This window comes from Natator depressus, chromosome 10 (genome assembly GCF_965152275.1).
Source record: "Natator depressus isolate rNatDep1 chromosome 10, rNatDep2.hap1, whole genome shotgun sequence".
Classification (NCBI taxonomy): Eukaryota; Metazoa; Chordata; order Testudines; family Cheloniidae; genus Natator; species Natator depressus.
The window spans coordinates 34,982,375-35,125,976 of record NC_134243.1 but is presented as its reverse complement, the minus strand read 5'-3'; the positions used below and the strand labels follow the sequence as shown (position 1 = coordinate 35,125,976).

General features: G+C 52.1%; 1 protein-coding gene across 3 annotated transcripts; it reads right to left on the bottom strand.

Annotated features, from left to right (window-relative positions):
- Positions 1-46,332: 46,332 nt before the first annotated feature.
- Positions 46,333-142,634, bottom strand: CAPN15 (calpain 15). 3 transcript variants are annotated; one of them, XM_074965716.1, is made up of 13 exons: positions 123,521-123,772; positions 118,422-118,722; positions 70,042-71,524; positions 61,878-62,086; positions 60,454-60,637; positions 57,550-57,773; positions 56,207-56,332; positions 54,913-55,065; positions 53,037-53,198; positions 51,903-52,132; positions 50,880-51,025; positions 49,975-50,153; positions 46,333-49,621 (listed from the first exon to the last, which is right to left on the bottom strand). In XM_074965716.1, exons 2-13 carry the CDS (start codon positions 118,595-118,597, stop codon positions 49,444-49,446), a joined length of 3,450 nt encoding a protein of 1,149 aa, XP_074821817.1. In that variant the 5' UTR covers positions 118,598-118,722; positions 123,521-123,772; the 3' UTR covers positions 46,333-49,443. The 3 variants fall into 3 exon arrangements, with proteins under 3 accessions (XP_074821817.1, XP_074821818.1, XP_074821816.1); XM_074965717.1 differs by lacking the exons at positions 118,422-118,722; positions 123,521-123,772 and adding an exon at positions 142,487-142,634; XM_074965715.1 differs by lacking the exon at positions 123,521-123,772 and having other exon boundaries at positions 118,422-118,839.
- Positions 142,635-143,602: the final 968 nt, after the last annotated feature.

Sequence of the window (143,602 nt, the reverse complement as noted above, 5' to 3'; positions counted from 1 at the left end):
CTTTGTGAGCAGTAACTATGGTAACTCTGAAAATTTGTTATTCACATACATGTCCAATCCCTTTTTGAACCTACCTCAATTTTTGGCCTCAACAACATCCAGTGGAAGGGAATTCCACAGGCTAATCACACATTGTGTGAAAAAAGTATTTCCTTCATCCATCTGGAATTTCCCCCCTTTTTTATTTCATTGACTGTCCCCTATTTTGTTCAAGTTCTCCATCTCTGACTCCTGGTTTGGAGAAGATGTTCACCACAGGTGCCATCCAGGGCACCATGAGCTGCTCCATGTATGGTGTCACTTGATGATTTCTATATCAGATGTGTTCAGTTGTTTATCTTTAACTGCCAGTCCTGCAGACGTACCTGGGTGCTGGGACCTAAACTGAGTTCTTTCCTTCTCCCACGTAATGACGGTTCTACAGGCCAGATTAGGCTGATAGCTGGCAGCCATCTTCCATATATTTGTAAAGGAGTAACTGAGTGGAGCCTAGCAAACTATTCTGTTTATGATGCACTAGTACTAGCCCCCAGGCCGCTCTCCCAGAGCGATGCTGGCTCTGCAGGGCTAAGGGGAGGAAAAAGCATGCCCCATTTCTTTAGTCACTAAAGTCCCCAGTTGGGGGTCTGAATTCATGCAGGAAGCTGGTGCATGCAGGATTTGTGGATGAGAAGGCATCGATCCTCTGTTTGGTGTTGAGCTGCACTTTAAGGCTTGTATCTTTCCAGTTAACCTGAAGAAAGACCATGATCTTCTACAGGGAAAACTCTCTTAGTTGGTGCAGTAATTATAAATACCAGGTAGGCAGGTGGACTTCATACTGGGAAGATCAGACTCCCTGGCTGCCCCACCCTCAGGAGCAGAACTCAGAGAGACTGACTGTTCCTTGAAAGTCACCAGACGCTGAAGGGAACCTCAAAAGCTGTCTTAGGAGAGGCCATTCCAGGTGGGCATAGACATGCAGCTCTGGTTCTTCTCTTCCCAGTGGCTGCACACAGAGTAAACTCCATGGGAGCTCAGGAATCCTCATCTCCTCCCTCCCCTTTCGGGGCAGTCACTGGGACAGAGCTGGCTCCTGCTTAATACATTAGGAGCCGGCTTAAGACTCTGCACATTAACTTCATTTTAAATGCTGGATTTAGCCTGGGAAGCCACAAGCTGCCAACTCTGGCAACACGAGCCAGGTGTAAAGCCACCTCTCACAGACGCTGGGCCTGGGTCGCGTCTGAGCAGAGGCTGAGGTGAAGCAGGCAGAGGAAAGGCGTGGTTTGGGATCCTTCAGTTGTTTGCCAGATGAAGGTAATAGTCAATTTCATGCCAGTGTAACATCCCAGATTGGCAGCCCCAGCACGGCATGAGCAATACAAGTCCCTGCGCACCCATCCCTGCTTGGAGCTGGGGAGGACATGCTGGGCTTCAGTTCCTATGGCCTAGTCTATCTGTAGCCTCTCTCCCAGGGCTGTCAGATAGGGCTGCTGTGTGGATGGGACTCTGGTCTACCAGGGTCTAGACTGAAGAGTCACCATCTCTCATCACTAGAAGGCCAATGGTAGCGAATTGCTGTCTGTAATAACCTGGTCTGGGTGCAACTGGGAGAAGGCTTCATTGTTCCGTACCAGTCCCCAACAGCCCCTGGCTCTCCAGGTGCAGAGTTATTCAACATGCACGCTCAAGATGCCCTCACGGTATGTGCCTTAGAGCGTGATGCTAGGACATGGCCCTTTGGTGAACTGGAGAGATGGCCGCGGCTCCGGGAAGTTCTCCATTCACGCGTACATCTCTGCACCTGGCTGTACACAATCCCCACGTCCATAGGGTGCTTAGCTCCATGCCAGGGCCTTCTCCTCACTCCAAGGCAACAGCCAATCGGAGGGAGTCTCTAGCTGCCAGGCAGCCACAGAACTCGTGTGGGACTTCCCATGGATGCCCTTGACTGTGTTGCTAACAATGCTAGTGGACTCTCGCCTGAGCCTGGCCACTGGTCCCTGGGGAAAGGCCCTGACCCGATTTCTGTGCTGGGGTGGGCTCTGAGGTGCGCCTCAGGCACTGGACACCTTGGCTGAGAAGCAGGGACTGAGCAGCAGGCAGAGGCAGTCAGGCTGCCTGACAAACCAGCAGGGTGGGTAGCAGTAATTATCACGCAGCCAACAGCTGAAGGGGAGCATATGGTAAGGGAAAGGAAACGAACTTGTATTTTTCCGGCCCCCCAGGCTCAGCCTTTCAGGCGCTTGTCACAGTTGATTTTCGCTGCCTGACTGGCAGGGCCGGGGCCCCTCAGTTTCACTTTGTTCCCGCATTGTGTCATGCCGTTCTCCGAAAGGGCTCTGTGCAGAATACGGGGCATAGCGTTCTGTGCCTACTGCAGCACAAGGCCCCATTCCCCTGCCCCACTGCATCCCTATCCCATGCACCCTGCCCCACTGCAACCCTATCCCACCATCCTGTTCCATACCCCTGCCCTACTGCATCCCTAAACCACCATCCTGCCCCATGCACCTACCCCACTACAGCCCTATCTCACCATTCTGTCCCATGTGCCCTGCTCCACTGCATTCCTATCCCACTGTCCTTCCCCATGCCCCTGCTTCACTGCATTCCCATCCCACCATCTTACCCAATACCCCTACCCCACTGCAATTCTATCCCACCATCCTGCCCCATACACCTGCCCCACTGCAACGCTATCTCACCACCCTGCCCCATGCCCCAGCCCCACTGCATCTCTATCCCACCATCCTGCTCCATACACCTGCCCCACTGCAGCCCTATCATAAGAACATAAGAATGGCCATACTGGGTCAGGCCAAAGGTTCATCTACCTCAGTATCCTGTCTTCCAACAGTGGCCAATCCCCCACACCTAAAACACCATCCACACCTTCCCTCCCTAGTGTACCCATCCCGCACACCTGGCACACCCATCCACACCTTCCCTCCCTAGTGTATCCACCCCCAAACCTAGCACACCTACATCCCATCCCTCCCTAGGGTACCAATCCCCAACACCTAGCACACCCATCCACCCCATCACTCCTTATTGCACCCATACTCCACACCTAGCACACCCATCTACCATAGTTAACACACTATCCACCCCATCCCTTCCCTAGTGTACCCACCCCCAAACCTAGCACACCCATCCACCCCATCCCTCCCCAGTATACCCATCCCCCACACCTAGCACACCCATCCACCCTATCCCGCCGTAGTGTACCCATCCCCCACACTGAGCACCCCCATCCACTTCCTCCCACCCATCCCCCATACCACTCCCTAGCGTACCAAAACCCAACACCTAGCACACCCATCCAACTGTAGTGTACCCATCCCCCACACCTAGCATATGCACCAACACCATCCCTCCCCTAGTGTACCCATCCCCCACACCTAGCACATACATTCACCCCTTCCCTCCCTAGTGTACCCATCCCTAACATTTAGCACACCCATCAACCTCATCCCTCCCAAGGGTACCTAACCCCCACATCTAGCACACCCATTTACCCCGTCCCTCCCCTAGTGTACCCATCCCCCACGCTTAGCACACCCATCCACCCCATCCCTCCACTCATGTACTGACTCCAACACCTAGCACACCTGCATCCCATCCCTGAGGGCACCGTAGCCCCGTTATCCCATCACACTTGTAAGCAGAGTCAGGATGAGCTCCACCCTGACATCTGGTGGTGAGGTGTGGCAAGTTGTGGAAAAGAACTTCAGGGGCCGATCTCATTTGCATAGGCACACCCACCCCGCCTAGAATGAGGCCATAGCTGCCCAAATGGTCACTTTGGCTGCTGTGGGATCCCCAGTGTCTCTGTTATTGGGGCAGGAAGAATAAATTGTTATTACCCTGATTATGGGAACTGTGCTTGGAACTGTACTTGGCCTTTTGTTATGATGGAGGGACTCACCATCAACTAAGTAGCACTCGTTAGGCAAGGGTCATGGGTTCCAAAAGTCTGTGAATTGAGAGAGGTTGGGGACAAGTATTAATACTTGGTGCTATGGGTCCCTGGGTGAGGGCCTTACATGCTAATTGCACTTTCTCCTCTCTCTACTGTAGAATATCAGAGCTGATTTTGATTCTATTAGGAGTCTAGTTACAGACTGCTGAGCTGAGTTCACTTTGGGCTAATGGTGCACCAGCACTGAGGCTCCCTTACTACAAGCTGAATTCACCTAAGAGCTGAAATCACTGAGTGTTGTGTTAAGTAGTGGGGGAGCCTGAAGATATATTGTAGAGCAGTTTGTGGGACGGCAGGAGCTGCTTGTGGGACGCGGAGCAGAGCAGTTTGGGGGATGATGGGAGCTGCTTGTGGGACGTGGACTGGTGGAGTGGAGCGGAGCCCTATGGAGCTGCGGGGCAGTCAGCTTTAGATCATGTAAGGTGCCCCTTACCTCTCTTCCCCCCCCCCCCCCCGATCTCCACCCAGGTTGGGAAGTAAAGCTCTGCAGATAAACTTTCAAACTCTGAGGCTGCCCTGACCAGGGACAGAGACTTTTGGGTCATTGGACTTTTGGGACTTTGGGTGATTTCGGGTTGCTGGACTCAAGAACCAAAGGGAAAGGACACGACCCAATTTGCTTGGGGTGGGTTTTTGCTCATGGGTTGTGTTATGAATCCTGTTGGTGGTGTTTCCCCAACATAATGCCACATTGTTTCTCTCTGTTATTAAAAGGCTTTTTGCCACACTCAGACTCTGTGCTTGCGAGAGGGGAAGTATTGCCTCTTGGAGGCGCCCAGCGGGGGTGGTATATATTTGTCCCAGGTCACTGGGTGGGGGCTCGAGCTGGTTTTGCATTGTGTTATTGGAATGGATCCCCTAGATATTGAACCCGGCCCTTGTTGCTGCCAATTCTGACGGGCAGAAGGGTTACACACTCCTCCACAACTTCCAGACCCTGACCAAGATCTGCTTTCTTTTTTCACTTTGCTGGTTGTTTACATTAGTTATCCTTGTGTTCCTGGGCGATGCTCTGGAGGGGTGGGGAGCTGGTCCCTTAGGATGTCTCGGATGCCCTGGAAGTGAGGCTGGCTCTAACTGAGAGGGCAGTTACTTACTTTTATTCAGACTACTTTGACACCTATTTAACTCAAACCCTTTAATAATCGGTGTGGACAAATTCTCTTCCGTTAAAGATCTGATGTCCCAGGCACTAAGATTCTACTAATAATGCCTAGCTCTTCCATGGGGGTTTCCCTCCCTAGCTCTCACAGCACTTTATCTAGGAGTCCTGTGCCTTTATCCCCATTTTACAGATGGGGAAACTGAGGCACAGTGACTTGCCCAGCATCACCCAGCAAAGAAGTGGCAGACCAGGGACCTTGTGAGTCCCAGTCTGGCACCTTAGCCATTAGCCATAAAGGCTGGGAGAGCTCATTAGGCAAGAGACCCTCCCAGTACAACAGGGCCAGTTGGAGAAGATGCTCCTTCTATTTCTAGGGTAAGTCTCGAACAAAACAACCCAGTTTGTTAATACAAGCCCTATCAGGTTTTCACCAGGAAGAAACAATAAGGTCTCCAGTCATTTTATCCCCCTCTGCAGGTCACCCATAAAGCTCTCAGTGTTTGGCACATGGGATCAGCATACACCCTCCTGAGACAATAGAAGAGTGTGCGTGCGTGCAGGTGGGTGTGTGCATGCAGGGGAGACACAGGGTGCACCAACGTGTGAACAGAACATGCCAGCGACAGCAGATGTGCATGGCAGTGGCTGTGGTTGTGTGTTGTGTTGTGTGGGTAGCTGTGTGCACGGCTGACACAGCATGCACCACTATGAAAGCCCCTCCTAGACAGGAAGAGCACGGTGCACACACATCTGAGCTCTGTGTGTGTGCCTGTGTGCGCGCACGCCCTGAACGCCCCCTCCCTGACACAGCAGGGGTATGTGATGAGCAGAGCTTTGTGAGTGGGGAGGTGCAAGTATGCACTGAGCATAGCTCCATTAGTGTCGCAGGGTGTGTGAGCTCACAGGTGTGCACCCTGTGTAGCGCAGATGCCCCTGCTCTGCAATGCACACCAGCCACAGCCCACCTCCTAAACGAGACCCAGGCCATGGCAACTGGGCCTGTCTGTTACTCAGAAGCAGGGCCAACCCCTGGCAAAACTTCTCCGAGCTCTGAACCACAGCTCAGCTGGTCCCTCGGCGCCTTTCCAAATGGGAGCATGGCAAACCCTGAAGCTCCGGATAAAAGAGAAACCTGCAGGATAGAAAGACTGAAAACTCCAGCTCCCAGTGGCTCAGCTGTGTGCTCTGCAGTCCCTGAAACGGTTTCAGTTCACTCTTCTCAGGCTGCTTTGAAAGGCCTCCGCTACACGTAGGGAAGATGTTTGTATTTATTTCTCTGACCCCCAACATGCCCGATGTCTAATAGGTGAGGCTGGTCCAAGTGCTGGATCTAAGACTAACTGAACAGAGCCAGAGTGAGCCAATGCAATACACACTTTGGACTCTGCGAAGTGGCGTCACAGGGCCATGTGTTTGATTGAAGACCAAACCCCATTGTGTCCGTACGAGGAGAGATTAATAAGACTGGGACTTTTCAGCTTTGAAAAGAGACGACTGAGAGGGAATATGATAGAGATCTATAAAATCATTCTGGTGCGCAGAAAGTGAATAAGGAAGTGTTATTTACTCATTCATATAACAAAAACCAGGGGTCACCTAATGAAATTAATAGGAAGCAGGTTTAGAACAAACAAAAGGAAGTATTTCTTTATGCAACACACAGTCAACCTGTGGAACTCATTGCTAGGGGATGTTGTGAAGGCCAAAAGTATAACTGGGTTCAAAAAGAACTAGACAAGTTCCTGGAGGATAGGTCCATCAATGGCTATTTGCCAAGATAGGCAGGGATGCAACCCCATGCTCTGGCTGTCCCTAGGTTGTTTCCCAGAAGCCGGGAGTGGACGACGGGTGGATCACTTGACTATTGTCTTTCTGCTCATTCTCTCTGAAGCACCTGGCACTGGCTGCTGTCAGAAGACAGGCTACTGGGCTAGATGGACCACTTCCCTGAACTGGTATGGCCATTCTGATGTTCTGCTGTCCCATAGCGGGCTGATGGCAGTCCTGCTCTAGAAAAACTCATTGGTGTTTGGGGAGGGGAGAGCACTGGGGATTTACACCCTGAACAAGGCCAGGCCAGGGAGAAGCCTACCCGGGAGCGATGGTGCCCTCCCTTGGATGCCTAGGTCCTGTATGTCTCACCTGGCTAGTAACTCTGGCTGGCTCACAGCTGACTGCACAGGGTAACATCTATTCTCTGCATGCGTGTCTCAGCAGCTTCAAACCACCAGGTGTGGCACCATGCCAGGCAGCTGCACACCTCAGGTGTGCTGTGAAGCGTGTGCACTCAGAGGTCCTGACATGGCAGGGTCAGTGTCACAGCCCTAGGACTCTCGGCAGTGCCTGGCTCTGTGATCGCAGCAGAAGGCGGCAGGTTTGCAGACAGGTGGTGATCATGTTCCTCGGGCTGAGGGCCTCCATGTAGGGACCCACGACAGCAAGAAGCCAGGGGTGGAGGAGGACAGAGATTGCAGGTCAAAACTGATGTGCATCAAGAGGGCTGTGAGGGTCCAGGTCTGGAGGGATGGCAAAGAACACAGTGACAACAGCAGTCCAATTCCTCAATAACTATGGCTGCAGGGCAGGGTTGAGGGGCATTGGCAGAGCTGAGGAGGCAGGACTGGAATAGTAGGAATGGGTGGGTGAGCTATGAGTTGGCATTCAGGAGCACTAGCATATCCACATGGGACGCTAGCACTGATAAAGCAGGGGGCGCAGGCTAGGTTGATGTGCATTAGCAGCACATTGGACTGGCAGGGGTGAGATATCAAAGCTGAGGTATCTGTAGGATTCACGGATCTCAAAATGGAGAAATCATCAGGAGTGGGCACCATGGAAGTAGGACACCTCCACAAATGTATCTCCTTCCAAGAGACCAGTGCCATCACTCCATGGGTTCCTCTAGCCCCCAGTGTCTTGGTGCTATCAATGCAAATCAGGAGGGGACTTTTCTGAAGAAGCAGCAGTAGGGGATCATAGAATATCAGGGTTGGAAGAGACCTCAGGAGGTCATCTAGTCCAACCCCCTGCTCAAAGCAGGACCAACCCCCAACTAAATCATCCCAGCCAGGGCTTTGTCAAGCCTGACCTTAAAAACTTCTAAGGAAGGAGATTCCACCACCTCCCTAGGTAACACATTCCAGTGTTTCACCACCCTCCTAGTGAAAAAGTTTTTCCTAATATCCAACCTAAACCTCCCCCACTACAACTTGAGACCATTCCTCCTCATTCTGTCATTTGCTACCACTGAGAACAGTCTAGAGCCATCCTCTTTGGAACCCCCTTTCAGGTAGTTGAAAGCAGCTATCAAATCCCCCCTCATTCTTCTCTTCCGCAGACTAAACAGTCCCAGTTCCCTCAGCCTCTCCTCATAACTCGTGTGTTCCAGTCCCCTAATCATTTTTGTTGCCCTCCGCTGGATGTTTTCCAATTTTTCCACATCCTTCTTGTAGTGTGGGGCCCAAAACTGGACACAGTACTCCAGATGAGGCGTCACCAATGTCGAATGGGGGGGAACTATCACGTCCCTCGATCTGCTGGCAATGCCCCTACTTATACATCCCAAAATGCCATTGGCCTTCTTGGCAACAATGGCACACTGTTGACTCATATCCAGCTTCTCGTCCACTGTAACCCCTAGGTCCTTTTCTGCAGAACTGCTGCCTAGCCATTCGGTCCCTAGTCTGTAGCGGTGCATGGGATTCTTCCGTCCTAAGTGCAGGACTCTGCACTTGTCCTTGTTGAACCTCATCAGATTTCTTTTGGCCCAATCCTCTAATTTGTCTAGGACCCTCTATACCCTATCCCTACCCTCCAGCATATCTACCTCTCCTCCCAGTTTAGTGTCATCTGCAAACTTGCTGAGGGTGCAATCCACACCATCCTCCAGATCATTTATGTAGACATTGAACAAAACCAGCCCGAGGACCAACCCTTGGGGCACTCCACTTGACACCATCTGCCAACTAGACATCAAGCCATAGATCACTACCCATTGAGCCCGACAATCTAGCCAACTTTCTATCCACCTTATAGTCCATTCATCCAGCCCATACTTCTTTAACTTGCTGGCAAGAATACCGTGGGAGACCGTGTCAAAAGCTTTGCTAAAGTCAAGGAACAACACGTCCACTGCTTTCCCTTCATCCACAGAGCCAGTTATCTCGTCATACCCTTGTGAGGTATTAGAGGGCTCTGTAATCTGTCAGGCAAAGGCATCCCAAGATCCAGTGGCTGGAAGCTGAAAGTAGACAATTCAGAAAGTAGCTACCAATTTTTAAGTGTGAGGAACTAACCAATGGAACAATTTACCTGGGGATGAGGGAGAGTCTCCATCACTTGGAGTCTTCAGATCAAGATGGGTCGTCTTTCTAAAGAGTGGGTTCTAGCTCAAACACAAGATATGGGCTTGATGCAGCTGGCAACTTGGCTGAAATGCTCTGGCTTGTGTTATACAGGGCAGACTAGATGATCATAATGGTCCTGTCTGGCCTTAATCTCTATGACTCTATTACTGGTTTCTAATCCCAGCTCTGTCACTGACCCAGTGTGTGTCCTTCGCTAAGTCACTTCACCGCTCTGTGTTGCAGTGTTCCCATGGGGCAAATGATCCTTTGTACAGTGCCTGGAGATGTGTGGTCGCAAGGTAATATTTCAGTATGATGATTTCGTACATGGCCTCAACACCCAGTTGCCCTGATGGTATCAGCCTTTGGCACAACGGGTGGGACTGTTTCTCTCTGATGCGGACTTTGCTACAGCTACCTGTCCCCATGTGGCCTTCAGCCTGGATTGCTGCACCACCCCCGAGGACCATCTTGAATCTACAACTGGTGCAGACGCAGCAGCCCCCTTCCTTAGCAATGCTAGCCCTAGGGATCAGCTACATTCATGCTACAAAGCATGTGCTGGCACCCCGGTCACTTCTTGCTGCAGGGTGAGGTGTTAACACTGAACTGTATAGCCCCATGCAGTTTGGAGTAGACTCTTAGCTGTTGTAAATTATAGCTCTCCTAAAGGACATGGAGCTTCACTGCTTTACACCATCTGAGGATCTGGCCCTTTGTGTCCTGCCAACCTCAAGCCCTGCCTTTCACCCCACCAATCTGCTCCAGAGCTGAGATCAGCTGGTTTGCTCTCACTCTGGGGCATTTTCAGCGAGTGTCCCTCAGCAACGGACTCTGCCTCCCACTGCTTGCTCCAACACAGCTAAAATCTGTTGCAAAGCCCATGTTCAATGAGGTGTTTGCTTTGGGCACCAACTGTGGGGCACAGCACTGAGCAGAGCTGAAGTCCAGAGCAGGGTTGATCACATTTGGTTTGACACTGGTCAATGCAGCATGTATTACTTTAAAGTCCTGCCTTTGTGTGCAAGTGTGATCGGCACCTTCTCAGCTAATTAATTCAAATAAATAAACAAATGCAGCAATGGACTGATTCTACCAGATGAAATTACTTATATTAATTATTATAAGCTATACAAATGGTAATGAAATCACAACAAAAGCAGCATTTAGCACTTTCCAGCTTCAAAATACTTTACAAACATTAACTAATTAATTGTCAAACCACCCAACTCCATTGAGGTTGACCATCATTATTATCCCCGTTGTATAGATGGGGAAACTGAGGTACAGGGGCAACTAAATGACTTGTCCAAGGTCACAATGAGCCCATGGCACAGCTCTGGCTGCAGCCCGGGAGCTGTTGACTCCCAGTCATGTGTGCAAAATCCCTAGGCTGTGAACCAGCAGAGGTGAAAATGGATCTCATTGAAAGTTAGTACTCATGATCGGAGGCACTTTGCCCCATACATCACTGGGGCAGCCAAGACAATGTCACACAGTAGGACCTGCGTCTGCCAGCCTCACTCGTGCCCAGCAGCATCCTGAACTCATGCCAGCGGGCGCGTCCTGGGTCTTTCTGGAACACAGAGCGTTGGCAAATGGAATCATGGGACTGACTAATCAGCATGAACCATGGAGACACCACCCGCCAGCCAAGAGAGATGGGGAGTGTGGTTAGAAAGCAGGCACTGCCCTGCCATCTCCCGCACTGCCTCCAAGGTTATGGGATCTGGAGCCAGCAGGTGCAGGCGTCGTACTGGGCCTGAGTCACCTCGGGGTGTATGTGAATGTTTGGTGCCCACATTCATCACACAGGGTCCCCTCACAAACCGGCCTGCCTCGCCCCAGTAACCACTGACTTTATCCCCTTGCTGGTCTGTGTAGACACAGCTGCAGCAAGGTTGCTAGCGTGGTGGCCTAGCAAAGAGGAGGCTGCTCGGGTCCAGCCAGCAGGGGTTCAGAGTGCTAAGGAGGTAACCGACCTAGGGCACGGGATTGGTCCTTAAAGGATGGGCCAGGCATGACGCGGCTCTTATGCGCCATGGGCTCTGGGAACGGGGCCACTGCCAGCTTCTCTAAAGGGCTGGTGAAGGTGAAGAACCCCCGCTACAGAGGGGGAAGGGCACAGCCCCCAGAGCCTCTTCCACAGGGTCAGTTTGGGGTTCTTCTCTGCCTGGAAGATGTACCCAGCACAGGCCAAGCCTGACACTGAGGCCTCTCCTGGACTTCCAAAAAATTACCATGGAGACAAGAGAGGTCCCAGGTGGGCGGGGGGAGGGAGAAGGGAGGCGAGTTTAGAGAGTGAGCCCATCCTGCCCTCACCCTGCAGCAGTGCCCCTTATCCCACGGGGATGGGCCTGGCTCCCCACCCTGGGCATTGTGACCTGGCCCACAGGGTTGCAGCACTGCTTCGGTTTGGTCCCCCCAGTTACACAGCGATCCCATGCGCCAGCTCACAATGCCACTCTCACAAGTTCCATGGGTTTGGGGGCCCTCTCCAGTGGCAGGGGGGCAACTGCCCCTTTTGCCCCCCGTTCCAGGTGCACCTGATTCTGCTGCTTCTCCTCGCCTGAGTAAATTAACAGATGAGGGAGCCTTCGACCTGCCAGACTTCAGGGCCCCACGGACACTGCCCAGGGGAACCCACCCGGGTGCAGAGTTCTGATGGACCTTGGGAACATCCATCCTAGCTCCGCATGCCCTCGTTCTCCTCCAATCACCGGCTGCTACACAGCACGTAATGCCGCTTAGCAGCCACTGTATTAAAAGGATGAATCCAACTTTTAAAGGGACTTTGAAATACCCATCCAGGAATTTATAAAAGGAGCCACTGAGGGAGGACAGGGGACTCACCTTTCCAACGAATGGAGACTGCAGCCCTAGCATTTCTTGGCCTCGAAGTGTGTTCAGCTGCAGCTTCCTAATTGTCCCAGCTGTGTATTGCTACCCCATCCCCCCGCCTTCTCCACCCCGCCGGTGGTGCTAACCTGCGGGTCCTTGGCTGGTAAGCCCCGATTACTGACCTGCTATTTGCCTGTCAAGAGTTTGCTCCACAGACAAAACACCCCCTGTCAAATTAGTGAGTCAGAAGACGTAAGAGAGACCACCGCTGCTAATTTGTACATTAACTGGTTCTGACAGAAATATTTCACAAGTGAAAAAACAGAAAATGTGCCTCAAGAAAACGGTCAGCCTCCATACCGGCAAACTTCTGCTTAACTGGTTAGTGCAGGGGGGAAAAAACCGCAAATGCCAGGCAAGGTGGGCAAAGCTCACAAGCCCAACTTCCTCTGCCCCCCCATCTTTGGGACAAGAGAAAGTGGGCCAAATGCACAGCCAGCTGCACCAGCAGCTCTGGGCCATATGCTGCTGTTTTTAGGAGGTGGGGTTAGAACTCTGGCTGGTTCTGGGTTGGATCTTCCCAGCCGCGGTGAGAAGATTGGGGTTTTGGGGTTGTTTTATTCAACTAGGGCTCAGAGCTGATCCTGAACTAGCAGGTTGGGTCGCAATGGCAGGCGCTCAGCCCCTGGGTCTGCAAATGTTGCAAGAGGCCTAGTGCAGGGAGGGCCTGCCAAAGAGAGAGGTAGAGCAAAGGGGTAGATTCAGAGGTGACACGGGGGGAGCACGTGCCCCTTCCCCCCCCAATTTCTGCCAGGGTTTGCCAGCCGCACCTGGGCCCCCTCCCTGCGTGGCAGCTCCTGGAGCTGGCGAGCTGCAAGCTGCTGCCATGAGGAGAGATAGCAGCAAACAGCTGGGAGCTGTAGGGAGGGGCCACTGAGGATAAGGGGAGTGTGCCTGGGGGAGTGTGACTCAAGTTGTTCGGGGAGGGGGGGACCTTTAAACTTTGCACTCCTGCTACCAGCAGGTACCAGTCGTCTCTGGGTAGATTTAGATGTACATGGCCTCAGCATTCACAAATGGGGCCAGAGTTTCTGAAGTGCTCCACATTCAGCCCCGCCCCGTGAGATGCTCATGACCAGTTTCTAAAGCACCCACCATGCACCATCTGGCCCCAGACCTACAAATGCTTGTGTCCATGATCCACTGAGTCACTAGGATGGCTAACATGGAGGAAGTGAGTTAGGCATTTACAGCGTCGTTTGTATGGATTTGCTGGCCAAACAGCAGCAAAGTGGGGACCCGAGAGCTCCAGATACTTGCAGGGTGTGTACACGCCAAGGCACACAAAGAATGTTCAGGGGGGCCCCCAGGGGATCAGCTGAGAAGTAGTGGGATGAACCTGAGTGACGGAGAGCGCTTGCTTCCCGGGTGGGATCCACTAGGCTGGGGAGGAAGTGGTAGAAGCTGTATCCTGGACTAGATGAAGCACTAGCGCATCCACAGTCCCAAAGAGGCTCTGAAGCTTTGTACTGGGGACTCATATGTTGACCCCAGCTAGGTCTGGGCTCCAGACAGTCTCTGGAAATTCTTCTAGATAGTGTCAGCTATTCAAGTCCTTCTTTTCCATTCCCCTGTCTTGAAGCTGCTCCTTGGAAATTCTGCAGTTTATCCAACCCTTTTGTATGACATCCATCCATCCATTTAGTTTTGGGGCTTTGAGCCCTATACATTCTTTGAACCTTCTTTTCACATGCCCAACCAGCTAAGCTGCATTCCTTCCACTGTTCTATAATTGGTACCACCTTCACGCTTCCCCCAGTTCATTCGTTCTGAACGTGGGCCATCCTTGTAACTCCAAGCACCTATCTTAACATTTGCATCACCCCCGTATTCCAGCTCTGCTCCTGTCTCTTCTTCTGTGCTCAGAATTTGGAGCCATACCCAAGTGCAGGCCCCTTGTAGATCTCACTTGTCAGTTGGATAGGCGTTCTCCTATCACAGATCGCACCACTCACGGCTCTCCATTTAGTCCACGTCTCTCAGTTCGATGTGGAGTTTATCATTATCCTCTACTATCAAACCCAGTTACTTGAGCTTCTGTACCTTTGGGAGTGGCTGACCCCCCAGACTTGCAGTCTTGTTGACTTCCTGCAAGGTATCATCGAATCTACAGACCATATGTTCTGTTTTATTTCTGCAGATTTTCATGCCATTTCTTTCAAGTCCCTGGAAATTACAATCTGCAGATTATAGGCTAACTATTTGTTCCAGTACCATAGGTCCCATGATGCTAGGTGCTGTACATACCCAGAGCGAGAGACAGTGCCTGTCCTGACCAGTTTACAGTCTGAACAGAGGGTGAGAGGGGAACCAGGCACAGAGAGCGGAAGGGACTTGCCCCAGGTCAGTGGCAGAGCTGGCAATAGGACCCAGTTTTCCTGAGTGCTAACCCAGTGCCTCACCCACTAGGCCATGCTGCCTCTCACTGGTGCAGTACCAAGTTTATCAGACTCCAGGCAGCCCCAGCCAGAAGAGAGGGGGATGAGGACAAGGGAGTGAGAGAGAGAGAGAGAGAGAGAGAGAGAGTGCACGCCAGCCATGCATGAAGCTCAGGGCCACTTCTAAGCATGAGTCAAGGGGAGCTCACCCTACAGACCTAGAGCCTACACACTTTGAGGAACCAGCCTGAATCCTGGAAGAGCACACTACAAGCATGGCTTTCAGACGTACAGTGGGGCGGGGCTGGGGACAAGAACACCAATGCCTGGTCCAGATCCTCATAAAGCTGCACTGATTGACACCAGCTCAGGATCCGGCCCACTGCATCCATGCTAACCTGTGGATAACAGACCTACAGCTGCATGATGTAGCCACACCACCAGGACTGAGTTCCTCTTGCATGCCGAGCATCTGAGTCTCTTCTGCTTCACAGAGCAAAGACACCTGTGCAAAGTGGGTGTCCCACGGTTCATGGCCTGACTATTCCAACCTTGGAGAACTTGTATCAGGTGCTTGCTTCAAATGCTGACACCGCTGACATGGGCAGTGGGTGAAGAACCCTTTCAGGGAGGCTAGCCGCCGGCCCTGCCCTTTCTGATGGAGCCCCCCACCCCCCCACCCCACCTCGACTGCCAGACCTCCGAGCCCACCCACCCCCTCCCACGGCCAGAGGAGCCCCAGCCAAACTGCCCCACATCCCAGGCCATTGGTAGGGTTGCCAAGTGTCCAGTTTATGACCAGAAAGAAGCACTAACCAGATACCAAAAGTCCAGTTGCCACCTGCAGGAGCACGGGCGACGCATAGGGGGACATGCGGGGGCAAGTGCCCCCCGAGATTGGCTTGCCAGGGTGGGGAGAAGGGCTCTGTCCTTCTCCAACTGCCACTGCCACCTCCCGCAGCCAGCCTCTCTCTCTCGCAGGCAGCTACCACGCTGGCTGGGTTCTCACGCTGACCCAGAGTGGAGTGGCTATTGGGAGAAGTGGTTGGTCATAGAATCATAGAATATTAGGGTTGGAAGGGTCCAATATTAGGTTCCAACCCCCTGCTCAAAGCTGGACTAACACCAACTAAATCATCCCAGCCAGGGCTTTGTCAAGCCAGGCCTTAAAAACCTCTAAGGATGGACATTCCACCACCTCCCTAGGTAACCCATTCCAGTGCTTCATTACCCTCCTAGTGAAATAGTGTTTCCTAATATCCAACCTAGACCTCGCCCACTGCAACTTGAGACCATTGCTCCTTGTTCTGTCATCTGCCACCACTGAGAACAGCCGAGCTCCATCCTCTTTGGAACCCCCCTTCAGGTAGTTGAAGGCTGCTATCAAATCCCCCCTCATTCTTCTCTTCTGCAGACTAAATAACCCCAGTTCCCTCAGCCTCTCCTCGTAAGTCATGTGGTCCAGCCCCCTAGTCCTGTCCCTTCTGCTCCCCACTCGGGCCTGGCTGCCAGGGTCAGAGGCTGAGTGAGCCAGAAACATGCCGGGGAGCAGAAGGGGCGGGACCACCTACTTCTCCCTCTGGCCGCTCCGCTCTGGGTCGGTGTGACAGTCCAGCTGTCCAGTGCAACAGCTGGACTGCCTGAGAGAAAGCCTGGCTGTGGGAGGCGGCAGCAGGCCACCCCCAGCCCAGTCCCAGCTGCCGGGGACAGGGGCTGAATGGGCTGGGGGGCAGGTGCAGCAGGAGCCAGATAACTGGTGGGGTGGGGAGAGTGCAGCAGTCCCCGGGCTAGGCGTGGGGGGTGGAGAGTGACTGGAGGGCAGTACCTTGAGGGAGGGGGTGGAGCATGGGGCTGGGTCTTAGGGGCAGAGGGTGAAGGAGGGGTGTCCAAATTCTAGAAATTGGAAAGATGGCAACCTTAGCCACCGGCTGGCCCGAGCACCACTCCAAGCCCCGGGGCCACCAGCTGGCCCAAGCACCAGCCCGACTCCTAAGCTACCTCGGGCTGCTAGCAGGCCCCAAGCTCCCGGCTGCTGACTCGAGCTGAGCCCCCACTGACTTCGGGGAAGAAGGGGAGCAAGGACAGGGCCTTGGGGCAGAACATGAGCAGGGTCTCAGCCTGGGTTAGGGGAGGCTTAGCCTGCCCTGGCCTATGATACCTGCTGCCCATGAGAGCAAGTCTGTGCTTCCCTCTCTGGCTTTCCCTTGCAAATGCAGCTGGGAACCTGTAACTGTGGAGATATATTCCTCCTGGGAATACAATAGCCTCTAGAGATGTAAGACTGGGGGATCACGCAGAGCCAGCCTAAAACACAGTGCTGAAGCCGAGAAACAAATACAAGCCAGCTCCTGACTGAAAACAGAACTTGCACCCAATATGGTGTTTCACACTGATTTATATGAGCCATCACTTGCGATGTGATTAAACAAGACCAGGCGCGCCCATTGTACAGCATGGCACTCAGAGAGTCTGGGACACCAGCCCGCTAAAGCCAACAATGGGGGCCAAAGGTCAAACTAGTGGGTCAGCCACAAATACAACAGGCCGCACCTGCCACAATGAGCAACGCTCCTGGGACATGTCTCCACAGCAAGCAGAAACTCCTGGCAGCAAGACTCAGAGCCTGGTCGACAGACGTGAACTTGCAGGGCTCATGCTACAGTGCTAAAAATAGCTGTGGAGACATTTGAGCTGGAGCTTGGTTTCTGAAGCCTAGACAGGGTGGCGGGCTCCAGCCTGAGTCTGAACACACCAGTGTGTCCCCAACGTTCCAAGTGTAGACATTGCCTTAACCAGTGTAGGACCTGCGGGTATGACACAGGCAAAGCGCTTCTAGTGTGGATAAGCCATCCCAGCAAAGCTGAGCTTTGTGCAGGTCTAGTAAAACCACCCTCCAGGACAGAAATAAACTAGCTTGGTAAAAGCCCAGCTTTCCCGGCATAGCTGCGTCTATACTGGGGGCTGCCAGCACAGCTTTGTCAGTCAGGAAACCCCTCTGCCCGCCATTCAACACAGCTGGGCCAGCAGAATTCTGGAGTGTAGACTTGGCCTAAGATCCAAGAAACTTTGCTGGTGTAGCGCTCCCAGCAAAGCCTCCTAGCGGAAACGAGGCTTACACTAGCAGAGAATGCTGTGATTGGTAGCATGTCCCCAGATGGACTAAGCTACACCCCCCATGGGACTGCTTTGCTGGTATAACTCCATCGACACTGGGGCCTACGCTGACATGAAAGCGTCAAACCCTAACCCCCCCGACTGGGATTACTACACCCGCAAATGGTTCTAGTGCAGGCCTGGCTTAACACCAGTATTCCCAATAGCTGCTGGCATCACTTCATCCAGACCAGTGGGTGGTACCACTCAAATGAAACGGGCGCGGTTAAAGCGGTACAATCTTCTAGTGCGGCCAAGGCCCTTAGACACCCGAACAACGGGGCCAGAAGAGCTCCGAGCCCCGCAGCTCCCACTGAGGACAATGGTGAAGTCTCTTCCACTGAGAACCCCGGGAGCTGATGGGTGCTGAGGCCATTTGAAAACGTGGCACTACTGGAGAACCCCTATATGCAGTGCTGCTGGAGGCATTAATCCAGGATGATGGTGCCTGAAGTGCCCATCGCTGTAGCATGTAGGCACCATCTTCCTTAGCTCCCAACATGAAATTCCACGGGCAAGCCCCCAGCCCTTCTTCCCCCTGCATGGCCGGTTGGCTCACTTTTGGCACTAAGCTTGCTAGCCAATAATAAACATCCTGCCAACATACACCCTCTCCCCAGTCCGCTCTTCACTCGTCCCCTTGCTCATTCACTCCATTTTGTAAAGTTCTACCTGGATTAGAAAAGGAATAGCAGGGGAGGGAAGGTGGCTTAGTGGCTACAGCACTGGGTTGGGACACAGGAGAGCTGGGTTCAATTTCCCACTCAGCCACCCATTCCCTTGTAACCTTGGTCAAATCACTTAATCTGCCATGACTGTCAGTTCCTCATCCATAAAATGGAGCTAAACCCATTGCTGCTTCATGGGACTAGTGTGATGGTAACAAGTCATTGAGGCTTGGCTGGTGCTATAGTGATGGGGCCATGTAAACAGATAGAAAACAAAGAACAGCAATGAGTGTCTGTGGTACTGGGTGCAGACATTTATTAATGATCGGAAACTGAGCGGTGAGCCGCAAGCTGGCCAGGTTTACATTCACCGCACAACTAGTGGGAGGCTTCTGCAGGCCACATGGGAACAAAGCTGGGTGACACACCCAGGAGAAGGATGGCAAAGGGAATCACATTGGGGCGAAACATCCCTCAGCAAGACAAGGGCGGGGACTGAGCCCAAGACCGCAGGATCAAATGCATGAGTCTCTACAGCTTGAGCCAGTCGTAACTAGCTGGGGGCAGCAGCCCCAGAAACATCCATACCTGGGCTAGACATCAAAGGGAGACAAAGCACCACAGTGTTTGTGTGTGTGTGGAAACCCCTCGGGGGGCAGCTGTATTGCTGCTCTGTCACAGTGTCTGAACCCTGGCTGTTGGGTGGTTTGCTGTCTGAATATACTGGGGTCCATGCAGTGAAGGGCGGAAAGGAAAAATGAGATGCAGAAAGATGCAGAAAAAATGGATGCAGAAAGAGTGGCTCAAGAGAAGCCTCTTGAGGGTTGTTAAGAGACAATGCCAGGACAGGGGATGGCTCACCCACCCCAGAGATCTGAAGGACTGGGACAGATTTAGAAAGGAGCACTCGAGATGGGGATGTCATTCAGGGGTACCCAACACCACACAGGGACTCTGGAAAAGTCAGGCCTACCATCAGGGGATGGGAATGCCTCAGGTCAGACAGAGAGCTGTGCAGACTGTTTTCAAATCCCCTTTTTTTCTAAATGCTGCATCCCTGCTGATAAAATAAACAATCCTGGGGGTTAAGGAGCCTGGCAGATCCCTGGGCACCGTTGGTCCCAGCTTCCCAAAGGGGGAACGGCCAGTGTGTGAACCCAGTCAGACCTGCTGGGTAAGCACAGTTGTAGCCCTGGGCCCCATCTAAGAGGGGGACGGATGTAAAATTCCAGCCGAGGATAGGGAAAGGCCTGAGAGGGTGAACGCAGGGAGCCCAGCAAGGGGACAGCATACAGCTAGACCCATAACTGTGGCAGCCTCCACAGAGAAGAGATGAAAAAGATAAGGACAATCTAGTATAGAGGGAAGCTAAATAAGAGGAGATGAGACAGAGATGCATAACATAATGGAAAGCGTAGGGCAGGTCAGTCAGGTTCCCCTGCGTACCCTCTCAGAATAAAAGAACAAGGGGGAAGCAACTGAAATTAAGTGACAAAAAAAATTTAAGCCCACCCAAGGAAGTCCTGTTTGAGATGAGATAATTCACCTGTGGAACTCACTGCCACAAGGTATCAAGGCAGAGAGATTAGCAGGATTTGTAAAAAAAGGCTTAGCCATTCATATGAATAATAAAGATCTTGTCCTACAGCAATGCCAGCCCTGCCATGAACCAGCCACACAGAGGCCCGGTTTTCAAATGAGTTCTGAATATCTGGCCATGTCAGTGCAGTGGCCAGCTGTTCAGAAGTGCTCAGCATCCAGTAGCAGGCCTTGAGACCAAGGGAAACTCCCTGTGTTGGGTGCTGAAGGAATGGAATGGAGAGGCACCTCTGTCCCGTAGCGTAAGCACCAGAGCAGACCAGTTCCTGCAGGTCATGCTGCAGCATCACAGGCGGGCGGCTAAGTCCAATTCTTGAGCAACTGTCCTTGCCACCGATAACGCAGGTGTAAAGTGCAGGGCCAGCGGATGAAACCGGTGCACTACTAGAGCGTGAGGCTGGCTGCACTTTTCACTCTCTTCCCTTTCCTCTCTCTCAAGAACCTCTCTTCAGCCTCTTTGCCTCCCTGTCACAGCACTGAGATCCAGTGGGGTCTCTTGCTAGGTCTTCCCAGCTTGCCGTGGCGATATTCTAAGTTTTCAAGTCCCTCTTGCAAACATCCTTGAACCTGAGCCGAGGTCAGCCCAGTGTCCTTGGAGCAGCCACCAGTTCTCCGAGAAGGACATACTTTGGAATGCGTCCAATGATCAGCGCGGGTGACCAAGCTGGTGTTTGAAAATCTGGTCACCAGAACCACGGCGATCAGCATCCGAGAAAAACCTAAGTCAGACGATCAGCTAGAACAGAGAACAATCCACGGGCTCTGCCACTGGTGCATCTGTTAATGGCTCCGTGCTTGCACTTACCCTCAGCCCACTAAGACATGAGAGAGACGTGGCTGAACACACCACAGATGGCCCAGGGGATCAGAGCAACATCCTCCAAACCACTCGCATTCAGCCGAATACCCAGCGTGGCAGCCTCCCTTCCCACACAGTGCGCTGCTGAATTAGTGATTGGCTCACCTGTCAGTCAGCCGAGCTATTAACGCCTAGTTCAATTCAGAGGGCTTAGTGACTGCAACCAGAGACCAACAGGGGAAGGGAGAGAAGCCATCATCCAGGGATGCTCTCAGTCAGGCCTGGACTGCCACTGTGACAGCACTGCTCACACGCCTGCTCTGAGAGATCACGAAACCAGTGAATGCATCCTTAGCACCACACGTGGCAGTGCCCCTCTCCACACGAAACACGGCCAGGCTGACTCCAACGGGCCTACTCAGAGCACTAGACTGGGACTCGGGTTCTATTCCTGACACCGGCCTGCAGGGTGACCTTGAGCATGTCACTTCACAGCCCTGTGCCTCAGTTCCCCATTTATGAAATAGGAATAATGATGCTGGCCACTCTGGGAAGTGCTCGGAGATCCGCAGCTCAGCTCTTGTAGAAGAGCTAAGGATTACAATGATACAGTTAACCCCGTGCAGGACCAGGACCCCCATGCTCAGCACTTTGCAGAATCAAGCCCTTGGTAGAGACAGTGAGGCTAACGCTCTGAGTGCTGGTATCATGTGTCTCACCTCCCCCTTGGCACTGAGTCTTCTGTAGGGCAGATGACTTGGGCGGCAGCAGCAAAAGGGTGGGCTGAGATCTATGGGACCCTCTCCCTGCCCCTGTCAGGAGCTGCCTGTTTGGGGCATGGGATGCAGCAATAGGTTTGCAGGCAGTAGCGGGGGTCCCCTGCTACCTAAGCCATTCAAGAGGGAGCAGGAGCCAGTTCCAGGGCATGGTCTGTCCTCACTGTGCAGTGAGCCCGTCATAGCAGGACCTGGGTTGGTGGTTGTCTCCCTGCCCTCCACACAGGGCCGGCTCTAGGATTTTTGCCGCCCCAAGCAAAAAAATTTTTGGCCGGCCCCGCTTTTTTTTGTGCCCCCCCTGGCTCCACCCCAACTCCGCCCCTTCCCAACCCCTTCCCCAAATCCCCAGCCCCGCCTCCTCCCCCGGGCATGCCGCATTTCCCCCCATTGCTTCCTGCAGCTCCCCCCCCCCACAACCCCCGCCCTAGCTCACCTCTGCTCCGCCTGCTCCCCTGAACATGCCACCACTCCGCTTCTCCCCCCTCCCTCTCAGGAGAGAGAGAGGCAGCGTGTTCAGGGGAGCAGGTAGAGCAGAGGTGAGCGAGGGGGGGGAGCGCAGGAAGTAATGGGAGGGGGGTAGAGGAACCGCTCCCCGCCCCAGCTCGCCTCCGCTCCACCGCCGCCACCTCCCCCGAGCGTGCTGCCGCTCGACTTCTCCTCCCTCCCTTCCAGGCTTGCCACGCGAAACAGCTGTTTGGCTGCGCAGCACGGCAGCTGCGCTCTCAGGGGAGCAGGCGGAGTCGAGCTGGGGTGGCAGGGGCACATTTCTAGCTAGGGGTGGCATGGCCGGCACCGGAATGCCGCCCCTAGAAATGTGCCGCCCCAAGCACCTGCTTGTCTTGCTGCTGCCTGGAGCCGGCCCTGTCTCCACACCCCCAACCTCCCCATTGATTCTTTCCACACCTGCAATAATCGACCAGTTAAAGCCCTGGATACTAAATATGCCTCCAGCCAATCAGAGTGTTGCTTTTCACTGATGCACCCTCTGTCCTTCCCACAAGGCCTCTCTTTGGAGGCTGTGATTGGTCAAGACTACAACAGGCTGATTTGAGGTATTGTCAGCATTAATACCTAGGGCTCATATGGCACCATTCTGTCATAGACCTCCAAGCCCTTTACAAAGGATGCCGGTATCATGACGCCTATTGTACACATGAGGAAACTGAGGCATTAAGTGGTGATATGTCTTGCCCAAGATCACCTGGCTGAGCCAGGAACAGAACCCAGGTCTCCTGGCTCCCAGGCCTGTGCTCTATCAATGAGGCAACACTGCCTGTCCTCTGCAGTCATTAGCGTGTATCCCAACGTTTTCATAGTGTGTTGAGTGATCTCACTGTTAAGCTTTTGTTTTATGAGCAACTCACCTTTCCATTCCTAGCCCGATGCCATTTTGCATTTGGTTCAGATGCTACCTGGGCAGACAGAGAGAGACAGTGTTCTAGGGAGCCTTGATGTTCCTTTCTTGTTTGGCAGCTTCTGTGCACAAGGACAATGGTGCTGCCAACCCCACACTCACCTCAGAGCAGCGCCGCCTCAAGAGTTGCGGCTGCCCTTTGGGGAGCTCACGCGGGACGTGTGAATGCAGAGAGGCTGTTGGAAGGATGATTCTTTTCCAGGTGCGACAGCAACGCACTTCAGAGGCTCCTGCTCCCAGGGGCCCTTGAGGCGCTGTAGATGTTGGTCCCTCAGAAGGCAGGAGAGCTAAACGCACCTGAGGGAGGAAACGCAGCAATCAAAGGGACGCGAGCCATCGCAGCTTCCCTACTTGGCTTGGCCACTTTTGGCAGAGTGGGTCTTTTTGAAAACCCGTAGCGCAAGCGGGCAGGGTGGGGCCATAGTGTGATGGTAGCTGCTGGGCATTAGAACACTAGGGAAGGTGAGATATTGGGAGCGTTTCTAAAAGCTCCGCTCCAGGAATTACTGGGGGATAGGACCCAACGCAAGACCTCCTGCTCCCAAAGCACAGGTCCCTGGAGTGAAAGGAGGCTTGCCAGGTGCTGTTAGCAGAGCCAGGCCTCTGACATGCACTGGAGCCATTCCAAGACCGTCGAGCAGAGGGCACCACGCTGTTCATTTAAATACCGTTATCATCTTTGGTAGTGTCATGCGCTGGGAAAGGGAGACCCTTTGGTCGAAGGGCAGTACCTGCCCGGCTCAGGGCGCGAGATACTGAAGAGGGGTAATAGGGCTACTGGCCCTTTCCTGGGGTGCTAGCGGTGGTATACTTTGGTACCTGCCCCTCTCTGTGGGGTGTTGGCGAGGGGGGGTATACAGGGGTACCTGCCCCTCTCTGGAGGGGGGTGTCAGAGAGGGCGATATACAGAGGTACCTGCCCCTCTCTGGGGGTGGGGTTGGGGAGTATACAGGGGTACCTGCCCCTCTCTGAGGAGTGTCAGAGATGGGGGTATACAGGGGTACCTGCCCCTCTCTGGGGGGGGTGTTGGGCAGTATACAGGGATACCTGCCCCTCTCTGGGGGTTTGGGGGGTATACAGGGTTTGACTGAGGGCAGGGGGCAGCCTGCCAGGTCCCCAGCAGCACCAGTGCAGCTCATTGGGTCCTTGTCCCAACGAGTCTCCATGGGGAGCACTGGCGGTGAATGCAGGGGACGTGAGGGGGTAGGTCATTCTCTTCAGGGCCCCCCAGTGCAGGAGGGACTCCATGGCCATTCAGGAAGGGCGGAGCTCACAACTCAGGCCTCTCCCCCCTACCCCGGGCCCTTCTCAGGCTCTCCTTTCTTGGGGGGGAGGCGAGACTGGGGGGCCTTTGTTCTGAACCACACAGCTCCCGTCCCTGCCATGAACCCCAGGATCTGACTCCCTTGTGCCCCAGAAGGAGCTGACACCCTGGGCAGGGGTTAGGGCGGGCACCCGTCTGAGTGACCCATGCGAGTGGCCAGGAGCAGGCAGCCCATCCATGTCTAGTAACGACGGATACCCTGAGAGCAGCCAGAGGCCCAGCCAGGATCGAGACCCTGTTGTGCCCAGCACTGCCCAAACACACATGGGGACATGGCCCTGAGGGGCTCACACTGGTAGTGACAGCACAGAGTGCACATAGTGGGCACGGCAGGGTGGTGAATGGGGGAGGGGGGGCATGGCACTGGGGCACAACAAGAATTCATCTGGTCTGTGGAAGTTGTAGCTTCTCGTGAGTTCTGGCAGGTTCCTGAGGCCCATGATCCCCGGCCTGACCTCCCGAGGCTCCGTGCCAGGCCGGCCCCCTCTCCTGCGGCGGTAGCCACATTGGTGTGACAGAGCATTTTGAAAAGCGCTGATCCACCAGCATGGGGGGCTCTGGCCATCCCCCCGCCAGGCAGGTGGGAGGCAGGGAGCGCACTGGCTGCGGCTGGCTCCTCGGGATAGCAGCACACGCTGCGTGATCTGTTGTGGCAGCTTCCCTGCAGCCTGGAGCCAGCCTGGAGCTAGCACTGAGGATGGCTTTAATTGCTTTCAGATTCACTAGTGAGCCCATGACAGCCTGGGCTATGCAACTGGAGCAGCTGCAGCACGGCCAACTGCCCCCGCTTTGCTAGGGACAGGGCCTGGTTTTCATCCCTCTTCCGGCTGCTTTTGAAAGGAAAGAACGAAAGGAAGGCAAGTTGCTGCCTGTGCCCCTTTCCAGACTGGCAACCTCTTCGCTTAGAGCCCAACGCTCTAGCAGCTTCAGGCAGCCCCTCTGGCCCAGCGCCTCCAGAACCCCGTGACATGGGGACCCCCCAGCCTTCCTCTATTACCTCCACTGGGTGGTAACAACACAACCAGTAGCAACCTGCTGCCCCTCACCCGCCAGCTGAGATTTCCATGGCACGCACAAACCTCGACTGAGCCTCATGTCTCTGCTACTGTGTCTGGTTATCAACCCCATTTTACAGAGGGGGAAACGGTGGCACAGGGCAATGACATGATTTGCCCATGGTGACATGAGTCAGGGGCTCCCAGAACCATAGGCGCCGACTTCCCCTCTGCCCGGTGGGTGCTCGACCCCACTCCGCCCCTGGCCCCACCTTTTCTCGTCCCTACCCCTCCCCCAAGCCCCTGTCATTGCCTTGCGTCTTCTCCACTTCCTCCCCTGAGCGTGCCTTATCCCCACTCCTCCCCCTCCCTCCCAGAAAGGCCTAAGCGCCACCAAACAGCTGTTAGGCGGCACGGGGGCGGGAAGCACTGGGAGGGAGGGGTAGGAGCAGGGATGCGGCATGCTCGGGGTGGGCGGGGAGAGCTTGGTTGCTGGTGGGTGCAGAGCACAGGCTAATTTTTTCCCAGGGTGCTCCAGCCCCGAAGCACCCATGGAGTCGATGCCTATGCTGTAACCTCACCAGGGCCTCTGGGCCCTGAGCTTCTACCCAACCAAGCAGGCTAGTGCTCTGTAAACTCAGCTTGCCTCCCACCTCCAGAGTTAACAATCTGAGGGCTGGGAATGGGGCTTTTGCTCTCACCAAGGGGCTGTGATGTTTGCCCTGAGATGAGCGATAACGGGAATGTCACAGAGGGATGGGGGTGGGGATTTGCAGGGAGGATCAGACCCCAAAGAATGTCAAGCAGGCGAGGGTGATGACAGAGTGATGATAGAGCCAATGGGACTATTCAGTCTGAAGGGCAGAGAGCACAGTCTAGTGGGGGTCATGCCTCAACTCTGCCTGTGATCATGGGCAAGTCACTGCCCTTCTCTGCACCTCGGTTTCCCCACCTGGCTCCTGGGGCATGACGATGCTGGGGAAGCACAATGGGATTCTCAGCCGGAAGGCGCTGTAACATTATTACTGAACAGCCGCATAACTGCGGGGCAGGAGACGCAGGGGCCATTCTTTTTGAAAGGGACAATTGCCATCAGACATCATGCACCCCTCCCTCCCGCTCTCCTCAGGGCTCAAGCGAGGTCCCCCTCCCCACCCACCTGGGCATGGACAGCAGGGCTCACTGGGCAATGGCTCCACAATTAAAAGCCTGCACCCGATTGAAGCTGCATGGGTTGGCCCCTCTTCACCGTGATTCCTGCCATAGAACAGCATTCACTTTCAGCCCGTCTCTCCCCAAGCACCACTAAAGCACTAGCCAGGCCGGAGCTGCACTGTGTGGTCCAGCGCCCCTCAGGGGATAGAACCAGGCACCCAACCTTCTGCTACCTGAAGCAAAGGGGGAGCCCCGTATGGCTCTGGCAGCAATAGCCCCATACACCACTCGCTGTTATCTCCCACTGCAGGGAGACAAAGGCCCCCACCTTAGCCTGGGGGAGCGGGAATTTAGCATCACAGGCTTTTAAAAGGCTCAGCCCTGTTCGCACTGCACCCGGGGCCCATCACTGCAGGTCTGTAGCCAGGGCTCCCACCTACTGCACAGCCCTTTATGTAACAGGTTGGGTACAGTGCAGAAGGGCTCAGCAGCCATCCCCTCGGTCACAGGTCCCCAGCAAGCGCCCCCTGTCAACCGCTCCCCAGACACTGTGAGGGAACCCAGCCGCTGGTCCCCAGGTGTTTTAAACTTGAAAAGAGCCCAGGAATTTCCCACAGTCTTGGGGTCCCTAGGCTCACACTCAGGGCACGGACCCTCTATCTTGCACCCCTCCACCACCTCCTGAGACCTGGACCCTGCTTGTCCGGCTACCTCATCCCATAAACACAGCCTCTCGCAGACGTGAGCCTTCTGGGTTAGTCTAACTCTCTCAGTGGGGCCGTGGTCAGTGTAACCATACAACACAGAGAGCCATTCTGTTCAGGAGCGAACGCCATCACTCATTTACGTAACAGATACAGCACAGGAGAGGCCAGTTCCCACAGAACACAACAACCTGTCATGTCCACCCCCCCATCAGCTCACCTTGGGAAGCCTGGGTGACCGCCTGTGTTCAGGTAGGCAAGGCCCCTGCCTCCTCAGGCCCCTACATGCTGGGTTGCATCTCCCTCCTTTTGAACTGAACTAAAAATGGCTCCTGAGCAATGCCTGGCCTTTTATAACTTTCAGGCCCCCCATCAGGTGATGTCTTTCCCAGGTGATCACAGACCTTGGCCAGGTGACTTTGTTACCGAGACAACTTCTGCTAAACCAGTTCTCCTGATGGAAGCCATCTAGTGCAATTAGAGAGCACTTAACATCAACAACCCTTTGCCACCAGTCTTGGGCATTTCAGTTCGTCATTGAGGCAACCAGCCAATGGAGAAAGCAAAGGGGGGCTGCACATTCAAAACGGAATCTGTGGTCTGGTAAAGTTCCCTGCAAAGGGTTCCTAAGCTCACACAGCATTCACACATTGTACAGCCAGATCCCCCAAATCCTCACATCTCGCCCACCTGACTTACCTTGTGACAGCTCAGTACAATGTCTATGCAAGTGAGCCAGCCCTCTTCAATACCATGGCAATCCTGGCTGACTCTGGCAATGAGGAGCAGACTCTTGGGACAGGCAGACCTAAACTCCCTGGGCATCAGCTGGGCTGGGGGAGGAAATGCTGCTGGATGCATTGACATCCTGCTTGCTAGACAGGAGCGCCAGAGCAGCCACAGCTTTAAGGCTCTGGCATTCCCATCTTCCGCAAGCCACCCCAGCAGGTAACGAGCCCTTCTGCAAACGCTTGCAGTAGTTCTGTCACTGGAGCCACAGATCTGCGCAATAACTGACCCCAATCAAGACAGGAGGGGGAGAGGGGCCGGGGCTGGGAATCAGGACTCCTGGGTTCTATTCCCATCCACTGGCAGGAGTGTGAGCTAGTGTATCAGAGCCAGGGCAAGGGAGTCAGGACTCTTGGGTTCTGTTCACAAGTCAGGGGAGTGGGGTCTAGTGGTTAGACTGGGGGCTGAGAGTCAGGGCTCCTGGGTTCTGTTCACATTACCTGGCAGGAGTGTGGTCTAGTGGATTACAGCAGGGATTCTGTTCCCAGCTCTGGGGAGTGGGGTAGAGCATGGGGGACTGAGAGTCAGGACACTGGGTTTTAGTCACAGCACCTGGAAGGAGTGGGGTTTAGTGGTCTGAGAATCAGGCCTGTTGGGTTCTGTTCCCAGCTCAGAGGATTAGGGTTGAGTGGCTGGAACTAGGGCCTGAGAGTCAGGACTCCTGGGTTCTCCTTCTTAGCGCTGCCCCTGACGTGATCTGTGGCCTTAGGCATGTCGCCTCTGTCTGGCCATCCAAACTGCCAATCCTAGGTGCTTTTAATTTGTCTGTCACCACAGCCTGCAGGTGCCAAGACTCCACCCACCCTGCGCCTCAGTTTACAATGGAGGGAATGGCTCTTCCCCAGGGGCAGTGGGAGATGGCATTAATGACGGAACGGGCATCAGTTCCTTGGCGGCCAGGTGCTAGAGGAGCAAAGGGGCTCAGCAGCAGTGGGTGGCGATGAGGAGGGCACCCCACTGTGAAGCAGGGCAGGCCTCTCACATGTCCTGCGTATGACTGGGTGCGATGTGCACATACACACAAACACTCCAGGAAGGGCTTTGCCCAGGTGGCTAAATGGCAATGGCAGCTGTTCCCAGGTCAGCTCTCTGAGCAGCTCCGGCAGACCAGGGCCTTCGGGTGCCATGGTGAGCACTGGAGTCCGTTGGCAGACCTGGGGGCAGAGGGTCAGGTCAGGGGTCTGAGGTACCTGGCGTGTGGAGGCGGTGGAGCCCAGCACTCCACACGCCTCCAGCACTCCACACGGGGGACTGTGGGTCAGGACTGAGGGGTGTTGTCAGAGCTGGGGGGGCTGGCCCCCTACACACAGAGCTCTGCCAATGCCCCTTAATCCCGACCCGCAGCCCCTGCTACCCCAGCCCTGGGTTCCTCCACACACAGCCTTGCCAGTGCCCCTCAATCCCGACCTGCAGCTCCTGCTAAGGCTGCCCCTGAGCACACACTCCCCATCCCACCAGCATGGTGTTCTACTTCTGTGCCTCAGGTAGCATAGTGCCAGTGCGTCACCTCACTGCCCCCTTCCCTCCAAGGGGTAATTCCTGCCTGGTCATTTCTGCCCACCCTGCCCCCATGCTAGGCAGGTGATGCATGACCAAGCAGAACCATCAATAAATCCCTTAGCCCAGCCACCTGTGGGCAGCTTTCCCAGGCCCCACTCCAGAGACGCCAGCCCTTCCTGCTGGTTCATAACACCCTCTGCCCCCTTCCCCACAGGAGAGCTGTGCCCTGGACACTGAGGACAGCCAGGGGAGGGCTGGGGCATTGACACGCTCACCTGTGAGGATTTACACTGTCAGTGCCCACAGCAGAAGCCAGGGGCTTTGGAAGGCACTGGCTTTCAAGGGTGGGACATCCCCTTGGGCGTGACACCTTCGGGGGCTGTGCTGGAACCAGCTCAGATGGGGTGTGAGTTGGGCCGTTGATCCTGCTGGCCCTGCTGTGTGCAAGGAGCTGCATGAACCATCAGTGGTACAGGGACTGTAGGCCCAGAGGAGACCTGAGCCAGGGGTGCCTTGGCCAGCAGCTCAGGAGAGCAGGGCCCAGGCCCGGGGGGAAGGGGAGGAGGCCAAGCTGAAAGCTGGAATCTTTCCTGCCGGGGAGTGGAGGCACTGGCAGCTGCGTACGGCCTAGAGGCCCATTAACCCGGCCGCGAGCAGCCTGCATTATTGACAAGGTTGAAGCCAGGCCCTGGCGCAGGCAGCCACCGAGCCAGCCCAGCTGCATGTGCGCGGGGCCGAGTGCGCGGCAGGCAGCCCCCAGGCAAAGCACTCTGCCTGCTCCGCAGAGCCCCCCTCCCCGGCAGCCAGGCAGGGGCAGGGGGGCTGCTCAAAGGAGTCTCTGAGTGGGAAGTGTTTCATGGCAAGAGGGGGTTGGCTCCTTGTTGGAGTGGCTGGAAGGTGTCCAGCATATGAGCAGGCCTGGACTGCTCTGGACCCAGGGTATGGGGGGCGGGGGTGGCTTGGTCCAGAGACAGGGATCCCAGGGGAGAGCAGTGTGTAGTTTCCCCACCCCGACCCCTCGGTCACCAGGCTTTGGCTGTGCTGGCTGGGGTTTCATAGGCAAGATCCTGGCCAGAGACATGCTCAGTGCCCAGAGCATGGAGGTGCCGTGCCCATGCCCACCCTGCTCAGCCAGCGCCACCCCTCCATACTGACAGAGGCATCACATGCAGGTGATGTCACATAGGGATGGTGCATGTGGACAGCACCAGGTATCACATGGGCACAGGGGGTCTCACCTGGGGGTAACACAGGGGGATGGTACAGGGAATATCACATGTGGAGGCATGGGGGGTATTGGGGGGCATGGAGATGGCTTGGGTGGCATAGGGATTATCTCATGAGGGTGGCACAGAGGCATCATCCATTGCAGAGCACCACGCTGAGGCTGGGGCAGGGGAGGTGCTGAGGCCCCTTGCAAATCCTGTCTGTTCACCCAGACACTGACACCCCCCACCCCGCCGGTTGTTCTTTTCAAGCCTGCCTTCGTCTCAGCGGAGCTCCACGGCGTGAAATGCACAATATGCTCTATCTGCCCTGTGGGAGCCATAAAATATTCACCAGCAGCTCCCATTATCGTCAGATGCAATCAAAGAGGCAGAGCGTATGCGAGGCCCTGCTTGGTGACACGGCCCCGCGCTCTCCTGAACGGGGCAAACTGGCCACGGGGCCCGGCCGTCACTGGCCCCCACCCAGCAAGGCAGGGAGACTGCGAAACAGGCTCTGCTCAGGGGGAGCAGAACCCACCGCAGATGAGGCACTGGTGCTAGCACCTGACAGGCGGCCAGAAGCCTTCCAGCTCAGCGGCTGCGTGTGTACGGAGAGGGGCCGCTGAGGCTACCCTGGTGTACATCCGCCAAGGCACAGGGTGGGGATGGGGTTTGCACCCCCTTCAGGGGGGGTGTAGACCAGGCTGAGTATTGTCCCGATTTTACGGTGCTCTTCTCCCATCACGCACTGTGCCCAGCCAGGGTGCCCTTCCCCCAGTCACAGTCACTACTGCCGCACAGCTCCTCCTGCCCTTCCCGCCCAGCACAGGCATCGCCTTCCAGGATGTCCTGGCCTTGCCAGGGTTCAAGCAAGGGATCCTCCACTGTCAGCACTGAGGTCCTGCCCCAATCCATGCCCCTTGCCCACGGCCCTGCGGCAAACACCTGCCTTTGTGCCCCTGCCCAGCTGGCCCCTGACACTGGAGCAGGTGGGAAGGTGAGCCAGCTGGTTCTAAGCCAGCCAGTGCTGTTTTTCCAAAGCATCGTCCCCTGCCTGGTAGCGATTTAGACCCGGATGTGGGTTTATCTGGTATTCTCATGTGGAGTTGCTGGGGACACAGTGGGGGCCGTTTTTCACAGCATGCAACCCACCCCCGCCAGCGTGATGGTGCGTGCGAGGTCATGCCGATGGGGGCAGGGCACTCTCAGCAATGGGATCCGCTCACAGCAGCACCAGAATGTCTGCTATCCTGGAGATGCAGCAGTGCACACCTTACCCCGGGAACTGCCCCCAAGCCTCTCTGCAGGGGCTGACGCCCTGCGGCAGGGCAGTGACACATGCAGGCTTTGCCCTACAGGATGATGGGAAGAAAGTGGCCACGCCCCAATCCCAGCTCCTGCATCAGAAGCCACTGCCTTTAGCAGGTCCATGTGTGAAAACACATGAGGCAAATCAGGACCAGGCTGGCCAACAGGGCAATTGACAATTCCACAGAAATCACTATAAAGGTCTTTCCTCATGGCAGCTTTGGCCTTAACTCCAGCTGACTCTGAGCAAAGGACATCGCCTATGGACTCACCAGCACCGCTTCCCTGGAGGCCTCCTACTTCTAAATCTAATTACCACCACTGGGGCTAGAATTTCAGCTAAACAAGTAACTTGATCCTTTCTGGCAGTAGGAGTAGGCTCTTATCCTCTCTGCAGAGTAGCCACCAGAGGGGGAGGTGCTAGACCTACCCAGAGCAGAGTGTTGGAGCTTGTTGGCGTGGCCAATTGTTGATTGTACAGCCCCAGATGATCTGGCTCCAGAACGGTCACTCCCCAGCATGTGTTGTGTGAACTGACAGCTGGTAGGGTCATGCACAGCCCCTAAGCTGCAAAGCAGGATACTGTGCAGTGGTGAATAATATATTTATATTGTATAAGGGGGAGTTGCCAACAGAGCTGGACGCTGAGGCCACCGGGTGCCATCACACTGCTCTTTAATCAGAAAATGTTGCCATTGTACAAATACTGGCAGAGAAATACGGAAAAACCCAGACATTGTTTGTCCTGGCAGATTTTTTAAAGGAGTCTTTAGACGTAGCAGGTGGCAATAGAGCCGGGCAAAATATTTTGCATGAAATTTTTTTCTGGCACAAAATGAAGATCCAGCAACACCTAAACATTTCCCCCATGTGTGTCAGCTTCACCGACCTGGTCATTTGCCAAATACCCTACCAAAACAATTCTGAAATACCCCAAACGTTTCATCTTCACATTTTTCAAATGAAATATTTCAATGTTTTGGTTTGAAACGACTTTTCATTTCAAAATTTCCTTTAATTTTATTTTTGAAAATTCAAAAATGTTTAAAAATGGTCATAATGGAAATGAAACCTTTCCACTTTGTCATAATGAAACATTTCACTCAACCCCAAACATGATTTTTTTGACTTTTCAATTCCCCAAAACTTTTGAAAAGTTTTCGCTTTCCATCTGATCTGAGACTAATTTTCTTCTGACTTCTTGCCAGTGAACCAAAAACTCCATTATTCACCCATCTCTACTTGGCAACACCTCTGTTTGCCAGGGGCAGAGAAATCAGCATGCTATTTTGGTTGCAAATGTGACCATTACGGTTACAGAACCTTTCTATAGCTCTGAGTTTTGTCTGTTGACTGGTAATGATGGGGGCTTGAATGTGAGGTCATTAAAGCTCAGATAGCATCTATGGTCTCAAACTGGGGTCTCTGGATCGCTGGTGGCTCATGAAGCATTTTTGCTTTTCCTCAGCACTGGATGATGAATCTGTGAGTCTCCAAGCAGTGCCTAGTCCAGGACAAGTGGAATTCCCAGAAATTTAGCCAAGCACAGCTGCTGGACATGCCAATCCACCAGTGGCTGGGCAAAAAATGACATCAAAAAGAGCCTCAGCATCAACTAATCTGTGTTGCCAGTGTCTGTGTTCTTGAGAAGTCAGCACTAGGCCGGACAGATACTGCAGTGATGGACACCTTAGAGATGCAGACGATCAATAGCAGAAGCTGCTGCTGCTGCTGCTGTTGAGGGAATCCAGTGCTTGGCTGGGTGCACTGCTGGAGGGTCACCTACATATTTAGTCTGCAGAAGAGGAGAGTGAGGGGAGATTTGATAGCAGCCTTCAACTACCTGAAGGGGGGTTCCAAAGAGGATGGAGCTCGGCCCTTCTCAGTGGTGGCAGATGACAGAACAAGGACCAGTGGTCTCAAGTTGCAGTGGGGGAGGTCTAGGTTGGATATTAGGAAACACTATTTCACTAGGAGGGTGGTGAAGCACTGGAATGGGTTACCTAGGGAGGGTGGTGGAATCTCCATCCTTTGAGGGTTTTAAGACCCGGCTTCACAAAGCTCTATCTGGGATGATTTAATTGGGGTTGGTCCTTCTTTGAGCAGGGGATTAGACTAGATGACCTCCTGCAGTCTCTTCCAACCCTAATCTTCTATGATTCTATATCTCCAGGCAGAGGTCTTCGACTGCCAGCAACAAGGGAAACTCAGGCCAGACAGCAGGTGCTGTCCTCATTTTAAAGACAAGTTCAATCATCAAATTATTATTATTTAATTGGTAAACTGCTCATTGAAAGGCAATTTCCCACACCCCTCTGTCTCAGAGCTGCACCTCCACAGCTCACCCAGTGCCCCATAATCCTGACCCCCAGCTCCCTCACTATCCCGGCCCTGGGGGACCTGCTCAACAGAAGAATTGGGGCACGAGCTGCCCAGGCCAGGCCAACAGCCAATGGCCACAGCAGCCTCAGCTTAAATCCAGGCTCAGGACACCTTCCTCAAGTGCCTCAGTCTGGGGCCCCCCAAGTCGACTCCAGCGCCACACAGCACCTCTCCCCCTCTTGTCTCCACCCCATTTCTCTCTAGCTTGACATCCAGATCTGGTCATTCCTGTATTGTTCCTGTCACAGTGTTGAGAGCTATTTGGGGGTCTCCGGCATTGAGCCACCCTTGTCAGGATCTGTCTCGGTCACTTAGGTTCAACACAGGTAGCTGCTGAGCAAAGCTACCTCTCAACGTGCATCAGGCCTGAAATCCTGCTTGCCACAGGCTGGACCGACCAGCTTCCAACCCCCCTGCTCTTCCTGACAAACCTTCCTTTCACGTCCCCCACCCTCAAGATTTAGCCTAGCAGTAGGTTCGAAAGGGGCAGCTGATTTCATGGTTAGATGGAGGTGGTTTCCATTCGGTCTTGGGGTAGTCCATCAGCCATAGCCCTTTTTCAGGTATCCCCACCACTAGCAACAGCAGGTTATTATCCAGTGTAGCCCTGGCTAGTTTAACTTGCCTCGTGGTGGTCACTCTGACCTGTGTAGTCAGGCTTAGGGCCCCTAAAAGGCAGCTAACCCCAATATTGCATTTTACTATGAATGGGAATTTGTCCAAACATTTGTATCAGAAAGTGTGTTACTCACTCATTCCTAGCCCTGTGTTGTATGTCATCCAGTAAGGGAGCAGATGTGCCATCATGTGACCTTTGGTGACCAACCACAGGACAGAGATGGCAAAGAGTCAAGGCAAACATTTGGCAAGGGTCCCCTCATCTGAAAACGCTGTGGTAGAAACTTGGGAAGAAGAGAATGAGGATGCACCAACCAAACCGGGGATACAATGCACCAAGAATCTTTCAACTGTCTCTGCTAATAACCATACCTACAATAAAGGGAAATCCTCTCACATCACCACAATTTTGCTTTGGTCTGGCATGGGAATTAGACTCCTGAGAAAACCAACCTGGGGGAATATTACAGAGGGAGCCCAGCGAGCAGTGCAGCGATCAGAGAGTGGAGTGAGGGTGCTCTGGGAGGAGCAGTAACATCCTAGGTGGCAGGGAGACAATGCCCCAATTCAGGAGCCCCCTGAAAGGCTCAGGCCATCCGATATAATTCGCACCTCAGCTGCCAGCACTGCTGGTAACAGGCATCAGCCACAGCCACCATCATCTTCTTGGTGACTGTCCCCAAAGCCACCATCACTGCTACTGCTGGCTGCAGTCCCCGCACACCTTCCACCCACGCTGCCAAGAACGGAAACTCAATGGACTCTCAAACAAATGGGGGATGCAGCTAGGGTAGAAGTGATGGGCTCCCCTCTATGACTGTTCGACAGAGGTCAGGCTGTAGGGGCCCCTGTGTAGCGACAGGCTGCGTTAGTCATTCCCGGAGCTAGAGAGAACCACAGGGTCTGCATCCAGCAGCCTCAGTAAAGGATCCCCCTTTTTACTCAGCCTTACTAACCCCAGCCTATCTCCTCTCTTCACCAAGGGACAGGACAGAGGCTAGGCCTAGCTGGTGGAGGAGTGGGGTGAGTTAAGGAAGCCGAGGGCAACTTGAACCTTGGGGGTGGGTGGCTGCAGAGCATGCCCCAACATAGCACTAGGGTCTACGGCCGAACACTGAGGCAGCATCCAACAGGTCCCCCCTTCATTCCTCCCCCTGTATTTGACACTGCCCTCTATGCCCCAGCAAGAGATGGCGGGAAGCTGATGGGATGCAGCGGGGAGGGGAAGCAGCTGAGGAGAACAAAGGGTTGAAATAACTCCCTCCCTCTCCAGGTTGTCCCTTCCTGACCAGAGCCAGGCCCCAAAGCAATGGGGAAAGGCGGGGAAGCCGAGGAGATGCTGCGCCTGCCCCCCCTCCCCCAAATTAACTCTCCATCTGTTTCTTCTCAGCTGAGGCTGATGGCTTGTGACAAGGCCTCCTCACTGCAAATCTGTTTTGCCTGGAAAATCTATTACAAGTTGCTCTAAGAAAGACAGAAATTCTCTCCTTCTGTCTCGCCGCACTGGTCTCTCAAGGTGCCCACCCCAGGCAAGAAAGAGGTTTGGGAGCTGGCGTGCGCGGTCTGCTGCCTCCATCGAGGTGGAAAGCTCGCCCGCTGACCGTGAGGCCAGGCCTTGGGCTGCCTCCCTTCCTCCCCTAGGCTCTTGGGGGTGGAGGGCATCCTGCCCATCTCAGGGGGCCAGGCCTACCTTGCCTGTTACAGTCAACAAGAGGACACCCTGTTGTACCCTTGTGGGAGGGGGATTCAGCCTCTTTAGGGCTATAAATGAGAACTCTACACAGTCCAAAATAGATGGGCAATGCAAATCCCATCAGTTATTCCAGTGCTGAGTAACCCCTCCCTCCCAGCACTGCTAATGCATATCCCATTCCCCGGCTAGTCCAGTGCTGGACCACCCCTCCCCCTCATCACTGCTAATGAAAATCCCATGAGTACCTACATGGCAAACAAATATTTAATAATGGGCTCTTCAATCTAGCAGAGAAAGCATAACACAATCTGAAGGCTGGAAGATGAAACTTGATTAATTCAGATCAGAAATAAGGTGTACATTTTTAGCAATGAGGGTAATTAACCACTGGAACAATTAACCAAGGGTCGACTCGTGGTGGATTCTCCAGTGCTGGCAATTTTTAAATCCAGACTGGCTGTTTTTCTGGGAATTGTTTTGGGGCAGGTCTCTGGCCTGTGCTATGCAGGAGGTCAGCCTCCATGATCCCAGCCTTGGAATCTATGAGTTTGGAAAACTGGGGTCAAATTCACCAAATTGTTCTGATGGGGGAAAAAACCTAAAAAAGAATTCTAAAAAAATTGAAACCCTGTTTTTTCAATTTGAAACGACGACTCCTTTCAAAACCTTCTTCAACTTAAAGAACATTTTAAAAACTCACTCAGGAAAAGAAAAAGAAAATGTTTCCTATGAACCAAAATTTATTTATTTAATTTTAAGTTCACTGAAACTTTCTGAAACTTTGCACATTGGATCATTGTCAACCTGAAATGAAAACTTTCTTCTATTTTTTTTTCAGAACAGCCAGTGAACTGAAAAATCAGGTACTTGCCCAGCGCTAGTGTTTAGTACTAATGCCAGCTGTGCCACTGAATCCCTTTATAGATTAAGCTAAGGTCTGGCCCTTCTCTGCCTCAGTTTCCCCATCGATACCATGTGGTTAGCAGGTTTGGCCTACCTCCCAGGCAATCATGAGTGTTCATTACTCACACACCCATACGTTATCCCAAGACCAGCGATGAGCTGCACCCCCCACACCACTGTAGGAGCCAACAGGGGGGTTGATTAGCACTTTTGGGGCTTCTTTTGCTCTATTAATAACTTCAGAGCAGCAGTGCACAGAGAAGGCAACAGGCCTTTCAGTGAGTCACAGCCACAGACGCAGCACTCAGCCACGTATTGCCCAGGTGTAATGAATGGGTGGGTAATGAGGGCAAAGTCCCCTGGTGCTATGTTGCTCAGCGGTGGGTGTCAGAGGCAGCTGTGGGTCAGAGCCCACACACTGTAGGGTGCACAGTCCTCTCTGGGGGCACGCTCGAAACCAGGGGCAGAGGAGTGAGCTGCAAAGGCCTAGCAGCCCCCCGAGTTCATCCCCTTTCACGCACATAGCAGAGTGGCACTGTAAGTGCCACGGAAAATCCAGGCATTGTGCTGATGGCCAGTGGGGTAGAAGGCCAGGTGGAGAACAAGCCGAACCCCTCTGACTCTTTCAGTGTGGAGCCAGCCCTGAACCCACTCGGCTGGCGTAACTTGGCCGGCTTCAGATCCGAAGGCAATGACTCCAGTCGACTGACAAAGGGATGAGCTGGGCAATTGGCTCTCTGGAGCTGCCTTCTGGGCTATGCTGAAAGCAGCAAGTCGCGTGGCTGGGGACAGTTCTCACCTGGGTAGTGCTGCACTCGGTGCACCCACATGCTTTGCTGTGCTTTATTATTTACAGGGGATTTAGTGACCCCACAGCCCCTCCTCTAGTCCCTTGGGGTCCCAAGGGTAAAGGCTCCAGGCCCAGCGCAGTCCCACTGGCAGGCTGAGACAGAGGAGGGAAGGATGGCCTGGAAGACTGGAGAAGGGCTAATGTGGCATCCATCTAGGGGGAAAAGGAGGAACCAGGCATGGTTCCTCAGTACCTGGGAAACTACGACAGCAATGTATGAAACATTCCATTTGCAAGTACCTGGAGGATGAAGGGATGATCGCTAGCAGCAGCATGGATTTACCTGAAATAGGGTAACTGCTTTGGTGGATAGGTGGAATGTGGTGGACATAATATACTGGGACTTCAGCAAGGCTTCTGCCACAATCCCACAAGACAGTCTGATAGGTAAGCTGGAGATATGCGGGCTCGACGGAACTACCATTACGTGGATACAAAATTGGTTAAATAACAAACAAAGAGTATTAATGGAATGATGTAAGATTGGAGGGAGGTCTCAAGTGGGGTTCCCCAGGGATCTGTTCTGGGGCCAGTGTTGTTTAACATGTTTATTAGTGATCTGGATGTAGGTATAGACAGCAGACTGATCAAATCTGCAGATGACACAAAGCTGGGGCAGGGAGCGTTGCCAATACTTTGAAGAATAGATCTAAAATTCAGAGGGTTCTTGATAAAAGGGAGAACTGGGCTATAGGCGACAAAATGAAATTCAACCAAGACAAATGTAGGGTGCTACGCTTAGGGAAGGAAAACCAAATGCACAAATAAAAGAACGGGGCAAAACTGGCGTGGCAGCAGCACTGCTGAAAAGGATCTGAGACATGTGGTGGATCACAATCTCAACATGAGTCAGCAACGTGCGAAAAAAGCAAGTGCAGTTTTAGGTTGCATTAACAGGCATAGCGTGCAAGTCACGGGAGGTGATAGTACCGTTCTACTCGGCGCTGGTTGGGTCTCAGCTGGAGTATTGTGTCCCGATTTGGTCACCAATGCAGAGACAGCCCAGGCCTGCCAATAGTGGGGGGACGGAGCAGAATGAGGGCAGCTGGCTTCAGCAGTGTTACTGAGCATGCTCAGTACAAGCCAAGCAGTAAATCTGTGGGGGCGTGTGACCCTACATCCTCTTCCCCCCATCCCCATGCGTTGTCTGTGCACCAGTGTATAGAAAGGATGTAGAGAAACTGGAAAGGATCCAGAGGCAAGAAACTGAGATGGGGTGGAATCTAAGCCACATGAGCAAAGGCTGAAAGGACAGGGGATGTTTACTTTGGAAAAGAGGAGATTAAGAGGGGGACATGATAGCGGTCTTCAGATACTTGAAAGGCTGCCATAAAAAAAAGAGGGCAGGACAAGAGGCAATGGGTTCAAACTAGAGCATAGCAGATCTAGACTGAATCTCAGGAAAAACTTCCTAACTGTAAGAACAGCAGGACAATGGAACAGACTCCTCAGGAGCTTGTGGAACCTCCTTCACTGGAGGTTTTCCAAAGGAGGCTGGACAGCCATCTGTCTGGGATGGTTTAGACAAAACAAATCCTGCATCTTGGCAGGGGGTTAGACTAGCTGACCCTTGCAGTCCCTTCTCACCGTATAGGTCTATGGCCCTGTGGGTAGGACACTCGCCAGGAACTCAGGAGATCTGGACTCAATGCACGGCTCTGTCACTAGGTGATTTTGGACACTCAGGTCCAGATCCTCTGAAGTATTTCAGCACCTAATTCCCAGTGATTTCCCTTTGAGACACTGGGCCTCAACACCCCACCTGTGCACTGGGGCGAAAACGTGACTATCTCACAGGGGCGTTGGGCCGGTAAAGATGGTGGGGCACGCACATACTCTGCTGCTCTAGAACCTGCGCTGGCACATGCCCTGCTCTACAGTGACTAGCCCGCCACCCCAGGGCGTGGGACGCTGGGGGTGGGCCTGCGCAAAATGCATCACAGGAAACTTTTTCTTTTCCCTTCCCTGGTCTCAATGATGAATACCTCTGCAACATTTGCCTTTTTTTCAAAATTTTCTATCCCCCCAGCAACATTTTCCTTTCCCCTTCCCCTCCCCTATCTGTTTGTTCGGAAGCCGCAGAACCAAACAACTTCGGCTTTTTCGCAATGAATCACTACCATCCTCTCCCGCCCCGTAACTGACCCCTCTCCCCATGGGATCCCCCATCACCATGGGACCGATGACCCCTCAACACCCTTACCACCACATCCGGTTTCAATTAAAGCAGGATGACCTGCTAAATCCCAGCTCCTGGAGGCCCTGGTAGGCCCAGGAACCGAGGAGTGACTTCAAATGTGGCTCAGAGCCTGTGGCGGGGGCCGAGTTGGTATGATGGTCCCAGCGCCATGCCCATGGACTTCGGACTGGCTGTGGTGGAGGAACTCTGCGAGATCTATGTAGCAATGCAGAAGCAGCTGAGTCCCTCCCCCCACTGCACACCGCTCTTAGCACCAGATGGCCTGCAACGGTGCTGTCCGTGCCCCAATCGACAAGCTGCCAAATGCAGCGTAGCATTGAGTGAGATGCAGCACTTGCCTCCCTCCCCGTCTGGCATCTCGGGGCACAGAACTCCCTGGGTCTGAACCTCCCATCAGAGCACAAGCCCTTGGCTCCCAAGAACACGTTAATCCTACAGTCCCCAGAGGGGGGAATGAGGGGCAGACCTGGCCAGCCAGTGATGTGTGACCCCGGGATCTTTCTCCCCAGTGACAGTAGCTGGTGCTGCCCCCACTTAGTCCTGCTCTGCTGAGAGATCATGGAACCTCTCCACTCTTCGCCTGGCTCCCAGACCTCCTGGTTGCTAGGTCGCTCTGACATAGCCAAGGCGGATCAGTGCGTCTGAGTTACACTAGGGATTATGCACCCACCTCTGCCCACTTCGCCTTTGTTCCCACCACTAGGCCGGGCGGCCGGGGACATCCGCTCGCTGAGCTGAACAAAGCGATGGCCGCCTCTGCTGTCAGCAGGCCCTTCATCCAGACCAGCGTGCAGGAGACACAGCGTGGGGCCAGCCCAGGCAGGGAGCCAGAGCAAACCACAGGGTCTGTCCATGTCCAAAGCTTCCCCTGCACCCTTTATAGGCACTACAGCCACATCCTCACCCTTTCTCCACCACTAGGAGGCTCTAGAGATCCCAGGGCACCCACTCAGTCCTGCAATTAAATTGATGCCACTGCAAACACTGGCTTAGCTGGCTGGGGGGCAGCAGCCTGTAATGCAGCACGGGGCTCTCTCCCAGGAGACTGACAGGGGTTACAGGCTGGAGGGGTCACCCGCATCCCTCCACGAGGGATCCCTACCCCTGAAAACACCCCCTCCCCACTCCTGGGGTGACATGTGGAGGGGATGAATGGCAGGTGCCCCTTCTGCCCAGCAAACCCTTGTTCTGCCTCAGGGCTGAGTCCTCCATGCACAGGGCAGATACAGCCCCTTCACGAGAGAATCTGGGAAGTCAGACTCCAGGGCCCAGTCAGTCCTTGGCCTTTCGTTGTCACTGCCAATTAGGGGGACATTCAGTGCCAACAGCACTGAACTCACATCCCCAAGCAGGCCTTGCCATGGAGACACCCACCAGCCACTGCTGACTTGGGCTGGATTTGAACTAGCAACCCAGCGCAGAGGCTCCTTAGACCGGCCCAGCACCCTCGGGGTTCAGACATTGTCCCTCCAAATGCCAAGGTCTGGACAGCAGCTGACTAAGAGAGGCAATGCCAGCGGGCTATGAAACCAAGCGTGGTGTGGAGAATGTGAGTAGGGATGTGTCATTCACCCTTCCCCGCAATACAAAAACCAGGTTTTTGTATTGCGGGGAAGGGTGAATGACACATCCCTACTCACATTCTGACGTTAATAGGCTGCAGGTGGCATACAAACAAGAGAAAGTATTTCTTCACACAATGCACAGCCAACCGGTGGAACTCATTGCTAGGGGATGGTGTGAAGGGCAAAAGGCTAACAGGGAGGTGGGTGTCAAACAAGCCCTGAATAGGTTCATTGAGGATGGGTCCATCAATGGCTATTCGCCAAGATGGGCAGGGACACAACCCCACACTCTAGGTGTCCCTAAACCTCTGGGTGCCAGAAATCAGGCATGGCAGACGGGTGGATCACCCCATAACTGCCCTGCTCTGTACACGCCCTGAGGCTCTGGCATGGGCCAGCGTCAGAGGCAGCAGGGCAGCTCTCAAGTTCTTCGATCCCCTGGGCTCCCCTGCACTGGCTGGGCAGATAGCCTGTGTGAGGTGGGCAGCAGCTTTGCAGGAATCTTGGTCCAATGGTCCATGCCAAGACTTGGAATGATCCTCGTCCTTCCCAGCTGGGGGCAGTGATTGGCTGCAGGGCTGGCACCCCACGAGTGCTGCAAACTGGTGTCCAGGAGGGCAGGCTTGGAATGCCAAGGGGCCAGGCCTCCAGCACTGCCGTATGCCAGAAAACCCCACCCTTTTCCCCAGCGTAGCCACGGGTTAACCCCGTTTACTGGGCATGGTCACACCTCGGGGCGGGGGGTGGGAGCTTCACCTTCCAGTGAAACGCACAGGGCCAAGATGCCCATGGCTGGAGTTTGGGGAGGGCTCAGAACCCACCCTGGCTCATTGCAGCTGAGGATTGGGCCCCACTGCGCAGGGTATGGTCAGGAGGGCTGGGCAGAGATCCACAGGGGGGAGGGGGCAAAGTAGGAGGCGGTGGGGTGGGATTCCACTAAGGCTTGGGAAGTGTTCAGCTATGGGGGCCAGACAAGTCCCCTGGCCAGAGAGAATCCGTGAAGCAGGGGTAGGGAACATGCAATGAAGACCCACAAATGGGATGCCTAGTCCAGATTCCCCACCACCTGCCCACTGCTCCCACGGCCACCCCACCCGACGGCAAAGGGGCAAGAATGCTTGGTGGGCTGTGACAGCCCTTGAGCACTGCTGACATGGGGACATGCACTGAACAGAGCACCCTGCCCCAGCAACCAAAGGAAAACCCTGGGACAGTCCAACAGGGCTCAGGCAGAACAGGTTGGTATCCTAGAGTGAGAACCAGGCCTCATCTCAGGCCAACGTATTTCTTGTGACTACTCTGCCCCTCGCTGGCTGGTCTCAAAACAGATTTCTGCACAGACATTGTATTTCCACAGCCCCTAGCCAGGGACTAGCTCATGCACTGCCCAAGCAGCAAGGAAGGGTCTGACCAATGTTTCCATGATGGCATCAGAAAGGTTTAGCCCCATCCAAGATATCTCTTGGTAACTCAGTCCAGCTGGGAATAGGGCAGAGACGTTTGCAGGAATTGGGGCATTATGGATTTAAATCAGTTTGTTTCTGTCCATGCAGGAGCGCGCTCACTCACTCACTCACTCACTCTCTCACACACACACACACACACACACACACACACACAGTGTGTTGCCAACGCTTGCACTTTTATCATGAGTCTCACAATAAGTGATGTTTTTTTTCTCAAGCCCCAGCTCCTGGATTCAAGTGAAAGGCAAAAATCCCACCTGTCATTTAAAAACAAACAGTGTCGAGCTTAAAACAGGCCCCAACCACCCACGAAAGGGAAGGAAACCAGAAGACAAAGAAAATGAGCCCCAGTTTTATTTTTAAAGCTCATGATTTTTAAGTCAATCTCATGACTTTGAGGCCTGACTCCAGATTCTTGAACAGTTGGGGTTAGGAACACCATCCACACCCACACCCACACCATTTATAACTCACCCTTTATGCAGATCCTTGGGCCCAGATTCCGACGTGGTGTGAGCGGGTGGCACTGCCGAACTACGTCCCCTTACAGCAGTGGCAATGGCGGATAGCTAAAAAGAAGCTGCTAGAAACCATGAAGCCTGGACATTCTCATAAGGAATCTCGGGAAATGCTGTCTCGATTAAATTACTCTAAAATAGATGTGAACCTGTTTGAAAGACCGTATTAAAAGCGTAGTTCACTGTCAAATGGGGGCCACCATAGCTAGAGCGGTCCCGCTGGGGCAGTCCTGCCTCTGATGTTATTCACTATTTTCATTAAATAACAAATAACGGAATGGAGCGCGTGCTTACAAAATGCGTGGCTGACACGCAGCTGCGAGGGGTCGCCCGCACTAGAACTCAAAAACGACCTCGATAAATTGGAGACTTGCTCTGAAATGAACAAGATGCAATTCAATAAAGACAAGTGCAACGTACTACATTTACGAAACACAAATAAAATACACAGCTCCAAAATGGGGACTAGCTGTCTAGGTAGTAGTATGGCTGAAAAGGATCTCTGGGTTACAGTGAATGCCAAATTGAATAAGAGTCAACAATGTGATACAGTTGCAAAAAAAAGGCTAATGTTAATCTGGGGTGAATTAACAGGAGTGTTGTAAGTAAGAGACGGGAGATAATCATCCAGCTCTACTCAGCACTGGTGAGGCCCCAGCTGGAGTCCTGTGTCCAGTTCTGGACCTCTCACGCTTTCGGAAAGATGAGCAGTCCCAGTTCGAGCACCTACGCCCAGCCATACAGCACACTACATCCCCAGTGCCAGTAACGAATACAAACATCCCAGATCTCAACAGCACAGGTCCTGCTCCCAGTACGTCCCACGGGCCAGGAGATGTGCTGGTCTAAGCAGTAATATCACCCTCACAATGATTGCTGCAGTGACCACTTCCCCCTGCGAAGGAGTCTGCCGGCCCAGGGACTGTTTACGACGCAGCAGGTCCAAGATTTCTCAAGGATTCAAAGGATCAGAGCAGCACGGGGCTGCCGGCCTGATCCACGGGCCAGTTAAGGAACATAGCAAATAACAGACATGGCGAGCTGTTGGTGTGTTACTGCTACCCTCTAGTGGACAGAATTAGCACTGCTGCACAGGCCCTATACTACTAGCCATCAGGAATTCTCTCTCAGCTCAGGGCAGGACGGATCCAAATTCAGTCCTTTTTGTTGCAGTGAGGCTTCGAGTGACAACAGGGTGCAGCACAGTTATAATACCACATAACATTTATGTCCTGCCACCTCTCTAGGGCCCACAGCTCTTTACAAAAGGTGTCATTATTCCCATTATACAGATTGGGAAACCGAGGCACAGAGCGAGGCAGGCTTCTTCCCCAAGGTCACCCAGAGAGCCAGGAATAGAACCCGCCTCTCCTGCTTCTCAGGACAGCGCCATACCCACCCAGCCACATCACCTCCTACACACTGTGCCATCCCAGCAGGCCATGGATTTGTTAACTAAAGTTCAGAATTCAAAGGATTTGGAAAATTTGAGGAAGAACCACCATAAAATTGGTGAATTGTAGGAACTGCCACAACAACTCAGACAAAGGTTCCACCTACACCAGCATTCAGTCGCAGTACCAGCTGCTTTAGAGGAAGATAGGAGAAACCCTGCAGTTGCAGTTATGGGATAACAAACTCTCAGGGAAAGTTTCCTCCTGACCCCCATTAGGGAGAGGTTGACTTGTGCCCTGAAGCATGAGTGTTTATATTTCCTCCCCAAACTCTTGTTTAGTTTTTAATGTTTACTATAACAGTTCTAGATACTTATGTTGTCCCTAGATGTGTCCAGTCCCTCTTTGAATCTTGCTAGGTTCTTGGCCTCTGTAACATCTTGTGGCAATGAGTTCCACTGGCTAACTGTGTGAAATCGTTTCCTCTTCGTTTTGAACTTTCAATTTCACTGTTCTTGTATGAAACACAGAGAACCCTGCTTCCCAGCGTGGGCTTCTAAGTGTATGACTGAAAATGACCTACACAAATAACAGAGTAAATGAGTGGCTTAATTAAAAAACAAAACTTTATTTGGTCCATTGGAACCTGAGTTTGAAAACCACCCATGGATAATTCGTATCATACAGGGATTACAGATCTGATTTACAATTGATAAAATAGCCTGTGTTTCGTAAGAGCTGGACAGTATTTACAGGGTTAAAAATATTCACAGCTCAGAGAGAGAAAAAACAAGAGAGAGAGAGAGAAAAGAAAAGGATGGAATCGTCCAAAGAAGGAAAGGAAAGAACAGAACATATCGTTCGACGAATAAAAACTACAAATAACAGAGCTTGGCTCAGCTGCTCCCTGCCGTCGGGGGGCCAGCAGGGTCTGAGAGGCAGCGCACACGAAGGGGCAATATCCCTCCCAGCAGAGATCCCCCATTCCCACCCCCCTCCTTCCCAGGGAGCACAGTGCAGACCATAAAAACAGAAGGGAGGAGAGAATTGTCCCACGCTCACAGCCTGGAGGGGAAACCTGGGGTCAAAATAAGCCTTGGCACTGCCAACCCCCTCGGTGCCCAGCAGAACGCCAGCCTGCCCCCATTCTGGGTCTCTACAGCACAGCTGATCTCTCAGGGGTGAGACGCTGCTCACGGGGGACAGCCTGGCAAGCTACCTGTGCAGGCCTCACCACAGCACACATCTCTGCTGGAGAATCTGAACCCGGAGCACACCGGGGGCCTAAATGCCTAGGGACTGAGTGCCTGTTTCAGGACCTCCGAAAACTATCATGTTAATCAGGGCAGGTAAATGAAACAGGCGGCTCCAGGGCTGAGCTAGGGCTGATTCCATCTGAGCATTGCTCCCCCTCGCTAAAAACACAGAACATTTCCCAGGAGCCTTTGGGGGAAGATTAGTGCAAAGCTTAAAACCAGAGTTAAAACCGCCCTGGGATTTTCATGTCAAAGGGCCTGCTATAGGAGAGAGGCTTTGCTGAGCTGGGGGAGTCACGCTCTGCACAAAGCTGAGTGGACTCATCTGCCGTGGGACCTGGCTAGCTCAGAATGCCACATGCAGAGGTGGCAGCATGGGGGTCTTGGGCCCACCACACTAATCAGCCATGAGCACGGATCTCCTGCTAGCGCCCAGTGGCGCCAGGGGCTGCACTGTCACTCCCATGACACCCCATGCCAATGCTCTCCAACGGGCCCCACAACATCAACTGCACAAGGCGTTTGCTGCCGCTCCAGACTCACTGCCTCTGCTCCGGATGTGACCCTCACCCCCTGCTCCCTCTGCCCTGCAAACCCACAAGGTGCCTGGGCAGAACCCCCTGCCCCACCAGCAGCTCTGGGATCCCTGCAGAGTGGGGTAGTTGTGGGGCAGGGATTCCCTGACTAAGCTAGCTGGGGTTTGATTGGCCGTTCAAAGCAATGATCGTTTAAAAAAAGAAAAGTCAGTGCATGGCAAAACTGTCAAACAATGGGGGAGGGGCGCGAGTCTGCTCAGCCCCCAGCCTGTGTCCAAGCCCCAGTGCTGGCTGGTGTACCCACTTCGCTGTACCCACCCCATACACTGACAGCCCTGGAGAATCCCTACTCCAGCTGCGCCTTTCACCTGGGCCCAGCCATGTGCTGCACTGAACCATCAGTCGAGCTCAATTTTTTGTGCAGTGGCAGCTCCATTGGCTTCCCTGGTGCAGAGCAGGCCTGGATCAGGCCAGACAGCCTGTAGTCGGGCCGTCTCTTTGGCTGGTCTCCCTGCGCACCGGCACCAGCCCTCCCAAAGCTGGGACAGTGGTGCCACAGGTCGAGAGGCGCACTGAGAAAGGCTGGACTGTCAGTGCCAGGGGATGGTTCTCCAGCACAGCTCATGGCTTCTCTCCTAACACTGCTCCCTACGGCCAGTACTGCATAGTACACATGTGTTCCTCGCACACACTGAGCACGGGCGCTGGGAGGGGGCTGGAATCCCACACATGCCCCGTGTCTCATAACGCAGCGAAGAAAAGGGCCATTTCACTCCATTTTGGTAAAAGACGCTTTGTAAAATGTTAACAGCTGCTTTTCAAAAGAAATCACCGCCCCCCCTCCCAGGGGAAAAAGCAGCTCCAAGCAGCCTCGTTCTGCCTGCTGCAGGAGGGGGCTGCCCCCAAACCCTGTTCTTTGCCCTGGTGAAATATGGACAAACATCCCCCTGCAGGCCATGGGACAAAAACTACCAGTCCCAGAAACCTCTGGGGCATAAGGCTTTACCCAGAGCTGGTTTGGGGGCTCAGAGATCAGGCCACTGGCCAGCAACTTTTACCAGATTTGTGGGTCATGTAAATTCCCAGCCTGATCTTCCTCTCCCTGATATTCGCCATCAGCCTCCTGCAAAGCCGCTGGCATGAGATGCAGCTGGAGGCAGAGATGCCAGTGCCCCAGGCCGGGCCGGGCCGGGCAGAGGCGATTCCATGCACCCATGGCCATTTAAAGCAGCAGCACCTTCCCGACAGCCCACGTGAGCCCACTTCTCCTGGGCTGGCCCCCTGGCTTCCTCTGTCCTTGCCAGGAGCTCGGTCTCACACTAGCTCTCAATTCTCTTTGGCTGGCAAACAGCCGACAGGAGGGCAAGGCAGGGCCCGAGGCCGGCTACACCGGGCCCCACCAGCTTGCTGCAGCCATGCTTCCACAGCGACCAGGCGGGTGATCCCGGAGCCGGGCCCCGCGGTACCAGGCGGGTGGCAGGGAGCGCAGACAGACGGACAGACGTCAGTCAGAGGTATATTGTTTTTTGCAGCATCAGGTGCCTGACGCTAGCGGAGGGAGCAGAGTCCTGAGTGACCGTTGGGTTGGGAAGGAACCTGCCTCCCCGCCCCCGTTCTCCTCCCCCAGCCTGTCCAAGGCTCTCGGCTGCCCTGGCGATTGGTGGCCATTCCTCCAGACCAAGCGCATGCGCTGGAGGGGCGGGGGAAGGGCCAGGATCCTGAGACTGCCCCCGCCCCGGCTGGCTCCCTGTAAAGTGCGTGCGCTGGCGGACAGGGGTTGTGCGGAGGCAGGGAGGGGAGCGGGGGAGGATCCCCAGCCCTGAGGGAAAGGCGCTTGGCGGGATGCTGTGGCACTGCCCCCTGGTGGCTCAGCACCGCCGGGTCGGGAAGCAGCCCGAAGCAGCCGGGGCCAGGGCCTTGGTTAAAGCAAGAAGGCAGAAGCAGGAGAGGGGCAGGGAGGGCTGGGCTGGTTGTCATAGCGGCCGGGGCCCGTGCAGCCCCGCCACTTCAGGGGTGAGCAGCGGGTTGTGGGTCCCTTTCGTTGACATCCAGTCATTGAGGAAGGCCTGGGCGGCTTTGCGGTGCACCAGGCGGTGGGTGATGGAGAAGCCAGCATTGCCTTCCAGCTGGGAGAGGATCACCAGCACCTGTCTGCAGGGGGAGAGTGATCAGTGTGGGTGCAGCCGGAGCCTGCTCTCTGCCCACGGGTGCAGCTGCTGAGAGACACGTGCTCCTACGTGGGGCTCCCTCATGGCAGGGCCTTGTTAGGGCCACAGGGCTCGGGGGCTTGGCCAGCAGCTAGGCTCCCTCGGCAGCCCCTTTCCCAGAGGGGCTCTGTGGTTGGGCTGGAGGCACCGGATTCCCTCACCAGCCCCTGCCTCATGGGGGTCTCTGTGGTCAGGCTGGCGGCACCAGATCCCCTCGCCAGGCCATGCCCTGGGCTGGCAGTCTGGGCCTGCCACATGGCAGCCTCATTCCTGGCATTCCCTGGGGTGTCCCCTCACCTGTGCAGTGGTGGCACGCTGTCCTGGGTTTTCAGGCTGCCCCGCGTGGACACCACATTGAAGCTGTCCGTGCAGTCGCACTGGACGTGCAGGTAGGACTTGGGGTGCCGGTTCTCCACCACCACGATCAGCCCCGCCCAGCCATGCGTCAAGTAGTAGCAGGTCATCCCCTCGCGGCCCTGCCGGGACAACCAGCAGGGTCAGACGGGCAGGCCCCTCCCAACCCCTGCGCCAGGGCCACAGAGTCAGTGCCCACCGTCACAACAGGAACCCAGCCAACCAGAGGGAGCTGCCGGCCTCTCCTGCTCACTCCAAACTATCCAAGGCACCTGCCCTCACTTTGCATCACCAGTATTTTCCCACCTCAGCACCCATGGGAGGGAGGGATGATCCTGCAGGCACAGGGATGCCCTGTGTCCCCATCCCCTGCCCTCCCTGCTCTCCAGGGACTGAGCCCATTCACACCCCCATGCACCCAAGCAGGGTACCTGTGGGATCTGCCAGCCAGGTATTGCCCTCCCACCAACCCGCCCTACTCACCTGGCAGGGAAACCTGGCCCCCAGAGGTCAGGGCACACGACTGAGCTGAGCCAGGCTCCCTGTGGGAGAGGGACGGAGAAGCTGCAGCAAAGGGGAGACCCCCTCTAGCCACAAGCAAGAGCCACCAGTCCGACCCAGGGGGGTGTCTCCGTAGCCAGCAGCAGCGGTGAGCTAGGGGCGAGTGGGCAGAGTGCCAGCTGGAGCTGCAAAGTCCACCCAGCTATTTGTAGCACGCTAGCTCCAGCCCCACTAGCGCACATCCCTCTCCCCGGGCAGGGAGGCTGCAGCACAGATGGACCTGGGGCAGCCTGTGTGTACCGACCCGTCAGCCTGCAGCTTGGGACTCAGCAGGGCCCCGCACCCACCTCGTGCCGCTCGCCCTTGTTCTCGGTCAGCAGGATGATGGCGTCGGCCAGCGTGGTGGGCTGCGCCTCGACCTGCTCCACCATCACCAGGCGGGAGCTGTAGATGGCCAGGATGTAGCTGGAGCTGTCAGCGGGGGGGCTGGAGGCTGGGGAGAAAAAGATGGCTTCAATGAGGGGGTGCGCCAGGCCCTCCAGCCCCCACCATCCTGCCCGTGCTTCCCCACTCGTCCAGCTCCTCCATCAGATTCCAGTTCAACTCCTGCTGCTTGGGACAGGACGCTGCCCAGGGCACCCTGTTCCCTTCACCAGCACCTCACCGAGCTCCACTGACATCACAGCCCCCTTGGGACAGGCCTTAGTCACCCCTGGACAGGGAAAACCGAGGCACGGGGCGGCGGTATTACTGGCCCCAGTCACATAGTGCCTGGAACAGAACCCAGGAGTTTGGATTCCCAAAGACAGGAATTCTTGAGTCTGTCTGCAGTGATTGGAGGTGACTCACTAGCCAACTGGTGGCACGGCTGGCTCTGGGGGAGCTCCTAGGAGGGCCAGCCTAGCAGGCAGAGGACTATCAGGGCTGGCATTGGGAACTGGCACCGAGTTCCCAATGCCAGCCCTGCTAGTCCTCTGCCTGCTAAGGTGACTGCCTGCAGGTAACTGCAGGTACCAGGCTGGGGAAGGGCTGGGTGGGCTGTGCTGACGGTGGCCCTCTTTCCCCCGTAGGATCGCAGGAGATCACCTGTGTCTCATGAAACGGAGATGGGGCGCAGTCCCAGAGAGACAAGGACCGGGACTCTCGCCAAGCTGCCTTCCCTCTCCAACCCACCCCACAGCCCCTCAGGACAAGCTGCAGGGACATGCCCAGCCAATGAGGAAAGCCAGGGGGAGATACCACTGTCCTCCCCCCAGCTCCTGCCTGCAGCACAGGAGCGAGGCGGCAGTACAACCGGCCCCACAGCCCCTCCCTGCAGGGCACGCTCAGTGGGCTGGTGTGCTGAGCTGGGAGCGCACAGGGGGCCTCACCCTGGCCAGAGGACGTGCCCGGCAGCAGGGCGTTCCAGTGGTTGAAGGCACAGCACACGACAGCGTATTCGCCCGGCTCCAGCATGACATCGCAGTTCACAAACTTCTTCACTGCCCGCTTGCTGTGGGCCACTAGCCGGCCCAGGTTCAGCTTGTTTCCGCTGGTGAAGGTGGCGCGGAACACCATGATGCACAGGTCCAGCAAGTGGCTGTCCACCGTGTCAGAGCGCCTGCCCGGCGGGGGGGGAGAGGGGGGAGGGGAGGAAAGAAGTCAGGACTGAGCCAGCCATGCCCCTGCCCACCCTGGATGGGGAGGCTCTAACCGGGGGATACGGCTTGACTGCCAAGGTGAGAGGTGCTGCCGTGAGCAAGACAGGCGAGCGGAGCAGATCCACCAGCTGGGCCTGGGGAAAGCATGGCAAGAGCACCCCCTAGCAGCAACATGAGTGCTTTGCAGGCATAGCTCTGTCATACAGAGTAGGGATTCAGGGGGCAAGCGTGTACCCAAGAAAGGCTCCCCATGCTGACCTGGGCGCCCTTTGCCTGATACAAACCCCTCCTGCTTGCACCCAGCTCAGGCGGAGGGAGACATGTCCCGGGTGCTGGTATCAGCGGATTACAATAAAACCCAAGGCAGATTTTGGTGATCTTTCCCCTTCGTGTGTCTCCTGCACCAAGTCTGTGCTTTACACTCGCCGCCGGCAGATGGGGCAGAAAGCTTCCTGCCAGGCCCTGTTCTCATCCGCAGTAAGCAGCATCGAGGCATCGCAGCAGAGCCGCCTCCCAGGCCAGTCCCAGGAGGGAGGATCCAGACAATTCCCAGCCCAGGCTGCTTTGGGCAGTCAGGGAATAAACAACAGCTGGCCTGTCGCCAGCATCACTCGAACAAGGATCCCAAAGAGCTTTGCACATGTTAATGGCAGGGCAGGATTATTATCCCCATTTACAGAGGGGAAACTGAGACCCAGAGCATGGCAATGACTTGCCTGTGGTCACCCAGGGGTGAGGGGCAGAGCTGAGAATGGAATCCCAGACTCCTGGCTCCCAGACCTGTTCCCCCCTGCACTGCTTGTCTGAACTGGATCCAAGGCGTTGCTCCTTGCCCAAGTGCCATCCCTGGTTTCCCTGCCTCACCTGCTGCCCTCCTGGAAGAGGGCGAACTCCAGCGCAGCGCGCTCCAGCACCGTCAGCGAGGTCACCGTCACGGGTCCGCTGGCCTTGTTGGGGAAGGTGCCCTGCACCCGAACTTCATGCCAGTCTGAGTGGAGCTTGCAGATATCCACCGAGTCAAAGTATCTGCCAGGAGCGGGGCCAAAGCCAGCGTCAGTCCCAGGTAACGGCAGCCATGGCTGAGCTGGGGCTTGCAAACTCAGGCTTCACCAGGGCCTTGGTGAGTGGATCCAGCCCCACCCTACCCACCGCTGGGCAACAGAGTGCTTCCAACGAGGATGCAGATGGCTACCCACAGACAGGAGCCGCATTGCGAGTGGGTCAGCATGGTGCGACCCACATCCTCTGCAATGGAGGGGGGCTTCCCAGCGAGCAGGGGCTGGGCCAGACTCGCCTGGCCAGCACACCCCCTCACTCAGCCTCTCTCCTTGCACGGCTCCCAGGCTGGAGCCCGAGCCCAGTGGGGTGGCCCTGGGTGGCTGTGCTGCCCAGCAGGGGGTGCCACAGGGACTGCCCTGGAGAGCTGGCCCAGGCTCCCCAGCCCCTGGTGTTCCCGGTGGAAGAGGCAAGGAGCGGGTGGGAAAGAGGGAGGAAGGGGCAGAAATAAAGGAGAGCAGCATGGGGGGGGGGAGGAGGGGAGGGAGGGAATTAAATGGCTCTTCCCCAACAAGTGCAGGCCCTGCCCCCATGCCCAGGGGCCTCAAAGGACCCTGAGGAGCTAGAGGCATATTAGGAGAGGATTCCTCCTTCAGGAGATGGCACCAGCACGCTGACCACCACTAGGTGGCGCCAAAGCACCAGGCTTGGCAAGGGACAGGTGATGCGGGCACAGCCCAGCCAGCGCTTCACCAGACCCTGCCAGCCCTGCCCCTGCGGCCCTGAAGGCCCACAAACAACCAGGTGCTCGGATTCAAGTCTCCTCTAAGGTGGCACACACCACTGGCCTGGGCCCACAAATCGCCAGCAGCACATCTGGCAGGACCTCCTCATCCCAACACTGGCCAGGTCTGACCCTGCATCACATACCGGACCCACTGGGATCACGGGTGGGAGTCAACACAGACCCCTGCCACAGGGGCCGGCCCGCCGCACTGCCCTGGCCAGAGGGGCTAGCGAGGACTGCCTTAGCTAAGAGGCCTCCCAGCCCCTGGAGCATTTACTGCCGACTCGGAATGGGGCATTTTAATGCAATCTGTGTATCTGTCCATGTCTGACCTCGTGCCCAACTACCCATGTTTGTGAGCCTCAGCCCCAGGCTGCCATGGGAACCCAGGGGTCCTCTCCACAGGCCCTGGCCTTGCCTTGCTGTGGAGTACATGGGAGCCCAGGAGCAGGGCAGGACTCAGCCCTCAGGATTTCTCCAGAGCTGTGTCCTGTCCCAAGTGACAGCTTCCCCCATGCCCCTCAGGAAGCTCTGAGAGAGCTCAGGAGCAGCCAGATTTTTCCTGATTTAGGGGCTAAATTTTCCCTTTTGTAATTTCATCCCGCTTCCCCTCCTCCTTCCCTTTGAGCCACCTCCCTCGCTCCAGGTATTTACCCCATGCAAACCTTGGTACCCTCCCACCCCCAGCTGCCACTCAGCCAAGCTCTGCCTAGCTTGGCTTTTTTTGAAGCTGGACTCTCAGTCCAGGTGGCAGCAGAGTCTGATATGAGCCCAGGGATGTTGGGATCTGGGGCTCTCACTAGATTCAGTCCCAGGGGGAGGCAGGACAGGCCCGGTGGGGGAGCTGCCCAGCTCCTGTCCTATAACAGATAACGACGAGGCCAGGAATTCGGAGCCCAGCAGGGCGAGGGGGACCAGCAGGTGCTGGCACACGGGGAGCCTCCTGCTCGGCTTTACCTGATGAAGTCGCCGTACTCCATCCAGAAGACGCCCTCGCTACTCCCATGGGGCATCAGATCGTTACGCAAGTGCACCGGCCAGTGGGGCCACTCGTCGGACCAGCTGCCATTCCAGGAGAAGCGGCCCCAGGGGTTCCGGAGCCGCAGCAGCCTGATGGGGCAGAGGGAACAGTCCCCAGAATCACAGCAGTGCCGGGCGAAGGGCATAGCTACTGCGCTCGTCAGCTACAACCCACTAGACATTTTTCATCTCCCGAGACTCTCCCCCATCCCCAAGGGTGAGCCAGCAAAAAAGGTAACTTCCTGTCCTCACTCTGCCAATGCACCTAGATCCTAAACAGCTGCCACTATCCCATCCCTGGGATCCTGGCACAGCTCTGCCCTGCCAGTGCACCTCAGTCCAGACCCACAGCCCCCTGCCTGCTATCCCAGCCTTGGGCCCCCCACACCTCCACCAGTGCCCTTCCATCCTGTATCTGCTGCAAGCCAAGTACCGTCCTTAAGCTGCACTCAGCAGAGGCTACTTGCACGGCAGCACCAAGCAGCAGAGTCGTGTGATGTAGGCAAGCCATTAAAGAGATCCCAAACTGAGCCCACTGAGCTAGCTTTGAAAGCAGGCCTTCCACAGCATACCCCTCCCCATCTCTGCCAGTGAGGATGAGGAAGTGGCATGGCATATTGCCAGCGCAGGTAGCAGCCCCATCCCAAGGCCCTTACAGCCTCAGCTGGAGGCTGGCCTGTTTGTACCAGACAAACAAACAAAATCAGGGGGGCAGGTGGGGAACCTTTCTGTGCAGCTCCCTCCCCCCTGGCCAGTAAAGATCAGGGACAGCTAGCCCAGCTAGATCAGGGCCACCCAGCATACAGCAGGCAAGGATGCTGGGGGTGCTGGCCTACAGCACAGCAGCACCCCAAAGCATAAACCAGTTTGTGTGACACCAAGGGACAGAGCAAGGGATTCCACTGTGGGGACTTGGCCATGTTTGTTATTGGGGTTCCTGGAGTCCCCTTGGGGCCAAGGCCTGCAGGGGGGCCATTCAGCACAGATTGCCGCTTAACCCAACACCCCCATTCTCAGCCACATGATACACACACTCCATTTCCCTGGGATTTCAGCTTGGCCCTACACTGACACCACAAACCCAACTAGAGCAAGGCTCTGTCAGTAACCCCTGGGCAGGCGCAGGGGGCTGGCAAAGCCTCAACACTCCAGGCTCTGTGCTGCTGGCCCCACCCCCCGAGCACAGAGGGGACTGGCAACACGATACCACGTGCACCGTGGCCCGGCTCACCTGCGGCTCTGCACGTCCCGCACGTCCAGTATTGAGTAGGCGTGCCGCGGGCGAAGGCCCATGCTCTCATAGGCTGCGTCATCCACCTTCATGTTGCCCCCGCCGCAGGAGGCGCCCATCAGAAACCTGCAATGGGCAGGGAGGAGAACAAAGGAGACTGGCGCCATGCCGTGTGGCACTGACAGGGATGGAAGGAGAGGCTGGGAGCTAGCCCTTCCCCTCCACATAAGGACATAGAGCCAGGGACAATAATTCTCTAATCCCAAGAGGAGCTCCCCTGGTTCAGTGACAGGCGGCCCAGTGCCAGCCAGGAGATGGCCCCGCCCACGGCTGCTAGTGCCAGTCACACATTCTGCTCTCAGGAACGTTCGCTCTCTATTCATCCCACAGCCAGGCTCTTTGTCCTGAAGCTCCCCAGGTCTCCCCGTATTTTGCCCCAGCCCAAGGCCCCATTGGCAATGCCAAGGGCTAGGGCTGCCCATGCCGGGCATACAGCAAAACAGACTGCAGCCACCCCATGTAGATGGTGCCTGCTGAGACCACTGGCCTGGCACACAGCACTCCGGTCTGCTTGGAGCAGGTTATAGACCATTGCGTGCTGCACTCTAGAGCTTTCACTGGACACCCCACTTCAGACACAGAGAAGCACTGAATGCTGGGCTCTGTAGTCTCTGGAGGTGGCATCACACTATTAAAGAAAAGGGCAGACAACCAACTGTGCAGCAGAACCCTGGGCATCGCATATGGTCTGTTTAATGATCCCGGCTCCACTCTCTCCTGCCAGAGAGAAATATCGCTAGTTCCGAGCACTCAACACAACCTGCCATCCAGGACCCTAACTTCCCTCCCTTATCCCTGCATCTCCCAATGCCCTTCATTGCAGATCCGAACGAACCCTGCCTTCTTCTAGTCTCACAGATCCGGTTTCACTTCTCACTGCAGCAACGTTACGCCCCAGTGGGGGAATATGCAGGGGTGGGGCCTTAATAATATAGAAGATTGGAAAACAAAACTCAAGCAAAGCAAAAACATCAAATGAATCATCAGGTTAACAATCAGCCATTTAAAACCCAACCCAGTCTGGTGATAACTATGGGAGCGAAATTCATCAGGGTTGGATTTTCTGTACAAAAACGAACAAGGAGAAAGTCACTTCCTAGCACTATGCCCAGGGCCCTGCTGCCAACATTTATCAGGGCTGCCAAGTGGGGCAGGTTGCATCCTGGGTTGACACTCTAGCCTCTCTTCTGTGCTCTCTATGAATACGAGCTGCCACTCTAGACTCTCTTTTACAACTCTATGCTCCTGACAGCTGAACATGAACCCCTCCCGCCTCGTCTTACCCAGCCTCCTTAGAACTCAGCATTTTGGCCCAGATGAGGTCAGTGTCAATGGGCTCCTCGCGAGGGTTAGTGGAGCTGACCTGCAGCATCAGGCTCTCGCAGGGGGCGCCGGTTAGCGTAGCCAGGCCTTCGATGGCGCGCCCTGCCTGGAGGGCAAAGTATGAACCATGCAGCTTGGCCAGAGCCTTCTCAATGAGGGCTACCCACAGCTGCTTCCTCTGGGCCTGGGAAAGGGAGAGAACCAGGGGTTACAAGCACATGGAGGCGTGAAGCCAGCTACACAGAGTCGCACTCACATTCATGCAAGCCAGGACCTTTGCGCGAAAGTTCCCCCCGGTCTCCTTGACCCCACCCTGCAAAGATCACGCAGAGGAGGCCACAGGGTGAGTTATTGAGTGGCTGCCTTTGAATGAATCTTATCTGATCAGCATCTTGTTCCCGTGGCATCACTCCCTCCACCACGTGCTGGAGTTGACTCAAGAGGCTGTGAAGACTCTGCCGACAATGTGGTGCAGAGATGTATTTGGACAGGTTTTCAAACGCAGGCTAATGGCCCCACTTCCCAGTAAATCTGGATTTAGGAATGTTTAATAAGAAAAGGGGATTTCAAATGAGTCTTGAATGTCTGGATTCATACCCACTCCCCCCAAAAGCCAGCCCCATGGATTAGGCTGACTACAGAGCACTTGCAGATTGAACCAATTATATTTCACACAACATAGAGACGAGATTGCTTCAAGGACAAATAGATGACAGCTCAGAGATGTCAGAGACACAACAGCAAACTTCTCTCCCCCGCAGTGCAGGGACAATGGGAAGAAGTAATTAGACAGAGGCTGCTTTGCAGGAGGAGCGTTCCCTTAATTGCTTTATTATGGTGCTAGGCTGTGGCATTGTTACGCGGATTATATATTCATAAATAAATGCAAAGAGTGCGTGAATACAACTAGAAATCTGCAAAGGTTCCATCAGCACTAGCCACATGGCACAGCCTGTATGATTGATTGTGCAGCGCCTAGCATAATGGGGTCCTGGTCTATGCCTGGGGCTCCTAGCACTACCACAATACACATAATAAATAATCCTATGGCAGGCGCTTTGTTAGATGAGTGAGGCACTTGGCAAACACACGGCAGCTCCCCACCCAAGGAGCTTACAGCCCATGGAGATAAAAAACAGAGGCGGAGCAGATGACAGCAAAGTGACTGAGGCGATATCTGGCATGTCTCTTGTTGGGGCTAGATGTTAAGTTACACATTTAAAAAGTAACAGAAAACACCGCCTACATGCAACCTGGCTGAGCTAACACCATGCTGCAGGAACAGTGGTAAAGTGCTTTGAGATCAACAGATGAAGGGACGCACCCTAGGATTATCCACACGGCATGACATTTTGTGACTGAAAGGTGACATTCCAGGAGGAGGTGACTGGGGTGGGACCTTCTGAGATGGGGGAGAAGAATGAGGCTTCTTTGTGATCTATAAAGAAAGCCTGAAAGTGCTTTTGTGTTTTGTTTTAAAAAAGTCCCTTCTCGCTGCCCTACAAAAATGTTATTTATCTCTGCTTGAGATCCTATACAAGTGGGCCCTGATGCTGCTCTTACTTTGACTTTTTAAAACGCAGGCTTTTGGTTCACATTGGTTATCGCTTATAAATTCCAACACCTACAAAACATCTAAGAGAAAAATTTCTTTTCTTAAAGGTTCAATTCTGCTCTTCCACCCAAGACCAAAGAAAGTTCAATCCACATGCAAGACCTGCAAGGAAACCTCCAGAAAACTCAGGGAAGGCCCTACTTAATATTTCTAAGGTAAAATAAAAACACACTTTATTTTGAAAATAAATATGTAACTGTAATTCTTATCCAGCCTTCTCTATGCTTCATGAGGAGGCACAAGCTGGGCACAGAGATGTATTTCCCCCCTTTTTAGTTTCCCTTTAATGGTGCCCTGGCTTTCCTATATATCTCTGTTCACTCACAGGGGAGTTGGAACAGATGCCTGCAGAAATCCGGCCCACGGTTGTTTTGATTTTGAAATGAATGCTGAGGATTTGCAGAAAGCTGCCAGCCAAGCAGAGACCCACACTGTTTTCTGTGCCCCTGATTTTCTCGGGTCTCTGACACTGAGGCAGTGCGGTTTGTCCGGAGGATTTTCCGGCCTGTGTTTCAGAAAGGACACTTCCAATCTCCTTCATGCAAATGAGCCCAGCAAGCAGCCGCTGGGCCTGTCAGACTGGGCAGGGAGAACAGGCAGTGATGTCCCAAAGGGGCCGAGCCTTTTTTAATCAGTCACAATCCAAGCAGATGCCAGCTGAGCATGCCCAGAAGCGATCTGACAATTGCTCAGAGTGTATTTATGTCGAACGTCCCCCCTCAAACCAAGCAAAGGTTAACGGAGGCAGTCCCCACTGAGAACGGGGCCCTGCCCTGCTTCAAACTGCGGCCCTCTTTTCTCCCATCCCAAGGCTCGAAGACGGCTCATGCTTAAAAAACAGAAGAGTCTGTAAGTGGAGAAGGGAGGAAGGAAACTCAGCAAGTTACATGCACGTGAGGCCCAAGGAGGCTGCAATGGAGACAGCTTGGCAGCCTAACACAGGCGCCGCCTGCAACCACTGTAATAAAGGGAGAAACTCACCCCACAGCAGGCCGTGGAACCATGACTGTTCCCCATTACCCACTCCACAGCCAACAGCGAGGCACAGGGTGGACTGTGATCAGCATCCCCCCTAGCCCTGTGATTTTGATCTACATGTCCTGGTGGAAGGGGCTATTCGTGCTGCGTCGCTCTCTGTCCCACTGCAGGCCTGTCAGAGCTCCCCACCCACTCACCCATGGAACATCAACCCCTCCTGTCGGCCACCCAGTGGCCAATTGTTGCCAAGGCAGGAGGAGGGGGTGCTGACCTGAGAGAAGAGGAGGTAGCCACACTCATCACAGGGCAGCATGTCATCCACCAACACTGTGGTCCACGTGCCGTCTTTGCACAGCCGCACCTGATAGGCTCCCTCTGGGCACATGGTCCGCGTGATCATCACCCTCTCCACCAGCTCCGGCCGCTCTGCCAGCACCGCCAGGGCGCTCAAGAACCTGGGGAGAGACCAGACAAGAGGCCTCAGGAACCGTGCTGGAGGAGGCACGTCTGCGGCATTGGTATGGAGAGACGGCCTTGAGCTGAGAGGGGGCACAGGGCCTGGTGGGCGGCGGAAGAGAATATTCACCTTGGGGATATTCCTGTGCCTGCTCTACAGAGGAGCCAGGAGCTAGCTAGACGTGCCTTGGATCCCACCAGCCTAGCTGGACCCCTGGAATAGAAAGGTCCCTCCAGCTGGATTCCTGCCTTCTTAGCCGGCTGCAGGACACCCCAGCCCCAGGGTACCTGTGATCTGGCTGGGGTGGGCGAGGTGCCAGCCCAGCCCCGAGAGCTTTGCCAGGGACTCCAGCTGCAGCAGGCTTGGCCCCTGTGCTATATCCTGCCCTGTGGGGCAAGGAGTATTTTGCGCACTGGCCCTCCCCAATGGATTAGCCCTTTTCATGCTTTCTGCTTCCAGGAAGAATAGCAGAATGATGTCCAGGTTTGCTAAGCATACAGGAGTACACAGCCTGGCACTGCCAGCAGGGAGTGCCCTCCACCTAGAGTCAACACCCGAAAAACTCTGCCTTACGTTCCCCATGGGCTGCAGAGAGGAAAGAGACGAGGCAGCTCCAGAGACCAGGAAGAGAGCAGGCTTTCTGAGCTATCCCAACCTCTCACTGCCAAAGTCAAGGGGGCGGGCATGTAGATGGGCATGGAACATGCCAAGTGCTCATCAGCAACCATTCTGGAAGGGACGTTAAACCTTGTGCTTCAGGGTTTGAGCCAATTGCTAGCGATTAAGTACCAGGATGAGGCAAATTATCCCACATCTGCTACTGCGGGGTTCTTGCCTCGTCATCTGAGCCTCCAGCACTGGCCACTGAGCGTGAAGGACCTTCACTCTTATCCTGCCTGGCCATGCCCAAGTCATCTTACAGCCATGCACATGCAGCCACGCCAGAGGGGCAGAGACCACAAGGGAGCGGGACAGATCCCGGTGGCCCTGTCTGAACTTGTCTAGCAGGAGATCAGGAATGGGGCTCAGGAGTTCATCTGTGGATGCAGACACTAAATAGGAGAGGAGACTTTGGCTCTATAATGAGGGGTGAGGGCACACTAGGGACTGGGATAGCAGTGGATGTAGGGGGTAGATGAAGGGGACTGGGGTCCGTGATGGGATGAGGGATGGCAGCTGGCACAGGGGTGTTTGTGTGAACACAAGAGAGTGTGGCTGGAGTGCTATCAGCCCCTTACCAGCAGTTTCCCAGGAGTCCCTGCAGAATGTCCGAGGGCCGGGGCGTCCGGAACACTGACCACTTGACTGACCAGTCCTTGGAGATGCTACAGTTGATTTCGTGGGGCCGCAGCCACAGCTTCACCCTCTGCTGCACGCTGTCCCCGTCAGGGAACCCCACCGCCTTGGGCCCTGGGTGAAAACTGTCGTCCACAAAGTTGACCTTGTTCTGCAAACACAAGTATACTGTAAGGGAGGAGCGGGTCTGCACAGCCCCCCACGCTCCCGTCAGCGCAACTCCAATGGCAGGGGACTCCTGGCTCCCCACACCCCCCGGGAGGAAGAGCCAAGGTGTATCTGACACAGCCCTGGCTGGGAGGGTAGGACACGCTGGAGGCTGAGCCCTCGAGCTGCTGCCAAGGAGGGTGGCATCTCAAATGCTCCCCTAAGGCTGGGATTCAGAGTAAAGTGCCTGGAGACTGTACCGGAGAGGGCACAGCAGCATTAGACCTCAGCAGGCTTTTCCCAGGGCTGCTGCTGAGTGGAGCACCTCCGAGAGTGTGGAAGAAGCGGGTCCCTGCAGCTCCCCCTGCAGGAAGCTGAGCCACGCTGAAGGGACCGTCCTGCTATTCCACATGGGTCAGGGGCTATCTCACAAAGGGCAAAAATTCGCCCTCACACACCTCTTCATATCTGGTCCCCAAGGAATGTGCAGCCCCACGAACACATGGGAACCACAACTGCTTTCCACCCTCCCGAGACCAGTCTCGTGGCTAAGGAACGAGGAGACCTGGGGTCAATTCCCCACTCTGCTAGACTCCCTGTGTGATCATGGGCTTGTCAGTCAGTCTGTAGCTGTGGAGTGGGATTGATACCCCTGCCTTTCTCACACCGTGTTCGTCTTGGCGAGTTAGGTTGGGCGGTGTTGGGGGCAGGGCCTGTCTCTCACCATGTGCCGCACACCAGGGCCTGGAGAAGATAAGAATAGCAGCAAACCTCCAAGGAAGCCTCTACTCTAAACCATGCTCTGAACGCTCACTGCTCTGTGCCATCAAGGAGCCTTTGCCAGCTGCTCCCTTGTGGTCTGAGTCATGGAAGCTGCAGGCTGCTCAGAAGCACTCAGCTTGAGGAGGCCAAGCAGGGGAGGAGCCATTGACCAAGGACACATGCAGCAGAGAGGTTAGACAACAGCGATAAAAATCAGAGGGCTGCTGCCTCAGCTCCAGACCATCCAATTCCCTTCCTATTATAGGCCCAGCCTGCTTCCACCTGCGCTGCACTCTGCGCGGAAGGGGGAACCAGACCGGGCTGAGCACTAGGAGGGTCTCCAGTGCACCCATAGGAGGAGGATCTGGGAATCGAGAGACTGTGCAGGAAGAGGACTAGGTTGAAGCATTTGTGTCGGAGATAAAGAAAGAAGCATTTTGGGGGCTGAAGTGCAGGTCTACTCTGGGAGACCCTGTGGCCAGCTAGAGAACTGTTGGTGTATCTGTTGTCTTAACACTCAGGGAGCAGCGCCTGACAGAGGAGAAATAACATTTACTCAGACTGTTTACAACTGGCTGGTACAAACCAGGATCTTTTTAAATTAAAGAAAAATCAAATTGTTACGATAGAAAACAAATGAGATTTAAATGAGGTTCTCTATCTATGGCAGGGGTGGGCAAACTTTTTTGCCTGAGGGCCACATCGGGGAATAGAAATTGTATGGCGGGCCATGAATGCTCACAAAATTGGGGTTGGGGTGCTGGAGGGGGTGAGGGCTCTGGTTGGGGATGCAAGCTCTGGGATGGGGCCAGAAGTGAGGAATTCAGGGTGTGGGAGGAGGCTCTGGGCTGGTGGAGTGGGGTGCAGGGAAGGGCTCCGGCTGGGGGTGCGAGCTCTCGGGTGGGGCTGGGGATGAGGGGTTTGGGGTGCAGGAGTGTGCTCTGGGCTGGTATCGAAGGGTTTGGAGGGCGGGAGGGGGATCAGGGCTGGGGCAGGGGGTTGGGGCACAGGGAGAGGCTCAGGGGTGCAGGCTCCAGGCGGCACTTACCTCAAGCGGCTCCCGGAAGCAGCGTCATGTCCCTTCTCTGCCTCCTTTGTGCAGGCACAGCCAGGCGGCTCTGCATGCAGCCCTGTCCAGAGGCACCGCCCCTGCAGCTCCCATTGGCTGTGGTTCCCGGCCAATGGGAGCTGCACGGGTGGAACTTGGGGCAGGGGCAGCATGCGGAGCTGAGGCCCCAGGGTGTTCCTATGCATAGGAGCCAGAGGGTGGGGCATGCTTCTGGGAGCCATGTGACACAGATCCCGACCCTGCTGGAGCACCGGAGGGGGGCCATGCCGCTGCTTCCGGGAGCCGCGTGGAGCGGGGCAAGCCCAAAACCCTGCTCCCCAGCAGGAGCTTGAGGGCCGGATTCAAACAGCTGGCGGACCAGATCTGGCCTGCAGGCCATAGTTTGCCCACCCCTGATCTATGGGGCTAGCTCTTTTGGCTCCTGTTCCAGTCTGAAATCACTGTGGGAGCTGGGTTGCTCATTTCTTTAATTAGTGTTTCCTAATTGTTCACAGCCTTCCTGATTTTGCAGAGGGTTTTTTCCTACTGACAAGTTTCACACTTACAATATTCACCTGTATCGAACAAGAGAAGTCCCAGGGCCTCCTTAGTCTTCTCTGAGGGAAGCTCGCCACATAGTCAGAGACTAAATTCATGAGCAAATAGCCTGTGCTCTATTTGAAATCAGCAACGTCTTCTGATATACTGCACGTACAAAGGTGGGTCTGTGGCAGTATCCCCACTGGACAGGTGGGGAAACTGAGGCTCAGGTTGGTAGCAATGAGTGTGTCAGAGCCAGGAACAGAAACTTGTTCTCCTGACTCTCATTCTAGCACCCTCGTCACCGGACAAGGAGTGATACCATCAGGATTGGAGCAGTTACCGTTTGTCGGGCACTCGGGGTTCCTGTCACCACCCCTTCCTTCATGCTCGCTGAGGCTTCCCACCCAACTGCCTTTCTGGATGCGGTGCTTGATCTGGTCTAGAGCATCACGGGCTAGCTCCTACAGCAGCAGTAGGCCCCAGTGGTACCAGCTGCCGCCTGAGTACATACCAAGGATTGGGCAGGAGGGTACTCGAGCAGAGCTGGCGTGTGTATTTCAGCCCACACTAGGAATTACACCTCCCAGCTGCTGTGTCCACACACCCTGGACATGATTGTGGGCAAGTCATTCCTGCTCTGTTTCTCAGTTTCCCCCTTTGTACAACAGTTTGCTGGATTACCAGAGGGGAGGGCATGAGAATTAGCCAATGCGGCAGATTCTCGAGTGGTGTAAAACCGTCACAGCTTCCCTGACTTTGATGGAGCTCTAACAATTTGCATCAGCTGAGCATCTGCCCCAGTGTCTGTGCAGTGCTTTAAAACAGAACGTGCTCTATTAGTGCCAGGTGTTACCATTAGAAAGGGAGGGAGGGATGCAGGATCAGGGGATCCAGACAGCATAAGGTAGAGAGAGAAATGAGAAGGGGAAACAATGCCAGGCAGAGAGACAAAAGAAATGGGAGAACCTGAACGAGTTTTGTGCCTAAGGGGGCAGAGCAGAAATAAGACTGTAGGTGGGGAGATTAAATCTTATTCCATTCTGGGACACAGAAGGAGGACAAGGCTAAAAATGAATAAAGCCAGGGCCGTGTTGGTTAATACACAGACCCAGGGAGAAACATTTTAAACGTACAAGCAAAACAGACGAGAGCAGAACGCCATCAGCAGTTAATTCAAGCAGAACTTCCTCGCTCAGAGGGCTACTAACATATGGAATAAACCACCAGAGGAGACTGCTGATGCAAATAGCATCAATGGGCTTTAAGAGGTTACTCCATATATTTCGGATGCTTGGGGCTAGTCCAAATGGGAACTGCCACAAAAGAACAGAGCAATGGTCCATCCAGTCCAGAGTCCAGACTCCGGCAGCGGTCTGTACAAAACATAGCCATGGCTTTAAGACTATCAAACTCTTTAACCTCCTCTTAAATTCAGGCACAGAGCGGGAATGAATTCAGTCAGGCAGAATCTCTCATGCTGTTATGGTGGGAGCACAGATCAAGACCCAGCACACAAAAAGAGAGGAACAGGAAAGAGTGGGGGAAATCTGGAGAGGACGAGAGGTTTACTGCTTTGTTAATTATCCATCGTGGTGTATTTCTTTCAGGTCCCAGGATCCTGTAAAGCTTCTCCCTCCAACCTGTTGCAGGAATTCTGATCAGGTGGGTTGATCTAGCTGCAAGCTTCAGGGATAATACCTTCACAGCTGGCCAGAGGGAGTTCGCTGTGCCTCTGGGGTCTGGAGAGCCGCAGGGCACTGGGCTAGACCTCTCTGTCTGATCAGGTGTAGATTAGCCATCAGGGAATGAGGCGAGTTATTCTCTACCTGACTATTTTAGGCCCTGATTCAGCAACACACTTAACATGCCAGTAGCCCCAGTGCCTCCAAAGTCACTTGCTTAAAGTTAGGCCCATTGTAAATACCTTCCTGAGTTAGGGCCTTATGGATGTAAAGGTGCCCAGCTGCCTTGGCAAAGATGGGCGCCGATAAAAATAAATGTAGGCCATAATTTTCTACAGCCTTGTATTCAGAGTCAGTATTCCAGTGGTCAATAATCTTCAGTGGGGAGCTGTAGAGGGGAAACCCCAGCAGGGCTGAGTGAGGATGGAGGTGAATTCCTCACCAGCAAAAGGGAGCGATGGTACCCAGATTCCATCCGCAATAAAAGCTACAATGCCCAAGTCTTCTATAGTGCTTTTAATCAGTAGATCTCAAAGTGCTTTACACAGAGGTCAGTATCATTATCCCACTTTACAGATGGGGAAATTGAGGCACCAGTCAGGAAAGTGACTTGCCCAAGGTCACCCAGCAAACCAGTGACAGAGCCAAGAGTGACACCCATGTTTCCCAAGTCCCAGTCTAAGATTCTTAACACTAGGTAACAGTGCCTCCCACTAGCCCAGAACAGCTGGATGCTTTCTCCATAAGGTGCGCCTACATTACAGTGATGAAAGCAGGAGAGATTAGAGATTTCTTTAGTAGAAGCAATGAATGAAGGTTGCCATCAAAGCATCCTATCAGAGCAAATCATTGCAGCGTGGCCAACCCTTACGGCAAATTTCATGTTTGTTTTTTTCCTTAAAGCCCTAAAACCTTGGAGTCACATGAAAACAACAGAACTACAGCTTTCATTTAAAAACAAAAACAAATCAAGAAATGCCTAGCCTTCCTGGCTGCAGACAGAAGCTTAAGAATGGTTTCAGAGTAACAGCCGTGTTAGTCTGTATTCGCAAAAAGAAAAAGTATGCATCCGATGAAGTGAGCTGTAGCTCACGAAAGCTCATGCTCAAATAAATTGGTTAGTCTCTAAGGTGCCACAAGCTTAAGAATGTGAACCCTAAAAGTTAAAAAGCCAGATGGCAAATAAGAGCTCCGAATGAATGATTTTTAAAACCTCATGTTTTTTAAGTCTGTATCATGACTTTTTAGGCCCCAAGTCACAGATTTTTAAATTCTTGGGGTTGGCAAAAGTGGTATTATTGCTATCCGTCTGCATCCACTTTTTGTCTCTTGGACTATACGTTCTCTGGGGAAAGAACCATTTTTGTTCTGTTTATACATCACCTAGCACAATGGGGTCCTAGTCTCCAGCTGGGTCTTCTAGGCAGTACCAGAATACAAATAATAATGTTCCTTTATAACATCATTAGGTTTCAGAGTGAACACACATTCAGTAGAACTGGGCAGTACACACATCTCAGAACTAGTGTTTTGGGCTCTCTGCAGACTCAGGCAGACAGCACTGCAATGGGTCACTCTGTGAAAGTATCCTCTGCAACCATAAGGGCTAGAAACCTAAAGGGAAGATTAAATTGAGCAGATTGGACAAATGACCAGGGATGAGTATATAAATATTGCTCGGTCACGTAGGAATGGAATCAGGAAGGCTAAATCACACCTGGAGTTGCAGCTAGCGAGGGATGTTAAGAGTAACAAGAAGGGTTTCTTCAGGTATGTTGGCAATAAGAAGAAAGCCAAGGAAAGTGTGGGTCCCTTACTAAATGAGGGAGGCAACCTAGTGACAAGGGATGTGGAAAAAGCTAATGTACACAACGCTTTTTTTTGCCTCTGTCTTCACGAACAAGGTCAGCTCCCAGATTGCTGCGCTGGGCAACACAGCATGGGGAGTAGGTGGCCAGCCCTCTGTGGAGAAAGAAGTGGTTCAGGACTATTTAAAAAAACTGGACGTGCACAGGTCCATGGGGCCGGATGCGTTGCATCCGAGAGTGCTAAAGGAATTGACGGATGTGATTGCAGAGCCATTGGCCATTATCTTTGAAAACTCATGGCGATCGGGGGAAGTCCCGGAAGATTGGAAAAAGGCTAATGTAGTGCCCATCTTTAAAAAAGGGAAGAAGGATGATCCTGGGAACTACAGGCCGGTCAGCCTCACCTCAGTCCCCGGAAAAATCATGGAGCATGTCCTCAAGGAATCAATTCTGAAGCACTTAGATGAGAGGAAAGTGATCAGGAATAGTCAGCATGGATTCACAAAGGGAAAGTCATGCCTGACTAATCTAATTGCCTTCTATGATGAGATAACTGGTTCTGTGGATGAAGGGAAAGCAGTGGACGTGTTATTCCTCGACTTTAGCAAAGCTTTTGACACGGTCTCCCACAGTATTCTTGTCAGCAAGTTAAAGAAGTATGGGCTGGATGGATGCACTACAAGGTGGGTAGAAAGTTGGCTAGATTGTCGGGCTCAACGGGTAGTGATCAATGGCTCCATGTCTAGTTGGCAGCCGGTATCTAGCAGAGTGCCCCAAGGGTCGGTCCTGGGGCCAGTTTTGTTCAATATCTTCATTAATGATCTGGAGGATGGCGTGGATTGCACCCTCAGCAAGTTTGCAGATGACACTAAACTGGGAGGAGAGGTAGGTATGCTGGAGGGTAGGGATAGGATACGGAGGGACCTAATTGGAGGATTGGGTCAAAAGAAATCTGATGAGGTTCAACAAGAACAAGTGCAGAGTCCTGCACTTAGGACGGAAGAATCCCATGCACCGCTACAGACTAGGGACCGAATGGCTAGGCAGCAGTTCTGCAGAGAAGGACCTAGGGGTGACAGTGGACGAGAAGCTGGATATGAGTCAACAGTGTGCCGTTGTTGCCAAGAAGGCCAATGGCATTTTGGGGTGTATAAGTAGGGGCATTGCCAGCAGATCGAGGGACATGATCGTTCCCCTCTATTCGACATTGGTGAAGCCCCATCTGGAGTACTGTGTCCAGTTTTGGGCCCCACACTACAAGAAGGATGTGGAGAAATTGGAGAGAGTCCAGCAAAGGGCAACAAAAATGATTAGCAAAAAGAAAAGGAGTACTTGTGGCACCTTAGAGACTAACCCATTTATTTGAGCATGAGCTTTCGTGAGCTACAGCTCACTTCATCGGATGCATCCGATGAAGTGAGCTGTAGCTCACGAAAGCTCATGCTCAAATAAATGGGTTAGTCTCTAAGGTGCCACAAGTACTCCTTTTCTTTTTGCGAATACAGACTAACACGGCTGTTACTCTGAAACCTGTCAAAAATGATTAGGGGACTGGAACACATGAGTTATGAGGAGAGGCTGAGGGAACTGGGATTGTTTAGTCTACGGAAGAGAAGAATGAGGGGGGATTTGATAGCTGCTTTTAACTACCTGAAAGGTGGATCCAAAGAGGATGGATCTAGACTATTCTCAGTGATAGCAGATGACAGGACAAGGAGTAATGGTCTCAAGTTGCAGTGGGGGAGGTTTAGGTTGGATATTAGGAAAAACTTTTTCACTAGGAGGGTGGTGAAACACTGAAATGCGTTACCTAGGGAGGTGGTGGAATCCCCTTCCTTAGAAGTTTTTAAGGTCAGGCTTGACAAAGCCCTGGCTGGGATGATTTAGTTGGGATTGGTCCTGCTCTGGGCAGGGGGTTGGACTAGATGGCCTCCAGAGGTCCCTTCCAACTCTGTTAGTCTATGATTCTAACCACTTGGGCTTGCCAGAGAGATGCCAGGCTCAATGGCTCAGAACCAGCTCATTCCCCGCACATGCTATGCAGAGTGCCAGAGGAGCACAGGCACAGAGGGCAGAGTAGGGCTGCGGGGTATTAAAGGGCCTGGCAAGCACTCACCTCCTGGCAGAAGCTCACAATGTTTTCCCACAGGGCCTTGGCCTCCCCCTCGTCTGTCTGCCGCCGCTTCTCCGCATCCATGCTCTCCCGCCTCTTGAGCGGCTTGGCACCTTTGCGCTGTGTCATGTACAGCTGCGGGGTGTGGCAGGCTGCACAGTGCTTCGCCTTGAGTTCGTTGAGCAGTGTACAAGCGGGGCAAGACCACTGGCTCAGGCTGTCCTGGACCAAGGGCGGCTGGGAAGGGAAGAGGCGGGCCATTTTCCGGGCCGACGGGGCCTTGCTCCCACAGGAGGTGCAGCCCCCTTTATCGGAGCCACAGTCAGAGCACTTGGGGGCCGGCTCGCCCTGCGCTCCATGCTCCTGGAAGCCGTGCAGTTTGGAGCAACCACAGGCTTTGCACTTCTGCGCCAGGGTGGGGTTCTTTAGGGTGCACTTGGAACAGGCCCAGGTGGTGAAGTCGGGGCTGGAAGGGCTGCAGGGGGTGAAGCGAACCGAGTCCCCCGCCAGGTCGATAGTGTCACTGCCTTTCAGAGCACTGCAGGTCTCACACTTGCTCGACCCAGCTGAGTTGAGCAGGGCACAGGTGTTGCACTGCCAGTGGGACGGGCTGACCTCCATCTCCTCCTCCAGCACGCTCAGCCGCTTGTTGGACAGCAGCTCCTGGAAGCGGGCAGCAGGGGGCACCCTGGCCTGGCCCTGCGGAGACCCCTTCTGTCCAGATGTGGGCTGAGAGGCGTCAGGCACCTGTGGCTGCAGCTGGGGTGGCACCTCCCTGCGGCTCCTGGGCACAGGGTTGTTCTGGAGGCCAGGGGAAAAGGGGCTGAAGGTTGGCATCTTCTGAACGTCCTGGTCCATGATCACCGGGCTCTGGATGGCAACAGGGTCACTGTCCAGGGTTTCTATGGCAACACCGGGCTGTGCAGGAGCTGAGGCCACATGGAACCCAGCTGGGGCAATGACTTCAGGAACTACCAGCGCCTCCGGGGGGATCTTGGGTAGCGAGAGCTTGCGTGGCCCCCCACAGGCGGAGCAGGAGTTGGCCATGGGGGTGTTGTGCAGAGTGCAGCGCTGGCAGGCCCAGCCATCCTCCAGCTCCGCCTCGTCAGGGCTCTTCCCCCCAGACTCTTCGCTGTTGCTCTCCACCTTGTGTGCCTCCTCGGTGGCGATCCCCTTGGGCTCCACCAGGACAGCGGGCTTGGGCAGGATGCCATTGATGATGGGCAGTGGGGAGCCACCAGGCCCAGGCTCTGGCGTGAAGCCGCACACCTCACAGGCCTCCTTGCCCAGGAAGTTCCTGAAGGTGCAGCGGGCACACGGCCATTTCTGCTCCTCCACGCTGAGCCGCAGGATGTGGTTGAGGTCTGGCTTCTGGCGGGGGGCCTCGCAGATGGAGCACTGGCGCTGGCCCACTGGGTTCAGGAATGTGCAGCGGGTACAGGACCACTCCCGCACAGCAGCCATAGAACCAGGAGAGTGGGTGTGACTGCAAGAGAGCAGGAGAAGAGATCGTTACCAACCCACAGGGCAGGGAGGGGAGCAAAGGAACACACCAGAGCCTAGAACTCTGTGCAAAGGAGCCTCGAACCAGCTACCATCTGATGGGCTCTTGGTAGGGGATGGACTAGGAGGCTCTCTCTGCACTAGCCAAGAAGAAAGTGTGCATACCTCTGTACCAAACACACACAGCTCCTGCTAGAAAGGTGCTCACATGCTTATGTAGACGGGACCTTGCTTACACTACGGGAATGTACAGGAACCCAACGTACTAGCGACTGGTTTCTCTGGCACTGACAACCCGTTTCTCCAAACGCACAGCACCAACCTGGCTTCCTACCAAACAAATTGAGGAGCAGCAGAAAGGCAGCAATCCAATGCTGTGCAATGCCTGTGGTCCCTCCCTGGACAGAGGAACACCCTTGCCCTCCAAGGAAATGCCAGGCTCTCAGTGGATCATCAAAGACCTGGAAGTGATCCCACTTTCTTCCCTTCCCTCTTGCTTATCACTCCAAGATTTCACGTGTCAGCAGAACCTTCATGGGGAATTCTCTGAATAATCACATGGCACCAGGCAACACAACACAGATTCAATTGCACTCCGGACTCTACCCCACAGGAGCAGTGCTTTGGCCTAGAACTGTAGAGAAATGCATGGAGCACAGGCTGACAAGTATGTTAATACCATACCTCCAAGCGGCTTTTCTAAAGCAACTTTCTCCAGCTTACACTTGATTAGTTTAAACCGCACCTGTGTCCATTCACCTTAGGTGAATATCTGGATTACTTACAGACAGACACAGTGATCATGTAACAGAAGACCTTGTTGTAAGACAGATATGCAAGGGGAAGAAAAAGACACTCTGGTTAAAAAATCAAGTTTTTAAAAGAAACAAATGTTCTTACCCGGGTAATTCATAACAATGTAGCTTATTAAAACTTCAACACATTTTAAAAATCTAATCTATATCTCACCCTGAATGGTGAGTATTTGCTTTGTTCCCACTACTCAACTGTGGCACTAGCCAGTTTCACTTTTGGTCTCAGACTCTTTCTAGTAGCACAGGAGAAACTTGCTACAAGGTTTGCAATGTAACACCGCAAGGGAAGCTTTAAATCCTAACCAGGCAAAAAACAAACCCAAACCACTTTTCATTGGAAAAGGAAATGAAGTGATGGACACACTGCTAGTGATCTTAGATTTTGTCAGATCTTTTAGTACAGAAACATTTGGTAAAACGTTGAGCCTATGCAAAGCTGGCTGTTCCCTCAATGCTGGGGAAGCCTTTACTCGGAGCTGTACGCTTGGAGATTAATCCCTCTGCCTTACCATTGCACTAGTAGTGTTTTCTGCCTGAAAAAAACACCATCTCCCCTAGCAGGGATGCAGGGTCAGATGTATACCCACCAGAGTAGCAATGTGCCAACAAGTGCCAGAAAACGCAGGGTCTGTACCAACACTCCAGCCACGGCACCCTTCACCCCAGAGCCTGAGCGAAGGTCAGCACATCAGGCTGAAATGGGAACTTCCTGCCTCTTTCCTCATTTACGGGAGGGATTTGAAGGTTAGACAAATTATAAATCTAAACAGAAAAATTATAAAAAGACAGAGATTAAAATCCCAATCTGTGTCAAGGGGATGGGACCCCTGAAAAGGGAGCATGGCCCGTATACCTGACTGGTCAGCTGCCTCCTAAACGTGTATTAAGAGAAGGCACCTGGGGTAACTCAGGAAAGGGCAGGAGAGAGCTGCCTGAGAAAGACACAGGAGCAGCAGAGGAGAGCTGGGCCAGGGATCCACTGCAAAGACTGAAAGGTGAAGAACATTGTTGGTGAGGACTGGCCAGAGCTGGGGATGCCCTGGCAAATTTCAGGGGAGCTCGTGCAGAGGCCCCTAGGAACAAGGGGAAGAACCCACCTCTGTATGGGAAGCTGAGCCTAATGTTGGAGGGTGGACTTGCAGGCAAGGGACCCCTAGGGGAGTGGAACGCTGCAGGAAGCCCCCTTGCGACAGGCTGGAGCAGAGGGCTGTGGGAAGCTGAGCCCTGGCCCAAGGGGTGGTCCTGCAGGGATGTCCCCTGAGCATGGGTAGGAGGCCAGATGTGGGACTACGGAAAAAGAGTCGTGGGAAGGAAGCGATTCTGGGAGCAATCAGGTGGGTGATCCGGAGCAAAAGGCAGAAAGAGGAGAGGGACAGACCCGTTGATGGAATGGTTTAATCACGAGGGTTTTACAGGTTATTGCATGTATGCTACGCCTAGAGGCAGGCTTTTGAATTGGCCATTGAGAGAGACTCAGCTCCTTGTATGGCTGGACCATGTCATCTATGTCGCCGGATTGGGGTCACCCTATGACACCCAAGCCTAGTGGGCCCTCAGCAAACAACCCTGATCCTGTCATCAGGTCCATCAAGGCAGACCCCTTCCCCCACACTGGGGATCAGTGCAGCACAAGGGTCCACAGGCTCACAAAGAGAAACCCAGCAGTTCTACAGCAAAGGAAGCTACATCTCAGGCCGCTAAATAGCACCTCCTTGCAGCACCTCTCCCTTGGAAAGAAGAGCTTTGCAGCATGCTCTGAGGGCTGACAAGTTCCAGCTACTCTGGGCCACAGGGCAGGAGCAAGATCCAGACCTGAGGGGCTCTCACACTGGATGACAGGTGCCTCTGGCTCCCAGCTCCAGTGCTCCTACTGATCTCAGCTGCAGCAGAACAGCATGGGGAGTGAGGGATCTCATCCCTCAGCCAGGCAGTCCCAGAGCTTTAGGAGCTAGTACAAACACCTTCAACTCAGCCCAGATATCTACAAGTAGCCAATGCAAGCCCATTGTGCCCCGGCACAGCGCCCTGATTCCCGAGCAGCCCAGACCCTTCTGCGACAGCTGCACTTTACAAACACAGCCCCAAGCTGAGCACTTTGCCACAACTGAGTCTTGAGGCAACAAACCCATGCAACAGGGTAGTGAGAGCCACACAGGAGGGGAAAAGACACAGCCTCCTGGCCACATGCAAATGAAAACAGCTGTCTTCACCAGCGCTGGAAGACAAGGCAACAACCACTTAACAGTGACACTCCCAAATGGAGAGCCCAGGTAACCAAGAGTGGGAAGCCCTCTCCCCACACACACCCCACCACCACCAGAAGGGCTGCTGTGATCTTTGCCATCTCTTCTACTGGATTTTCCCAACCCCCCAAGAGAATACTTCTCAGAGACTCAAATTAATTCTGAGAGCCCGCGCAAAATCTCTTTCTGATTCACATCATGCTCTTTAATAGTTTGTACTTTACCATGTGTTTATTGGAGTTATTTCAGGAAACTTTCATAACAAGATGAAATATAAAAATTGATTTTCCTTTCTTCTGCCTTGAGTCATACAGCTGTGAGCTACCATGAGATGATCAGCAGCCTCTCATGCAAGTCTCCAGCTTACTGGAGTCCACTCTAGCTATTTCTACCCGCTATTTCCATCCGTGTGCTCTACACGTACAGATACACACCTGCAAACACACACACACACGCGCACTTACTTACCAGTCTCTGTACTGTAGCTGAAGCCAACTGACCCAATCAGGATAAGGGCTGCAGTGTAGGGGCTGTACAAACCCATGGGGAGACATGGTCCTTGCCCCTAAGATATGTGTGCACACGCAGACAGAGTGACTGATTGACCCTCATTTCATACTCTGATCTGCATGGGTGGGCCCCTTTGGAGCCCCCTGACTTCCTGTAACACACACAAGTATGTGAAAATTCAGTTGTTCCCCCAGTTCTATGGCCGCTTCCCTCTGCTTCCTGACCTCACAGACACTTCTCAACTCTGGGGGAAGCAAATGAGACAAACTGACTGTGCTCGCCTCCAGGCTGGGCATGGGAGGACAGGGAATTTGGTTTACAAAGATCAATCACCACTCAGCAAACCACAGACCCAAAACATGCAACACCAAGGAATCAACTGGCTCCTTACTGCCCGGTGCAACACACAGGAGTCTCTTAGCACATGCAACTGCCACCTGGGAACAACCGAGTGCAAAACCTGCTGCAGCTCACCAGTGGAATGAGCTTCAGCAGTCTCAGTGCAGCGCCTCGTCCACATGATAGCTCAGCACGATCACATGGACTTGGGGCGCTAGTAGCAACCAGAGGCTACCACCACCTGACAGCTGTTAGCTTACATACATAAATGAAGCTGGCAGCTGCAGCCACACCGTCAACACACCACTGCAGTTGGTGCCATGTTCAGCACAGAAGCCATCGATGGACTGGGCTGCAGAGATTGAATTAGCCCGTCCCTGCTGTGGCACGTCACTGGAGAGGCCTGCGCTGCTGTATCCATCCTCTTGGCTGAGGCTACAAGAGTCAGGGACCATCAAATGTCAGGTGTGAGGAGGGAGAAGAGGAATCCGCATGGATCTCTTGTCATATACTGGCCACAGACAGATTAGGCACCTCAAGGCTCCCCATGCCCAAAATGGGGCAGCATCCCACGTCTGTCAGCATCTGCACAACAGGGCCCAGGCTGGCCCACAGCCAAGCTCTGGTGCTGGGCCATTACCAGCCCAAGATGCTAAACCACAAACATCCCCTTCTCACGAGCACGCTGCAGGCCCAGAGAAACTTTTACCTTTGCTCTTCACCTGGGTGAGTGTGGGGAGTGCCCCTCAAGTGCTGCAGGGTCATACTTTGATGGTAGACCTTCAAGGAAAGCCAGTGGGGTTCATGATCAGTAGGCCACCCTTTTCCCACACCAGCTCAGGACTGAATCCAGACCTGTGTGTGACAGGGGACATGGGTGGGATATAAACGCAGGGACCCTAACTAGGAACAGGAGCCTATGGAACTTCTTGGAAGAACTGGGCTAGAACCCCTGATGCCCTAAGTAAACTTCACTCTGGGTTACCCCAGGTTCTGCTTCTTGTGCCTGAAGTCCCCCCTGCAGTTTTGATTGAAGGCAGTATTCTTCCCTTCCTGCCTTACAGCATTGTGTAATACTGCTGTGGGGTGTTAACCAGCCACCAAGTTCCACCCCAGAGCTGGCTGCATTTCAGTGGTGGACAGAATTAGCCTTTTCTATAAATTTGGCAAAGAGTTTTGCAATCCTTTGGCACTGTAATACATTACTATTACTGCCTCAAGGAGAACGACAGCCTGCTAGCCTCTGTGAACGTGGGCACCGGTGCAAGGAAAGATTTGAACAACAGATCCCACACACCATGCAGACCTCCCATCTAAATCACAGGACTCAACAGATCTGTCCTCTCAATTAAAAAAAATCTCCTTTATATTTACACTACAGCCAAGTCCACTCTCCTCTTCATCACAAGGGGCCTGGCTCAGAAAAGGGAACATGTATCTAAAATCTCACTGATGGTGTATTCACCATGCCAGCAGCCCTCGCATTGGCCAGGTGGGAAATGCCCACTTGCTTACGACATGAGCCAAGAAGGATGAGGAATGGGCATCAGTAGCACCAGTAATACTGACTGAGCTGCTCAGAAGCACAGTGCCGATTGCAAAAGTCAATCCGGTTAAGTTGAGGAGGTGGGGATCAGATGAACGAATTCCTGCTCCACTAAATCACAGACAAACTGGGGGATGCTCTGGCCTAGCTGCTTCCAATGGGAGCTGAGGGCACCAGCACTTTGCAAGGAGAAGATCCTAATTATGAGCCTCTGCCCTGGGCCACCCTGTCTGTCTCTGATTCAGCCCGTACACACACTGACCCACTCTACCAGTCCTCATCAGCACTGACCCTGCTCTCCAAGTCACAGAGAAACCAGCCGCTGTTCCCATCCCTGACCCCAGCCTGACCCTCCTCTTCCCCTCTCAGCCTCCCCAATCAACCTGACCCCCTAGCCCAGGAGCTCCTTCACCCACCCCTCCCAGGAGCCTGCCCTTGAGGGAACCCCCCAAACCATCCCCTCTTAGGAATCCCTGCCTCCCACACCCCAGTCCCTGCTCCTTACCCCTGCTGCTGGCAAGTCTCAGGTCTATCCACCCCACCTCCCTGGCACTGAGAGGAGCCAGAGCCCCAGCCGCTGTGGTTTCAGCGCACCAAGGGTCCAGCATGCACAGCAGCACACGGCACGTACAAAATTGCTGCATGGCCACTGGTGTGGACATGCGTATGCACAGCTTGCAAGGAAGGGGGAGGGCGAGGAACTGGCACATTTCATTTGTTTTTCTACTGCTTTGCTAGTTGCCAGCCAGGCTGGTTAAAAACCAGCCAGCTGGCAACCCTGCACTCCAGCCACTGCTCTGGTGAGCAGGTGCAGCCCACGTCCTGTGGCATGGTCGAGAATGCACAAAAGGCCCCATGGGTCAACTGGGGAAGCGCTGAGCTACACGCAAAGGCCTGGCCTACACCACACAGTTGTACCACTTTACACCCGCAGAGCTTAACCAACACAACCCCCTTGTGCGAATGCACTTACATTGGTATGAAGGTGCTTGGGAGTCACACCCCCGAGCTGACTCAGTTATACCCGCACAACTTCCCAACTTGCATGGAGGACAGGTCCACCAATGGCTGTTAGCAACCCCATGCTCTGCGTGTACCTAGCCTCTGACTGCCAGAAGCTGGGACTGGATAACAGAGGATGGATCACTTGATAATAATGAACCGGGTCCGTTCATTCCCTTTGAAGTCTCTGGTATTAGCCACTGTCCGCAGACAGGATACTGGGCTACATGAACCATTGGTCTGACCCAGTCTGGCCACTCTTAGTGCATTCCACTGGATGGCGTGAGTTCACCTCTCCGAGAGATAGTCACTAGGTCGACAGAAAAATTCTAGCTGCCCTACGCTGAGGGTTCAGCCACCTAACTACTGCGCTCAGGGTGCCTGATTTTTAAGTGTAGAGCAGGCCTTAAAAAACAATCGCTGCAGTGCTTTACACCGCCTCGAGTTCTCAAGCGGCCAGGTGCAGGTGGTATGAGCTCGAGGTTCCGCCAACCACGTCACAGTCCGGCTGCAAGAAGGGGGTACATGAACCAATACGGTCTGGGAGCTGCTTTTTAGAGCAGTGGCTCCCAAATTGGGGTTCGCGAACCCCTGGGGGTTTGCAGAATGTTACAGGGGGTTCGCCAGAAAAATTTCACTCATGGCGGCCAGAGGACCCCGGGCACTGGAGGCAGCAGGTGGGACCCGGTTGCAGGGCAGACAGCCCGAGCCCCAGGGAGAGCAGGACAGGACACTTGGGGCTGGCAGCCCGAGCCCTGCCCCCGCAAGCAGGGGAGCCGGCCACCCAAACCCCAGCACTCCACACGGGGCTGGCAGCCCGAGCCCCAGGGAGAGTGGGGCAGGGCACTTGGGGCTGGCAGCCCGAGGCCCGCCCCCGTGAGCAGGGGAGCCGGCCACCCAAACCCCAGCACTCCACACGGGGCTGGCAGCCCGTGCCCCAGGGAGAGCGGGGCCAGGCAGTTGGGGCTGGCAGCTCAAGCCCCGGAGGTCAGCGGGACCTGCAGCCCGAGCTCAGTGGAGCTCAGTTGATCAGGGCGGTCAGCGGGGTCCAGCAGCCCCACAGAGTGCGGAGGAAATTTAAACTTAAATCCCTGGAAATATTTAATTTGTAATGGAGGTGGGGGGGGGGGGTTCACAAGATTTCACAAGTTAGTGAAAGGGGTTCGCAGGCTGTTAACGTTTGGGAACCACTGGTTTAGAGCCTTCCCAGGGGCAGATTTCAAGCGATGCTGGGGGAGAGAGCAAAAGGGATACGAATCCCAGATCAGATGTGGGTTGGCAGAAAGTGTGGGGGGCATTCATAGCAGCAAAGGAAAAGGAACCGTGAGACTGAACCTGCCTGAAGGGGCAGAGGCTCCTTGCGGAAGCTCCAGGACATGGGACTGAAGGGAAAACTGTGTGCCATTGCCTCCGGGAGGCTTCCCTTCCAATAACATTTCCAAGGACACGGATGTGTCACAAGGCCGCTGCAGCTGGAATTTCCAGCCGAGCACCACCCCCTCCCCCATGCAAGAGGCAGTCCGGAGCACTCCCAGATGTACAGGGAGAGAGAATGGAGAGCCCATTACAGAGCTACAATTGTTCCTCTGCTGATCTGTCCCTTAACTAAACGGGACAAGATGAATCGGGCTAGATGGTGCAGAGGGGAAAGCACTAGCCAGTCCCCTTTGCAAAGCTGGGCTCCCATCCTGACTGGCTCTCGGTTGTGACGGGTTTGGTGGCCTCTGCTAAGTTGGCAGTGAATATTTGCCCATCACCACCTTTGGCATGCTTGTGAGAGAGGCCCAAGGCTGGAATAAGCTAGGGGGCTGCTGGTGAGGCAGAGTTGGGGGAGTGGGGCAGGACTAGAATAGCAGCATCCGGATAGTACTGACAGCCGCTAGCAGGATTGGGGGGGGGGGCGGAGGGGGAGGCTGGAACAGCAGTCCTCACCCCCTGCAGCTGAGAAGTGAGGGGCATTGGCACATCAGCTGTTCCCAGCCCTTGCTACCCAACCCACCACATGCATCTACTCGAAAAAGAGGAGGACAACAGGTCCGATGGGAGAGGGAAGTAGACTCTTACTCTCTTGAAGGGGCAGCATCCACCCCTGTACTAGCCATCCCTATTCTGTAGTAACATCCAGCAGGCAAGAGGCAGATGACAGGGCCCTTCCCTGGGGACTTACAGCACCGTGAGACTGGAGGCCTAACTAGAGCAGGGATCAAAAAGAGCAAGAAACAAGGTGAGGTAGGGGACTGCTTCATTATACCGCTGCTTTGCAGGGAAATGAGCAAGCCAGGGGCTGGCACGCTGCCACCAGCTGTGCATTATGGAGCAGATACATACTGGTTTCTCCCATGTGAAGGGTGCTAGCCATGCCCACCCCCCATCTAGAAGTGCCCCCTGCTGGCGGGTTAAAGGAGTTTTGGTACAGTGTGATGAGAGAGAGGAGATCCAAGCATCAGAGTGAAAACACACAATGGTCCCCATTATGTCGGTACTAGCCCAGAGTGACTGCATTGACAGGAACAGAGTTATTCACCATCTACAGCAGCTCAAGGGTCACCAGAATCAGGCCCTCTCTCTACAGAAAATTCTTCCAAAAGATCTGAAGCCCTTAAACCTGTTGTCTCAGTTCTCTCTAGTGGAAAAATCAATTGTTCTGGTTAACAAGGTGCAAACTCGGAATTCTCTAATACACAATATATTCCAGCCAAATCCTCCTGCTTGACAACGCAAGAAAAGCACTAAGCTTCTTTACAGAAGCTATCTGACTTGATTTTCCTCTAGCAACAAATCATAGAAATATCAGGATTGGAAGGGACTTCAGGAGGTCATCTAGTCCAACCCCCTGCTCAAAGCAGGATCAATCCCCAATTTTTGCCCCAGATCCCTAAATGGCCCCCTCAAGGGCTGAACTCACAACCCTGGGTTTAGCAGGCCAATACTCAAACCACTGAGCTATCCCTGCCCCTGACAGACAGACGGAGCACAGCAAAAGCAACCCTTCTGCATTCACTGATATTTCCAATCTCAGACATTGCTCCACAACGGTAGCATGGACTGCTCTGAGGCACGTGGATCTCAATGTTGCCCCTCAGGCGTTTCACAAAAGCTCCACCCAGGAGGCCCAAGAGACAGTCTCTTCTCTTGAGAGATACCCCATGACTGTAAAAGCAGGAGATGCTGTCAATCAGTTAACAAGCCATATGCACCCAAGATTGGAAATAGGTGGCTCGAGGTCAGGACTGAAGTGCAGGCCAGACTTTGGCCATACCCTAGGCATCAAAACTAAGATTAACAAATTCTCGTCACTTATAATCTAATGCAGAGTTAACCCTCCTGTCTTCAGGATGAAATGCCAGGGTGTTTGCCCACTGCTAGCATGTCACAAAACATGGTTTGGCAAGTATTTTATACCCTTCCCACCGTGAACCCAACACCTGATGAGAAAAGAACTGTTGTCTAAATGAGACAGGTCCCAAGCAGGGACCCTCATCAAATCCTGGTAAATTACAGTACAGGCAGGAAGAGTCCGACCATTATCCCAACACTTCCAAGCCTGTTCCAGACAGCCAACCGCCCCGCCCCTGCCAGAACTAGGCACTGACTGCCAGGGCTGCCCAACATGAAAAGAACCACCCAAATACAAGAAAGCTGTTCCTTTTTCCTTTCCACCCTCCGCACCCAACTCACCTCCGAACCCGCGCCCCCAGCTGTGCTGGGGACTTGCTGTGAAGCCAGTCACTGCTGCCTGAATACAGCTGTTCATACTAGATCCAGGCAGGGGGAGCCCATTTCCCGAGAGGAGCAGGTCTTCTAGGTCAGCAGCCGAGCAATGCCATCCTGCTTCTCCAGGAAGGCCCATTGTGATGTCACAAGCGCTGCTTCATACACGGGTTACTCGCCCAGCTCGAGCTCGAGCCAGCTACCCTTTGGCTTCACTGTACTCAAACTTGCCCACATCTCCGCTGACTTCAGAGATCAGCTCTGCTTTACCACCAGGGATGGCGGCACCAGTAAGTGAGCAAGATCCTACTAAGAGTATGTCTACACTACAAAATTAGGTCGAATTTATAGAAGTTGGCTTTGTAGAAAAGCGTTTTTATACAGTCGATTGTGTGTGTCCCCACACAAATGGTCCTAGTGCATTTATCTGCCATTTAGTTGGCCGAGTATGTCCACAGTACCAAGGCAACCGTTGACTTCCAGAGCCTTGCACTGTGGATAGCTATCCCACAGTTCCCGCAGTCTCCGCCACCCATTTGAATTCTGTGTAGAAATCCCAATGCCTGATGGGGCAAAAACGTTGTCACGGGTGGTTCTGGGTACATATCGTCAGGCCCCCCCTTCCCTCCCTCCCTCCATGAAAGCAAGGGCAGACAACAGTTTCGTGCCTTTTTTCCTGGGTTATCCGAGCAGACGTCATACCACAGCAAGCATGGAGCCCACCCAGCTCACCGTCACTGTATGTCTCCTGGGTGTTGGCAGACGTGGTACTGCATTGCTACACAGCAGCCGCGCATTGCCTTTTGGCAGCAGACAGTGCAGTATGACTGGTAGCCATCGTTGACATACTCCAGGGTGTTCTTTTAATCGACCTCGGTGAGGTTAGGGGTGTCTGGGCAAACAGGGGAGTGACTCAGCCAGGTCGGTTCCCTTTTAAGTTTCATCTCATGGCGATTCAGCCCTGCCAGCAGTCCTACTGCACCATCTTTTAATGAGCAGCCAGGAGACGACGATGGTCAGAAGTCATACTGCACCGTCTTCTGCCAAGCACCCAGGAGATGACGATGGCCAGCAGTCGTAGTGCACCGTCTGCTGCCAGCAAGATGTATAAAGATAGATGAAGTGGATCAAAACAAGAAATAGACCAGATTTGTTTTGTATTCATTTTCTCCTCCCTCCCTCCGTGAAATCAACAGCCTGCTAAACCCAGGGTTTTGAGTTCTATCCTTGAGAGGGCCATTCTGTTTCTCCTTGATGCAAAGCCACCCCTTTGTTAATTTTAATTTAATGTAAGCCAACCCTGTAAGCCATGTTATCAGTCGCCCCTCCCTCTGTCAGAGCAACAGTAGACAATCGTTTCGCGCCTTTTTTCAGCGCAGACGCCATAGCACTGGGAACATGGAGCCCGCTCAGATCACCGCAGCAATTATGAGCACTATAAACACCACGCGCGTTATCCAGCAGCATATGCAGAACTATAACCTGCAAGAAAAGTGAAACCAGGCGAGGAGGAGGGGACTGCAGTGTGGTGACGAGAGCGATGAGGACATGGACATAGACTTCTCACAAAGTACGGGCCCCTGCAATGTGCACATCATGGTGTCAATTGGGCAGGTTCATGGTGTGGAACGCCGATTCTGGGCCTGGGAAACAAGCACAGAGTGGTGGGACCGCATAGCATTGCAGGTCTGGGACGATTCCCAGTGGCTGCAAAACTTTCGCATGCATAAGGGCACTTTCAGGGAACTTTGTGACTTGCTTTCCCCTGCCCTGAAGCGCAAGAATACCAAGATGAGAGCAGGCCTCACAGTTCACGAGTGAGTGGCGATAGCCCTCTGGAAGCTTGCAACGCCAGACAGCTACCAATCAGTCGGGAATCAATTTGGAGTGGGCAAATCTACTGCAGGGGCTGCTGTGATCCAAGTAGCCAATGCTAACCCTGAGCTGCTGCTATCAAGGGTAGTGACTCTGGGAAATGTGCAGGTCATAGTGGATGGCTTTGCTGCAATGGGATTCCCTAACTGTGGTGGGGCGATAGATGGAACCCATATCCTTATCTTGGCACCGGAGCACCAAGGCAGCGAGTACATAAACCAAAAAAGGGGTAATTTTCAATGGCGCTGCAAGCACTGGTGGATCACAAGGGACGTTTCACCAACATCAACGTGGGATGGCCGGGAAAGGTACATGACGCTCACATCTTCAGGAACTTCTGGTCTGTTTCAAAAGCTGCAGCAAAGGACTTACTTTCCAGACCAGAAAATTACTGTTGGGGATGTTGAAATGCCAATAGTTATCCTTGGGGACACAGCCTACCCCTTAATGCCCTGGCTCATGAAGCCGTACACAGGCACCCTGGACAGTAGTCAGGAGCTGTTCGACTACAGGCTGAGCAAGTGCAGAATGGTGGTAGAATGTGCATTTGGGTGTTTAAAAGCACACTGGAGCAGTTTATTGACTCGGTTAGACCTCAGCGAAACCAATATTCCCATTGTTATTACTGCTTGCTGTGCGCTCCACAATATCTGTGAGAGTAAGGGGGAAGACGTTTATGGCGGGGTGGGAGGTTGAGGCAAATCGCCTTGCCGCTGATTACGCTCAGCCAGACACCAGGGCGGTTAGAAGAGTACAGCGGGGCGTGGTGTGCATCAGAGAAGCTTTGAAAACTAGTTTCAGGAATGGCCAGGCTACGGTGTGAAAGTTCGGTTTGTTTCTCCTTGATGGAAACCCCCCCCCGGTTTCACTCTATTTTCCTGTAAGCTAAGCACCCTCCCCTCCCGCTTCAATCACCGCTTGCAGAGGCAATAAAGTCATTGTTGCTTCACATTCATGCTTTCTTTATTTATTCATCACACAAATAGGGGGATAACTGCCAAGGTAGCCCAGGTGGGGTGGTGGAGGAGGGAAGGACAAGGCCACACAGCACTTTAAAACTTCTTGAATGCCAGCCTTCTGTTGCTTGGGTAATCCTCTGGGGTGGAGCGACTGGGTGGCCGGAGGCCCCTCCACCGCGGTCCTGGGCGTCTGGGTGAGGTGGTTATGGAATTTGGGGAGGAGGGCAGTTGGCTACACAGGGGCTGTAGCGGCAGTCTGTTCTCCTGCAGCTCAACCATACGCTGGAGCATATGAGTTTGATCTTCCAGCAGCCTGAGCATTGACTCCTGCCTTCTTTCAGCAAGCTGACGCCACCTACCATCTTCAGCCCACCACCTCTCCTAGCGGTCATATTGTGTTTTCCTGCACTCTGAGATTGTCTGCCTCCACGTATTTTGCTGTGCTCTGTCAGTGTGGGAGGACAGCATGAGGTCAAAGAACATTTCATCGCAAGTGCGTTTTTTTTGCCTTCTAATCTTCGCTAGCCTCTGGGAAGGAGAAACATATCCAGCTGGTGGAGGGAAAAAAAAAGAGAGAGTGGTAGTTAAAGAGACACATTTTATAGAACAATGGGTACACTCTTTCACGGCAAACCTTGCTGTTAACATTACATAGCACATGTGCTTTCATTACAAGGTCGCATTTTGCCTCTTATTGAGAGTATGCCGGTTTGGTGTGAGAGATCACTCACGCAGGACCAGGCAGCAGAATTCGGCTTGCAGGCAACCATGGTAAGCCACAGTCTTTTGGCTTCTTTAACTTTCAAAACATGTGGGAATGGCTTCAAACGGCAGCACCCTCATTTCCCATACGAAGTAGCCATTGGGTTGCCCATTAAAAATGGGTTGGCAATTTAAAAGGAGGGGCTGCAGTTTCCAGGTTCACGTGCAGCAGAAACCCAACTAAACCCCCCTCCCCCCCATACACACACAACCCCAATTCTCTGGGATAATGGCTTCACCCCCTCCCCCCACCACGTGGCTAACAGCGGGGAAGATTTCTGTGCAGCCACAGGCAAACAGGCCAGCAGGAACGGGCACCTCTGAATGTCCCCTTACTAAAACCACCCTGTTTCAACCAGGTGACCATGAATGATATCACTCTCCTGAGGGTAACACAGAGAGATAAAGAACGGATGTTGTTTGAATGCCAGCAAACACCAGGACCACACGCTGCAATGCTTTGCTCTGCAATGATTCCCGACTACGTGCTGCTGGCCTGGCATGGTAAAGTGTCCTACCATGGAGGACGGAATAAGGCTGCCCTCCCCAGAAACCTTTTGCAAAGGCTTTGGGAGTACATCCAGCAAAGCTTTATGGAGATGTCCCTGGAGGATTTCCGCTCCATCCCCAGACACGTTAACAGACTTTTCCAGTAGCTGTACTGGCCGTGAATGCCAGGGTAAATTAATAATTAAACACGCTTGCTTTTAAACGATGTATAATATTTACAAAGGTACACTCACCAGAGGTCCCTTCTCCACCTTCAGGGTCCAGGAGCCCGCCTTGGGTGGGTTTGGGGGGTACTGGCTCCAGGTCCAGGGTGAGAAACAGATCCTGGCTGTTGTGGAAACCGGTTTCTCCGCTTCCTTGCTGTGAGCTATCTACAACCTCCTCATCGTCGTCATCTTCCTCACCCCCAAAACCCGCTTCCGTGTTGCCTGCCACTCCTTGGATGGAGTCAAAGCACAGGGTTGGGATAGTGGTGGCTGCACCCCCTAGAATGGCATGCAGCTCATCATAGAAGTGGCATGTCTGGGGCTCTGAACCGGAGCGGCCGTTTGCCTCTCTGGTTTTTTGGTAGGCTTGCCTGAGCTCTGTAATTTTAATGCGGCACTGCTGCGGGTCCCTGTTGTAGCCTCTGTCCTTCATGCCACTAGAGATTTTTTCAAATATTTTGGCATTTCGTCTTTTCAAACGGAGTTCTGCCAGCACGGATTCATCTCCCCATACAGAAATCAGATCCTGTACCTCCCATTTGGTCCATGCTGGAGCTCTTTGGCGATTCTGGGACTGCATGGTCTCCTGTGATGGTGAGCTCTGCATGGTGACCTGTGCAGGTGAGCTCGCCTCGCTGGCCAAACAGTAAATGAAATTCAAAAGTTTGCGGGCCTTGTCCTGTATACCTGGCCAGTGCATCTGAGTTGAGAGTGCTGTCCAGAGCGGTCACAACTGAGCACTCTGGGATAGCTCCCGGAGGCCAATACCATCGAATTGCGTCCACAGTACCCCAAATTCGACTCGGCAAGGCCGATTTCAACGCTAATCCCATCGTCAGGGGTGGAGTAAAGAAATCTATTTTAAGAGCCCTTTAAGTCGAAAAAAAGGGCTTCGTCGTGTGGACGGGTGCAGGGTTAAATCGAGATAATGCTGCTAAATTCGACCTAAAGTCGTAGTGTAGACAGGCCTGAGTCTCTCTCAACCTCAGCATCATCCCCAGAGCCATCCTCATCCCCTGGAAAGCACTCTAGGGCCTGAAGCTCCTAGAGTTGACTCCTGAGCCACCGGCCAAGTCAAGTAGTGCTCCACCTTCCTCTAAAGCAGTAGTGTGCTTCTGCAAAGGAATTTAATAGACCGTAAATCCCCAAGGACTTTTAGAAACATACAGACTTATTCTGTAGGGAAAGGGCACTAAAGCCAATGATGGGAGATCACAAGGCCAGGGTTCAGCTCCCAGCTCTGCTACTAACTCCCCTGTGTGACCCTGGGCAAGTCGCTCTGCTTGCATGTGCCTCAGTTTCCCCATGCAAAACAGGGACAGTAATTTACCTGTCCCTCAAGTGGAGAGAGACTCAGGCCCATTGAGGTACAGATTCTGTCTACACCAGGTGAAAAGCTATTGGGGCTGGAATGCCTTGAGCTCACAGCTCACATCGCCTGTTATCCCAGGGGTTTTTAAGGCAATGTTTGTAACACTTTGGCTGCCAGGTTTAACTCCACTGTCTACAACAGCTGCTCCCCGGCCCATCCAGGAAGCCAACAAACCTTGCAGATCCAATAGTCTGGCCGATTCTACTCCACCCTACAGCACAGAACCTTGCATTTGGAAGTTACCCATCAGTCCGAACCTGCCCTGCTCTAGCCACTGGGCTGGGTACACTGGAGCAGGTGCTGCAGGAATCCAGCATGCATTGGTACAACTGCCGTGCTGCTGAAAGGTTGAGCAAGAAAAACGCCTGTTTCATGAAACCACAGTCTCACTGTGTGTGGCCACACCAACCGCAAGCTCGGATGGGGCTGCAGTTTGAACCACTGCAAACCTAGGCTACTCCTTCGTTCCCTCGGTCCAGTAGAAAGGGGGGAGGGGTACAAAATCCATCCTCTTGATGAAATAAAAGCTTCTTGTTCCTGAAATATTAACTGAGTGCTCCAGAGCTTTATTTTAAATGTATACCTTCTCCAACTCCTGCCTGATCTTTGGAGTCAGCCTAGGCCAAACCAGCCACCAGCTCCCAGGAAAGCAGCTCAGAAGGGGAAGAAATTTACCAGGGGTCAGGTCATTAGTCCTTCATGCCAAACTCTCATCCAGCCGACCCCCGTCCTTCCAGAAGTTTCACTCCCCTGAATGCAGCAGAGACAGAGTTATGGGCCATTTACTGAAGCAGTGTGAATGCATTTGTGCTGAAAATGGCACTTTCCACTGGTAATAACTTGTGAATGAGTTGAAGCATGAGGACTGTATTTGCAGAGTTTAATAAGGACATGGGAGTAGGAGGGTTATTCATCAAAATAGAAAAGTGTAAGAAATCCGATTCTGCGGCTACAGAATGGGCAAAGGTGTACGACTGGAGGGCAAACTATAAGAGGGGGTGGCGGTATTAAAAGGACCATTAATGCATTCATGTCACACACGCCCAACAACCTACAACAGACGCAAACTGCCTAACTCCAGATCATGAATCAATCCCTCCCCAGCTTCAGTTTAGCAGCCTTCCTGCCCTAGTAGGGTTAGCTCTACTAGGTCTGCCGTAGCATACACATCAGTAAACATACTGTGGAATCCCACAAAATATACCAGACTGCAGGATACTGAGGATGGTGACTTTTAAGCAAAGATTTCTGGTCAAAATATAAGAACCCAATCAATGAGAACCCTGCAATAAAAACAGACTCAGAACACTGGGAGTTTATTTTGTAGGAGACTTTGGCACTAGCAAAATAATGCACAGAACCCATGGTAAACTGCGGTGTTTTTGGGCACCAATTTACATCAGTTGCTGTATTCCATAAAGCATTTCTTACACGTCCTACACTTTTCACTCACCATTCTTCTGATCAAACAGGAAAGCTGGGGGCTTTGGAAAGCACTCTGCTGAAATATGGAACAAAAACACTTTTCTAAGCACTTACGGCACAATCCAGCTACTGTGGCTTAGCTGGATCAGGCCCTTAGGGCAAAGTTTCTAAATCTGCCTCTCCTGGGTGCCTGCAGCTTTGCAAGCAATGGAATCTAGGGCGGGATGCTCAGTTATACTAAGGCCCCATTACACTGATCTGGCAGGGCATGGAAATGGCTGTTCAAGACCCTCACCTACACAGGGGGCCTCCTGGCTAGGGCAAAGGCTCTACAGAAACCCTGGTGCCAGCTCCCAGCATAGAGGATGGACCACAGGACTGTGGCTCGAGTGCATTGCACAGGGGTATTCTCCATTCCCCACTGCTCAAGAAGGCCATGGAAAGAAGAACATGAGAAGCCCTGAGGTTGGCCTAACACACACCGGGGCTGGTAGAGCCCCATGCACAGACTCAGAATACAGGAGCAATCAAGGTAACTTCTCCCCATCCCTGCCCCAAACACAGGAACACCCTAATGAGAATCAAGTTATAGATGTCTAGCTCCTGGATTGGTGACAGCAGATGTTTAAAGATGACTTATTTGCATTCACAAAACTGCAGGTACAAACACTGTCAATCAAAACTGCAGGTGCCATTCTAGAGACTAGCAGGTGAGTCCTCAGCTGTGACCAAGCACTTGCCCTGGCACAAATCAGAGCAGCCCAAGGGTTGCTCTAAGTTGCACTGCCTGGCAGCAGCCCCTCACCTTACCCCAAGGACCCATTCTGCCAGGCAGTGACATGCAGAGGATAGCAGAGTTTCAACCACACTGCCTTTTCCTAGCTATGGCCTCTGCACCAGGGCCAGAATAAGGGGCCAATTTAGGAAATCCCTTACTAGCCAGTTAAGCTCTGCACTGCAGGTAGAGGGAGGACAGCAGGATCTAGTAGAGGTTATAGTGCATCTGAAAATACAGCCCTTGGAGTTCTAAGCCTGGCACCAAGTTTTAAGTGTCCAGAAAGGGGGACTCCTCTCCGACCTCCCTGTACCCTGTAGCTCTAGAGTACTGCACAGCCTCTGATGTTCCTACCCAATAGCTAACACAGAGGAGATCCACGATTTTATTATTTCTCCCATAAAATCACCAAAGCGGGATCTCAATTTTTAAGGTCTGCCTGATGAGAAAAACTAGGATGTGCATCGTTAGCCTTTAATTGGTCTTAATATCTCAGGACACTGAAGCAATTACCTTTCGGGAGGAAACCGGTTTGGCTAGCAGCGAGCTGTGCAGTTACAGACATGTCGAGACACTGTAATCTTCAAAGGCTCACTCACAAGTGAAAAGGTTACCCAGATCTCCATCTGGGGCAACTGGCACAATCCCAAGGGGTATGAAAGGAATGAAGACAGCCCAGAAATTATTTCAAAGAGGTGTGCAAAGTCAGCAGTCCATCCTCAGCTAACAGTTGGTCTTGTCACAGATTATATAAAATCTGGGCTGAAAATCCTATGGTGAAGAATTCTCTTCTTAACACAAAGGGAAAGTCATTTCACCCACTCCTTGTGTGCTCCTGGATGTAACATGATAAAAAGCGTGGCAGATGGGAAAGATACCCAGTGGGGAGAGTCTAAGACCTCAGTTCAATTCCCTGCTCTGCCACAGACTTGCTGCGTGACCTTGCGCAAATCACTTAGTCTCACTCTGCCTGGTTCCCCATCTGTACAACAGGGACAAGAGTCCTGCCCAACCACACAGGCAGGTGGAGGAGAGAGACGTTAAAGATTGCAAGGTGCATAGATACTGCTGTAATAGGGGCGGTACCAGTACCTCTGAGAGAGAGAGTCTGATTTGGGAATCTGGATTCCATGTTTTTCTTTTAATAGAGAGGGATTTCAAACATTCTTCACTGGAACCATTGACAGATGCAATAAGCTTCATATGAAATGGAAAGGGGGGGGGGGGAAGGGCACACTAAGAAATCTCTCCCATGATTAAAGCATCTGTATCAAGATCCCAGATCATAACAGCTTTGGGGAGATTTGCAGTCAGGCTCTGGATCCTTGGGCCTTTCTAGTTACAATATTTTAAAAAAATGCATGGAGACCAATTATATCCAACTGATAAAATGAATAAAGCAAACCTCACTCGTTGGGTCTGAGAGAGACATTTCTTCAGTCAGAGCTACAGCCTAACAGCTTTTCAGTGCGGCCAAGTTACCATTGCTGTGTAAGTTCAGTCATTTTTGGACTCCATATACGTGACTTCTCAAGCTCAATGCTGCATTAGCACAAGGCTTCTTGCATTTAATTTCCCTAAAGTTTTGAGGGGAGGGAGGGAGAGGGGAATAAGGAGAAAGCACTATTAAGGCCTGTTTACATCCAAAAATTGCACCAATTTAACTCATTTGGGGCACAAACTGATGGGGTCAAATTGTGCATAGCGGGGGCTGCTGCATTTTCATAAATGGGTTCAACAGCACCTTATCTACAGAGTTAGCTTCAGTGAGGAACTAACCGTAGAGCCATTTATGAGTGTGCACACCAGCAGATTGCACTGACCAGCACCAACTTCTACCTAGTGCTTTTCATCAGTAGATCTCCAAGCACCTACAAAGGGGGGCAGTACTATCATCTCCATTTTTCAGACGGGGAAACTTAGGCTCAGGAAGGTGAAGTGATTTGCCCAAGGTCACCCAGCAGAGCCAGGATTAGAACCTCATTGAACTACACCAGTTTCTACACCAATTTAGTTGAATCAGTGCGACTTTGGGGAGTATACAAGGCCTAAATCTCTCTAAAGATTTGCTGGCTCTGCAAAAGCACCTAAGATGTAGACCCTTAAACACATGCATCCCTGAGGATAATTCTTTAAAAGGCACCTGGAAAAAAAATCCTATAGAAAACCTAGTGCGTGTGAATTCAGGAGCTGACTACTTTAAAATGACAAGAACCAATGCACTTGAACATTGAACAATTTCCACTGTCGTGATCCTGCAAGGTTCCAAGCATCCTTAAATCCAACTGGAGCCAATGGGATTAAAGGGCACTTGGCACCTGAGAGATCAGGCCCACAATGCAGGCTACAGAACCAGTCGGATATTTCTAGCTTCAGCTTTTGTTCCATTTGTGATGGAAGAGCAAAAATTCCAGTCAGAACACAAGGGGGAAAGTTGTTTTGTTTATTTAGAAAGTTGGGGGAAAGTTGGTTCAGCTGGTTATGTTTACATTTTAAAGAAAGAACATTCAAATATTTGGCCTGAGAAGAGGCATGGAAATTTTCAGCCCAAAAGGAATTCGTCCGACAAATTTATGAGAAACTGAAAACGGGGAGGATTACGAGGGAAGGCAGAACTCCCTTGCTAGATCCTGTGGTGACTGGTGCCGCAGAAATATCATTAGATAAAACAGGTAAGACAGCTCCCAGGGTTGAAAATGAAGATCTGAGCCCTAACTATGAGAGCCAACGGCAGCACGTGTGTTAGAATAAAAAAAGAACATGCGCTGATTCAGCGTTACAGCTGAGGTTTGAAAACATGAGGGGCCAGATTCTCAGCCAGCTGTAAAACAGGATTTCACTGGATTTCAAAGGACCTGGGCTGACTTTCACCAGCTGAGAAGCTGGTCCATAAAGTCAAGAGATTCAAAGCCATTTTACTACAGCAACTGTAACTTGGCCTCGGGCCCTTACGGGTTACCCTACTGGGTAGCACTAGATCACTGTTTCAGTTTAAAACCTTGATACATAGGTGCCACCTTGCCAAGTTATGGCTGCTGTGGGAACCATAATGGGCTTTTTGCATTGAATTGCTTTGTGGAGGTTGATTTTTTTGAAGGGGGGGGGGCTAAAAAGAAAAAACAGAGCTTGATCACATTGTTGGAGTGTGTGATGGAAGTGGGATATTCCACAACACGGTGAAGTGTCCACATCCCCCCAGTCCTGAGGCAGTCTCACTCCAGAGAACATCAGAGGGAGCCTTTCCCTTCATGGGGCCTGGAGGATCAAGCATACTCTGAGGAGTGTTTTACATATGAGACTGTATGTTCAAGTGAACACTTGGAGAATATTAAACAACAGCTCTAGGCTTATTTCAGGGTAGGGACCTCCAGACAAAGAAGGCACCACTAAAAACTCCACAGCTCTGCCACTGTGGGGCCAAGGACTGGATCCAAAGTCCACCAAAGTCAATGATACGACTCCCACCGATTTCAACAGGATTCAGATCAAGCTCCGATCACAGCACACCAGCATCTCCTGTTCCAAGTACAGGAAGATACTGGTTACAGCAGGGGCCTCAGGCTGGAGTGTAGCATGGGCTGCCTGTGCACAAGGGGCCATCTCTGGAGCTCCACACGCAGTCCGCTATTGCCTTTGGCAGCAGGTTGTGTGACTTCCGAACGTTGTAATTTCATAGGTCACAGCCAGGGGGAGTTCCGAGAACTAGCTGCCAGTTACCCAAGGACAGAGTAAAAGTCTGGACAATCTTGTAGCTGATGTAACCCCCAAGAACAGAATTTTACCAAAACACCCCCAAAGGCTGATGGGTTTGGAGAGTATATTGGCTCGAAGTCGGGGCGTAGGATGCTGATGCTCTTGTCTGAAGGAAGTTTTGGCGCTGATGGGGTTTAATTGTTCTCTCACCACACTGTAGATCCTCTGCCTCCTCAAATCACCTTTGAAGGACACAACTAATACAAGACCCAGTGAATCAGATGACATGTTCCTCCCTCCTGTACCCATGGCAGTGAGCAGCAGGCTGAGTGGAGGGGGAAAGTCATCACAAAGGGATCTGCAGTTTGGTAGCCACAAAATAAGGCAGGCTATGCTCAAAGGCAGCCAGCTGCAACAGCACGCCAGGGATTTGTGCTCCTGGGCTCTGGTGGGTGTCGGGAGTGCTGAAGAGCTGGCACACGCAGAGCCTCAGGGGGTGAAACGCTCACACCACTCAACTCCTAGTACTTCCAGAGGACTGACTGGCACCAAAGGGCATTGAGATGCAGGAGCTCAAAAGGGGCCGGAGAGGCTGGTTAGTATGCAAGAACAACGGGGAGAGTCCCCAAGGCTCCAGAAAGGATGTGGAGATCCCAGAGCCAAGGTACAGGAAAATCTAGAAGATATGTTGAACATTTTTTTTCCCCCCCAATACCCTGCTCCATCCTCCTCAGGCAACCCAGCCCACGCTGCACAAGGCTGAGACACTGGCAGTACTGCAGCAAGAAGTGGATGACACCTAGCCCTCACTCTTCAGCCACTGACGCCACTCAGTCTCTTGGTGGCTTCTCCTAGGTTCCTCTTCTCCTGCGCCTGGAGTTCCAGTCCCTTCCGGCACCCCCTCAAACACCACTCCCTGCAGTCCTATCTTCTCCCCATCGGGGCAGTGGTCAGCCAATGCCCTGCTGACCCTTCCCGTCAGCCTTCCTCTCTGACAGACACTTGGCTCTCCCACCCTCATCCCCAGTGCCTGCAATGTCCTCTCCCTTGCCCCCACATTTGACCTTCACCCCGATCAGTTCTCCTAACTGTGAAATTGGCTGCCCTTGCCTTTGCTGAACATTGCTCCATCAGTCTCTCCACCATCATGTTCTCTCTCTCTACCCATCACCTCATTTCCCTCAGCACCACCCGCTCACCTCTCTTCCAGGCTTTTTGATCAGACAACATTCATGTCTTCTCCACCCCCATAGTTTCCTTCTCCCCTGTCAAATTCCTCCCCTCCCCCCTCTCCCGCCAAAGTCTGCCCTGCTAAGCCCCGACCTCCCAAGTTCTCCATGTCCCACTGAATACCTCTCAGCATCTCCTACTTGGTGTACTGCAACCCCCCCCCACACACACACACACACACCATGCGCGCGCGCACACACACACACACACACACACACCTACTTCTCACCCCTCTACAAGACACAACAGCTAGGACCATCTTTCTTGCCCATTGACACAGGCATGGTAACCAGAATGCCAGGAATCCGGGTCTCTGGTCCAGGCAGGGTAATGGAGTAAAAGCAGCCCTGCCAGGCATCAGGAAAGTTTGCGCTGAAAGGAAGAGAGCAGCTCCACATACCGGCTATGGCTAAGCTACAATGCGACGTACTGGAAACCAGCGGAAATCAGTACCAGCATGGAAAATGTTGTGGACATCGTCTCAGAGCTGCGAAGTTAATTACACTAATTAACTCTATATCTTAGCTTTTTAAATCAAAAACCTCTGTCCTTCTAAGAGGGCACAAACCTCAGGAACAGCGCCACAGAGCCTGGCACCACCAGGAGAGGAGTGAAGACTACGTGATGCGGCTAGCTCCTCTCAGAACAGCATTACGAATAGCTTGGGGGTGCTGAAGGATATCACTCTCGCTGGCCGAGGTTTCAGCGCTGCTTTCTGAGCCCTTCATTCATGCCAGGACAGGCCCACCAGGGAGACTCCATCAGCTCCGATTTATAGCTGAGCTGCACAGAAAGTTGGTACAGCAAGGAGAGGTGTCCCTTCCACTCCAGCCAAGGATGCAACTCCTCCCCTTGGCGCAGGCTTGCATAGCTTGGGGGTTGGGGACGCACGGCTTTTTCCTGCGTGTTCTCCTCGATTGCCCATCTTAACCTTCTACCTTCGAAAGTCACTGAGCTGGCTCTTCTCCAGATACACACTCACCCGTCCTCCCAGCTAGCCCCGATGTGGCACCTGGCATATACCAGCACTGCACATAACTTGCTGCATCAGCCAATGGATGTGGTAGGATGTAGAGGGCTGATGCACTGGCCTGTCACTTCTAGAACCACAAAGTCAATGCTAGATTTAGACATAATTAAATGAAAAGGTCTCAGCTTTTTCCTAGTGGATCTCGGAGCCACGACACAAGACTTCCCTATAATTTGCATATAATTTGGGCACAGCTGATGGTAAATGCTCGAGAGAGGCCCAGGTCTGGAATAGCAGGGGATGCTGTCTATCAGGATTGAGGGGCAGTAGTAGAGCTGGGTGTGGGGAGCAACGGGACAGACTAGCAGGAGCTGCTCAGGGGAGAGGTACACTGGACAGAACTGGGCCTCGGCAGAGCTCTGTGCAGGAAACTGCACAACCTGGCCTGAATGTAGCCAGCACTAACAGCCCCTCACTTTGAGGGGCAAAACACTTCCCCCGATTTAAGACATTAAACTCCTTCCTCCCAGAGCGAAATGGAAATTCCAAGTTATTTGCTGTCTTTAATGAATACTTTTGTGTTTATGAAATCCTGCTGTGTCTGATGCTCTACAGAGCAGCCCAACTGCGCCCCTGCTGGGAGTAGCTGTCCTGCACAGTGGGCACAAAGCTTCACAGTTCCTACCACCACATAAGACCTAACTAATATCTCCCTTTCCATTTGCTTCTGCCTTGACCCGAAGCGGAGAACTGTGCCATTCCCTAGCCCCTGCTCTGTCCCTGAGCAATAGAGAATCCTCTGCTTCTTGATCCCTCCATCAGGGGAGCCTGCAACACATACATCTGGCCTACCCAGAGTGCTTTACAAAGCCCTAACAAATCAGGCCTCAAAAGCCAGGGGAATGAGCCCCACTGCACAGATGAGGAAACTGAGGCACAGACAGGCAAAAGCCCCTCTCTCCATCTTCCACATTAGCCTTCCTCCTTCTAGGGTGACCAGATGAAAAGAAGAAAATATCGGGACACATAGGGGGAAGCAAAAAAAAAAAAAAAAAAAAAACCTGCCAGAGTTGACGAAGCAAAAAACAAAACAAAACAAACGCTGGAGCGGCCAAAGCCACAGTATCGGGACAAATGGCGTCCTGACCGATGGACGCGGGACAAAGACCTAAAAATCGGGACAGTCCCAATTTTATCGGGATGTCTGGTCACCCTTCCTCCTTCTCATGCCCTTCTCTCAGCCTGCCAGCTCTTGCTGGCCTTGACCTCACAGGCAGTAAGCTCCACAAGGGTTCTTAATTTGTCCAACAGGCTTGGCCCAGCTGTGGGGTTAGAGGCTAATCAAGTGAGAACAGGACCAGCCCATGACTACACAGCAAGTCAATGGCAGAGAAGGGAACAGAAGCCAGATCTCTCAGCCCACAGACTTGTGCTTCCAGCTCCCAGGCTGGGATTCCAGAACATCTGCACGACTTGGGCCACCTCCCAACAGACTGCTCCCCTCCCACTGGGAGTCTGCCGGATGCACTTCCTGCCCTGTGGAAACAGGCTCTCTCTTGCTGGGAGGAACTGCAGGCCAAGAGTGACTTTGATCCAGGCAGTGCCATCTGCCTCCCTGGGGCAGGTTGATGACTCAAGAAGAGTAATGCTATGCTTTTGCCACCACTGGTGGTGCTCTCGGGGGCAACACATGAGTAGGACCTGGGACCTTCCGGCTGGAGAAGGCCTGCAGGGGAAGCACTGGGCCTGGGGCAGTTGGAGATGATCAGTACCTCCCTCCAAGAGGACCAGCTGTCCCAAAGGAAGCTACAGCAAGGCCTCTGCTCATGACACCACCTCTTGCTGCATATATTGGCAATTCTCTTTCAGGGAAGAGACCGCTGAGCAGGCTGCTGACTCTGGTGGTGTCTGACATCCCCAGATTTCCCCGAATCCAGCTGATCTGCTTTTTGACTTGGGTACATTACACAAACTGCACTAGTGCCCCAGTAGATGATCTCCTACTAGTGATGGGCAAGGGTCAGGTGTCCAAGGCAATTCTCTGCAAGCAGCCAGCTGCCTTCGATGCCACCGATCATGGGGTTCTGCTGACATGTCTGTGGTCTCTATGGATATCATCACTGGAGTGGCTCTGCTGCTTTCAGGGAAAGTGATCCCAGGGCAGATGAGAACAGCGTCCATCCAGGATGCACCAGATGTACATTTCTATATGTAGCCACCATGAGCAGGGGAGTAGCGACCCTGCCAGGAAATGCCAGTTGCATTGCAGGGCTCACAATATGAGTATTCCTAGACCATGCTCACACCATTGTATGTAATGTAACCAGGTACTGGGGTTCTCTGTCACACACACACACACACACACCCTAGTGCCCTTCCACAGGACACAGCATTAGAACAAGCTCACATCAGCTGCTAGGAAAGAGTTGTGCTGGAAGATTTGGTTTAGCCTGCTGATTAGGGGAGCCTAATGTCCATGGGTCTGCCTGGCCTGGCAACTGATGGAAAGGAACTGTAGCCTTACTTTGTGTCTATGCAGAGAAAAATTGTTGGGGCTGCCTGACCTCCAAGGGACGTCACTGTTTTGAGCAATGACAGATCCCATTAGCCTCATAGCAGCCCCTACCTCTCCCATCAGCACCTCCTCTCTCCTGGATCTTCCTTCCTCCATCCCTTCCCAAGGTGTTTCAGGGCTAGCAGACGAGTGCAACAAAGCGCAAAATTGTCTGCTGCTGCCACGCTGCATCCATCCGACAGCCTCTGCCTTCCCCACGGATTGGAGGCGGGGGCAGGGAGGGGGCCATGCAGCTGCTGCAGACGCTGTCAAACTCACTACAACATTTTCCCACCCACGGGATTGTGGGAAGTAATTCACTTTGACAAGTGGCTAAACCCTGCTTCAGACTCTGCCTTCTCTGACAAAAGCTACTGCCACAAGTCCAACCCTCCACAGACCCTACGCACTTCTACCACGACACACAGGAACCAGGAGGGGCAGAAGCCACTGGGCCAAATCCTGCACTGGGGTAAGCAATGTAACTTCACCCATTATTAAGAGAGAAGAGAAAAGAATCAGGAACAAAAGAAAAAAATATAAACCCACCCACCCCCCTTTGCACAAAAAACTGCCCCCCAGTGGGGACTGAACCAACAGCATCCTTACACTGGTGCCTCTGTTGCGATATCTGGGCCTACAAATTTACCTTTAAATTTAAATTTACAAATTTACAAGCAAGTGGACGTTCAGAAAAGGTCACAACAACCTAGAACAATAAATGCTGACAGAAAAAGGGAAACAGAGACTGAATTAGTCCAAACCAAATGTCGGAAATTAGGTCTAATTGGCGAACAAAATAACGACGGGATGGGCTATTCTGCCCGCCACTCTCTTTCGCAGCTCTTAACAAGAGAAGACTTTTGTAGGGGACATTAGCAGAAGCAGCTGTCTGCCAACAACCACTACAGAGAGTGTTACCATGAGGCCTTCCACCCCCACTTTCTCCTGGTAGCCTGGAATCTAGCATGACACCACTGGGCCTTCATTATCCTGATCCTCTTCCTGACCAGGCTGGGCCAAAAAAGGAACCCAGATCACATAGCCACCTCCACAAGTTTCGGCTAAATCCCAGCCACCACCCGGGATGTGAGACTGCCACTCCACCTCACTCCTCCATGTATGTGTTCTCTTTCCTATCCCTCTCCTTCTTCCTAGTAAGAGTCTGGCCTACCTGGCCAAAACACGCCACAACACTGCCGTAAGAAAGGCACCTACAAGCAATGCCCTAAAGAGATAGACACTAGTACAAGTTTGCCAGGTCACGGAGTGTGTTCTTCCAACAACGAGGCAGGCCAGAGCCAGGAGCTGCATTTTCTATCCTTGCTGTTCTTTTCTTCCCCCTCGTGTGCGCTTTTGGCTTGTTTGGTCTGTCACGGAATGGGATGGGAGTTTAACAGCAAGAGCAATGACAACAGCTGCTGCCCATCTCAGCTAACTTGCTCTCTTTGGCAAAAAGGACTTATCACCATTTTTAATACCATCTAACTGACCATCAAGCAAGGGGTTTTTCCCCTCTAAAGACACACTCTAGCTAAGGAAAAGGGAGCAAGGGACGCTGTTAAAATGAAAGCCTTACTTAACACTTCACATTTCAATGCTTTCACTGTTTTTCCAGCTCTTCAATAAAGGGTTAAAAGGAGTGGTAGCCGTGTTTGCACCAGCTCTCTGTATGCCAACCCCTGAACCTTGTTTAACACAGGGTTGTGTTAACACCTTTGACACTTTGGACCCAAATATTCCATTGAAGTTAATACAACAGCTCTCCATTCCCTGGCCTTGCAGCACTCGTTAGTAATCCCACCTCCTCCAGCAAACCCAAGGTGGAGAGGCAAGTAGCTGCTAGACCTGGGTTTATGGTGGCACTGCCGGTGTAACACATGCCAGCCAGCCACTGCAACAGCAAAGCTCAGCTCCTGGATGGAGGGCTGGCTGACTGTACACGCGTGCTTGCCCCAAGATGCCATCAGTCAGCACTGTTAGGACGCTGTTGCCAAGAACTGCGACATAGCTAAGTGATAAATGGGTTAGTGAGTTTCATCCCCAAGCATCTGAGGTGTGCACTGTGGAATTACTTCAGTCCGGAAATGCAGCGCCCTCTGGAGTGAGGCACCACAGCTGTTTAGTGGTGCACAGCAGCTCAGGACAGGAAGGGATGAAAGCCATACTTAATCAAGCCTGCAGGGAAGGTTACACAGTCCTGGTGTCTTGGCCAAGTTCCAGGCAGCCTAACACATCTAACTCAGGAAATGCATCATGGGACCTTTAATGGCCACAGCTAGTCAGGCCCCCCATGGTCAGGTTTATGCCAGCTGTACAGCACCCCCCAGCATTGTGATGGACTATTGATTCAGAGCAGATGCAGACACCAGCTACCTATGCAGCAGCAGCACCGCCACCACCACCGAGTATCCCCTGATTGTGAGTCCACCATCAAAATGCTGAGATGGCTGGACACTGCTTGACTTCTAATGCCAGATTAGCTCACAAACCAAGGCGATGTGGCAGCAGAACAGGCTCAACAGACAGCAATGGGACTGAATTTCCCACTCCCCCTCCCACACCATAAAGCCTCTGGCTGCCATGTCCCACTGGACCTATGGGCCTTCAACAGCACGCAGCATGAGAAGAGCCAGTGGGCTATGCCCAGACCCCTGTATCCCGGCAGTATCCGAGTGCCTCACAAACATCCCTGAATTCAGCCTCACAGGCAGGTTGGTGTTACCCCATTTTACAGGTGGGCACCAAGAAACCACAGGATGCACCCAAGGCCAAATGGTGTGTGTGTGTCAGAGCCAGGAACCAAAGGCAGATCTCCAGGCTCTCAGGCCAGTGCCTTACCCACAAGGCCATCCTTCCTTCTGCCCTCATGGGCAGACATCACCATGCTCAAACCATGAACACAACTGATGCTCCACTGCCCCTGTTTTCAATCGGCAAAAAGCGAGGATTCGATGGGCCATGGAGCCTGAACTCTCCACTCGCCCTGGGCGGTGCAGCTTTGCCAGGTCAGCGCTGCAGCCTCTAGCAGACCAGCACAGGGAGCCTGCATAGCTGCTGCCCACGCTTCCTAGACACAGGAGCCCTCCAGGGCTGTCAGTCAGGCACCTTTCCGTAGCACTAGAGTCACATCCTGCCTTCCCAGCTTGTCCTCGGCTCGCTGGCAGCCAACGCACCTCAGTGGGTCTGAGAGCACCTCCCTCAGGAGCAGGAAGATGAAAGACCTAAGAGCACTCCCCTCGTTCCACTGACGCTGCCTTTATGGGCTTTCCCCCTACCCTGCCAGATACACGACTCCTTTTATTGCCAATTTTCCATGGGCGATGAAGTTCCGGATGCTCCGGGGTGGCCTCTCCAGTTTATTTGAATCATATGGGCATATGGTATATTACTGCAATTAAGGAGGGCAGCGGGGAGGGATTTTAAAAAGGACAAATCACCAAACTGCTTCTGCAATTCAATGCACGCGAGGGACTGTGAGACTTTCAAGCACCCTTTAGCACTGCAGGCAGCAGCACCTGAGTGGACGGGCCTGGGGCATTAGATCAGGGACTGGTGGACCCGCTTCCAGGCCTTGGCCTGCGTCACACATGACCCTCCAGGAAGACTCTCACCAGCAAACTGCTATTTGTGGCACCACCATGAGCTTCCTCCCACCGTCAGCTATAGCAGCTACTTCTCCATAGAGCTCTGTGGTCCTACAATGTAGGGAAGAGGCTGTGCTCACACAGACGCTGGGAGGACAAGAGTGGTCAGAGCTGGAGACAGAGGGCAGACAAATGGGGTCTGACTCAGGGCTGATTCGACCACCCCGGGCAAATCTACCCATCCCAAGCCCCAGTTTTACTGTGACTACAAATCCCAGCATGCTGTGCACAAGCAGCCAGGCCTTACGATGAATTCCATGCCCCCTCATGCCTAAGCTTGACTTGTAGCCTGCAGCAGAGTGAGGCCCCGTTTAGGGAAACCGGGGGCAACCTCAAGCAACAAAGTCCCCCTGACTTCAGCATCCTGAGGCAGCCTTCCACGAAGAGAATCTTTTCATCACCCCACAAGACTGACGGGGCCACCACGGCAGACTTGGCGGGTGCATCAGACTAGCACAGAGAAGCAGTACGCTTCCTCTCCGTCCCGGGGCCATGTGTCGTTAACAGCTGGCAATCTAGCAGGGAAAAGCTTTCCCTGGAGACAGAAGATCCATACAGAGCCAGCTGCTCTACTGACCCAAACTGTGCGGCACACTTTCCAGCAGTGGGCTGGCTCCATGGGGGAAGCCAGCAACCCCACTGAGAAACCTTTTCAAAAGAGTCCTTAAATAACCAGCACATGGTCTTGCAGTTAGTGCAAGGAGTCAGAGTCTTTGGGCAAGTCACTTAAAAAGTGGTCCACAGAGAGGAAAGAAACAGGGTTTGTGCCCTTTTCTGCTTCTTTATGATTTGACTCCAGTAGGGAGTCAAAAAATGTTTGAAGGGTTGTGGTTTGTTCATTTTTTAATTAGATATGTAGGTCTCATCTATCCTGGATGACTACAGATTTGGAGCCAGAATGCTTCATATTCAAGTATTTGACAGAACGTCAACCACGGCTACTTCGGTTAGGGTAACGTTCTCAGCAAACATCCTGCAGAGCTGCAAGAAGTCTCCCTGTAAAACTGGGGACAGCCAGATGTGCCCAGCATGGTGTTTCTAGGCTTAAAAGCTTGACTATTAAAGCTCTCTCACACGCACACCGCTTTCCACCATTCTTCATTCATCTTAAAGAAACAAGCACGCTTTTCCCAAGCTTGCAGGTGACCTGGAATCTCAATTTCCTCCTCAGTAAAACATGCCTAACGATGCTCAGCTACCTCCAGAGGAAGCTGTGATGAAGATGTATTAATGTTTGTATAGTGCTTTAAGATCCTGAAATGGAAGGTGCCAAAGAAACACGAAGCACTGTAAAGCACAGGCGGAGGTGCCTGTATGCTCTGTCACTTATAGGACAGAGAGGGCTATATGGGGGCATGCAGGGCATGCATCCAAGGAAACATCTCAACACGGGTGATTAGCCAGAGGTAACGTGGGCCTGATTCTCCTCTAAGCTATACTAATTGTGGCAAACTGCCGGCACTATTATGATGGGTCTCACGCTTTCTTATCTTGGGGGGGGGGGGGGGGCACCGTTTCTTGTCCCTGAACAAGTGGGGAGGGATAGCTCAGTGGTTTGAGCATTGGCCTGCTAAACCCAGGGTTGTGAGTTCATTCCTTGAGGGGGCCATTTAGGGATCCAGGGCAAAAATTGGGGATTGGTCCAGCTTTGAGCAGGGCGTTGGACTAGATGACCTCCTGAGGTCCCTTCCAACCCTGATATTCTACGATTTCTGTGAACTGGAGTATTAACTGCCCCACTAGTGTCCTAGAGGAAGGGAGTGGAGAGGGAGAGACCTGGGCCTGCCCTCTACTCCGGGTCCCTGCCCAAGGGCCCTAGGGATAGCGGTAAACCACTTGAACCACTTCCTTCCCCTGGGCTACTTCCCTTTCCTGCCGTTCAGCTTGTGGGGCTTCCTGCCCTCCCTCTGCACAAACCAGGTGCCCCTTTACCTAGGGTCTTGGTCTTCTTAGCTCACCGCAGCACTTCTCCAAACTCTCCTCTGCTTCCCCCCAAACTGCTCTCTGCTCCAACACCAATCCACTCGGCTTCAGCTCCTCCTCTTGTCTGATTGAAAGAGGGGGGTGAGGGTTATCAGGTGACTGGCTTCAGGTGCTTTAATTAATCTATAGCAAACTTTCTTCCCTCTACAGGGAATAAGGCTCCCTTCTAACACACTCCTGCTGCCCTCTGGCCATGCTGTACCACATAATGTAACATCATACACAGGAGAGCAGCTCCTGATTTACACCAGTGAAAACAGAGTCAGACCTATGGAGTTCGGTGTCAAGAGTTCATCGTCAGTTCCAGAGATGCAGGATCTTTCCCACTGGGACAGCACCTCACAGGCATCTTATTCGAGGGGGAAGGATTTCACAGCTTGCGCAGGCAGTCATGAGACGAGGTTACGGGGGCTCAATGGCCCACAGAGGGGAGAATCAGAGGCAAGCTGCTGGGATAGTGAGACAGACACAGGGGTTTCTATTCTATATGGAATCAGGACCAGCTGAGGTGCTCACCCACAGCCTCCATTCCCAGCAACAGTCCTCCAGCATGGGGGAGGGATGGGGGGGAGAATTTACTGGTGGCTGCCCACCTGGATTGCTGCTCAGCTGGGATTTATGCTGCAATTTTCAGCACTGCTAAATAAAGTCAGCAAAGAAAAAGGAGGGAGAGGGGTGCATGGGTCGCGGTGGCAGCATGGCTCCAAAGCTCCCATCACTCACATCTCCACTAAGTGAATCACAAGGCACTTCCAGCTGTTGGGCTCCAGCCTCCAGTGCCTGAAATGTTTATACCTGGCTTCACTTCACACGGACACGCAGGGTACCTCGAACAGGAAGCCTCCCTGCTTTTACTGCATTGCAGGGGTCAGACTCACTGTGAGCGGACAGGCACAGGGAATGCAAGCAAATGCCCTGGTGCACACAGAGGCCCATGCCCAGATTTGTACAATGTTTCCCAGGTTCCTTGCATCAGCCATGGGGCAACCCTGCCAACATCTCTCCATCACCCATCGGCACACTTCTCTGCAACCCCTAGGAGAAGCGTGGCAAAGGGCTCTACGAACTAACTGACATGTGAACTAAGGCCCTGATGCAGAAAGGTACTAGAGCACATGAACAGCCCCAGGGAAGCTAGACAAAGTGAAACACATATTTAGGCCTTAATTCAGGAAGGTACTTGAGGGCACAATCCTGCAAGGTGCCAAGTAACTCACAGAGAGCGTCTCCTGGGTAGAAGTCAACCAGTGTCGAGGGTACTCGGCAAATCCCATGGAACATTCACTGCATGCTGCAGAATTAAACTCTGTCATGTTCCCACTGAAACAGCAAAATTTCCATTGGACTTCAATGGTAGCCGCATCCCTTCACCATCAGTGAAATGCAGACTGCTCTGACAGCACCACATCAAACAAAATTCAGGGAGAGAGTAATTATGATGGGATAGCCTAGTTTTGGCAATTAATTGATCTTTGACTATTAGCGTTAAATATGCCCAATGGCCTGTGATGGGATGTTAGATGGGGTGGGATCTGAGTTACTACAGAGAATTCTTTCCTGGGTGTCTGGCTGGTGACTCTTGCCTACATGCTCAGGGTTTAGCTGATTGCCATATTTGGGGTCGGGAAGGAATTTTCCTCCAGGGCAGATTGGCAGAGGCTCTGCGGGTTTTTCGCCTTCCTCTGCAGCGTGGGGCACGGGTCACTTGCTGGAGGATTCTCTGCACCTTGAAGTCTTTAAACCATGATTTGAGGACTTCAATAGCTCAGACATAGGTTAGGGGTTTGTTACAGGAGTGGGTGGGTGAGATTCCATGGCCTGTGTTGTGCAGGAGGTCAGGAGACGATCATGATGGTCCCTTCTGACCTTAAAGTCTATGAGTCTCATTTCCCGTACTAGAATGTAGTCAGCTCACTGGGGTTCAAAATCCCAGGTCCCACAAGTGCTGCATGATCTTTAAGGGACCACGAGCGGTCAGGACCACAGTTTTACATCTCGTCAGATCCAGCCCCACTACCATTCTGGTAGATGTGGCTTGGGACTGACTCCAAGGGCACCTGTGAGCTTCCAAGTTCTATTTCCTGAAGCACCTCCTTGCAGTGTGCCACCCAACTACTGACCAGGCCCAATTCCATTTAGCTTGGGCGGTCAGATGGGATCACAGCACTGGATAGGATCTGCAGATAGCAGCTCACTAAGTCTGGATCAGTTCATACACACAGCTGCTCCATAAAGGTCATTTAATTCCTATATCTGTGACACTCCTGCCCACTGGATATTGTTCATCTCTTTGGCTACCTCTTACATTGGTGGCAGCCTCTGAGAAGCTCGAAGGATAAACGCTTCTATCCATACTGGTCTCATCCTTTGCTAATCAGCCAACATGCCTTCCCCTCTCCTCCTTGTGCATCTCCTGGAGGTGCTTAAACAGACCCCGGTTTTGTGGCGCTTCCTCTCTTCCCTGTGCCGATGACAGCAGCTCTGGAGCCAGCATGCTAACTGATCCTAATGGGCTAGTGCAAGGATATGAAATACTGCTTTGGGCTAGAGGTGCTGACTAGCTAATTGCAAAGCCAAGATGGAAATTCACCTCAGCTATATCTGCTTCACATAGCACCCTGCACAGTCAAGAGGGGGCACTAGTCTATGCGATCCCAGGGCCTGCCAGACAGAAACCCTCTCTCTGGACTTCCTGCTTCACTAAAGAGGACAGTAGAATGCACCATAAAATGCCAGAACTCTTGCTGCTTGCTGTCCTTGGTATTTGTGATGTCACAGGATGCTGCATTATGGGATACCATCAGTGAGCCAGGAAGCACCAAGAGGATATCAAGGGATGGAATTGTACCTTATAATATGCAGATTCCCTGACTTCCTCGGTGCCTGCCGATTCAGGGGAACATTCTGCACAGAAATCCAGGCTGCTCAGCTTTGCTGTGTGGTTCACCTATAAAACGGTCACTCTTTTGGTTTCTCGGGCACAGCAAGGCAAATTAAACGGATTACACTGAACCAGAAAGGGCAGCAGGAACAGACTCAGAGTTGTTAGCAGCGGCTGGACTGTACATGTTCAGTTCTCACTCTGGGACATCAGCACCGGATGCCCACAGCAAAGATGGCCCCCCTTGGCCTCCCAGGGTATCTACCCAGAAGGAGAAAACCTTCATTTGCCCCAGCCAGGCCTCTGAAATACTCACTCCTGTGATATTTCAGTAAGACAGTAATTACCAATTAAGCACCTACGAATTATACTGTACCCTAGAAGACTTCAGACTGAGACTTTATTAAGCACAACATACTGTTTACTAAAAAGAAAAGGAGTACTTGTGGCACCTTAGAGACTAACCAATTTATTTGAGCGTAAGCTTTCATGAGCTACAGCTCACTTCATCTTTATGCATCCGATGAAGTGAGCTGTAGCTCACGAAAGCTTACGCTCAAATAAATTGGTTAGTCTCTAAGGTGCCACAAGTACTCCTTTTCTTTTTGCGAATACAGACTAACACGGTTGCTACTCCGATACTGTTTACTGCCTCCTTCAGAGTATGATTGTTCAAGTTAGCAGCTAAATAGCTAGAATCCAGCTGTGCAATCATAACCAATTAACCCCTTAATTGCCAAGTGCCATAGAAACAGCACACCAGGAACAATCTGATTCCCAGGCAATCCCACTGCACTCCACCCCTCACTATACAATGCCTGCTCCCCCAACCTGCAGCTCCCCTCCCTCTCTCCCCGCTGACTGGTAGCCACGGGCAGCTGTGTGGTGTACTGACCGGCCTGCCCTCACTCTGGGCTCCCCAGATCACTGCATTTCCCACTCTCCACCCCACCCCCCACAGCTCAGGCTCTCCTCCAACCCTACAGTCCTCCTTCCCATCCTATCCCATCCCCCATGCACACAGCTGCTAAATAAATCCAGGCATGTCATCATTCTTGGATTTTTTTTTTTTTTTTTTTTTTTTAAGTTCCACGATTAAGGAGTTAAGGCAGGTCAAATTCTGCAGCCTGTTTAAACGCACATCTCCTGCCCCTCCTGCCAAGGACTTCCCCCTCCTGAGTAATCTTGGCACAAGCTGGCATGTGCACACTCCGAGGGGAGGGAGGGAAAGCTAAGCAGCACCACTGCCAGCCCGTGGGTCACAGACGAAGGAGAGAGAAAGAGTCAGCATTCTGCCCGCAAGAGACTTAACACTACACATGACAGATGGGGCTTGTTGACTGCTGTGACCGCTCAGCCACCTTACTATGGACAGTGCACTTGCAGACAGCCTATTAAACACACAGAGCAAGCTGAGACACTTCCCCCCTGCATCCTCCACGGCTGGCTCCAGCACCCAGACTCGCACCCCAAGGGAGTGAGAAGTGTCTACATGACTACAGTGAACCAGAGCATCATGACCCGATTTTATTTGCTCATTAGGAGATTCTGTACTGTCCACGTGCTCTGCGTCATGCCTAATTCACCCACCGCCATGGCACCTCGGGGCCGGGGAAGCTGCTATCAATACGTTGGCAATCCTGATGATCAAGCAGTCTCATGCCAGAGGATGGAATCCCAGGGCTCGTGCTAATTATTTTTTTTAAACACCCCCAGAAGCATTATGTGCTTCTAAATCCATCCCTCTCTGCAGACACACACTAAAGCCACCCGGCAACACAGCTGTGAAAGGCTCTTCACTCAGCTTCCTAGCATGTTAACAACAAGCAGCTATGGTCTGATGAGACTCCCTACTCCAGCCAAGGCTTCATGACCCTCAGCACAGGGACCAGAATAAGCACAGAATTGCCTGTGCACACAACCTCAGTCCCCTAAATGTAGTCTGAATGGAAACACCACCTCCTCTGGCTCAGGGGAAAGAAGCTGCTGCTTTCCTGCCATTCTGCTGTTGGCCTGCATGGCTATCTGGAGGCACTCTCATCATGCCAAGGGTCAGCTGGAAAGAAAATGCTTGCATCACAATTCAGCCTGGGCAGACCAATGTATAGCTCCCACCAGGCTCTAAGGGGGACCACAATAGCCATTCGGTGAGATTTTCGAAGACACAAACTCTCACTAACCGTCAATGGGAGAGAGACACCAAACTGATACTGGTGCACCCATTGTCTTTAAAACAAAGGCGGGCGCCTGTGGAAACTACAGGGCCCAGCAAGCACGGCCACTCTGAGCACTGCATGCTGGGAGCTGTAGTCTCCAGGGTCTTACCCACTGCATTGAAGATGAGGGGGGCTGCAATCTGATCCATTGTACACAAGGCAGAGGCAGCTCTCAGGCTCCCAACAGGTTGTCAGGCTGGCCTTCCACAGGACAAACTTTGCATGGTTCTGGCACCAATCCAACAGCTGTACCTTTCTGTGAAGCTCTGTCAGTATGTCTGGGCGTGGGAAGGGAGGTAAACGGCAGGGCAAGGAGGCACGTAGGGTACACCCTGAAACACCAGGGCCACACCCTGTACAGATTTGGGGTGAACCGCCCAGCAAAGACACAGATCTCAAAGTGAATGTGTGCGTAACCTTCCAGTCGGGGGCTGCAGGCACTTTGCTGCTGGATTTGATAACCTGCTATACCAGAGAAGAGCTTCCACCTAGTACAAGCCATCTGTAACACAGGCTCTTTCCCCCCCACCCCCTTCAGTTGGTTTCTTCATAACTCGTCATTGCCCACTTCAGTTCCACTCCCAGGGATGCAGAGAGAGACCATTTCTGGCATGAATGATGGGATGTTCTGTTAGCTAGTCCTCACCAGCTGCATTATTTGTGCTCTGCTAGAACTGTGCCTGGAGGCCTGGTGAGGCTTGCAGTGGGTCACTGGGCAGCTGTAGTCCTGGGGGAAGGTGCCCTAGCAGTTATTGGGAAGGCTAGGCACTAGAGGGAAGAAGGCTGGAACAATGCAGCGGCGAGGCCTCACTCAGAGCAGAGCACAGATGCACAATGTAATCTACAGCCCAAGGACTTTTACATTCCAAAAGCACTGAAACCTCATTCTCCCAGTCCTGATCAATTTTCTTGTTGTGCCCCCACCCCCAGAACAGTTGCCCTCCCCATCACACTGGCCATCTCACCCTGGATTCAGATGGACCACTTGCAACGGACATGGCCCAGAAGTCTGTTTCCCCCACGTACAGCAAACAAGCTTGAGATGAGTTGAATGCAGTTCTGACAGAGCCCTTCTATCCCACTCCATGAGCTGCCCAGGGACTCAGGGGCGGGGAAAAATCACGACCTTTTAAATGTTCTTCTGTTGGCTTCTAAATCATCTTGTTAACCAAGACCTGACTTTCCATTCTGTAGGAGCGTAGGTGAGGTCAGACCAGATCACACTTAAATCCAGCATCCTGCCTCCTGCAGCGGCCCATACCTGATGCTTCAAAGCAAAGCAAAAACAACAACCCAACAATCCAAGAAGCTTCCTGCCTGACCCCTGCTGTGATCAGCTGTCACCGCAAAGCCCGCGATTCGGTCACCCTTACCCTTGGCTGCTGGGACACATTGCAGTGGGAGTGCAAGGGTTAACACAGCCAGTTTCTCAGAGGGGCAGACATTCCCCAGCACTCTGCAGGCGCAATATTGGCTCTCTTATTTCCCCAGCCCTTAGCATGACCTCTAGGGAATCTTCCTACCTTTGCCTTCCTTGAAGTGGCTGAACCGTGCCTGGGAGCTCAGCAGGTTCCCCCTTTCTGCTGCCAGCATATTAATTCCATAGTTACTTCTGAGAGGCAGCTGTGCACGATGTCTCTCGGCGGCCCCAGAGCTCCTTCGGGATGATCTGCCCTGAAATACTGGTCCACACTTCCGCTCCAAACCTGTTTCCTTTCAGGCAGCAGAGGAGTTTGCAGTGAAACTAATAGAGCTATTCAGGGGAGACTCAACAGAGCTCTCTTTTTTCACTGCTCGCTCTTCCCCCTCCCGCCAATCCCCTCTCCTTTCCCTGCCCCCCAAACCCCTAAGGACTTTTGTCCAGGCATCAATGAGGAGAAATGCATCCAGAATGCTCCAAACCCATCTCCAGACCCCTCCCCAAGGGGGTATAGCAAGCAGTTCCAGTGGCATGGGGGACCCACCAGCTGCCAGAGCAGCTTTCACACACACAGGAGACTGCTTCCTTGATAACCAGCCCACAGCTCTGGACTCGCTCTGGAAGGGATCATGAGGACAGGACCATGGACCTGAGTGTATTCACAACAAAATGCTAACCTGCTTCTGTAAAGCAAAACCATCAAGGCCTCTGCAGGCTGGGAGACAGCCACAGATCTGCGTGTACATGCACCTGAGGAGTATCAGATATCACAGCGATGGGTGCAGAAAGAACCTAGAGGAAGTGGCAAAGCCACTGGTCTCTTGCTACACCAATGGTGAGCATCTTGACATTAACACTATTTAAAACACAGGCCAGCTGTGCTTTCTCTACTGCACTACAGAAGAGCTCTTTGCCAGAGCCCAGGCAAAGGGTCTCAATATTTGCTTTCGAAATCCAATCCATGGGCTCTAAATGCAGCTATTAGATTTTGCACTGGGCTGGCCCTTACCATGCAAGTTCTGAGTCCACATGCAGATTCCTGGGGAGGGCCACAGGAAAGAAAAGTTATAAAACCCTTCCATTGCCCTGGAAAAAGGATACATAGCTTTTCACTTCTAGGTCCTGGCTTGGAATCCCGCCCAGGTTGGTAGGGCCTGAACTCCATTACCACTGGAGGGCTGGTCAGTGACCTACGTGTGGCTCAGTCGAGGCCCCAGTGAACAAGCATCCTCCCTCCCAGAATTCACCCCACCAGGGCCAGAGACACCAGACTCCCTTTTTGTCCCAGGCTTATTGCGAGGGCAGCACAAGGGGGAAGCCTGTCCTGGTGCTGCTGCTGCTGCTACCTGTTTGTGGGCAAACTGAGCGCATCAGTCTCCAGAGCTACCACGCCACCACCAGTCACCAGCACTAAGGTGCACATGCATGGACTCCACAACCCTGCCCCACCCCCCAAGTATGTCCTCCGAGCTCTCCACAGCTCCAGAGCAACATGTTCAAAATAGCAACAGTTTAAACAACCGAGAGGCTTTGCAAACTAGTGCCCGGGTCAAGCTGCCTGTGTGCTAAACATACAGGTGCGACTGAAAGGCTGGGGATGTCTCAGGAGCAGCTGGGGGGCCACAAGGAAGCCAAGATATCACCCTGAGCACCATGTGTTTCCGAGAGACCTGGCACACAGAGAGTTACAACCCAGCATTCCCAGCTAGATGGTATCCGTGGCAACGAGCAACACTCTTACTCCACCAAGTCCCAGCTGAAGTTCAACACCATGGTGATTCCCAGAGGGAATAACAGCAAAGCGCACAGAGCTAAGCCAGACGTGCCCATCTCACTACTAACATAGCACCCGCTGCCGGGGGGGGAGAGGGGGGAAGAGGGGGTCCCAGTACTGGCATTACAGACGGATCCCAGTCAGATGACAGCCCAGAGGGAAGCAGAGAAGAAGTGGAGACCCTGGCCCCATGTCTAGCATGAGCAGGAAGGGTGTCCAGAGACACGCAGGCCATGTCTGTACCATTACGGTTTGGGAGACAGGGTCTCTCTTCCCTGCTCCACACATGGAAACAAGCAGCATAATCTGCTGCAACTCAGACACATCATGAGTCAAACCAGAGCCAGGTCTTCTCCAGCCGCATCTTAGCTCGGGGCCTCTTTGAGCCCGGTCTGAGAGACCTGGAAGCAGTTCGCCAATTCCAGAATCCCCATGCGCACAAGCCGGTTTTGGCTGCCGCTGCACAGAAGTGGCTCCACTCATATCCAGAAGCTCTGGAAATACACCCCTGACATCCCTAACTGAACCTCCCACCTCACAGCAGCATCCCTGGTTTGTGCTGTTCAAATTAAATGGCTCAGAGAACGAGATGAGAAGAGGGGAGTTTAGGGGGGTAAAGAGCAGAGGGGAAATAATAAAAAGTTTCTGGCAGGTCTAACCCTGCTCCATGTAGAACTGAGGTGAGGGAGCTCTCAAAAACATGAGCCACCCAGTAGGCAGTTGTGGCCTCTGGGAATGAGGTATTTGGCTCTGTTTGAGTCAGGCCAGAATCAACTGGGCTGCTAGAGAGACTAATGGATCCTCAGAACTCCACACAAAAATTCCCCTACAAAAACACCGGTTACAGCCAAATTTCCCATATAAGCTTATTTACACAAGACCTGGAGAAATGTCCCAAACTAGTGATCGTATAATTTTTACCTACACAGAGACACGGCTCAAGGTCTGAGCAAACGGGCTGGAAGCCAGGAAACTCATAAGACTGACACAGACTCTGCCACTAAGCGCTTGTCTACACTTGCAGCTGTAGAGCGCTTTGGGTTAAACCAGCCTTCGGAGAGCACACCAGGGAAAGCGCTCCAGTCTGTCCACACTGAGAGCTGAAAGCGCACTGGCATGGCCACATCTATAGCAGCATTGGGAGCAGTGCATTATGGGCAGCTATCCCAGCATTCAAGTGGCTGCAACATGCTTTTCAAATGGGGAGGGGGTGGGGTGGAGCGTGTTGTGTGTATGTGGGGGGGGAGAGAGTGGGTTTTGGGGGGGGCTGAGAGTGTGTCACACTGTCTTGTAAGTACAGACCCCCCTCCTTCCCACGCCTCTCTCTCTCTCTCTCTCTCTCTCAAAGCAAACATTAGCCATTTGGTTTTTTACATGGAGCTTTGAAAGGGCGAATTCCACATTCCTCCCGAGTTCACAACAAAGACAAGAGAAGGAGTACTTGTGGCACCTTAGAGACTAACCAATTTATTTGAACATAAATTGGTTAGTCTCTAAGGTGCCACAAGTACTCCTTTTCTTTTTGCGAATACAGACTAACACGGCTGTTACTCTGAAAAAAGACAAGAGAGGCCAGTTCAGTTAATGGGATTATGGGACGTTTCCAGAGGTCAATCAGAGGGCTGTAACGTAAATCCTCGTGTACACTGGACCTGCAGGTCTCACCCAGTACGCAACAGCCGTTAATCCTCTGGTGGAGGTGGAGTATCAGGAGCGCTCCAGCCAGGGAGTTAGAGCGCTCTACGTGCCTTGCCAGTTTGGACGGGGAGTAAGGTAGAGCGCTCTAGGAGGCTTTATTGCAGTGTAACATGCAAGTGTAGCCAAGCCCTAACTCCTTTCCGTGACTTTGGAAAAGTCACTTCCCCTCTCTGCCTCAAATGTAAAGTGTGAATAGTGTGACCAGCCAACCCTCCCAGCACCCTTTCGGGGTAAAGCCATTTACATCTCTAAAGTTCCAGCCCCCAAACCTCCACCTCGGGTGACACACATGTGCAGGTACAGCCCACCAGCTTCAATAATGACCAATATAAATTCTGCTAATCTCCCTAAATAAAACCACCCAGTAACCCAGTGCATGGAGACGTGCTGGGACACCAGAGGATGGGAGGGGACCAGAGATTTGGCTGCCTTCCCCCGGTTAATATGCAGAACACCGCTGAGATCAATGATCAGCTAACGGCACCATGTGCAAATTAAGAAATCTGGAGAGTTTACAGCCATCCTTCACCACTTGTTAACACTCCCAATGGCCTTGTAGGCATGCTGAGCAGCAAGGGCAAAAGCACAGAGCCTGCAGAACCCCACCCAGGAGAGCCAATTGTCCAATGCTAGCCAGGCCACTGTGGCTGCTCCAGATTTGGTGATGACCATGCTGATCTCTGCAGGACTGGAGAGAACCCCGAAGCAGCTTGTGGCTGTAGGTGACAGCACTGCCCAAGCCGCTGCTGGCAGGAGCAGAGGTGGCTGTCTCTCAGCCAACTAACAACAGCTAAGCCAGCTCCTTGCCAAGCAGCCAGCATGATCACTGGCCATAAGGAGGGGAGGTGTTGTCTAGTGGATGAAGCGCAGGAGCGCTCCTGTATTTTAATCCTGGCTTTGGCACACCCAGTCTGTGGACAAATCACTTTACCCCACAACCCCCACTTCTGTGCCTCAGTTTCCCCATCTGTAAAATGGAGAGAATACCACCTCCCTTGCAAGGGTGGTGGTCTGACTACTGTCTTTTGAGCCAAAAATTCAGTAGAAGTCATGCTCTACTCCCTATAGTGATTGGGGCCCACCAATATTTAATTCAATAAAAGCCTTTTAAAATGTATTTGATGCTGCAGCAGAATTTTTAGAATTTCTACAGTGCTTGGAAAAGTCAAGAGACTGTGCTGCAGAATTCCGCTCCAGCTTTTCACAGAGCCCAGGGGGCTATGGGCTAGAACAAAACTGGCTGCAGTCGAGGGGACCAGAAAAAACCAAATTCAACTGGGAGTTGTCTCACCACAACCTTCCTCAAAAGAGGAAGATTGGTAACACAGGTGACGAAAAGAAATTTTCAGCATTAAATTAAATGCATTTTCACAGTGAAATCCGTCCAAACTGCTTCATGAGGTGTCTACACACAGGAGCCACCAGTAAACCACTAAAATACAGTCATCTCTGGGGTATAACACATCAGCTATTTAACAGCACATAGCAACACAACAGATTAGTACAGAAGGTACCATATCAATTACCTTCTGCAATTACAGGGGGAATTCAGAGAGGCAGAATGCAACTACTCAAGTTTGAATTGATCCAGAATTGTTTTTACCTCTCTTTGTGAAAAATGCCATGAGAATTCATGACAAGCAACCACAACCTCTCTCAAGTCTCACTGCAAAGACAGTCTGGAGCCCTCTAACACCAACCCTAGTTCAATACTGATGGAAGACTGCACCCTAACGAGCCACCAACACCAGCACCTAAATGATCCATAGAAAACTCTCACCCAAGGACTGACTCGGCCTAACTCCATTTAGCTTCCAAGATGTGATGAAATCCAAGCTAATCAGAGATTTCAACAACAGAACAATAACCTCAAACCCCAGGGGTTCCCACTCTATAGAAGGCACTTAGGTAGCTCCCAGCACCACAGCACCTCGCTAGCTTTAGCGATATACAGCCTCACAACTCCCAGGGAGGCAGGGCAGCGCTGTTACCCCCTCTCCATGATGGGGAACTGAGGCCCAGAGAGGCTAACTGATTTGCCCAACGTCACACAGGAAACTTATGCAGAGCAGGGCCTTCTCACACCTTCTAAGCCAGCACCCTAACCACTGGGCCACCCTTTTCTTTCCTTCAGGTCCTTCTGTCTTGAGCATAAGAGGAATGCCAAACATGAGGCCTACCCAGTCTGCAGTATCAGCATCTTTAAACACAGTGCCTGCCTCATTCCAGCCTATAAACCCCTAAAGGGGGAACGCACATTTTCCTCCCTCCCCACCACGCTGCAAGTCTCTGCTCTCCCCCACACTCTACTCACAATCACCACCTACCAAGCAATTTTCTTTGAGTAAACAGATCAGTGTTCATTCAGATTACACAAGCCGGCTAGAGTCCTTTGCTCTGCGCTGGACTACACAGACCGATGTATTATTAGCTCAGAAGCTGGCTGTACCCAGGCAGGAAATCAGCAGGCAAAGTCAAGTCAATCCTAGAACTTCACTCCAGCCTCAGATTGACTGTGCAGTACTGTACTTCCTTCCTGCTCTGCTGGGCTCCAGGGGATAGGACATTCAAAGGCAAGAGCCGACGCCGTCTGCTCGGATTTGTTTTATTTATTTATTTATTTATTAGAAGAGTGTATTCATCCACCCTGCTCTGGATACAGATTAGCTGCCTTTGCTCAATATCGTTGTTCCACAGGCCTCGAGATGGGAACTGTGGGTACTTTGATATATGGATTGAAAGACTGTCTAATTTCACTGGGGCTTCTGAACCTAGCTCTGGAACTGCTGCCTAAAAGCAAATTCTTCCCACGCAAGAACTCCTTGGTGAATCACAACTGGAGATCTTCCTGCCTGCTAGAGCCACAGTCTATCTTTTTTTTTTTTTTTTTTTTTTGGGGGGGGGGGGGAGGGGGCTATTTCTGTACTCCTGCTCTAGCAGGAAACACACAGCTCTCATACAGCTCCCCTAACAAGACACCGGCTTTATCTCTTGGAAACCAGTTGTTCCTCCTCTTGAACACCACTTCCATCACACCTTTTCCACCATGCAGGCTGACCAGTTAGGAAATTTACATCCATGCTCCAGTATCCCACAATGCACCACCTCACCACACAGGTTCTCAAGTCCTCAAAAATCTGAATCAAATGCTGCACTGAATTAGATCAGTCAGATCTTCTACAAGAGTAGCACACATTGCCTTTTGGTATCACGCAGGCCCACGAGCAGCAGACCGGCTCAGCCTGGCGGACCCTGGCTCCTGCCTCTCCAGCGTATGCCGCTCAGAAGTTTCAGCTGGAGGATGAACGGTTGTTTGTGCCATTGTTTCTCTCCCCTGTGAAAGGTTTGGAAATTCAGTTTCAGAACCCTGATATGCAGTATAGATGAGAAGCAAGCATTTAAACTGGGAGAAGAACAACTGTTGCACAGACATAGAAGGTACACACTTGAAATCTAAACAAGCTAACAGGAGGCCATCCCCAGAGGCTGGTGGCACTGCTATAATGGCACAGACTACATGACATGGCCTTTTTAAAGCCCCCTGGAGCACTGCTGGGAATCTGGTCACATGGCCGAGAGCAAAGGTAACAAATGATTAAATTACACAGTTGCCAGCTTATAGGAAACCCAAGGCAGAGCTGCGAAGGAGCACAGCATGAAATTGTTTGCCCCAGGGTCTCCCCGTGTCTGTGCCAGCAAGACCCAGATGTCACGAAGCAGGGCAAAAAAAACTCACTGGGGTTTACAGCAGTGGACAAAAGACAGGTACACGACATACACAAACACTGTCATCACAGCAAACACTTTCAGAGTGAAGCCAGAAGAGCTCAGAGACGCTTGGAAGCAAGCTGCTACTCCTACAGTCTCTATACAGACTCAGGCTGGTACAGTCACCCTACAAGCCGAGAAGCTATAAAAAGCAAGCATTAATCAGAGGCTCAAATATTATTAGCACAAAACACAGCAGCCTTTATAGCCAAGGCTCCCCGGGCAGCACACTGTTAGATGCTTTCAACATACCTCTCAACCTGCAAGAGACTAAATATAGGACACCAGCCACCTAATAGGAGGAAAAATCTTAATTGCAAGCAGCTCACGGGGAGAAAGGATAGTGGGACGTATAGTGATTCAGCTGCAGCTGCAGTTTGATCTGCAGATCTCGCTGGAGCTGGGGGGATTGGTGATGTGGGACAAGTTCCCCTCGGAGGTAATTGTCTCTGAGGCCGGTTTGGTTTTTGGTGTCTGATTTTTATTTTCCTCTTGTTATTTCTTGCCAAGGGCAGAAGCACAAAAACACCATATCTCGCTCTTAGGAATTCATGGACTCTTGCTGCTTATCCCCACCAACCTGGAGTCATAATCCTCCATTTGTGATACTGTCATCACTTCTATAGCAACCAGTTGGGAAGTCACAAGTAAGAAGAGGGGCCATATGCAGCAGGACCAGGGCCAATGCTTAAAGGAATCGAGAGCCCGTTCTCATGAAGGCAGCTTTGCAATTAAAAGGAGCAGGGAAATTCGGGATAGACATGCACAAGGTTTTCCTTGAGACATCAGCTGCTCTTTAAAAAGGACCCAGCCTGGCCCTACTGATGTCAATAGGAATTTGGCCCCAGATTTCAACCGGACCAAGATCTGGCCTCAGTAAAGCTAACTCAGCACCAGGGCCAAGCAGGGCAGAAGGTAATTTAGCCCCAAATTACTGTCCTGGGTTCAGGGCACAGCTGAGAGGTATGCAATCAGGCTCCTTCCCCTCTTTCTTACCTTCGTGCCCGGTGCTGTAAGTGCTGATGCTGCCGTGTTATAAGGGCACTTTCCCAAACAGGGCCACTGTGGCTACTCCTATACCAGCTCGCAACCGGGTGCCCCGGGTAGGGTGGGCTAGTGAAGCCATGGTCCGACTCCGTCTCTGCGGCCAGCGATGAGGCAGAGCTTCCCATGGTTCCCCCCTACCCAGATCACGCCAAGATTTATCCTAGGTTAGGTCCGAGCCAGTGGAAAGGGGCGAGGTGCTGCGGCATGGACTGGCGTAAAGATCCCAACACTGTAGAAAGGGAGGTCGGTTCTGATCAAAAGAAGGAAAAAAAGAAAAAAAAAAGGGAAAGGAAAGGAAGAGAAAGAAACAAGGTATGATATAGATCACCACCACTGGGATTCCCAAAACCTGCTAATGAACTCTCTGAACAAGACAGTTCCAGAGTTTATTGGGGATGGGGAGGTTTTGTTTTAACAGGCCAGTCCATCCCAGTCTGGAGGTGGGAGACACAGGGTGGTTTCATAGAGGCTTCCTTTGGCTAAACACCCTAGACTCCTAGCTCCCTAAATTTGGGGGGCAGCTATACCACACCCAGCTGTACTCTGGGTGTGATTGGCAATGCCTGTGGACACCTACTCTACTGTTCCCAACCCACCAGGAAGTGCAGTTGGTGTAAGACAACTGAGCAGAGCCAAGCACAGAGGATTGTCATTAAGATAAAGGAATCTACGGATAAACCATAGAGTCCCAGTCACAACGCCTGAAGCACCAGCTCTTGGGAACGACTAGCACAGAAAGGGTTTCGGAAGGCCCCAAACTCTGAAAATCTGACAAGCCAATTACGTCAACCCTGAAAAGTAGGACTTGTCTGTTTGTCTAGAGCAGTGGTTCTCAAATTTTTTTTTTTTTTTACTGGTGACCCCTTTCACACAGCAAGCCTCTGAGTGCGACTCCCCTTTATAAATTAAAAACACATTTTTAATATATTTAACACCATTATAAATGCTGGAGGCAAAGCGGGGTTTGGGGTGGAGGCTGACAGCTCGCAACCCCCCATGTAATAGCCTCGTGACCCCCTGAGGGGTCCTGACCCCTAGTTTGAGAACCCCTGGTCTAGGGCAAGGAAGTGTTTTTTGTTTTTTGTTTTTTTTAAAGGAATAAAGTTTCATTCCTTTTTTTCAGCATCATCATACTAAAAGAGATGGCAAGCAGATTTTGTGCCTAGGCTGGTAAATTTTCCTCAACCATTTTTTGCATAGTGGAATGAAATGTGAAACATTTACACCCTTCCAGGTAGACTAGATTTCTAAAAAACATTCAACAACAACAAAAAGGGGCAGCCCTTCTTCTTTCTTGTTCTTCCAATTTTCACAATTTACTGCATCAAACTTCCACAAAATAGAAGTATAGGAACATTTACTTTCTCCTTTGGTCTTCAAAGACTATATTATATTACACACAGACACACACCTTTTCTTAAGGAAAAATAAAGATCTTACAGTCTAGATTTGTGTAATAAGGAAAAGGATCAAGAGAACATTTATCAGAGGAAAAAAGAATAAACAAGGAGGGGGGAAAATTTCACAGCAGAGCTTATTCAATTACCCACCAGGATTTGCAGAGGCGAATGAATTGTAGGAAGACCTTCATGAAGAAGCTGCTTAGTACAATAAAAGACTGAAACAAAGACTGTAAAATACAGTTTTTCATTCCCAGGATTGTTCCAGGGGATCAAGAAAGGTCTCGGTGGATAGCAGACCCCAGAACACTGGAGCTCTTGCCACAGGTGCAGTTTTGCTAGAAGCTTAGCACCAAAACTAAATGTATTAGTTATTAAATGGATATTATTAACCACCTTTTAAATGGTTTCTTCTTTATTCTCTATGGTCTGTAATGATCGGTTAAAAAAAAAAGTGAGAATAATTATTTCTTTGCCCTTCCTTGACTTTTGTCTCCCTAATTGGCCAGCACAGATTCTGTGCATCTGCATTACCAAAAGGCAGCACGGCTCTGGTACATTGCTGCCAACATGAGAAATTCATTGATTATTGGGGGACTGGCAAAAATGGTCCCTTGTTTTTTCCTTCAATAACTGCCATCTGAGTAGTTAAGTTGTAAGAAGTTATATTTTCCCTCCGGGGGGGGGGGGGGTGGAATAAAAAAAAAGAAAAGAAAAGATACTTAACATCCAGAGGACATTTCTCCTAAGATTAGTATAATTTTAAAGGTAGGTCAGATTTGAGACATGGTCTGTTTTGCATCTGCCTCAGCTGTTGATAACTTCAACAGTGCTACTCTCCTATATGTTCCAGCAGCCACTTTGGCTAAACAGCTGAAGGGACAGAGAATGTTTGCACATGACCTATAGGGCTGGTAGGCTGAAACTTTTTTCCCCTCCATGATTCAAATTTTAACAGGCAAGAGGGAAATTAAGATCAGAAAAATGCAGACACTAATGATTCACCAAATTAAAACACAAGCAAAGGATGGGAAGGAAATCTAACATTAAAAATCTTTCTGAGCACAGAGTTGCACAACCAGATAAAGCAACTCAACAGTCTCATTTGAAACCATTTCCTCAGCAACTCACCCAAGTTGAAAAGGCCACGCCACTCCTCTTCCCCCTTCTATAAGAGAAAGCCTCAGGGACATGCAAGTTTTAACTCCCCAGACTCTGCTAGGTGGAAGACAAGTTAGCAATGATGCAAGCAGCTGGCATCCAGCATATTACTGCTGCCCTGTCCCATTCCTCCTCCCCTGCCCCTCCAGGTCTGTTACAGGAAGTCTGATCAGCCACCCTGAATACAAATGTATTTTGGGAAACAGAGATGATGGAATCCTGGTTTAATACTACTCAGTAAACCTCTGTGGTGGGTGGAGTTGGGTGAAGGAAGGGATCTATATATAGGGTCAGGATAACCTAGCTAAGCTGGAGCTGTCTCTAACTCTATTTGGGCTACTTTTCTGTCAGCACTGTGAAATCAGATTGCTTTGGGCAAAGCCTTAAATCCCTCATCTTGGGCTGGACCCCTCAGCACTAAGAATGGCCCTCCCTTTAACCAACAGGAAACCCTGTTATTAAAAAAATGTGAGATCCAGTTTGCAAACAAGCAAGAGCAGGATCGTAGTGTCAGCATTGGATGCCGCCTCATTTCAACTTTATGCAGAACTCATGCCGGCTCCCATGTCTAGAACAGTGGTGGTCAGGGAATGGCTTAATAATCCAACCCACCATTTGCCCTTCAGAAAAATAAGTGGTGTTTTTTAAAAATGAATGCAAGTTCTAATAATTACATGCTACTTCACATGGGTATTTAGCCATGATTAGTTAATTCTTTGGAGCAGTGTGAAAACAGGTAAAGTGCAATATAAGTACTGAATATTAAGGGTCTCGCATTCAGTGATTTGTAAAACTCCAAAGGTGGAGAGGGCACACAGAAGGGTAAATAATGTGTGTTAAATATATTTAGCAAGTGATACAGCAAGCCACAGAAAACTTCACACAGCTGGAGGGGAGAAAACAAACACAGGCTTCCACTCCCTAGTTAGGAAATTCCTGGACATCTGGAGCTGGGGGACAGCAGATTTTTCCTCCTAGTGAAGAAGGCACTTCTTCTATTGATCTTATTTGTATTTGTATCGATTTCATTTGCTCCAGGACACAGGGGCAACACAAGGAAGAATGGGGTGGGGGGTTAGCTAGTAGAAATGAATAATAGTTAAATACCTATGTGTTTTCTTTGAGGGTTTTAAAGTGCAGTAATGACTAGGTTTGGAGTGGTACAGTTAATTGCTCCGGAAATACTGTTTTCAAAACAAACTGATTTGATTTTTGGAAGTAAATTACCCCTATCACCACTCCCTCACATACCCTCTATCACCCACTTATCACCACTCGCTCACACATCCCTCCCCAAAGCCACCAGCAGCAGCCTCCAGAAGAAGTGAGCCAGCCAGCCGGCAGGCAGGCAGGCACTCACAGCGCGGGAGGACCCAGGGGTGAAGCTCTCCCATGAAGGGCACTCTCCGGCCAGCCCAGAGCAGCAGGCGGCGGGATCGCTGCAGCAATGCCAGCTCCGGGGGTCACGCCGCTGCGAAGCCGATCCGGACCAGGCGTGCACGAGGCTCCGCTTCTCGCTCACACAGTGGCTCGGGTCGGCACGCCGGCTCCCGGGAAGAAAAGCGAAGCGGGCTCCGGAGCTACCGGTGGGCGGCGGGTAGCGTTCCGGGGCTCCCAGAGAAGAGTGGCCGCGCTGAGCTCCTGCCCCGCTAGGGAGACAGCGCGCCCGGGGCAACGCAACACCCCAGCGCCGTCCGCACCGACCCCGCCTCGCTCGCTCCCGCCGCTGCCCAGCCCGGGGTGGGGTCGCTCCGCTCACCCGCCTTTCGGCAGCAGCCGCTCCGAGCCCGCGGGGGGTGCAGGGAGGCGGGGGGCACCCTCTTCCCCACAAACTGTGTGCCGGCTGGGGGAGGTGGAGCCTCTGGCAGTGCCCTGGGATGGCAGCTGCAACTGCCCGGCCACCTCGCCTCGCACGGGAGATCCCCCCGGCCGTCTACCCCTCTCCCGGGAAGAGCAGCGTGCAGCGCCGGACACGCAGCGCGAGGGACTCGCTACCCGGCAGGAGGAAACGGGAGAGCGCAGGGCTGGCCCCACAACGCTGTGCTCGCAGGCTGAGCCCAGGGTCTGAATGGCTCACAGCTCGCACTGCGGTTCCCAAGCCGGAGCAGATGCTTCCAGCCCCAGGGCCAGCTGCGCACCACCTTGGAAACAAAGCGCGATGCCGGGGGGGCAGCGAGGGGGTGTATTTCACGCCTGCAAGATTTAGCGTCACACAGTGATGGGTGTAAGGGAGTGCACAGCTACTGGGGGTATGCTCAGTGACAGATTTAGAGTTAGTGGGGCCCTGTGTGCAGCTTCATTTTTGGGGACCTAGCCAATTCTCTCATCTCTCCACCCCCCCACACACACACACCCCATTTTCCCTCCTTCATCCTCCTCCTCTATTATAAGTAATGAGAAATAAATTAAAATAAAGTGAGGTACCTTGAGTGGGGAAAGGATGCAGGCTCTGGGCTGGGGCACGGGGTTGGGAGGGGCAGCACTTACCTCAGGTGGCATGGCTCCCAAAGCAACTGGCACCCACAGCCCTCCAGCAGCAGCTCCTAGGCACAGGGGGGGAGTCTCCACATGCCGCTGCCCGCAGGCGCTACCCCCGCAGCTCCCATTGGCTGCAGTTCCCAGCCAATGGGAGCTGTGGAGTCGGCACTCAGGGCGGGGCAGCGCACGGACAGACACACACACCCCAGGGACCACAGGTCATTCTGGCCGCTTCCGGGAGCAAAGCGGTGCAGAGGGAGGGAGGCAGAGTGGGCAGGGAGCCGCCTTAGTCCTGCTGCTGGCACATCTCTGTGCACGCCTTGGGGGGAGGGAGGCAGCGAGTCTCCATGCGCTGCCCAGGGCCGAGGCAGTGCATGGAGCCGCCTCCTCCTCCCCCCCACCAGGGGCGCACAGACATGGCAGCAGCTGGCCGCTTCCAGGAGCAGTGTGGGGCCAGCAGCCACGGCATGCAGACAGCCTGCCTGAGCCCTGCTGCGCCACCAGCTGGGATTTGAGGGCAGTTTGTCAGATATTTTTCCTGCATTTTGGGGGGTGGGGGTGGGGGCTATTGTTGGGGGCCCCTATGCCACCACACAGTTTGTTTCATGGTAAATCTGCTCCTGGGTATGCTGTAAGGGGGAGGGGGGCATCACACACTGATGTGTATATAGTTACAGGATGTGTGGGTAAGGGGGGTTAGAGTGATGGGTGTAAGCTACTGGGGGTGTGCGTATAAGGGGGTCATAGTAATGTGTATGTAAGGCTGTGCATAGCTACACAAGAGTGTTTATGTAATGGAGTCACCCAGTGTATAGCTACAGGGGGTGTATGTGTAAGGGGTGTTGTATGACTGTGTAAGAGTAACACAATGCGTATGTGTTAGTGTAAGAGGATCATAACGGTAAGGGGAAGGTCACACACAGCGATCAAGGGGAGTACATGTTACAGAGGCATGTGATGTATATGTGCATGGGTGTCTATTTTGTGCGTAGAGGAGTGATGGGAAGGGGGAAATGTAAATAAAATAAGTAGGCGTTTGGCTCCATTGGGCCAGGGCTGAAAGATGCCATAGAGGTTCAAAGCAGTGTGGGTTTCCAGAGGATGTGGATAGGACTTCAATAAGAAGCTACACTGGGGGAGGGGAAACAACTACGTTCCTTTCCATCCTCAGATGCCTTTAGGGAGTCACAGTTGCTGGACTGGGAAAGCAAACAGCCTCCCTAGGATGGCAGGAAAGTGTTTAAGCAACAAAACGCCACCACCTTCAACCCTCTCCTCCCTATATTTTGAGGCTGAAATAAGGCCTTGAGACTTCATGGCCATGACAGCATGCAGGCACCGGTCTGAATGGTCCTGTGGTACAATAGGTAGCCCCATAGGCTTCCCTGCTGGCAGCTGCAGCAGCTTAAGGGCAGTTCAATTGAAAAGTGGCCAGGTAGAAATTGACACTTCCTTGTACAGTCAGCGCCCTGCGTGTAACTGCTGCCTTGGTGACAAAAAACAGTTTTCACTGCCATTTCCACCAGTTAACCCTGCAGAGCCAGCACAGCTAGGGAAAGGACAGACTCCAGCTCACTGTGCATCAGTAAACAATGCTGTATCATGCATCCAATGAAGTGAGCTGTAGCTCACGAAAGCTTATGCTCAAATAAATCTGTTAGTCTCTAAGGTGCCACAAGTACTCCTTTTCTTTTTGCGGATACAGACTAACACGGCTGCTACTCTGAATGCTGTTGATAGTTTCTGATCAGTTACAAAGTTGTGCAAACCCCCTCACAGCATCTACAACCTCTGGAACATCAATAGGGTTGAGAGACAGGATGGCCTCATGGCTAGGATACCAGCCTAGGACTTCAGAGACCAAAGTTCAATTCTGTGCTCTGCCACAAATTTCATGTATGCTCTTGGCAAGTCACTTAGAGGGGGAATTAAGGCACAGAGAAGCTGACAACAGAACTGCAACATCCCTGGGAGGCAGTGCAAGGATAAATACAGTAAAGATTTTGAGGTGCTCAGATAATACAGTAATAGGGGCCAGATAAGTATCTCTTGTAGAGAGCTGTAAAGGAGGGTAAAATTTGCCCTGCAGAGTCTATTACGGGTGGTGATGTGCCAAGAAGAGAGCACCCAAGTCCCCGTTACCAGGAAAGATCCTTTCTACAGAGTACATCAAATGTGGGGTCACTAAATGGCAATTATCAGAGCCGCATACTTAAAACCACCCCTTTAACAACATCATAGGAGCTACACAGATGCCACCAAATAAAGCCACATCTCTCAGTTCCACATCTGAACTCCCTATAACCTGGGATCATGGGGATTTGTTTCTGGACTATCTTAGGGTGTCGTGTGGGGAGGAGAAGCCAAGAGCCAGGCTGGCTTGAGCTCCATTTAATACCACTTCCTAATACTTTGCAACATTGACACAGAGGGAGTGGAATCAGGGTATGACACACACAAAAAGGTCACAAGCAATAGGAATAGCAGTTTCAAGCCAGCTTCATGTCATAAACTCATTGCTGCTAAGGTCAAAGAAGTTTCCACCTCTTCTGTCTACAGCATGGTGAAAAGTAAAGCAGTGACCACAGCTAGAAGCAGGACACCAGGGCTAGACAGAGCAACTGTCTGATCAGGTACAGTAAATCTATCATGCCTAACAAACTTCAAGACAGGGGATTATACAGATTTGAAAGGGGAATCAAAATCCTAATTAAAAGCTACGGAAAAGCAGCTGACTGTGTCCTTTTAAGTGGCAACTAATCCCAGCACCCATTTCTGTCATTGATTTATGAGTAGGAAGTTCATTTTATCTGAATAACCACTGAGATCGCAAGCCAACTGCGATTAAGCAGGGCTGAGTGTACACAAATTTCAAAAAACAAACACTGTGGAAACCCGGTGCTCTACTAAGCCAATTAACATTACTTCAATGAGGTGCAATAGGGCTGCTCATATTTTCCAGTTTATTAGCCAATTGTGGATAGATTTTGAGCACAGAGTTAACAATAGCGTGTGAGCTGGTATGGCTGGTCTCATTAGCAACACTGCAGTAGTTTAAAACAGGTGCTTCATGTGGCTAGGGGAGGAGGAGAAAGACAAGCCAGGCCACAGCATCCAATCTCTGCAAGCATTTAAGAGCAGGTCTAAATTTCCAGAACCCTTTCCCCCCTCTGTGTTTATAGTCCTTGCAATAGACCCTTTATCATCTCGGTCAGCCCAGTGGTTTGCCTCACCTTTACAGTCTGCCTATTGAGAACAGTTGCATTATAAGCAGGAAGCTTTATGTTGTGTGCTACAAAAGTGCTATATATTTAATAGGCATCGGAGTCTAACAAGAAGATTCCATGAAAGGAAAGCATGCGAGACTCTCATCAGGATAATGCTTCTTGGATGACACGCACACAAATTCCCTGTTTTTAGACAGATTTATCCTAACTCTGAATTTCCCCTGCAGCCAGAAAACAAACAGTTTCTCTTTCCTGCTACAGTTGGGTGTTGATTGGTCAAGAGCCGATCCTCCCGTCTGAGGCTGTGCCAGCCTGTGCAGGGTAGGATTGTTGTTATTGGACATTCACAGCTAGAGATAAACATGAGTAAGAACCAGGCACTGTCTCCTCACTCGACCCGCTTTATCGGATCTCCATGATTCAGTGCAATGAGTGCTTCTGACACCATCTTTCCATACTGCAGCATTAACGGGGGAGCAGCTAGAGCAATAACAAGGGAAAGCCAGATGAAAGTGATGCTAAAATGAAGAGATCCTCTGTATTGACTGCCATTTACAAACTATGCACCCCTTCTGAACCAGCTGCTCTTACGGTCACTTAATGCCACAACGTTTGGAAATAACCAGGAATGAAGTCAACTAAAAACTCACCAAAAAACTATGCAAAAGAAACCGTGTTTACACAGCTCTTTCAGGCAGGCCTGAATAAAGAACCAGGTCTTTCTCTGTGCCCTAACAGTCATGAAAGGCTGGCTGTGTTAGATCAGCGGGGAAGTGAATTCCTGAGTCGAGGATCACCCCCATCAATGAAATGAGCAGATCTTAACTACATTTTATACAGCACCTATTTCCCCACCCCTCCTCTAACCCATCTAATAGGCTACCCCATGGTGGGTAGAGTGATCACAGGTATGGTTGTATTTCAGTGGAGGTTTTAAAACACATTGCATTCCATGTCACTGTACAAAACTGAAGATATTCCACAGGGTAAAGGGAGTGTATGTTAATTGCATGCCAGCTAAGCCACAGAGATAAGTGGATGAAGGGCTAGCCCATCAACACAGGACACAGCCAACAGCTGCTATAAGATGTGGAGTTTCAGAGTCACCAGAGGGAGCATGTATCAGGCAGGGACTGGAAGAGCCAGATCTCAGAGCAGGAAGAAGTAGGCATCCCACCCTCTGACACTATCCCTTGGGCAATGCAGATCTAGATTTAGTTACAGTTCATCTGGGGAACAATTGGATGCCAGAGTGATGGGTTCTATAGAAAATCCTATGGTAGCTAGGTAGCAATATCTTGCCTACAGAACTTATCCTGCAATGTGAGAGATGAGGGCTATGCGCAGCATCCATACCGCATCCCTGCCCCAGTCTACAGAGCCACTCTTAAGCCCGTGCTGTGCTTTATCAAGCCTCCTTTCATGATACAGTGAACGAAAGGCTTACAGATATTAAGTTAGCCAGCTAAAGTTACCGAGAACCCTTCCTCCAGGTTACAGGGTTTGGAGTTTCCCTGAACTAGTCATTTACTGTGTCCTAATTTCCAATTCACTGTCCTAGATTTTGGAGGGCCGGTGTTTCGGAACTGGCCTCAAGCAAGTGGAGAGGTCAGAGGAGCATTACAGGCAGTAGGTTGTTATTTGGTATTTGCATCAGAAACAAACCTAAAAAGATAGATATCGGAATAACTGAGAACTGCTCAAATGTCTGCACACGCACCCCAGGCCCCTCTATATAAAGTACAAATAGTCTGGTCTACACCACTGTAGACCAGTACACAGATTTTATATTGGTGTAACTACTTCAGTTCGGGGTGATTTCTTAATGAAATAGTTATACAGGTACAATCCCTGGTGTGGATGCAGTTATACCAGTATAAAGCGGCTGTATACTAATGCAGCTTATTCCCCTTCTGAAATGGGAATAGCTATACAGGGAATGTAAGCACTTTTATACTGGTGTAACTGTTTCGACCCTACAGGGAGTTGTGCCACTTTCACAACTCCAGTATAACTGGTGTGTTTAGACAAAGCCTTAGCAGCACTTAACCAGCACAGCAGCAATGAACAAAGAAAACGGTCACATGGGGAACAGGTGACTTCCTAAAAGGCAAGACTTCAAAATAACATGGATGCTTTCAGGGAGTTGGTGTGGCTATCCAGACCAGAGCACGAGCAATGGCATCGTACTTGCTATAGCTAGGGTCTCCCTCCAAGAGAAACGCACAATGCAGAGGTGACCAGCAGCTGACCCCTGTGAAGTGGGTGGGGAAGGAATCCACAACTACTCCAAGACCACCCCCCTAGATTCTCAGAGTGCCATTAACCAGAGCAGCTCAGATATCACCTGCTCCAGATGTAACACTCAGGTGCCTGGTTAGACATGCAGTCATGCTGCATCACTGCACTGGTAGTTCCTCCATCTCAGCCCTCTCTCTCTCTCTCAGGTAGTGGCTACCACACCCAGTGACAGGCAGAAAAGTTTCACTCTGGAAAACGAGTTGTATGACAATAAGGCACGGGAGTCACAACACAAGAGTTGAGTTTGCAGCTCACACCAAACGGAAAGTGATCACAGAGGCTGCTGCATGCGTTACAAGGAGACCACACTGCTGGGTCTGGGCAGTGGCCCAAGGGGCACACTGGCACAGGGTGCAAGCAGTAGACTAAAAGGGGGTATGACAGGAACTAGCCAAGTCATTGACCCAGAGGCAACAGGTGGAAGGGCTGACCTCATCCTTCTTTTGTGAAGGCAGTGCATAGCCTCCAGGTCATCACTGCTCCTCAGATAGCTGTAGTGAGAGATGCCTGTAAGTGGCCAGGAGATTATACCCCAAAACTGGCCTCAGTGACCCAGGCTGGATCACCCCAACTCTTCACCTGAGGCTGGATGCCAAGGCCAGAGGGAGATTCCATCCAGTCCATACAGTGGGCTGACTTGGTGAGAGCATTTCACACAGGTACCCCTTGCAGTCTGACCTCTCCCCATTTGATTCCAGACCCAGTTCAAGGTCCTGGTTCTTAGCTACAAAGCTCTGGATATCTTGGAGGCTTCCCCTCTTTGACAAGCTGACAGCATCCAGGGCAAAGCTTCCAGGCCCTAAAAATGGTCTGTCCCCAACACAGGGCCTGAAGGCATGGGATCCTTGCAAGGGAAGATCAGGATAAGCCCAATTTAGCCATGTTCCTAGTTCACTGGGATGTGAGGCTGTCCAAGAAAGAAGTCCTCTAGAAAAAGAGCAGCCAATCCAACCCTGAAGGTGCAAATCCAGCCCAAACACACCCATCTCCACTCCTTGGGCTGAGAAAAGGAGCAGGTGACATTGTACTCCATATGTTTATGGAAATATGCTTCTGAGTGTAAATATAATTTAACTGGAATATGCTTTATGCAAAAGGTCTCTGGTAAGGTGTCGTTACAAAGCTTATAATCTACTGAGGGTGTGAATCCTATTTGTAAAAAGAACGAGGAGTACTTGTGGCACCTTAGAGAGTAACAAATTTATTTGGGCATAAGCTTTCGTGGGCTAAAGCCCATTTCATCAGATGCATGCAGTGGAAAATACAATAGGAAGATATATATACACATACAGAGAACATGAAAAAATGGGTGTTGCCATACCAACTCTAACAAGACTAGTCAATTAAGGTGGGCTATTATCAGCAGGAGGAAAAAAAAAAAAAAACTTTTGTAGTGATAATCAGGATGGCCCATTTCAAACAGTTGACAAGAAGGTGTGAGTAACAGTAGGGGGAAAATTAGCATGGGGAAATAGTTAGCACTTTGTGTAATGACCCATCCACTCCCAGTCCTTATTCAAGCCTAATTTAATGGTGTCCAGTTTGCAAATTAATTCCAGTTCTGCAGTTTCTCGTTGGAGTCTGTTTTTGGAGGTTTTTTGTTGAAGAATTGCCACTTTTAGGTCTGTAATTGAGTGATCAGGGAGGTTGAAGTGTTCTCCGACTGGTTTTTGAATGTTATAATTCTTGACATCTGATTTATGTCCATTTATTCTTTTGTGTAGAGACTGCCCCTACTCTACTTGCGCTACATTGATGACATCATCAAGGGAAAAGAAGCCCTTGAGGAATTCCACCATGATTTCAACAATTTCCATCCTACCATCAATCTCAACCTGGACTAGTCTGGACAAGAGATCCACTTCCTGGACACTACAGTGCTAATAAGCGATGGTCACATAAACACCACCCTATACCGGAAACCTACTGACCGCTATACTTATCTACATGCCTCCAGCTTTCATCCTGACCACATCACGCAATCCATTGTCTACAGCCAAGCTTTAAGATACAACCACATTTGCTCCAATCCCTCAGACAGAGACAAACACCTACAAGATCTCTATCAAGTGTTCTTAAAACTACAATACCCACCTGCTGAAGTGAAGAAACAGATTGACAGAGCCAGAAGAATACCCAGAAGTCACCTACTACAGGACAGGCCCAACAAAGTAACAGAATGCCACTAGCCGTTACCTTCAGCCCCCAACTAAAATTTCTCCAGCGCATCATCAAGGATCTACAACCTATCCTGAAGGACAATCCGTCACTCTCACAGATCCTGGGAGACAGGCCAGTCCTTGCTTAGACAGCCCCACAAACTGAAGCAAATACTCACCAGCAACCACACACCACACAACAAAAACACTAACCCAGGAACCTATCCTTGCAACAAAGCCTGTTGCCAACTCTGTCCACATATCTATTCAAGGGACACCATCATAGGACCTAATCATATCAGCCACACCATCAGAGGCTCGTTCACCTGCACATTTACCAATGTGATATGTGCCAGCAATGCCCCTCTACCATGTACATTGGCCAAACCGGACAGTCTCTATGCAAAAGAATAAATAGACACAAATCAGATGTCAAGAATTATAACATTCAAAAACCAGTCGGAGAACACTTCAACCTCCCTGGTCACTCAATTACAGACCTAAAAGTGGCAATTCTTCAACAAAAAAACTTCAAAAACAGACTCCAACGAGAAACTGCAGAACTGGAATTAATTTGCAAACCGGACACCATTAAATTAGGCTTGAATAAGGACTGGGAGTGGATGGGTCATTACACAAAGTACAAACTATTTCCCCATGCTAATTTTCCCCCTACTGTTACTCACACCTTCTTGTCAACTGTTTGAAATGGGCCATCCTGATTATCACTACAAAAGTTTTTTTTTTCCTCCTGCTGATAATAGCCCACCTTAATTGACTAGTCTTGTTAGAGTTGGTATGGCAACACCCCTTTTTTTCATGTTCTCTGTATGTGTATATATATCTTCCTATTGTATTTTCCACTGCATGCATCTGATGAAATGGGCTTTAGCCCACGAAAGCTTATGCCCAGATAAATTTGTTAGTCTCTAAGGTGCCAGAAGTACTCCTTGTTCTTTTTGCTGATACAGACTAACACGGCTACCACTATGAAACCCATCCTATTTGTACGAATGTATCATTCTGGCATCTGAAGCTAGAAATATGAAGTATTACTCTGAAGTCCTATTGTAACTATGCAAAGTGTGAGCCATTAATGGTGGCTTGGAAACTTGATGGCTCCCATTAACTAGTACAATTGGTTCTGAATGGCTCTGTTTACTCAAAAACCTTCCTGGGTAGGTGCAGGCAAGCCCTGCAAGAATGGAGAATGAGGTCTTACAGTGACATGTGATCATGTCACCTGGTACTGGAATCCATCTTAAACCTGGTGCTTTTCCATTTAGAAGGAAGCGTGGGAACCCAGAGAGAGAGAAAGGATTCCCACCTTGTGCCAAAGATATAAAAAGGGATAGAAGAGAACAAAGGGGGCTGGAGTCATGAGAAATCCCCTAGTTACCACCTGAGCTGGAACTAACAAGAACTGTACCGGGGAAAGGATTGGGCCCAGACTAAGTATAGTCTGTGAAAGAAGCTTATTGGAACATCTCTGGGGGTGAGATTTACCTGTATTCAGTTTCTTAAATGTTCTAGGCTTAGACTTGCGCGTTTTGTTTTATTTTGCTTGGTAACTTGCTTTGTTCTGTCTGTTATTACTTGAAACCACTTAAATCCTATTTTTTATACTTAATAAAATCACTTTTATTTATTATTAAACCCAGAGTAAGTGATTAATACCTGGGGGAGCAAACAGCTGCGCATCTCTCTCTATCAGTGTTATAGAGGGTGGACAATTTATGAGTTTACCCTGTATAAGCTTTATAAAGAGTGAAACTGATTTATTTGGGGTTTGGATCCCATTGGGAGCTGGGTGTCTGCGTCCTGGAGATAGGAAACCTGCTGAGCAGTTTTGGTTAAAGTCTGCAGCTTTGGGGTCATGGTTCAGACCCTGGATCTGTGTTGCAGCGGAGTAGTGTGTCTGCCTAAACAAGACAGGGTTCTGGAGTCCCAAGTTGGCAGGGAAAACAGGCTCAGAGGTAGTTTCAGCACATCAGGTGACAGTCCCAAGGGGGTCTCTGTGCCCAAACCCGTCACAATGGGATCCTTGCAAGGCAAGATCAGGATAAGCCCAATTTAGCCATGTTCCTAGTTCACTGAGATGTGAGACTGGCCAAGAAAGAAGTCCTCTAGAGAAAAAGCAGCCAAGCCAACACTGAAGGCGCAAGTCCAGCCCAAACACACCCATCTCCACTCCTCGGGCGGAGCAAAGGAGCAGTAAGAGCTGCATTACCCTAGATCAATCTTCCCCTGCCGCTTCTCATCTCTGTCCCACTGGTGGGCCCTTTTCCCCAAACTGGAAATATCACATATGCTGGTGACTCCAGCTAAAGCAGCATGGGGCTCCTTAAAGCCACTTGCCTGCTCTCCCGGTTCTGGAGATGGCCTCCGACACAGCCAACTGTCTGGGGAGCTCCAGTTTATAAGGCTGCAAAGCTCAGGCCATCATCCCACTGGGCCAAGGTTCTCTCCCTGGCTGTTGCAGCACCACTTTGGTCACAAGAGTACATGCAACCCAGCCCCAGCAGCACAGAGCCTTCTGATACAAGGAGGGAGCATTACCAAAGAGTGAAGGGGAAAAAGTCAGAAAACAGACAGGGAAAAGGGGAGGTGGTGCAGACTGTACTGGGGTAATGGGATACAGAGAAGGGGGAGAGAAAGGATAGAACCCCTCCTGCCATCCATGATAAGAATAGAAAAGGGTTGTGAACCAGTGGCTTGGGTCTTGGTTTCCACTCTATACGCCAGACCCTCAGCTGGTGTAAGCCAGCAAAGTGCCACCATAATCAATGCATGTAAGTTGCACCAGCTGAGGATCTGGCCTGCTATTTATATGACGGCTACAGTCTGCTAGGATCGGCACCAACTGACACTGGTGTGGGGTCAGTGAATGGAGGGAAAACGAATATATGAATAAACCATTGTCGAGATACCACGCTGATGAGCACCTCACCAATGCATACAATACACTCCGTATTTTTAAGTCATTCACGATGCTTGTGGATTCTTCAGAACTACAACTCCCAGAAGGCGTTGGGGCTTCTTACATCATCAGTGTCTGAACCTGCCTGGAGACAGGAGCCTATCTGTTGTGGTTAGGGGTTACACAGAGACTTTTGCTCTCCGTTCAAAACAGGCTGTCACCTCACTGTTCTGTTACCATTTCTGCTGTCACTAGCTCAATGAGGGCTCTTTGACACCTAGAAAACTCAGCAGGATCCTAGCAATACGGACTCTGGGTAGCTTCCTACAATCAGCAACAGGGGCAGGATCTCCGGAGGGATCCGCACGTGCCCACCCAGCTCTCCGGAGGGTCCCACTGCCTGCATGTTCAAATACAGTAACAGACATTAATTATTCGGCATGGCCAGTGTGTCATTAGCAATTGCATCTACTAGAAATTTATGAACAAAGATTCCTCTGAATAGGTTAAATGCGCTTGTCCCCTGTGAGCACTAAGACCCAGTAAGCTTTGAAGTTTAAAGGTTAATTTTTGTTATCCTACTGCAAAAAAACAGCTATTTAAAAAAACATGCATTTCCCCCATGTTCTCAAATCTCTAAACCAGCTCAATGGATTTTAATAAAACCCACCCTATCCCAGCCCTGCTCCCAGTCTCCTTTGGGCTGAGACACCATATGAGAAATTATAGCCCTGTGACAAAGTCGCGAAGAACCCGTTTGTAATTGTTTGGCTCCTTTAATCTACATTTCAGAGTGGCCACAGTGTCCCACAGAGACACTAGAACAGCTGCAGCTCAGGGCTGTGGAGTGAATAAGAGTTAAAACTACAAGGCTACCTTCTTTTAGGTATATACTTTGTGAATCGTATGGGGGGGGGGGGAGTTTAAAAAACCCTCAAAACTTTACAACAGTTTATCTTTAAAATTACAGGCATGTTTCTGCACCTAACTTCCACCTTGTGCTGTCAGTTACACCTGTGCAAAGTGGGTAACCATCAGCGCAGGCAAGCAGAGAATTTTATTTCATAGTATTTTGCGGATACTTTGCACAGGCACATGGGATGCCAGATGCCAAGGCAATGGAGAATCAGACCCACTGCATGAATTCAGGCCTGGATGTAGGCACTGCTAATAGCATCTAACCAGCAGTATACAAGACATGCTAAAAGTGATACTGAGCAGGCAAGAAACTCCTCCAGACTCTGAGGCCCAGTACAAGTTCATAGATTAAGGCTGGAAGGGACCACTGCGAATATTTTAGCCTGATCTCTTGCACAGGCCATAGAATCTCATCCACTGATTCCTGAAGCAATCCCAGTATGTTCCGGCTGACCTAGAGCGCATCTTTAATAAGACAGTCAGATATTCAGGCCATTCCAACTCCAGCTCCAAAACTATTTATTTCTGTTCCTCATGAAGATGGCCGCTAACTCAGAGTTAATGAGACATTTTCAGATTGATGCCAGATGATAACATGCAGCATAAGTGACGGTATTGGGATAGAGGGTTCCACATCACTTTTGGAAGCATGTGTGCACATACAAACCTCCTAACTGTGCTTGGGCGCAGGAAGTTGAACGTGGGTATGTCACAGTCTCACTACCCTGCCTGTCTGCTCTGATCTTAGCGCAGGTGGGCAACTGATATGGACAAGAATTTGAGAGCAAGATCCCTTGTCCATTTCAATCCTCCAGCCGTTCGAGAAAACAGAGCCGACAGGGAGAGAAGTGCACAGCACAGCGCAACGGTCTTGCCTGCCACCACAAGGAAACCAATTGCCTCAAGTTGAATAATAGGGCTTCATATCTTAACAGCACTGCACAAAAACAAGCTAGTTAATATGTCACCTGGCAGAGCATTTAATGATTTAGCTTCCATGTAAACCCTTATTTTATAGGATGGACAGATTTTCAGCAGACAGGAGAACAGTGTGACAGAAAACAAAGTAGTGAGGCCTGCTATGATCTTGTCAGCGCTCAATAGGCTAAGCAGGACTGGGCTGGGCTGGGTTGATACCTAGATGCAAGAAGATATCTAGGTATTGCAGGTAGTGGTGGTTGGGATTCAGTAGGTGGCGCTCTTCCCTCCAAGTCAGTTATGTCGCTGGCAGGTATTAGGGGGTGCTCTTTCACAAAGGGAGTAAAAACAGAGGTCCTGACCATTTGCGGTCTTTGCTGATCCAACAGCAGTTTTTTAAGAAGAGAGCCATTAATCCCAGTGTCCTGGCACAATTCCAGTCTGGACCATTCAATCTGGCCTGCCTGAATTTTCTCATGGATACAGTATTCCTCACATCCTTTCCAAAGGCTCACGTGGTTTTGCTGTGCACCATTAACCAGGTGTTACATGCTGTCCCAGAATCAGCTGCATTTCAGTGGTGAGCGAAGCAATTTATATCTTGACGTATACACACCCACACAACACCAGCAAAGCGCTGCAGGATCCATTTGTATGGGAATGAGCATACACAGGCAAAATCATCATTACTTTGAAATGTAGGTAGAAAGATCCAACGTTCAGCTTGAGATTTCTGAGGTCAAATGTGATCATCTCAAGCTTTTCAGAAACAGCCTCCCAGTCCCAAAAGCAGCAAGATGCTGTCCTCCTCCCAAAGGCAATAAGAAACCCACCAAGAAGTCTCAGTGGCGATGGACTTGACCCTCTAAAAGCCCGAAGGGTGCTGTACAGGCCGCAGACACGCTCCTGTCCCACGGGAGCGGCTCTCCGGTCCCTACTGTTGTATTTAGGTGATTTAGAGTGAAAAGCACAGTGCCCCTGAGACAAACAACAAACCCCAGGGCCTGCTAATTACATCAATATAAAAGCACTATCTGGGCTGTCAAACATTGGCGCCATCGACAGGACAGCAATCCTCTGCAATGTAAAGGCAGGGGAAAAAAATCCCTCTTGCTGCTGGTGACCCACTTCTCTGGATTGGATTCAATTTCCCTCCGGGTGCACTCTCCCTCCTCCAATCCAAAAACAGAGGCAGCTGCTCTTCCCCTGAGAGTGAGGAAATACACAAACCCCACCCGCACCATCCTTTAACTCAGGAACAATAAGCAGCTTTAGGGAGCCACTGTGGCATTTTCCATCCACTAAGGCAAGAGCCTCTAATACGTGGGAGAGGTTGGGGGAGGCAAGAGTTATGCACAGGCCCCTATCCCTGCCTTTGCTTCCTCGATAGTGATCAACAAACACTAGACAAGCATTGGCACTCCAGGCTACCCAGGACTCAGTGTACTGGGAGCCTGTTCTGCTCCATCCCACCCCTTCTAGTCCAAGGCAAAGATGAAGACTCATATATAGTATAACCCAGGGATCGGCAATGTTTGGCACGCAGCCCTCTAGGGTAAGCCCCCTGGCGGGCCAGGCCGGTTTGTTTACCTGCTGCGTCCGCAGGTTTGGCCAATCACAGCTCCCACTGGCTGCGGTTCACTGCTCCAAGCCAATGGGGGCTGCGGGAAGCGGCAGCCAGCAAATCCCTCAGCCCTTGGACTTACCCTGGTGGGCCACGTGCCAAACATCGCCGGTCCCTGGTATAACCTGATAGCCATATTCAATACACTCCAGCCTCACAGAGGTACATCCCATGGAGCTACATTTGGGATGGCAGGGGGAAGGAGGCGGATTAGTGAAAGAAAACCAAGGAGGACACCTTAACTCAGCAGCCTGAACTACATTACAAGCAGGATCTGCTTTGCCCAGGGGGATTCTCACAGCGAGGCCATGTTCACATGTCCTTGTCAGAGCCACGGTGCCCCTCATTCCATCGACCGGCTATTAGCTACTGCTAACGCCCAAAGCTACTAGCTTAGAGCAATCACTGTTCTGAACTCCATTCCTTTCCCTCTCCTCCCCAAGTGATACTGAGCCCTGATGCTAGCAGCTCAGAATGGTCCCATCTCCCCCCATGCATGGCAAGAGTTCATGATGGGACACAGGGGACTAAGCAGAGAAGGGAACAGGGTTTAGATGGAAAGGAAGAGAGGAAAAATGTCTATTCATTTTGTTCTAGCCTAACTTAAAATAACCACATGCCCCAAAAGCGAGGGGCCAGATCCTTAGCAAGTGAGAGTTAGCATCGCTCTACTGACTTCAGTGGACCTATGCCAATTTGCAGCAGCAACAGATCTGGCCCGCTCTCTCTCTAGGACAGAGGTCGGCAACCTTTCAGAAGTGGTGTGCCGAGTCTTCATTTATTCACTCTAATTTAAGGTTTCGCGTGCCTGTAATACATTTTAACATTTTTAGAAGGTCTCTTTCTATAAGTCTTTAATATATAACTAAACTATTGTTGTATGTAAAGTAAATAAGGTTTTTAAAATGTTTAAGAAGCTTCATTTAAAATTAAATTAAAATGCAGAGCCCCCCCGGACCAATGGCCACGACCCGGGCAGTGTGAGTGCCACTGAAAATCAGCTCACGTGCCACCTTTGGTACGCGTGCCATAGGTTGCCTACCCCTGCTCTAGGATATGAATATGGCTTGTGCTTGTAGGTGTCAATAACTCAGGGGAGAGGCACTGGCAACTCCTACCAGGATATCCCTCCCCAGTGATTTCAACAGTCTTGTATCAACAGAGGAGCAACCCAGCAAACTTACTCAAAGCCCTCTTGACAAAACCCAATGAACTCTTTTCCACATGACAAAGCCGATTATACCATACATACTCCAGCCTGCCACAAGGACAAACAGTGCTGAGGTAACGCCGAGGGCTGGGCTTAAACTCCCAAAGCAGCAGGAATTCAGAGCAAAGATAAATGGTATCCTCAGGACGCCCCAGTCTGGCGCACACAATCCAGCACGTACCATTAGTCACGCCTGTCTGTGCGCCAGGGATACCTGGCTGCCTACATGAGTCACTCCAGCACCTCAGTAACACAGACTTTAGCAGGACGCCAGACTCTTTTAGTGGTACTTCAAACTTTTCTATGGCTTAATATTTATTCGGATTTACAAAGACAACACGCACCTGGCACATCCTGGGCTCCCTCCTTAATTGTACAATAAGTCATCAGAATAGGGAAGACTGCTCTTCCCACCCCAAGGAATTGACCCCCCACACACACACACACACACACAAATACATAAAAACCTACCACTGCAATCAAAGGCCTTTCAGCCCCCAAACATCTGGGGAGCAGTGGGGGACCGTGGGCCATCTCTTGTGTCCCGAAAGGCAAGAGATCAAGGCTCTGACAGAGGTTGAGTGAAGCATGAGAGACTTTTACTCATAAGGATCATTAGGATCTCATATGTACTCAGGGATTCCAAGTATCACTTCAATACAGGGTAATGTTTACATCCCGAATGAAGTGGGGTGATGCAAGTCACTTTTCCCAATACACTACTGGACTCTTGATCCCTTAACATCGCAAACCAGACTCGATCCTGGTCCCATGCCAGTCAATGGGAAAACTCCCATTGGCTTGAACAGTGTAGGATCACACTCAGACATAAGCTAATCGATTATGCTGCTTATCGTGCCAGTGGGTCCCACAGTGCAGCTGCAAAGGAAGTCACCCAGCAGACTCAGTGCAGCTGGTCCTCAGCATGCCTCAAGATGAAAGGAAAATGATTTCCTGGCCTTATAGATTTCTGTTACCATTTACAAAAACCACACCTAATGCGTTCAATGAACAGATGGCAACCAGATTTTCCTTTAACACAACAGGCAACCCCTAGGAACTACAGGTCCCAGCATGCACTCCTACACTGTGATCTGGTCACTCAGATTAATAAGTAGCATTGCATCCTAGGATGCGTAAGACTCTTGGGGCCACCCTTTCTGTATTAAAAGGCAGCTCTGGTCTATACTTTGCCCAACCTAGCCTTGAGTCTCAGCACATTAATAGCAGGGCCTCTGGTAACTCCTGAACAAACCATCACTGTCTCCCACTATCAGTTGATAATACCCCTGTGCATGTGCAGTAGGTACATTAAGGAAAACCATTCATTATGTTTGGCTATTCACAGGCAATAGTGCATATCGCGGAGAAAAGCCTACAGAATATCAAGCACAAATGTATTCTCCTGTTGTAGAAATGAAAAAAAAAGGCATTTTCAAACACGCCTGTGTATAATCTTGTCTACCAGCTAGTACACAGGATAACCATTCCATGGAATTTGCTTTCAGGCTAAGCAAGGTGGAGGAGATGTAAAACTCAATTGTCTGAATGCAAGAAGGGCATATGAAAGTTATTTAAATAACAGAGGCTTTGGTTAGAGAAAAGAGCCCATTACATGCACTGTATCAGACTTACAGTGATGTATTTAAGTCTTATTTGTAGTGTAGTAACACCGAGGGGTCACAAGGACAGATCTAAGTCCCTGAAGAGCTTACAATGTGAGACAGGTGACAACAGGTGGATACAATAAACAGGCAATAGGACCTAAACACTTGAACACATGACCCTGCTTCAGATAGTGACAGGAGTCCTGTTCTAGCAGTTACAGCATACAAATGGGAGGCAAGATTTCTGGGTTCTTTTTCTAGCTCTGCCACTGATTCACTGTTCAACCTCCAGGCAGTCATTTAACTACACTGTGTCTCCGTTTCTTTGATATAACCTGACGTGAACAATACTTCCCTGTCTCTCAGTGGGATTGGGAGGCTAAATTCATCCCTGTTTGTGAAGCACTCAGGGACTGGAAAGCACCGCAGAAGTGCAAAGTGTTAATAAATAAATTCATTATATTGGGAGGGATTCACTAAGGTTCCACAGCATCTCTGTTGCTGCCCTGTAATCTTTTTTTTTTTAAGCAATCTGGCTCCAATTATAAATAAAGTCAGAAATATTAAGGGGATAGGCATAATTTTAGGCTCATCATATGCACTATTATACAGCAATAATTACAACCACAACCTCAGCAGCGCTGCCCATTGGTCCAATATTTACTGGACTATATTCCTATATGGGACTGCATCCAGGTTTTCTTATCCATGTTTTATCCTGGCTATTAAGAAGCTGTTCCCATCGATCTGAGGCAGTCCAGCTTTCAGAATGGATCTACTTTGCCAATCCAGCTAAAAATTCCTCTTCATGCAAGGTGACCAGGTGTTAGCAGAAGAGAGCCCAGTAGCTCTGCCCACTTTGTGGTTTGTTATAAAGAGCAGTCCCCTTGCTACACAGCACATCAGGGCCAGGTCCCTGAGCAGTGACAGGTGAGGTTGGGCAGGTAAGGGAGTGGTTGTTATTTACAAGAGGCAGAACAAACCACAGCAAAATACCGTGAGGAATAAAAAGCACAGAAAGCACAGGGCCCAACAAGGAATCAGGTGAGTGTGAATTAGCAATAGCCAGCAAAAGCCAAGATTTTCAGTCCCAACTTCCAGAGGGCTTTAAAATGCTTCTGGGCGATTAGGAGAGTCAGTGAGTTTCAAGCAGCAAACATCTCACCCATCCTGCAACCTTCTCTCTCCCAGTTCATTTAGCTTTCATCTTATTTCAACAAGAGGAGAAAGTCTCCATTGCCCTGTCTGTAATGATCCAACCTGACACCCCCAGCTACACCACTGCCCCCTACACTCTATGGACCCATTCCCAGCCAGGACAGGACAACACCCCTGTCAGGGTTCCCTCCCCACTCTGAACTCTAGGGTACAGACGTGGGGACCCCCACGAAAGACCCCTTAAGCTTATTTCTACCAGCTTAGGTTAAAAACTTCCCCAAGACACAAATCTCTATTTGTCCTTGGTCTGAGGTATGCTGCCACCACCAAGTGATTTAACAAAGAACCAGGGAAAAGGACCACTTGGAGTTCCTCTTCCCCCACTGCCCCCTACACCCTATGGACCCATTCCCAGCCAGGGCAGGACAACACCCCTGCCCCCCAACACACACACCCACTGCCCCTTCACTCTCCATTCCCAGTAAGACATTTAGCGGCAGGGGGGCACTCCTAGATAGGCTCCGAGCAAGATACAGCTGCACTCTTCTCTCCTGGTTATTCCTACTTGGGTAAGAATGCTGGGGGATCCCCCTCTTTTGGCGGGGCTCAGAAAGCTAGATAGGCTGTAGAAGGGCTGCCCCCCATTTGCTGACTACTCCCTCCTTTTAGCCAATGGTTTTACAGAGAGGATCCCCTTAGAAAACTCCATGGGGAGAGGATTCCCTGCCCCCTTCCTTTGCCTCCCCTCTAAACTCGCCCGGCTCCCTGGGGAGGGGGAACTCCACCGCCTGGCTCCATGGGGGGCGGGGGGCGGGGCGCTCCCTAGCGCCTCGTCGTCCCCTCCGCCGGCTCCAGAGAGGGGGCTCCCCGGCCCGGCTCCATGGGGGGGGGGCTCCCCAGCCCCTGCGCCCCTCCCCCGCGGGTGGCACTTACCTTTGGCGAGAGGCGGCTGGGCTGCAGCTCGCGTCCCCCAGGCCCCTCACTTTCCCCCGGGCAGAGTAACTTTGACCCTCTCCCTTCACGGCTCCCAGCTGCTTCGGAAACTGTTTCCTCTCCCTTCAATGAGAAGCTCAAGCGGAGCCTGCCCGGGAGTCCAGAAACCCGGCCTTACGCCAACTCCGTAGCGCAGCAACCTATAGAGGACCAAAGGGGCTACGTCGCGGAGATAGCGTAAGAATCACGGTGAATCGCTCAGGGAGACTACAAGCCCCAGGGGGCTTTGCGAAGCCGGAGCGGAAGCCGCTGTGGAACGCGAAGCATTGTGGGAATTGTAGTCCGTTCGGGCACATTGCCAACCCCGACAGTGGGTTTGTTGAGGACGCGGCTACAGCGCCGAACCCAGGAGGCCTCCTGGCCGCGGCAGTCCATTGGGCTGAGGTGCCGGGGATGAGGAGCAGCGAGAATGGGAGCGGGGGACTCGAAGGTGGGAACTACAAGTCCCATAGTGCTCTGCGCTTGGGATACAACTTCCTAGCCCAAGCTGCCGGGCACCTCCTCGCGCACTCACTTGGGGTTGCTGCTGCCCGCAGCTGCCCACGAGCGGCCTGCAGCGCCGCCCACCGCCGGCAGGGGGCGCTGCAGAGTCTGGCGGCTCAACGCCCACGCGACCCCCAAGAGCCGGCTCGCCCCGATCCCAGGGGCTCCGGCTCATGGGGCCAGTGGGCTCTGACTGCCCCCGACCCCACACACCAGGGCTGAGGTGCAGCAGCAGAGCGATTTGCACGGGGCAGCCGCCAGCACAGAGCGGGTGGGGAACAGGCAGGGAAGGAGAGAAGGTGGCTGCATAGCTGTGCTGGGGGAAAGGGACACGTGTCCCGGTTATGGCCTGGTCCCCTGACTCCATCGCAGATGCTGAGCCAGATGTGACCCTATACTTCTACAGCACCTGTAATCCCAGACACTCAGCACTAGCCTAGCCCATTCCACCTGCGTAGCTCCAAGGGCTTTACAAAGTTGGGCATCCTTCACCCCCATTCTACAGCTAGAGAAAGCCAATGCACACTGAGTGTCAGAACCAACAGTGGAACTCAGGAGTCTTGGTGTCAAGTC

Bases quoted from the DNA above. Each gene is read 5' to 3' on its own strand.
- CAPN15 (XM_074965716.1), bottom strand. From the start codon at position 118,597: ATGGGAAGCTCTGCCTCATCGCTGGCCGCAGAGACGGAGTCGGACCAT. The intron at 60,638-61,877 runs GTAAGGGGCTGA...GTCTCTCCCCAG, and splicing joins GGACTCCTGGGAAACTGCTG to GTTCTTGAGCGCCCTGGCGG. The intron at 56,333-57,549 runs GTAAGACGAGGC...TGCCCATTGCAG, and splicing joins CTGAGTTCTAAGGAGGCTGG to GTTTCTGATGGGCGCCTCCT.